Source organism: Cricetulus griseus, chromosome 2 (genome assembly GCF_003668045.3).
Source record: "Cricetulus griseus strain 17A/GY chromosome 2, alternate assembly CriGri-PICRH-1.0, whole genome shotgun sequence".
Classification (NCBI taxonomy): domain Eukaryota; kingdom Metazoa; phylum Chordata; class Mammalia; order Rodentia; family Cricetidae; genus Cricetulus; species Cricetulus griseus.
In genome coordinates, this window is record NC_048595.1 from 36,207,531 (window position 1) to 36,348,562 (window position 141,032).

The window sequence follows — 141,032 nt, forward strand, 5'->3', positions numbered from 1 at the left end:
TTGTTCTCAAGGATCTCACTGCTGTGGCTACATCCCTGTTTGGTGCTGCAATGACTGTCTTACTGAGTGAGAAACTCAGAGGCCTACACTCAGCTCTTAGATCTGCTTGGCTCACTTTACTGTAGACCCCTGTATGGCCCTGGCTTGCCCTTGTCCCTGTTTCCTGCCTCCAGATCTGTCTGCCAGTTTAGCTTGAGTCTCTATTTCTCAGTTTCCTCTGTCAGTCTCTCATCCCACTGTTGTTTGGAAATGAGGAGAGTGAGTTCTCAGGGTTCTGGGGACACTCTCAGATAGTGGGATGATCTTGTTGACTCTGTGCTCACCCTTCCCTCATTCTGGCCATTCTTCCACCATTTGGTCATAAGGATGCCAGACACAAGGAAGCCCATTGTCTGAGCTACATTGAGGGACTGTGGCAGGAAAAGACAGAGGTCCTGTGGTCCCTAGGCCTCATCAGGAGAAAGAGACTGGAAGTTCTGTAGGGGACTTAAGGAGTAATTGGAACTGGGTCTAGAGTTGGTTTCCAAGGCCCTAGCTAATTTCACCAGAGAAGAAATTCAGGGAAATTGCCATTCTGGGGCTCAGGGAAAGGGCAGGCCCAGAGAAGGGGAAAACAAAGTCTATGGTTAATACTTAAACAAATAAGCAGTGCACTCGGGAGGCAGAGGCAGGTGTATTTCTATAGGCTATATACATAGTGAGACCCAGTCTCAAAAAACAAAGAGCTGGCAGGTGGTGGCTCAAGCCTTTAATCCCAGCAGACAGAGTAGGATCTCTGTAAATTCAAGGCCAGCCTGGTCTACAGAACAAGTTCCAGGACAGCCAGGGCTATACAGAAAAACCTTGCCTCCAAAAACCCAAACCCAAACCAACAAAACAAAAACAAACTAGAGTGACTTTTTGGAGGTTAACCCTTTGAGTCCCAGGTAACTGCCCTGTCTTTCCAGGGTCCTGAAATTGGATTACTGGAGGGGAAAAGGGTGATCTTTGTTCAGGGTACCCTCCTGAGTTGGAAGAGTCTTCCCCAAAATAGTCATTATCTGCTTTTCAGAAATTCCATGCTGGGGAAGGGAAGGTAACCAAGTTGGTTTTGTCTACTCTTTGGTCTCTCCAGCTCCAAAGCCTCACTAGTTTTGCAACCACTAAATCCTACAGCAGTTCAGTCTCTGGCTTTCCTAGGACCCTCTTATCCCCTGCTGACAAAGCGATGCTATTTCTACAGCGACCTCAGCTGCTTCTCTGTGTTTCTAGACTTCTTTATTGTGCCCCATAGCTCTGGACACAGACGTCTCCTTAGTGTGTCCCATAGTTCTAGGACTCCTGCTCTCTTTTCCTCAGACTGGAATTTCGGATGCCCTGTCACAGTCCACGCTCTGAGCCATCTATAGTGTTCCTTGGACAACCAACCAACCACCTTTCCTCTTTGCAGCTGTTGTATCCCTTTTCTGAGTTACATTTCATCTGCTATAAACTTAGGAGCCGAAGAGGTTGCCTGCCTCCTTGTGGTCAGTATGCAACATTGCTGGAGTTGTTGGGTGAAATCTCCAAGTTTAAACGTGATTCAGTCTACCCTTTGAGACCAGCCTCCTCATTGCACAGAGGATTAGGCCAAGAGATGGCACAGATTTGCTGAGTTCTACCTGTTGTGAACTGTAGCAATGGCCATGTCAGAGAACCTACTGCCTCCTGCAAACCCACAGTTCCATCTTTGTTCACATTGCTCAGTCAACATAACAGTGCCCAAAGGAACTGAAAACTATTTTCCTCACTGTAAGATATGAGACCTAACTGGGTATGGTGCCACACACCTGGCCTGTAATCCCAGCACTTGACAGATGGAAACAGATTAGGTGTTCAAAGTCATGTTCAGCTACATAGCTGGCCTGGAACACGTGGGCCATCCTGCCTCAGCTTCCTGAGTGCTGGATTACAAGTGTGAGCCACCACACTTGGCTTTGGACTCCCTGTCTTAATACCTTTAGACTCCATTTCATCATCTGAGGAGTCCATAGGTCCTTCCTACATGCCTCTAGGTTGCTTGGATGAGGCTTGGATGTCCTGTGAGCATGGGCTTTTATGATTATAGATAGAGCTGTTTGGGAGCTCAGAGAAGTGGGGAGAGTTAAGAGATGCAGAGAGACAAGAATGAGATGAGAGCAGGGGAAAGCACACTGCTCTCCAAGCAAGTTGGGGCCTTCCTCAGAACTCACAATGCAAAGATGGCAGCTGGGGAAACAGGACCTGGGAGGGGTCAGATGGGTCTGGCCAGCCTGAATCCATCTGTCCAGGGGACATGAGACCATGGGAGAAGTCAGGTGTTAGGGTATTTGGAGGGAGCAGGGAGTGGTGGTGGTGTAGGTTGAATGGAAGTTGAGTGGCAGTTTCAGTTAGAAATATTTGAGGTTACAGTGAACACAAGGTCATTGTGGGTATGGTGCCAGGTACATGATGAGTATTCAATTACACACATTCAAAGAATAATGAATACCGTATAAGCCCACAAGGAAATGTAATGTATGAAAAGAAAATTAACCTGGTTTATACATTAAGCATTTAAAAACATTGTTTCTGAACCCTATAAACAGCCCATTGTTATCAACCTATTGTTGGATAGAAATTTGCTAATTTCAGATAGGTAACAGATAAATTACGTTACAGATGAAAGTCAAGGTGATTGTAAGGCCTTCCTAGAAATTCATGGCTTCCCACTTCACCCCCTCAGTCACTCTTTTCTTATTCTTCTAGGAAATCAGGCAGAGTATTGGTTTGCTGTTGATGATGTAATGGATTACCACAAACTCTAGTTAGGCTGGGCATGCTGGCACATGCTGGGGATCCTAGCTCTCAGGGGGCTGGGGTGGGCAGGTTGCAAGTTTGAGGCCAGTTTTAGAAAAGGAATCAGACTTGGCTGAAAACCCTTAGACTTTTTAAGGTCTGTAGTCTTGTGACCAAGGTGCAGGGTGTCTGAAGGCTGGGTCCCTGACAGTTTCTCCTTTTCAGTACCACTGTGTGCTCCTGTTCCAGGCAGAGATAATTACACTCCCAGGAGACTAACCCAAGGATCTCCCTGGGAAGCACACACACACGTCTCCTTTTTAATTTTTTTTTTTAATTCCTTAGTGGTTAATTATTGTTGATACCAGACTCTTTCTTTCTTTCTTTCTTTCTTTCTTTCTTTCTTTCTTTCTTTCTTTTCCTGATCCCTAGTCTTAATCTTCTCTTGGACATAGGCATATACTCAAATGTGTCAATATATGTTTGGAAAAGTATCTTTATATATGTGTATGTATGTGCTTACGCATGTGTGTATGTATATGATTCTTGGCTTTTACATGTTTTAATATGTATATATGGTAATACTTTGACAGTAAACTTATTATGACTTACTCTCATAATATAGTGACTTAACACACTATAAGACTGACTTCACTAATTCCACAGAACACAGGTATTCTTAGTTGGACAGCTCTCCTCCCTGCCCAGGTTGGGCTCCACATTCCTTCCAGTTTCAGATGGTGATATCCTGGTTCTGCACCATAAATTTCCCTACCAACTTTTTACCAAGTTGTTTTACCATCCACTGATAATCCTTTTATTTCACTGGGATCATAAAACTATGATTTCCCTACATTATTAGTACATCTTTACTTATAAACTCAAATTCTGTGCAGAAAAAAACTTCATACATCAGGACTATTTAGTTACCCTGAAATAAAGTGCATACCAGAATGATAAGACAAATGCTTATGTGTCTTCCATTCCCTATCCCACCCCCTTTTTTTCTTGAGACAGAGTCACACATAGCCCAGACTGGCCTTGAACTCACTATATAGCTAAGGCTGACTCTAAACTCCTGATCTTGCTTCCATCTTCCAAGTACTGGGATTATAGGCCTATACCACTCACTATACTTGGCATCACAAAAATAAACAAAACCCAAACATGGTCTCACTTTGTAGTCCAGGTTAGCCTGGAACTCAAGGATCCTCCTGCCTCAGACTCCTGAGACTAGGATTCCATGTGTATATAGCCATGCCTACTTTTCCATGTCATTTTTCTTTTCTCACTCTGTAGACCAGGCTGGCCTCTTGACTCACAGAAATCTGACTGCCTCTGCCTCCCCGGTGCTGGAATTAAAGGCGTGTGCCATCACTGCCCAGCCTGAGTAATGAATATATATATATATATATATATATATATATATATATATATATATATATAATCTCCACCAATCAACTTCCTGTATCGTTTTTGAAGACCTTAGTTTATAATTCAGGGGTAGGGGTGCATGTGATGTAGTGCATGTGTAGGCCAGAGAACAGAATGTAAGAGTTGGTTTTTTTCCTTCCACCATGTAGGGCCTGGGGATGGAACTCAGATAGTCAGGATTAACAGCAAGTGCCTTTACCCATTGATGAAGACCTGGGTTTAATCCTTATAATCCACATAAAAAAAGCTAAGTGTGGTGGTTAGCTCTAAGGGAGGGTGAAACAGGCTAGTCTTACTATCGTACTCAGTGAGTTCCACGCCAATGAGAGACCCTATCTCAAGAGGCAGTGCATGATGAATACCCAGTGTTGCAGACTATTTACCTTAATTATGTAAAGGTGTGTTACATTTGTTTATGCTGCATTTGTATAAATATGTGAAGATGTGTTGCTGTTTTACCTTGCCTGCCTAAAGCACCTGATTCGTCTAATAAAAAGCTGAACAACCAATAACTAGGCAGTAGAGGGATAGATGGGGCTAGCAGGCAGAGAGAATAAATAGGAGGAAGAATCTAGGCTTCAGAGAGAAGACAATGAGAGGAGAGAATGAGGGAGAAAGAGAGGAAGGAAGAGAGGGAGATGCCTGGGGCCAGCCAAGAAGGCAGCTGCCAGCCAGACAGACATGGATTAGGACACACAGAATGAAAGAAATGTAAAAGGCCCTGAGGCAAAACATAGAGGAAGAGAAACAGGTTAATTTAAGTTTAAAAAAAAAAAAAAGCTAGCCAGAAATAAGCATAAGCTAAGGTCCTGTATTCTAACTAATAAGAAGTCTCTGTGTCATGATTTGGGAGCTGGTTCATGGCCCAAAAGAAAGCCTGCTACAACCTCGTGTTGTCCTCTTGCCTTCCAGACATCTGTACACACATCTGCCTACACATAAGCACGTATAAATGCCCCCGAGCACACACACAAGAACATTCAAGGCTCAACATTGAAAAAGAACAATCCAGGATGACAAGGTAACAGGCTGGAAAAGGGACTTGCTGCTAAGCCTGTTTGATCCCCAGGACCCACACAGTGGAAAGAGGTTTTGAATGTGGTGGGGATGGAAGGAAAGGGAGGGCGGGATTCAAAGAGACACCAAACAGATTACTGGAGCCTAAGGGTTTTATTTTAATCTGGTCATGATGATTTAGGTGATCTTCCTCCTCATATCATGGGGATTAACATTACTGTTGTCCCTCTGATTATGGTGTTGTTAATCCCAATGATTCAAGGAGAAAGACCACCAATCCAGAGGGACAATAGCACGGTGGAAGAGTGTTCAGGCCTCAGTCTGAGACGTGGTGGCATTTCTACACAGAATCAGAGCAACGTGGCAGAGGAGGGAGCCTCTTTTATTTATTTATTTTTTTTAAGGATTTATTATGTATACAGTGTTCTGCCTGCATGTATATCTGCAAGCCAGAGGAGGACACAGATCTTATTATAGACGGTTGTGAGCCACCATGTGGTTGCTGGGAATTGAACTCAGGACCTCTGGAAGAACAGCCAGTGCTTTTAAGCTCTAAGCCATCTCTCCAGCAAGAGAGCCTTTTTTTTTTTAAATTTATTTTTATGTATATGAGTGCTTGTCTGTAGGTTTATCCGTGTACCATGTGAGTGCCTGATGTCCCTACAACTGGTTTTGAGCTACTCTGTGTGCTGGGATCTGAACCTGGTTCCTCTTCAGGAGCAACAAGTGCTCTTAACCACTGACCCATCTCTCCAGGGCCTGGAGACCCTCCTCTTACAACTTTTGAGAGTTGGGGAGGCTTGAGCAGAAGCCTACAGCCAGGCTCTCAGACTCCCAGGCTAGAGACAGGAAGCAAGATAGAGGGTGGGGAACAGGATATGACACCCCTTTGAAGTGAGTTTATAGCAACTCTGCTAGTTTGGGCCTTACACTGTCTTAATAGGGAGCCTGTCAGTATCTTAGTATCTGTGAGGAGAGACTAGATTCTAACACTTTTTTTTTTTTTTTTTTTTTTTTTTTTGGTTTTTTGAGACAGGGTTTCTCTGTGGCTTTTGGAGGCTGTCCTGGAACTAGCTCTTGTAGACCAGGCTGGTCTCAAACTCACAGAGATCTATCTGCCTGCCTCTGCCTCCCGAGTGCTGGGATTAAAGGCATGCGCCACCAACGCCCGGCTTCTGATACTTTTTTTTAAAGATACATATTTTTTTAGGATTATTTGTGTCTTTTGACTGTTTGGCCTGGGTGTGTGTATGTGAACCACGTGCATTCCTGCTGTGTCATCACATGGGTGCTGGGCACCGAAGTGCTCTTGACACTCAAGCCATCTCTCCAGCCTCCTGATTTTTATTTTATATTATGTGCATACCTGTGTGTCTGTCTGTCTGTCTGTCTGTCTCTCTCTCTGTGTGTGTGTGTGTGTGTGTGTGTGTGTGCATGCAAATGTGGGTGCTGGAGAAGGCTAGAGGCGTCAGATACCCTGGAGGTTCTGGTAGAGTTAGAGCAGTTGTAAGCCATCAACACGTTTTCTGGGAGCTGAACTCCTCTGGAAGAGCTGTACATCCTCTTAACTGCTGAGCCATCCCTCCAGCCGGACTATTACACTCTAATAAAAGAGAGCTACTGAAAGTTGATGGCTGCTAAGAGAGGAAGGGTCAGTTTTCTTTGGGTTGAAAGCCATCTTTAATTTCAGTGAGGGACTAGGAGTAACATAGGTTCCGTGACAGGTAGATAGGGAGAGGAGCTATGACTACATAATAAAGATGGTGAATTTTGAACATGGCTGGTTGTTTCTTTTTCCTCTTGACCTAAGACAAAAACCTGGCAGCTTAAAGGCCTGGCAGGCCTTTTCTCTGATTATAGGGACTCAGGCTTGTGGTTCAGTCCAACCAATTCAAGTCCAAACCAGGATGTGTTAACCTCAAAGTTGTAGACCCAACCTAACAGCCTTCCTGTCTTTATTAAAACTGACCCGTCTGAAATTAGGGGAGACCCCTCCAAAGACCCTTAAGACCCCTAACCCTCAAGGAGAGACAAGGCTCCATTGTACAGAGTCCTCCCCTCTGCTTGCAAGGGGTCCTTTTCTGTGTGCCTTTTGTTTGTTCATATTCTCCCACACCTAATACAAGTCTTTTCTCCCCCTCTGTGCAACAGTCCTGCCTGTCCTGGAACTCACTCTGTAGACCAGGCTGGCCTCAAACTCAGAGAGATCCTCCTGCCTAAGAGAGATCCTCCTGCCTCTGCCTCCCAGTGTTTGGATCAAAGGCCTGTGCCACTACTGCCCAGTTGGTTTTTGTTTTTTGAACCAAAGTTTCTCTGTGTAGCCCTGGCTGTCCTGTAACTCACTCTGTAGACCAGGCTGGTCTCAAACTGAGAGATCTGCCTGCTTCTGCTTCTCTGTAAGGATGAAAAAAAAAAAAAGGAAAAAAAAAAGTGACGTGGGTACCTTTCAGCAGGCCCTGCCAAGATATGGCACAAAGCAAATACACCATACTCAACAGAGTTAGTGCATGAGGTTTATGGAGGGAGCCGGGAAGGGGAAAGTGAAAAGGCAAAAGGCCATGTCAGAATGGGGGCATGAGAGAGGCAGGCAGACAGGCAGGCAGGCAGAGAGACAAGAGGAAGAAGAGGCAAGAGAGGGCAAGAGGGGTAAGACAGGAGCAAGAGGCAAGAGGGGAAAGAAGAGACAGAGAGGAAAAGGAGGCAAGAGAGACAAGAGACCAAGCTGTGCTCTGGTGGGCACTTTTAAGGGGTGCACATGTGGTATACTGATGGCAGAGAGGCACCTGGTGACAGGTGATGATGTAACTGCTTTGGCGGCAGAGGCAGGCTGCTGCTGTGGCACAAACTAACACTCGCTAGTGCTGGGATTAAAGGCATGTGCCACCAGGCTCCACTATTTTGCACACTTTAAGAATAACCCCGTACTATAATAGTACTTAGATAAAGGGAAATGGTTTTGAGAGAATGGGTGATTATGTCTGATTTGAAATCACAACTCCGCCCCAGGAAAAGGTGGCTCACTTCAAGAGATTTCAGACCAATTGGCAGCCCAGCACCAACGCCTCCGTTCCTCTTTCGATTGGCCACTGGCCTGGCCTACCTCTTGATCCGATTTCTGCTCCAGGTCTAGCACAGGAAAGATGCTCATGGCTCTAAGCGTCCGAACCAAATTCCCAGAAATGTGTCACCTTTCCTAATCTAGTTCAGGTAGGGACTCCTCCGCACGCTAGTTCGGCGCAAACCATCCATTTGCTTCACCTGCTTGAGTCAAATTCAGCAGCCAGGAAGGCGGACAATCCTGCAAGCAGGAATCCTGCCACCTGTTAGTCGTACCCACAGAGCTAAGCCACGCCTCCTAGAGGTCGGTTGAACTTCTAAGCGGAAATCCAAGACCCTTAGCTGCCCGCCCCTTCCCTCAGGCGGGAACGTCGAGCGCCAAGATCACGGAGCACAGCCAATAGGGGAATGTGGCGGCAGAGTGGCGGGAGGTTCGATTGACACTGCCTGGAAGCTGTTAACGCGCGCTTCGGGAAGAGGAAGGTTAAGGGCAAGAGACCGGAGACGCTCTTTGCCTCTCTTCAGCGTCTTCTAAGATTCTCCTCCTCCTAACCTGGACCTTCTACTGGCCCTTCCCGGGTTACTGTTGAACTTCCCTCAAGTCTTTCCTGAGTCCCTACGTGACCTCCCTCAGATTGAGGTTTGGCATCAGCCCAGCTCTGGTAAATTCCCATCCCTCTCCTAAGGATTCAGGCACCTCGCCTTCGTACTTCATAAGCCTCTACTTTTTTTTTTTTTTTTTGTGGCTAGGGATAACCCTCAGGGAAGCAGCCCAGCTAGGGACGTTATTCCGACTCCAATTTCATTTGCCTCCTCTCCCACCCTAGATTTATACCTGGCTCCGCCTGGATTTGCACTTTGGATTTCTTGAGTCTTGAGTAACTGGCGACCGACATTCCCGGTTTGGACCCAAGTTCCAGCCCCTGATTGCGTCTCTTCCACCCACGACGACTCTTTAGATTGTTTTTACAATGATATAGCAGCTCCCCTCTATAGCATGCCCTGCTCTTGCATTCTCTGTTGCTGAGTGCTTTTAATTTAGCAGATGGGTACTTGAAATTTGATGCGCCTGGGCCCAGGATGGTAAGTATGACCTTAAGTATACTTAAAGGGCCTTTGCTGCAGGGTCTCTGCAGGCACTCACCTTCTGTTCCCCCTTACAGAGGAGGAGCTTAGCTCCCAGCCAGTTGGCCAGGAGGAAACCAGAAGGCAGATCATCTGATGATGAAGACTGGCAGCCTGGGACAGTAGTGAGTGTTCAAAGGAATAGGGGAAATGGGGATATAGGGCTGTTTGGACAGGAAAAGAGTCTGGAGTTGGTTTCTGTGGTCCATAGTCATCTTCAAAAATTACCTTTCATAATTTAGTAGCCCCCTCTTCCCCCTCTCTCTTTTGAGACAGGGTCTCACTGTGGTCTGTGGTCTGCCTCCCCAGACCTCCTGAGGTCACAGGCATGCACCAGCACATCTGGCACTTACGAAAAGTTACAATGTACCAGGCATTGAGTAAGGTTAATGAAATTGTTGTCCTTCAGGTAGGTTCACTAAAAACTAACACAGCCTCTTTTTTTTTTCCCATGGAAGGAGTATATTAATAACAAGGAATAGGTTATGTTGGGTCCCAATACTGTAGAAAGTGGGTGTGGTGGTGCACATCTGTATTCTGTGCGCCTCCCTAGACTATATAGTGTATTCAGGCGAGCCTGGGATACGTGAAAACCTTCATTAAAAACAAACAAACAAAAAAGGAATTTTCCACATGAGAGCTTGTAAGGAAAGGGTCTTCCACATGAGAGCTTGTAAGGAAAGGGTCCCTTAAGGAAGGACTAGAAGGCACTTTTTTTTTTATTTTATTTATTTGTTTAATTTTGATTTTTCGAGACAGGGTTTCTCTGTGGCTTTGGAGGCTGTCCTTGAACTAGCTCTTGTAGACCAGGCTGGTCTCGAACTCACAGAGATCCACCTGCCTCTGCCTCCTGAGTGCTGGGATTAAAGGCGAGTGCCACCATTGCCCGGCTGGCACTTTTTTTCAAGACAGGATTTCCCTGGTAGCCCTGGCTGCCCTCTAGATTTAGAGATCTACCTACCTCTGCCTCCCAAGTTCAGGGATTAAAGGGATGTGCCACCATGCCTGGCTTTTTTTTTTTTTTTTTTTGTCCTTTTGAGACAGGAGTTCTCTATTATGTAGCTTTCTGGCTGACCTTGAACTCATTATGTGTAGACCAGGATGGCCTTGGATTTAGAGATGCACCTGTCGCTTCCTACTGAGTTGTGGGATTAATGGTGTGGGCCATCATACCTGTCCTAGAAGGCACTTCTTGTTAAAACAGAAGAGGGTCTGGTAACTGTTTCAGATGTGCCTTATAGAATCGTCATTGATTCAGATAGCTTGATGAGCTGGTACAAGTGTGCTCTTGCCTGATGGCTTGGGGTTAACTTCTTTATTTGAAGTTGTTCTGGGGAGAGTGTATATGCTATGTTACTTAAGAGGAGTCAGATATCTCCTTCCTCTGTGTGGGTTTGGGGTTTGAACTTAGGTCATCAGGCTTGGTGGCAAGTGTCCATACTGCTCAGCTGTTTTGAGACAATCCCTCTGCTCTCCCTTTTGAGACAGGGTCTCTCATTAACTCAGCCTGGCCTCAGGCTCATTAGCATTGCTGCTTTGCTACCTGTGAGAGAGGAACAACAGCATCCTCTCACCATTTACAAAAATCTCAGCACTGAACTTGGGGCAGCATTCTTTGCAGTCGAGTAATGAACGGAGCTGTATTTGGATGTTACTCCTAAAAGCACTGGTTTTTGTTTGTTTATTTTGAGACAGGGTCAAACTTCCTAGTCCAGCCTGGCCTCAGACTCACAAGAGATCCACAAGCCTCTTCCTCCTGTGTTTTGGGATTAAAGGCCTGTGCCACCAAGTTTCAGTTTTCAGACTTGGTAGATGAGACTAGTAAACATAATAATTTAGGGTTGCTGTGATAGTCATATATGATAATATATATTAAAAGTTTAGTGTGGGGGCTGGAGAGATGGCTTAGTGGTTAAGAGCACCAACTGCTCTTTCAGAGGACCTGAGTTCAATTCCCAGCACCCACATGGCAGCTCAGACTGTCTGTAACTCCAGTACCAGGGGTTTCAACAACCTTACATAGACACACACACATGCAAAACACCAATGCATGTAAAAATAAAAATAATGTAAAAAAGGAATTTAATTAAAAGAAAAAAGTTTAGTGTGGTGCCTGACAATCAGTGCTTTTGTTTTTGTTGAGTCAGGATCTCATGTAGCCCACAATAGCCTCAGAGTTGCTATGTAGCCAAGAATGAACTTGAATTCCCGATCCTCCTGCCTCCATTGTCCAAATGCTGGGATTACAGGTGTGTGCCACTGTATCTTGTTGGCGCTTTTTTTTGCCATGCCCCCTAGTACTGGCTTTTATATTTGCTAGACAAAAACTCAACAACTGAGCAGTGTTACTAGCTTGCCTCAACCTGTCAGGTATGTGGGATTACACCTGCTCAGCACCACTCTTGGCTCTAATAAGTACTCAAGGGCTGATTGCCAGTAGGGTGGTCTCTGGGGTTGTCGAGGTGTTACAATGTAGCTTTCCCATTTCTCTCCTAGACTCCTAAGAAACAAAAATCCAGTAATGAGACCCAGTGCTTCCTGTCTCCTTTTCGGAAACCTTTGACTCAGTTAATCAACCGACCGCCTTGTCTGGATAGCAGTCAACATGTGAGTTATAAGTACAACTGGCCTGATTTGTGTGTGTATGTGCCCAATTCTTTTGCCTTCACAGTAGAGTGAACAGCTTGTCCCTAGCTTCTGTGTGATCTGCTGGGAGGTCTGCTTGAGTATTCTTTTGTTTATAATTGGGTACCAGATCTAAAGTGGCTCAGATTCCTAAATAAATGAGTCAAGGAGGAAGGTTGTAGTATTGATCAGATACTGTATATACCTTTTTGTTGTGCTTCCTTTCTTTTCTTTTTCTTTCTTTTTTCTTTTTTCTTTTTTTTTTGAGATAGTTGTTTCATGTTGGTCCAGGGTGGTCTTTTTTTTTTTTTTTTTTTTTTTTAGCTCAAATTAGGGAACAAGCTTGTTTCACATGTAAGTCCCTTCTCCCTCTCCCTCCCCTCACCCCCATCTCTCCTACCCTACTCCCAACCTACCCCCCACCCCATCCACCCACCACTCCTTTTACCAGGTTATCCTGGTAAAAGGAGTAAGAGAGATTTTAGTTGAACAGATTGAGGACATTATAGCCTTGGATTGAAGCAGCTCCTGAAAAGTGTTTGCCAAGTTGGTCAGGTGGAGATGTGGGAAGTTGACAGGTAGAGAGTGATGATAGGTGAGGTGGACAGCTGTGTAGAGTCCTGGCGTGGAAGGCCTCTTTTGTAAGTCACGTTGTAAGAGTCTGGGCTTTATTCTAAGGCTGCTGAGGACTTTTGAATTTTTTTTTTGTTTCTTTTGTTTTTTAATTTACACACACACACACACACACACACACACACACACACACACATACGGTGTGTGAATATTTCCACATATATGTGTGCCTACCAAAGGCAGAAGAGAGCATTAGATCCCTGGAGCCATGTACTGGGAATTGAAACTCTGCTTTGCTGGAACAGCAGCAAGTGCCCTTAACCCCTAAGCTATCTCTACCTCTTTGAAGTCTTTTAAGTGGAGGTGGAGGTAGGAGGTATACAGTGATACAGAAACTACATTTGAATGAGATGGAAGAGCCAGTAAGAAAGTGGAGTAGTGTCAGGCATGGTGGCGCACGCCTTTAATCCTAGCACTTGGGAGGCAGAGGGATCTCTGTGAGTTCTAGGCCAGTCTGGGATTAAAGGTGTTCGCCACCCACTGCCCAGCTGATAATGTTTACTTTCAAGGTGTGCCATAGTTTCTGGAGTATCATGAAGTTCCCTCACCTTCTGTTAGAGGGTGTGCTTTATCAAGGGTCTTTTGTAATCCTTTAGCTCCTGGGTGTTTTCCTACTGGTGGTAGATGCCCCACTGGTATTTTGTTTTGTAGCAGTCCCTCTAACATAATATCCTTTAGCAGTGGCGGCCTTTAATTCCATTGATTGACCAAGGCAGACTCTCATTGTGTAGCACAGGCTGACTTTTAATTCCTTTTAAAATAAGAAAGAAAAAAATTATATAGGCATGTGTACAGCCCATATTGTATTTGTCTGACTACCAGTGAAGGCATGAATATATTTTTCTTGGCTTTTCTGTTTCAGGCATATCCTGGTCTTCTTTAATGAACTTGTCTCTATTTCTAACACACCTAACATACACACACACAGGTATATAATTTTCTTTTTTTTTTTAATGGAAAAAGAGATTCAAAAGGTAAAAATTGTCTAGATATCACAAAAGCCTTAATGTGGCCTTAGAGAGAAAGACTTTAGCTTTGGGCATGATGAATTTGAAGAGCCTGTACGCATTTACTTTTTTTTTTTTTTAAGATTTTATTTATCATGTATACAACATTCTGCTTCCATGTATATCATTTGCACACCAGAAGAGGGCACCAGATATCATAACGGATGGTTGTGAGCCACCATGTGGTTTCTGGGAATTGAACTCAGGACCTCTGGAAGAGCAGTCAATGCTCTTAACCTCTGAGCCATCTCTTCAGCCCCACACATTTACTTTTATAGGCTGTTGCAAATGTGTGTGTGTGTGTGTAGCTTAGGAATATGGGCTGATTGGGGGGCTTGAGAGATGGCTCAATGGTAAGAGCACTGGCTGCTTTTCCAGAGGTCTCTGGTTCAGTTCCCAGTACCCACATGGAAGCTCAAGACTGTCTGTAGCTCCAGTTCTAGGGGTTCTGATCTTTTTGGTTTTTTTGTTTTTTGAGACAGGGTTTCTCTGTGGCTTTGGAGGCAGTCCTGGAACCTCTTGTAGACCAGGCTGGTCTCCCGAACTCACAGAGATCCACCTGCCTCTGCCTCCCGGGTGCTGGGATTAAAGGCTTGTGCCACCAATGCCCGGATCCTACACTCTCACACAGACATACATGCAAGCAAAACACCAATGCATATAAAATATAAATAAGTAAATTTTAAAAAAGGAATAGATTAGGTGGTCTTTGGCAAAGAGGTATTTGATATCTCAAAGTGTGTTGGATTATCAGGTAGTATCTGCAGTTGGAAGGGATTTGGGCTTAAGTGCTGAGCCCTGAGGAACACTGACTTTTTAGGGCATTCAGGCGATTTTGGCAGAGGTGGAAACACCCACTGGGCTGAGCATGAGATTCCAGAGAAGTGCAGTAGTGGGAGCATGGTCAGGACAGCATATCTGAGAGGAAAGAATGGTTAGCTTTGTTAAGATAAGAATGGAAACTTGTTCATGGGAATTAGAAGCATGCAGGCCATGGCCTCGTGCAGAGTCACTTATGAGGAGTGGAGGTCAGATTGGAGTGGGAGATAAGAAGGGGAGACATTAAATTTTTTCCAGAAATTTGCCTGTGGAAGGGAGAGGTAAAAGATGAAAGGCATTTTTGTTGTTTAGGTAGCAGAGTGCTAATCAGGCTGGTAAAAAAGAACTAGCAGGGATGGAACAGTTGAGGTGGAGAGTTGGGTATAACTGGAGTCCCTTGAGTCTGCTGAAATAGGAAACTGGTGGTTGTGGAGATTGTACTGTCCTTCTCCCATCAGAGGAAAGGACACTGTAGAGCACTATCCTCCAAGCAAAATCATTAGATAAGTGGACATTCTCTGTAAGAAGGAGGGGGCTGGGGAGGGTCCCTGGACCCTCATCTGGGATTCCAGCTGTTTGTATGCAACTCTTGTCTAATTGTCTGAAGTCTGGGGAGACCCTAGAGTATCTAGGCTGGGAAAGAGTGAATGAAGAAGGTCTCCTTCTGTGCCTCCTGGGAAGCCATCATCCATCCTGGGTGAGGACTTTCCAGGGTTGTTGCTTTGGTGTCATTTACACTCCTGCCAGCAGACTGTCCTCTGCCCTGTAAGTAACCCAGATAAACTCATTGCTTTCCTAGGGTGAATTTGGTTGGTTGTTAGGGGGAGGAGGTAGACACTGTTTCCTAGGGAAGGAATTCCCAAAATGTATGGTAGAAACTATCAGTAACTAGTGGAACAAGCGAATGAGGGCATACTTGTGCCACAGTTTGGTATTGCTAGACCAGATACTTAGGGGTCTAGTCATGCCAAATCCTGCTACCGAGTTCCTGGCTAATGTTTTTGGCTAGGAGTCTTAATAAATATGAACACCCTAGACAGTAACACAGCCTGCTAAATCCTACAGATCCTATGGCTTCTGAGTTCTAGTGGAAATGTTTTTAAAATTTGAAATATGAGTTTTTGATTACTTAGAGCCTAAATCTAGCCTCTTATCCTGATTTATGTACGTAAGTTTTTTTTTTTTTTTTTTAAGAGTCTCAAGTTCCCTGGCTGGCCTGGAACTATGTAGATGAGGCAGACTTGAATTCAGAGAACTGCCTGTCTCTCTCAAGTATGGGATTACAGGCATGTGTTACCATATTTAACATCAATAATCTTTTTTGTGGGGGGGAGTTCCAGACTGTTCCTCTGTGACTTTGGAGGCTGTCCTGGAACTAGCTCTCATAGACCAGGCTGGTCTTGAATTCACAGAGATCAGTCTGCCTCTGCCTCTCCAGTGCTGGGACTAGAGGTGTGGGTCATCACGACCCAGATCCAGCTTTAGTGTCAATAATCTTGAAAGTAATTTTTTAGTTTTAGAACTGATATCAAAATTTTAAATTATATATAATATATATATATATATATATATATATATATATATATATATAAAGTATGAGTTCTCTGTTTGCATGTCCCTGCATGCCAGAAGAGGGCATTGAATCCCATTTTAAATGGTTGTGAGCCACCATGTGGTTGCTGGGAATTGAACTCAGGACCTCTGGAGGAGCAGCCAGTGTTCTTCTTAACTACTAAGCCATCTCTCCAGCCCTAGAATTGATTTCAAATTCTAATAAAGTTCATTTCCTGCTTTTTCTATGATTTGATTTAGAGATTACTTTTTTTTTTTTTCTTTTTTTGGAGACAGCACTGTCTGTCCTGAAACTCTGTAGATCAGACTGGTCTTGAACTCAGAAATCTGCATTCCCCTGAAGTCTCCTAGTCTGGAGCCCCTCCTACACTTCCTGCCTGTCTACTGGTCAGTTAGCATTTATTCATCAACCAATAAGAGAAACATATATTCATATATTCACAACATACAGAAGGACATCCCTCATCAAATGTGCTGTGGCACGTCCGGAAGTCAGAGGACAGCTTTTGGGAATTTGTTCTCACTGTGGATCCTGGGAGCCAACTTAGTTTGTTGTGCGTGACAGCAAGCACTCCCTTCCTTCCTTCCTTCCTTCCTTCCTTCCTTCCTTCCTTCCTTCCTTCCTTCCTTCCTTCCTTCCTTCCTTGTGTGTGAGAGAAATACAGACAGATACAGAGAGATAATGTGAGTGTGAATGTATGCCATGTGTATGGGAGTCCTGTAAGAGGCTGGATGAGGGTGTTGGATCCCATGGAGCTGCAGTTACAGCTAGTTGTAAACCTTCCCAAACTGGACTTGAATCCTGAAAAAACAGGAAATACTCTTAACTGTTGTGCTGTTTCTCCAGGCACCTTCTCCCCTTTTTGAAACAGGGTCTCATGTAGCCCAGGCTGGTCTCAAAACCTACTGTGTAACTAAGAATAATCTTGAGCTCCTGATCCTCCTGCCTCTACCTCTCAAATTTTGGGTAATAGGTTTGAAATATCACACCAGGCTTCATTTTCTTCTTGGGACAAGGTTTTACCTGGGCTGGCTTCAGTCTCAGCATTCTGCTTGATCGGTCTCTAAATACTAGGACTATAGGTTTGTATCTCTGCGCTTGCCTGGAATAACAGTGGCTTGCAGACATCATAGGGCTCTTAGAGAGGGCTAAATCATAATAGGAGGAAACTAGATGTGATACATGCCTATAATTTCAATTCTCAGGAAGTTGAGGCAGCAGAATTGAAAGTTTGGGACCAGGTTGGTTGGAGTACATAGACTGTCTTAGCCTTGCCTTCCATTTCTGACATAATGAAAGAGACAGCTCTTTTAGCCATAATTGTCATTTTTCTGTTTATATTTTACTGATGGTTATTGCTTATATTACTTTTACTCTTTAATTTTCAAGGATGCTGATATGAATTTATGAAAATTAAATAGCTGGCAGCACTGATACAACAACACATTTATATGTGGCTGAGGGGTTAGCTTGGTGATAGTGACAAAACACCCATACACATAAAATGAATGAAGTGGAACACGTTAGACAATTTATTGGTCTATAACATCTTCAACAATCCTGAATTCCTGTTTTTCTTTTTAGGAAGCGTTTATTCGAAGCATTTTGTCAAAGCCTTTCAAGGTCCCCATTCCAAATTATCAAGGTAAAATGGAGACTTTATTGATTTTCTTTCTTTCTTTCTTTCTTTCTTTCTTTCTTTCTTTCTTTCTTTCTTTCTTTTTCTTTCTTTCTTTCTTGCTTGCTTTCTTGCTTTCTCTCTTCTCTCTTTTTTAAGTTTGTGATTTGATTGAGACAGGGTCTCACTGTATAATCCTGGGTGGCCTGCTTTGTAGAGTAGGCTAACTGGCTTTGAACTTACCTGCCTCTGCCTCTATGTGTCTGTGGTACTATGCCTGGTAATTTCTGTGTTAGTATATGCTGTGTAGTGTGTGTGTGTGTGTGTTCATCTGGCTACCCAGGGAGGTAAGAGGCATTGGATCCCTGCATGTGTGGCTTGCCTGACATGAGTGCTGGGAATCACACCCAGATTCTTTAGAACAGCGATGCCTGTCCTTAATTGCTTAGACACCTCCAGCATCTGTTGTGATGTGGGCTTTTGTTATATAATCCAGACTGGCTTCAGAGTCACAGCAGTTCTGTCTCAGGATCCCAACTGATGGGATTACAAGTGTGCACCACCATGCCTGACACATCTTTTCCATTTCTTTAAATCATTTGTGTCAATGTGCCTGAATAAATTAAAAACTTATATGCTAACCTGGGAGTCAGAGATACCAGTCCATGGGTAGATGTATTTTGATCCTTCTGAGGCCTGTATGAAGGCTCTACTGCATTTGTGAGGGGCTGCCAAGACTAATTGTCCTTCATCTTCTTGGTGGGCCATGTCAAGGCTCAAAAGCTTTTGGTGGGCCCTGTGGCTAATGAATGATTCTGGCCTTCATTCAGTTCAAGCATGTCCAGTGTTAGTTCCTTTATACGCTTGACTGTGACTGTGGAAGTCTTAATTTCCTTTGTCTTGTTTAGGACATTGCATTGTGCCTCAACTGGGACTGGGGAGGAAAGCAGCCAACTTTCAAGTTCTCACATATGAAAGGCTTCTGTTGAGTTTTATACCTTTGGTACAATTGATTTGAGATGAACTGGATGTAGTTGAATGGGAGAAATATAATAGGAAAAACGCTTGAGGGCTGAAGAGATAATGGTCAAATAGATGCACAAATGGTTTGAAGGAGTTCTGGGAAAGAAGGCCATGGGTATTCCCAAAGGTTACATGAAGGATGGGTATCTAAGTTGGGCAAGCTGGAGTGCCTGATTATAGACGGTGAGCTCACAGGTTGACTGCTGATTTCCAGGTCCTCTGGGCTGTCGAGCATTGGGCTTGAAAAAGGCTGGTATTCGTCGTGCCCTCCATGACCCTCTGGAAGAAGGTGCCTTGGTTCTGTATGAGCCTCCCCCACTAAGCGTCCATGACCAACTGAAGCTGGACAAGTATGCACATTGGCTATTTTGAGTAGTTCTACCCCACCATAAGGATTGGATGGGGCTTGGTGTGATCCTCTCTCCCTCTTGGAATTGTCATAGGTTGTCAGAGCTGTCATGACAACTGCACTATATCCAGAGCAAGTGGCTGGGAGAGGGTGTGGCTATGCTCAGGTTGTGGGGGTTCCTCACTACCTTTACCATGCTCATTTGGAGGGGCAGGTGGTGAGGTGGGGACAGGAGTGTCACCCTTTCTGAATTTTCTGACTCCTAAAGCAGGACCTCACTGTGGTTTATTTATTCCCCGGGGAGAAGGTGTAATCAACCTTCTGGGTCCGCAGGATACCTCTTCCTGATGGTTGACCTTGCCTATGTTTTCTCAGGGAGAAACTCCCTGTCCACGTGGTTGTTGATCCTATTCTCAGTAAGGTGTTGCGGCCTCATCAGAGAGAGGTAAATAAGGGTCAGAGGAAGGGTCTGTGGCTAGGGGCTAAGTAGGTGTTAAAGTGGACTAAATGGTATTATTCATCAGGGAGTGAAGTTCCTATGGGAGTGTGTCACCAGTCGTCGAATCCCTGGAAGCCATGGCTGTATCATGGCTGATGAGATGGGCCTGGGAAAGACACTACAGTGCATCACATTGATGTGGACACTTTTACGCCAGAGCCCAGAGTGCAAGCCAGAAATTGAGAAAGCAGTGGTAGTGTCACCTTCCAGCTTGGTGAAGAACTGGTACAATGAGGTTGGAAAGTGGCTTGGAGGCAGGATCCAACCTCTGGCCATCGACGGAGGCTCTAAGGACGAGATAGACCGAAAACTGGGTATGGAGCGTTACAAACATGGCTATACTCTTCCACCCAGGTTTTTTTACTCGTGTGTTCACTTGTGGCCAGTGTTGATGGCAGTGTGGGGCCAAGTGGGAAAATTGTCATTGAAAAACAGCACAATTCTTTGTTGGCTATGTTAAATAACTATGAGACTATTTTTCTTTAAGATCTTCTGATTTGTTCTCTGACACCTTTCTGTTGTAGAAGGATTCATGAACCAGCGTGGAGCGAGAGTGCCTTCTCCTATTCTCATCATTTCCTATGAGACTTTTCGCCTTCATGTCGGAGTCCTTAAAAAAGGAAATGTTGGACTGGTCATATGTGATGAGGTACTTAACTTTTTGTAGTCTGGGTGGTAGAAGATCATGTTGTCAGAGTCTACACTAAGCATTGTTATCCCAGGACTAGACTAGTCATTGGGGAATTCGAAGAACAGAGAATGCCACACTAGAGAAGACAAGTGACTGGGAGAGTCTATGACACTGGTTTGCCAAAAGAGGGATGGAACAGAGCATAAAATTGAGGAGAGTTTGCCAGGTGGTGGTGGTGGCAGTGACACATGCCTTTAATCCCAACACCTGGGAGGCAGAGGCAGAGGCAGGTGGATCTCAGTGAGTTCGAGGCCAGCCTGGTCTACGAGAGCTAGTTCAGAATAGGCTCCAAAGCTACACAGAGAAACCCTGTTTTGAAAAGCCAGAAAGAAAAAAAATAAGGAGAGCTGAGCATGGTGGCACATAGTTTATTAATTCCAGCACTCAGGAGGTGGAGACAGATGGATTTTTGAGTCAGTCAAGACTACATAGTGAGACCCTACCTCAAACAAACAAAACTCTGAGAAGAGTTTAGGTACCATGGGCCAATTGGTATTTCCCTCCTCTAAATAGTAATCTTAGATCAAAGAAGGACTTTGAAGATTGGGATGAATTTAGATGTGTAGTGAGACATGGAACAGTGTTTAAGGGAACTGGTTTTAGAATTATGGAGACCTTTATTCAGATCCTGGCTCTGCCACTTAGTAATAGTGTGACCTTATACTTAAGTTACTTAACCATGTCATCTTCTGTTTCTGCAACTGGAAAATAGAGTGATCATATCTGCCTCATAGGATTATTATGGAGACTCATTAAATTAATTGGGGAAGCTCTTATCCCAGTGTCTGGTGTCTCCTAGGCCTTGGTAAAGATAGTTTTTATTCTAGGTTAGAAATGTTTGAATGATTAGACAGGGTTTTTTCTGTGTAGCTTTGGAGCCTGTCCTGGCACTTGTGCTGTACAGCAGGCTGGCCTAAACTCAGAGATCTGCCTGCCTTTGCCTTTGGAGTGCTGGGATTAAAGGTGTGTGCCATCAACGCTTGGCTAACCTGGGTGAGTGTTAGGAGCCTGGTCTAAGTCAAATGGGTTGTATTAGAGAAAGCAAGGTGAAGCTCTTGTTCTCTGGGAACATTTAGATTTATTTATTTTTCCATAGATAGAGTTTCACTCTAGTCCAGGCTGGCATATATAAGCATAAGTTATAAGCATAGTCCACCATACCTAGCTCAGAAGTTTTTTTGTTTTTTGTTTGTTTTTTTTTTTCCCTGAGACTGTCTTGGAACTAGCTCTTGTAGACCAGGCTGGTCTCGAACTCACAGAGATCCACCTGCCTCTGCCTCCTGAGTGCTGGGATTAAAGGTGTGTGCCACCACCTCCAGGCGAAGTTGTTGTTTTTATTTTAAATCGAAGATAATGATAGGACCTGTCTGGAGCCTCAGTGACTGGTCCAGTAGGAACTCCAGTAGGCTAGCCCATCCAGAGAGACCCACAGTGCTCATTTATTAGATTTCATCCAAATGCCTATTATGTACCAGGCCTATGGGATTCTATGAGGCCTTGTTTTCAGCAAGCTTCAGTTTAAAGGAACCTTACTATTGGTGCCCATTAAAAGTTAAAATTTTATGTTTAATTCTTCCATAGATGAACCTTAATTTATCTTACATTCAAATAACACTGAGCAGTATTTTGTACATGACTGTATTCTGTGCACTGAAAGTATTGTAGAAAGCAAATATGTGGATCTGCTTTAAGAAGTTCATGTCTAACTGAGATAAAGCCTAGTGGCTTTAGAGTTGGCAGTCCTGGGTTTCAGTTACAGCTCTGCTAACTTGTATAGTGTGATTTTTTGGGGGGTGGGGATGGGGGTGACTGTTTACTTCTCTGAACTAAAATTTCTACATTTCTAAAATGAATATAATGTCCATTTGTTATATGGATTTTGAGGGACTCAGGGAAAATATAATTTGTTTAATGCCACCATCAAGGCAGACTGAACAGAATAATTCTAATTTGTTCATTCTTTCACTGGTGGGTGACTGTTTTTTTTTTTTTTGGTGGCTTTCCTAGCATGGAAATGAGAGGAAGTTGTGTTTAGAAAGGCCATTTGCGGGCTGGAGAGATGGCTCAGCGGTTAAGAGCACTGACTCTTCTTCCAGAGGTCCTGAGTTCAATTCCCAGCAACCACATGGTGGCTCACAACCACCCTGAATGAGATCTGGTGCCCTCTGCTGGCATGCAGGCAGAAGACTGTATATATAAAAATAAATAAATAAATCAAAAAAAAAAGAAAGAAAGGCCATTTGCAAACAAGGTGGTAGTGATGGCACATGCCTTTAATCCCAGTACTTGTGAGGCAGAGGCAGGCAGATCTCTGTGAGTTTGAGGCCAGCCTGGTTTACAAAGCGTGTTCCAGGACGGTCAGAGCAGTTAATACAGAGAAATCCTGACACACACACACACACACACACACACACACACACAAAAAAAAAAAAAAAAAAAAAAGACGACGACAACAACAACAAAAGAAAGACCACAACAACAAAAGAAAGACCACTTGCCTGGTCTTAGCTGCTTGGTTCTTGGAAAAAAGAGTCCTTTTCTATTTTCTTGAACATAAATGTGAAGAGATGTTAGAGATGGCTGCAGGGAGGACAGGTTAGGGAAAGCTGTGAAGGGAAGCTCTTTGGATATATTAGCTGTATGGACTCTGCCTGAAGGTGGAACACAGCTTCATGGCTCAAACAAGATATCGAAGCACCTGGCTCTGAAAGCTGTAGGTTGTTTGGACTGGCAGGGAAGGGGAAGACTCCCTGAAAACATGGGTCTGTATCATGGCCATGTGGACTGTGAAAGATTGGTGAGCAATTAGGTTCTGGAAGTTTGAAAATGGAAGAATGGGAGGGAACAGAGGAATCCTTGCTTTTGGGGTGTAGCATTGGTCTACTTCGTGAGCCTAATACTTTCTTCAAGCCAGTATGCAAAGCAGCTTACGCTGTCTTCCCTAGTTCCTGCAAGCTTAGGACCTGTATTGCTTGTGACTCTTTTCTCTCTGCAGACTTTGTCATTTAATTTTATCATTTAAGAATATTAAGTCATCCTGCCAGGTGTTGGTGGCGAATGACTTTAATCCCAGCACTCAGGAGGCAGAGGCAGATGGATCTCTGTGAGTTCGAGGCCAGCCTGGTCTACAGAGCGAGTTCCAGGACAGCCTTCAAAGCCACAGAGAAACCCTGTCTTGAAACCTCTCACCCCAAAATAAATAATAAGTAAATAAATAAATAAAAAGAATATTAAATCATCCTAAGTGAGAATTAATTATCTTGCAGGGACACAGGCTTAAAAACTCTGAGAATCAGACTTACCAGGCCCTGGACAGCTTGAATACCAGTCGTCGGGTGCTCATCTCTGGGACCCCCATCCAAAATGACTTGCTTGAATATTTCAGCTTGGTGCACTTCGTTAATTCAGGCATTTTGGGTAAGGAGCCTTGCCTGCTTTGTCCTTAGAATATAACTCCAGCTGAGGAGAGCTAGGAGACATTGCCAATTAGGTGTGGATCCATAGACACTCTTGCTGGAAGGCTTCTTTTGTCATTGCCAAGCCATAACCAAGCTGATGATTGTAATCTCAGTCCCTGGGGGATGGAGGCAGGAGGATCGGGAGCTCAAAACCATTTCCGGCTACATGGGGAATTTGAAGTCAGTTTGGGCTACACTAGACCTTTCCTCAAGAGAAAAAGGAGTGGGAAGGCAAAACTGTAGGGTGGCTTTGACTGTGGAGCAACCCTGGAAGGTCCACTTGAGTCATTTGTGTTCTGCAGAGGCAGTGTTAGCCATGTAGGCGATGGTACGCCTATCAGCCAGAGCTGGAAATGTCCCTGTGCATTAAAGTTCTGTGTGATACATGTTAACGTGGGTGTGTGCGAGTGGGTGCCTGTGTAGAGGAGCCTTTGCTGTCTTCCTTAGTTTTAAATTTTTACATAATTAGTTTTATATTTTTGGTTTTGAGCCTAGCCTTTAACAGCTGAGCCATCTGTCCAGCCCTTTCATATTATTTTTAAAGGATTTTAAATTTTATTTTTCAAGTTTTTTTTTTTAATTTTTATTTATTTATTATGTATACAACATTATGCTTCCATGTATATCTGCATACCAGAAGAGGGCACCAGATCTCATTCAGGGTGGTTGTGAGCCACCATGTGGTTGATGGGAATTGAACTCAGGACCTCTGGAAGAGCAGTCAGTGCTCTTAACCTCTGAGCCATCTCTCCAGCCCCAAGTTTTTTTTATTTGTATGACTGTTTTGTCTGCATATATGTATGTATACCACTATGTGTGCCTGGTGCCCTTGGCATCAGATCTCTTGGAATCTGAGGTGATCATATAGCTGTCTGTCACCATGTGGGTTCTGGGAACTGACCCAGGGTCCTTTGCAAGAGGAGTAAGTGCTTTTAACTGCTGAAGTATCTCTCTATCCCTTTATACTTATAATAATAATAATGGTACTTATTATTATTATTGGGACAGGGTTTCTTGTGTTGCCCAGGCTGACCTCAAATTCACAGAAATCTGCCTGCTTCTGCCTCAAGAGTGTTAGGATTAAAGGCATGCTCCACCACTGCTGGGCTCTATACTTAGTGATTTTAATTTTGTGTGTGTGTGTGTGTGTGTGTGTGTGTGTACATTAGTGCAATTGCCCATGGATTTTAGAAGAGAGTTAGATTCCCTGGAGCTGGAGTTATAGTCAGTTGTGAGCTGCCCTACATAGGTGCTAGGAATGGAATCTGAGTCCTACAAGAATGGTCAGTATATGCTCTTAAACCCTGAGCCATCTCTGCAGCCCCACATTTTTCTTTAAGTACAGGATGGGATAAGTATGTGCATGCTATAACAGTTTTCAATCACGATAGTCCTAGGCACTGAACTCAGATTGCCAGGCTCTGTAGCAAGTGCTTTACTTGCTGAGCTATCTATCCCTTTTGTCTGTCACCTTAGTTTTTTGAGACAAGGTCTCTCACTGAACCTCTTATTGGCCAGTGACCTTCAGGGATCTGCTGGTCCTCTAGCTTGCTTCCCTGTTGCTCTGGTGCTCAGAAAAAAACCTCTTAGACAGACTATACTGACTGGCTAGCAAAATTATTGCAATAGAGCATTTCTGGAACCATTAGTAGTTCAGCTACTATCAAACCAAGCCATCCCTCCCATTGTAATTACTGTCTTCTTTTATCCCAGGCATCATAAATTAGTGGTGTGTTTTGTAATCATGTTTGTGTGTTCATGTATGCTTTCCAGAAGTGGATTTCAGGTATGTTTCTCAATTGCTTTCCATCCCCCTGCCCCCACCCCCCTTTTTTTGGGAGGAGGCAGAGACAGGGTTTCTCTCTGTAACAGCCTGACTGTCCTGGAACAAACTCTGTAGACTAGGCTGGCCTCAAACTCAGAGATCTGTCTGCCTTTGCCCCAACCTCCTAAGTGCTTGGATTAAAGGCATGCACCATGTCAGAAAAACTATTTTTGTTTTTTGTGGGCATTTATTTATTTATTTATTTATTTATTTATTTTTGTTTGTTGTTTTGTTTTGTTTCGTTTTGTTTTTTAAAAACAAACTATATTTAGTCAGGCAGTGGTGAGTCACACCTTTAATCCCAGCACTTGGGAGGCAGAGGCAGGCTGCTCTCTATGAGTTCAAGGCCTGCCTGGCCTACAGAGCAAGTTCCAGGACAGCCAGGACTGTTTTACACACTGTTTTCAAGAAACCCTGTCTTGAAAAACAAAACAAAACAAAAAGCCAACCAAACAAACACAAAACCCTGTTTTTACTTTCTTTATATGTGCTTTGCCTTCATGTATGTCTATGTATCACATGTGTGCCCTGATGTTTAAGGAACCAGAAGAGCTCCCTTGGGGTTAGAGTTACAGATGGTTGTGATCCACCCTGTAAGTGCTGAGAATTGACCCTGGGGTTCTCTGGAAAAGTGGTCACTGTGGTTTGTTTGTTGGTTTGTTTTTCACATTTTTTATTGTGACAACAAGGAAGGGGGGCCTCTTCTATCAGCAGGAGTAGTCAGAGGTTCTTCGGACATTCTAATCTTCAGTGGCCAGTGGCCTTAACTACTGAGCTATCTCTTTGTCCTCCCCAGCATCTTTTATTTTACGTTTATTTATTTTTTTGAGATAAGGTCTCATTATGTAGCCCTGGTTGGCCTGGAGTCTCCTATGTTGAGTAGAATGGCTTCTAACTAAACAGAACTACCCACCTCTGCTGGGGTTAAAGGTGTGCACCATCATGCCCAACCTATTTTGTTTTTTAAGTTTATTATATGTGTGTTTGATAGAGAATGTGAATGGATCTATGCTACTGTGTCACACATCTGGAGGTCAAAGGACGATTTTGGGGGTTGAATCTTGCCTTCTACCTTGTTAAGACAGGGTCTTTCAAGCTGGGCGTTGGTGGCGCACGCCTTTAATCCCAGCACTCGGGAGGCAGAGGCAGGCAGATCTCTGTGAGTTCAAGGCCAGCTTGGTCTCCAGAGTGAGTGCCAGGATAGGCTCCGAAGCTACACAGACAGACCCTGTCTTCTTGAAAAACCAAAACAACAACAACAACAACAAAAACCAGGGTCTTTCTTGTTTCTGCTGCTGTGTTCTCAAGCATCGAGGAGATGCTCTGCCTCCCAGCTCCTCATAGCAGTGCTGGAATTACAGCCGTGTGCCATTGTCTCTAGCTTTTTTTTTTTTTTTTTCTGAGACAGGGTTTCTCTGTGGCTTTGGAGGCTGTCCTGGAACTAGCTCTTGTAGACCAGGCTGGTCTCGAACTCACAGAGATCCACCTGCCTCTGCCTCCCGAGTGCTGGGATTAAAGGCGTGCGCCACCAACACCCGGCTTGCCTCTAGTTTTTTTTATGGGTTCTGGGGATGGAATTTGGGTTGTCAGTCTTGTGCTGCTAGTGCTTTTGCCCACTGAGCCACATCCACAGCTATCTTACAGTTGGAATTTAGTCCATTTACAATTACTGTAATGTTTTTTGTTTTGTTTTGTTTTTTAAAAATTAGGACAAAACCATCTAACTATATTTAGCCACTCAAATCTTCACTGCTTTGCTGTGATTCATTAAATGAAAATTGCTTGTATTTTGTTCAGTTTTGTTCTCAGCACGGAGGGTGATTGGTGACAAGGTGGTTTGTTGTTTTTTGCTGCAAGAAAAATCATTCCACCCTTACATGCTTTAATAATCCATTCTCTCCTTGAGTTTAGGAACTGCCCAGGAGTTCAAGAAGCATTTTGAGCTGCCAATTTTGAGGAGTCGAGATGCAGCTGCCAGCGAGGCAGACAGGCAGCTAGGGGAGGAACGTCTTCGAGAGCTCATCAGTATAGTGAATAGGTAATAGCCTCAATTCTGGTCTCCAAATGATTTGTGATCTTCCAAGCTCTTTGGGAGCTGCCCAGATCTGTGGGCTCAATCTGTCTGCAGCCTTTAAGGGCTGGTGTTTAAGGAAAGGAGTGGGATCTGTGCCATGAATAATCACTGAATAAATAACAAAGTCTCACAGAGTAAGTTTCACTTCTGGGAAGTCCTGTGGCCTGGTCTTGTTCCTATCAACCTGCTGAAGAAGCTCTTCTGTGATGCAGTTAGCCTTCCTGAACAAGACATATCCTTGTTAGTACTTCAGAACCTTCTTGACAGTTGTGTTTAGCCTGAATGTATAGACTCTAGTTCTGTGGAGACCTGAAGAATCTTTGTATGGCTCCCAGCCCAAGACGGTCTGTTTCTTTTAGTGGGTTTCACATGAACCAGGGGCAAGCACATTCTGGATTCCTGTCATTAGTATGTGGCCTTGACAAATTACAGTATGAATTTCCTGCTCCTCCCAACTACAAGGCTACCTCTTCCCACCAATTTTAGATGGCAGAGTTATTGTGTTCCATGAAGCTACTGTTTTTTTGTTTGTTCTTTCTTTTCTTTGCTTTTTATGAGATAGTATCTCATGTATCCCAGGCTACCTCCCCGATGCTGGGATTCAGGCTTGTGCTAGCATGCCTGACTTAGCAGGTACTCAGAAGATGCCTCTATTCTTCCTGGTCTGCCCAGGAGCTAAGGGCTTAATGAGTCTGGGGTCATGTGACAGTTGGTACTTGGACAAATGCAGATAGAAGCCTCCCAATAAAGACTTACAGTTTAGGGACTGGGGAGTTGGTTTAGTGGGTAGGAACACATGTTGTTCTTGCAGAGAATTCCCAACACCTACATGGCGGTGTCCATAATTCCAGTTCCAGGGGATCTGGTGCCCTCTTCTGACCTTTGAGGGTACTAGTGTGAACATGGTACATAGACATACATGCAAGGAGAACACTAATAAACATGAAGTTAAAAAAAAAGCCCTGAAGTTTGTGACCCACTTTTCCTGACAGAGCTGCAGGGTGAATGCAAGATCATAGCTTTCTTTTAAAGACCAGCCAACAAGCTGAAAGTAAAGCATTTTCAAGGTCTTTGTTCCCATGATTAAGAGCCTAAAACAAGTAAACAAATACATAAATCTCATTTATGGAATGCTGAGTCTGTGATATATGTCATAGAAATGATAGGTTTGACATACTATAAAATAGAGAGAGTCTTGGTCCTTTAGGTTGGAGCTTTTATTCTAGTATATGGCACATTAGTTTCACTAGCTTCTTGCTTTTTCTCATTTTCCCTAGGTGCCTGATACGGAGAACATCAGATATCCTCTCTAAATATCTGCCAGTGAAGATTGAGCAGGTGGTTTGTTGTAGGTACTGAAATTAACTGAAAGGCGTGCAGTAAGTGGGTAAAAACTTAGCTTCTGAAGCATGGCTGAATCTCAAGATGTTCTTAGGTAGCAGTGTGTGTAGTCCAGCTTTTTCTGGTGAACCACTTGCCTTTTTATTTTTCAGGCTGACACCCCTTCAAACTGAGTTATATAAGAGATTTCTGAGACAGGCTAAGCCTGAAGAAGAATTGCGTGAAGGCAAGATGAGCGTGTCTTCCCTGTCTTCTATCACCTCTCTAAAGAAGCTATGTAACCGTGAGTGTGCCCATGCCCAGTGTCTCGACTGTATGAGTGAGCAAGGGAGAGGAAGTTCTTGTGGATAGGCTGGTGACCTTTGCTAGAGACCTCATAGAGACCATATGTGGTCTAACTCTCCATAAGACATGACCCCTGCCTTGTAGACTCTTCTCTGTGAACTATACCTTTACTTTGGAAACTACGTTGTCTTCTGCCCAGTCTATCCTTGGTGCTTGAGATGTGCTGTATTGTGTATGTGAATGCTTGTATGTATACATCCTCTTGTATATTAGGCAGGAGGAAAAGTAGTAAACAATACCTCTCATGTTGATTTGTTGTTTTTTTTTTTTGTTGGGAGAATACATAGTAGTGAGTGATACTGTCCATTCAGGCTTCCAGATGGTATTGGCTATACCCCGTGGGAACTTGGGAGGGTGGACCTAATGAGAGTCTAGTGAGGTCTCACCTTAGGTGCCAGATATCCAAAGGCTGAGCACAGAAGTGGAAGCTTTAGAAAAGCTAAGTCTCTAGCATTTTGGTATGGTTTTTTTTTTTTTTTTTTTTGCAGATCCAGCCCTAATCTATGACAAGTGTGTGTCAGGGGAAGATGGCTTTGAGGATACTTTGGATATCTTCCCACCTGGTTATACTTCTAAAGCTGTAGAACCACAGCTTTCAGGTGAGCCCTCCCTGTCAGGAGATGGTCTCCTTGGAGGAACTATAGAAGGGCAGGAAATTGTCTCTGTGCTGAGCTGTCTTGTCTGAAAGCAGGGTATCAAATGTAATGATCCTGGGTCATTGAGAAGACCAATTGTGATGACTGATAGTAGTCACTCTTCCTAGGTAAAATGCTGGTCCTTGATTACATTCTGGCCATGACTCGAAGCCGCAGCAGTGATAAAGTTGTGCTGGTGTCTAATTATACTCAAACGTTGGATCTCTTTGAAAAGCTGTGCCGAGCTCGAAGGTAGGGAAAGGGATAGTAAAAGGGATGTGTCTCCCTCACTGGTACTCCAGGAGGACTAGGTTTTTCTGATTATTGGATGTTTATTCAAGATGTGGCTGTATGAATGACTTTGCTGAGAAGTGGCTGTGATGGCTTTGGCTCCATCTCTAAAAAAGCTTATATCCTGGTCCTTAAACTACTCACACAGATCTTAATTCCTGCCTTTATTTCTCTGTACTTCTCATTGGTAGGCCTCAGACTATGCATGCATAAGCAGCCTCAAGATGGTTAATCTAGCCTTATTGGTAGCCATACCTTCAAGGAATTCATCCTTCTTGGGTCTTGACTTTTGGATATCACTTCAGGTACTTGTATGTTCGCCTGGATGGTACAATGTCCATTAAGAAGCGAGCCAAGGTTGTGGAGCGCTTCAATAGTCCATCGGTAAGTACACCAATACATAGGGATTAAGTGTTGGCAGAGAAGCTATAAGGAGCTGTGTTTCATTGTTTTACTTTTATTTTTGTGTTCTGCTGTCTTAGAATCCGACTTTATGGGTTGGGGAACTCAACTGAATGGTAGGCATACCAACTTGTCCTCAGCAAGTATAGAAGAGTGGGAGATATGGTGGCTGAGCTGAGAAGGATCCTAGCTTAAGTTCCAAGTGTGTACAGCCTACCCTTTCCTTTCTTGTTTTCTTTCTTTCCCAGAGTCCCGATTTTGTCTTCATGCTGAGCAGCAAAGCTGGGGGCTGTGGACTTAATCTCATTGGTGCTAACCGGCTGGTCATGTTTGATCCTGACTGGAACCCAGCCAATGATGAACAAGCTATGGCCCGAGTCTGGCGTGATGGTCAAAAGAAGACCTGCTATATTTACCGACTGCTATCTGTAAGGATGAGGATAGTGGATCAGTAGGGGTGGGTCATGAAGCAAGACCATCTTAACTATTTCTTAGTGTCTCTTTTTAGCCCTTCTGCCTGTCTGGCCCACAGTGTGTACTTAACCAAGTCCTTTATTCTGTTCTTCCTCATCCCCCCTTTTGCTCTCCACCTATTTGCTCCAGAAGCTTCTTGCTGTGCCCTTCGGATGCTTACTCAATTCATAGGGCACTATTTTCTTTCATACTGTGTCATTTGCTTTAAAATCTTCTCATGCTTCATGTCCCAAAGGGTAAGAAGTGGTAAATAATGGTAATTATGCACTACAGGTCATGCAGACTGTTACCTATATCTCTAGCTTACTGACATAAGCTGTCTTCATTTTTTTCCCCAATCTAGTAGCTATCCAGTGAGTACCATGCAGCTTTTATGCTTGACTTCATCGCTAAAAGGTCTCAGTTCTTCCTCACCTAATTATTCTTAAGGCTACTGTATGTTAATAGAGATCATCTTACTCTTTCATCCTTTCTTTTTAGTTTTTTTTTTTTTAAGGTTTATTTATTATGTGTACAGTGTTCTGCCTGTATGCCTGCAGTGCAGGCCAGAAGAAGGCACCAAATGTCATCACAGATGGTTATGAGCCACTATGTGGTTGCTAGGACTTGAACTCAGGACCTCTGGAAGAGCAACCACTGCTCTTACCCCACTGACCCATCTCTCCAGCATTTGTGTGGAGGGGTTGTGACAGGGTTTCTACTGTGTAGCCCTGGCTGTTCTGGAACTTGCTCTGTAGACCAGGCTGGCCTGGAACTCAAGAGAGCCACTTGCTTCTGCCTCTCAAATGCTGGGATTAAAGACACACACCACCACTGTCCGCCTCTTTCTTATACTCACATACATTGCTGTTTCTAGAATCAAAACCTTCCCAAGAAATCTTCCTGCCTCAGCCTCCTGAGCAACTGAACCTCTGTGTTTTTCTAACCCCATTATGCCCAGCTTTCACTTCATTCTTGGCTTGTAATCCATCTTTTTTTTGTTAGTTAGCTCAAAAGAATCTACTTTCAATATTTTCTGAATTCCTGGGACCCTGGGTATCAGGTACAGATTTCAGTCATTGTACAAATTTGTTTATAAGTCTATCTTTCGTAGTGTTTGGTGACTTAAAGGATAGGAATATTTCATTCCTCCTTGCATCCTATTACTAAGATAAATAAGAGTTGGACCTGGTGTGCAGGGAGGTTTGCTACAGATAACCTGTTTTTACCCTAAATGGATTTAGCCCTGTCCCTAACATCCTCCACTGGTGTAGAAAATAGCCTGGATGAGCAAAGCAGCATAATTCTTGACTCTATAGAAGAACTAGGAATATGAATCTCAGCCAAGGCAGATATTAGCCTTTTTCAAGAGGGCTTTAACCCCTGGGTTTTTCTACTCCCTCAGTATCTACAGGGATAGACCAAGCCTTATGTCTTATCCCACTTCTAGGCTGGAACCATAGAAGAGAAGATCTTTCAGCGGCAGAGCCATAAGAAGGCACTGAGCAGCTGTGTGGTTGATGAGGAGCAAGATGTAGAGAGACATTTCTCTCTTGGCGAGCTCAAAGAGCTGTTTACCCTGGATGAAGCTAGCCTCAGCGACACACATGACAGGTAGGTGGAGTGCCCCTGTCATTATCTCTGAGTTACCCGAACAGCACAGAAATAAGACCTATAGTGACCATAACTCTGTCCTCTGATCCCAGGCTGCATTGCCGCCGTTGTGTAAACAGACGCCAGGTCTGGCCACCCCCTGACGGTTCTGACTGTACTTCAGATCTGGCTCAGTGGAACCATAGCACAGATAAACGGGGACTCCAGGATGAGGTACTCCAGGCTGCCTGGGATGCTTCACCTACAGCCATCACCTTCGTCTTCCATCATCGTTCTCATGAGGAGCAGCGGGGTCTCCACTGATAGCCAGATAGCCAGCTGGTCTGGATGTAGTGGTTAAAGGAAGGATATAGGGAAAGGGGGTTCTCTGCTTCATGAGGCTCTGCTCAGTTTTGTTCTCTGGGAGAAAATCATCAAGAAGGGCTGCATGATGTTTGCCCAAAATTTATTTTATAAGAAAAACTTTTTTGGTTTAAAAAAAAAAAAAAGAAAGAAAGAAAGGAATAAAGGCATGAAAGGGACTGAGGCCTGGGAACAGATTGGTAAGCCCAGGAGGGAAGAGGCCTGGTGGTGGACGTTCCTATGTTTCTCTAAAGCCTGGGAGCCTGCTTGAGGAAGGAGGCAGGTAGCCCCAGGGCAGGGGTAGGAGGCTTTCCATAGTGAAGATAATGACCTATAACCTCCTGGCCTGGGGTTCCCAGGGTACTGAGTAAGTGGCCCAAAGCCTCTAAACTCAGCTGTGGGAATGCCTTTGCTGGGCCTCATCAGGGCCTCCAGGACCTCAGTGCAAGGGAAGATGGGGAAAAAGAAACCAAAAAAATAAACAACAAAAAAAAAACCCAGACAAAGTGGCAGAAGGAGAATGACAGAATCAGTGGTTGGGGATTCTGGGCAGCCCATGCCTCAGCCCCTGCAAGCTGATGGTACTGAGGATGGGACTGTGAGGTATGGGCCCCATCACATGGTGCTGACATAATCTGCAAAGGCCTGGGATGAGTCCCATGAGTCGCTAACCACATGGCAGGTAGCCCGGAGCCGCCGGATTGCTTCCCTTGCTGTGACTGCATCCTGGTCCAGCCAGTTCTGGAAGAGGCGTAGGTGACCAAAGGCTCCACGGCCCCAGCGCTCCAGTCGCTTGGCAAACTCCAAAAGCCCATCTGGCTTGATGCAGTTGGAGCTGGTAGGGATGAGACAGATTAGCTATCTGGGAAGCAATTAGGCTTTGTCTATATCCCTTTCTCCCATCCCCTCTCTTCCCAATCCCTAGCATACCTGATATCCAGCTGACAGAGAGAAGAGGATGAATCCTCTGAGAAAACATCTGCCAGGGCCAACAGGCCAGCGTTCCCTGGAGAGAGGGACAGGGAATACTCATTACCTCGACCCAAGAACAGGGAAACAAGGGAATCCTATCTCAGCTCCATCTTGAGCAAACCATAGTTCTAGCAGTTCTGGAGACCTAGTACTCAATACCTGTATTTACAATCATAGCCTTCTTAGTGGAGTAGTCAATACCGTTACCCCAAAAATTTATAGGTCAAAGAGCTGGTTCCTTCCTCCCTCCAGGGTCTGTTCCCTACCCAGGCGGTTCCCTGGTAGTCGAAGGCCCTTCAGTGTAGAGTTGCCCTTCATAGCAGCAACCATCTCAGGAAGAAATTGGGCTGGGCGCTTCTCAAACAGACGACAGAAGGAAAAGGTAATCTCTGTCAAGAGAAAGTGGGATATTTGGGTAAGAAGTAAGGTTGGTGCTATCCCTCCTGCCCCAGGTGGTAAGGTGAGCAAACATTTTACATAGTCCTGAAAAGAATAATCTGCAAAGTCCCAAGCAATGTTGGAACTCAATTCAAGTAAGATACTGAGCCTAAATATGTGTGTGTGTGTGTGTGTGTGTGTTTAGTTAGAAGCGAATACCTGAAGTGGCCACAATATCGCATTTCTCCCCACTATTTTCTTGTTGTTTTGTGTTCCGAGAGAATTTTTCTGTGTAACAGCTCTGGCTGTCCTGGAACTCACTTTGTAGATCATTCTGGCTTTGAACCCACAGAGATCCTGTCCCTGCCTCCCGAGTGCTGGGACTAAAGGTGTGTGCAAACCACTGACTCACCCTTTTCCTACTATCTCACTTTTATTTTTTATTTTTTTAATTTGAACCCACCAAGGGTGCTACCACCATTTCTGCCAGCCCTTTACAAACAAAACAAAGTGAGGTACTAAAAATTGGGTAAATGCCCATGTTTGAAGAGGAACTGAATTTGGGACGTTAGAAGGAAGGTCATACAGGTCCCATATCCTTATAATCAAGGAAGATATTAAGACTAGGGAAAGAATCGTGGTTTGCACATTGAGAAAGTGGCAGAGTTACAGTGAGGACACAGGAATGCTCAGGCTCTAGATTAGGACCTTACCTTGAAGGGTCAAATTCTGTAGCAAAAAGAGCACCTCACTCTGACAATCTGCAAGATTCATATCGTGGAAGCTCAGCCTTTTCAGAGATAGGTTATATTCTGGATGGGAGGAAGAAGCCATGGGCAATGGGCTTAGTTTTCCCAGGGAACAGTGGTAGGTTCCCTCCCTACCCTCCTGTACCATTCTTACCTTTGAGTGTTTGCAACACAAGCCCAAAGTCCTGGGGAGAGGCAAAGGTGGCACTGTCCAGTGACAGCTGCTGCAGAGAACCCGAGGCCTTCAAAACAGAGCAGAGCAGTGGGGCTGGCTGAGCTCCTCGTGGAAATCCCATTTCCAGTTGCTCTAGGCAGTTTTCTGCATTTGACAGGAAGAGGAAATTGCAATTAGCTGTCTGTATACATATGTAGACGGGTGGTGATGGAGAGGCAGGAGGATCTCTGAGTTCAAGGCCAGGTCCATAGAGCAAGTTTCAGGACAACCAGGGCTACACAGAGAAACTCAAACAAAACATGTATATGTGTACCACTACTTGGGGGTCAGGAAAACCTTACCATGTGGGTTTCAGGTCTGATGGCAGCAAGTGCTTTTCCAGGTTGAGTCATCCCACTGGCCCACTATTTCTACCTATAGTAGACTCATTAGGGAAATGGTTTGTTATCTATGTATCTTGCTTCTACTGTGTGTCAGGCTTTATGATAAGGTCTAGAAATGGACCATTAAATATAAAATCCCATCTTTGCACTCAAGCAAATAAAAGAATGCAGGGGGTAGATAGCTCAGAGGAGAAGTGTTTGCTGTGTAAGTGTGAAAACCTTGAGTTTGGATCCACAGAACCTATATAAATGGCAGGTCTGGCAGGGCTGTGGTGGCGCTCACCTTTAATCCCAACACTGGGGCAGAAGCAGATGGATCTCTGTGAGGTTGAGGCCAGCCTGATCTACAGAGACAGTTCCAAGACAGCCTCCAAAGCTACACAAAGAAACCCTGCCTTGAAACAAATGAATGAATGAATGCCAGACAAATAAATGGCAGAAATGGCAGGTCTGTGGTAGCCCACACCTGAACTTCCAGCACTGGAGAGGTGGAGACTGGCTGCCTTGCAACTCCTTTGTAGACCAGGCTGGCCTTGAAGTCACAGAGATCCACCTGCCTCTCCCTCCCTAGTGCTGGGATTAAAGGTGTGAGCCATCACCACCTGGCTTTTTAAAATTTTATTCATTTTTTTGGTTGTTCCTTGATTTCTCCAGTGATACATGCATGTACACATACACACAACAACAAAATGTCAACCTGTGGCCTCTACCTACATATGTGTACACATATACAAACAGAGAGCAAATGCATAGTGTGGGGTTTTTTTGTTTTTTTTTTTTGGTTTTTCGAGACGGTGTCTCTGTGGCTTTGGAGGCTGTCCTGGAACTAGCTCTTGTAGATTAGACTAGGCTTGAACTCACAGAGATCTGCCTGCCTCTGCCTCCTTAGTGCTTGTACTAAAGGCATGCGCCACCACTGCCTGGCGCAAATGCATAGTGTTATAAGAGGAGACATAATAGGAAATAGAAACATAAAGCACAAACAAAAACAACAAACACCAGGCAATGGCACTTGCCTTTAATCCCAGCACTTGGGAAGCAGAGGTAGGTGGATCTCTATGAGTTCAAGGCCAGCCTTGTCTACAGATCAAGTCCTAGGACAGCCAGAGATACACAGAGTGACCCTATCTTGAAAAACAAAAAGAAACATCAAGTAGGGCCACTGAATCTAGTTTAAAAATAATCAGCTTAGATCCCCTTTCTGGAGATAGCTGTCGTGGTCATGCTCACAGCAGTTCTGGGATCTCTCTAACCTGAGGTTATTTTAAAGACTAGCAGTTTATAGCTGGGCAGTGGTGGTACACACCTTTATCCCAGCACTCGGAGAAACCCTGTCTTAGGGGGTGGGGGAGGCAAGGGAAAGCAGGACAATAACAACAGGGTTAAGTGGAACAGGCTACAGTTGGAAGTTCCCTTCCTCTCCCCAACCAAACACATATCAACTGTGTATGTGCATATACACTACTTTACCTGGTATTTCCTCATCCCCAATTATGTGGCTAGGGGGCCCAGCATTCTCTGGTACGGCAGGGTTATCCCTCTGGCTTGGGTGGTCAACACGAATAGACAGGACCCGCAGCAGGGGGAGGGCTCGAACAATGGCACGAGTCAACTCCAGGATGGGCAGTGGTGAAAACAGGTCACTGAGATGCAGGGCACGGAGGCGGCATCCAGCCTGGCCTGAGAGGGCCCGCAGGCTGTCCAGCAGGCGGAAGATATTAGAACCCAGGCCTATGGCAGAAGAGATTAAATAACAATGTGAGAAATGTAAGCAGAAGTAACATTCAGTGAATGTCTCTTTTTTCCTTTTATTTTTTTGGTTTTTTTGAGACAGTGTTTCTCTGTGGCTTTGGAGGCTGTAGACCAGGCTGGTCTAAAGGCATGCACCACCACTGCCCAGCAAATGCTGTTGCTACTGATTACTACCAAGTCTTGAGCTTTGGATCAGATTATCAGATTTTGAGATAAGGCTTTAGACCTTAAACTCCAGGGCTGGGGTCATGGGTATTTACCATGTCTGGCTGTGGATCATGTATTTTTGACATTTGTATCAATTGCTTGTCCATTTTCTCCTTTTCCTTGGGTAACTAGCAAATTGTGATCTTTGGTAGGGACTTTGTACTCTAGAGTCATCAGGAGAATCCCAGAATAAGATAGGTGTGGTATGCTAGGAGCTGGGCACTGATTTTTTCAAAAGATGTATGGCCTTGAAGAGGGAATTTTGGATAACTGGGTCCTATCTCAGATACCAACTCATGAGTGGGAAGGGTCTCAGGACACAGCTCTAGAGTCATGTAGTGGGACCAGCATTGTGAGAAGTCTTGAAAGCTAAGCTGTGAAGATGGATGCACTTGTAAAATAAGTAATGATGGTCCAACCAAGTATATTGTAGGTGGGAATGGCAAAAAAAGTAGAATGGATGCATATTGGATCAGTGGTACAGCATGTGCCTAATGTGCATGAATCCTTGGGTTTGATGTACTAGAAACAAAACAAACAAACCATTTCCCACAGGATAAATAGTCTAAAAAACCACGGCAGTTTACTTAATAATTACTTAATATAATTACTTAATAACTCCTGAGAAACAAGTTCTCTTCCTTGTATTTATAAACTGCTGTTAATTTATTCACCCAACTAATCCTCCCCACCCCACCCCCAGACAGGGTTTCTTTGTGTAGTCCTGGCTGTCCTGGAACTGGCTCTGTAAGCCAGGCTGGCCCGGAACTCAGAGATCTACCTGCCTCTGCCTCCCAAGTGCTGGGATTAAAGGTGTGCGTCACCATGGCCCGGCTCATCCAACTAAATTTTTACCAGCATTTTTTCCTCCCCTACACACAAGAAGCACATAGTGTTCTTGCTCATAAAGCTGCTAAAAATATAACAGGAATCAAGGAAGCAAGAGTACAATAGATATGTATAGGATGCATACTGAACCTTCTCGCTTCCCAATTCAGATTTTGTTTTTCAAGACAGGGTTTCTGTGTAGCCCTGGCTGTCCTCTAACTCAGAGATCTGCATGCCTCTGCCTTATGGGTAGGTGGGTGTGTGTGTGTGTGTGTATGATGTATGAGTCTGAAGGCAGCCTAGGCCGTGTGTGTGTGTGTGTGTGTGTGTGTGTGTGTGTGTGGTGTGTGTGTGTGTGATGTGAGTCTGAAGGCAGCCTAGGCCGTGTGTGTGTGTGTGTGTGTGTGTGTGTGTGTGTGTGTCTGTGTGTGTCTGTGTGTGTGTGTGTGTGTGTGTGTGAGTGATGTGAGTCTGAAGGCAGCCTAGGCCGTGTGTGTGTGATGTTTTTCCAAACTAAATATGCTGACAATGCTGCCTTTAAACTCCAGATCTTCCTGCCTCTATTTTGTGAGTCCATGCTTAACCTGTAAAAGGCTTTGAATGAACAAAAGGGTCAAACTACATGTTCTAAAGAATACTTGTGGCCGGGCGTTGGTGGTGCACGCCTTTAATCTCAGCACTCGGGAGGCAGAGGCAGGAGGATCTCTGTGAGTTCGAGACCAGCCTGGTCTACAGAGCAAGTTCCAGGATAGGCTCCAAAGCAATACAGAGAAACCCTGTCTCAAACAAACAAAAAAAGAAACTTGTGTAGTGCAAACAATGGATTGATGGACTGATGAAATTAAGCCACGCAAGGAGTAATAATATCCTGAATTAGCTGGGCGTTGGTGGCGCACCCCTTTAATCCCAGCACTCGGGAGGCAGAGGCAGGCGGATCTCTGTGAGTTCGAGGCCAGCCTGGTCTTCAGAGCGAGTGCCAGGATAGGCTCCAAAGCTACACAGAGAAACCCTGTCTCGAAAAACCAACCCCCCCCCAAAAAAAAATCCTGAATTAAGGATACAGGTATAAATAAATGGATTTGGAAGGTGTAAAAGTAGGGCCTAGTGACTAAATTTATTCAGAGACAGAATCTCCATTTCTTTGGGCAACTGAGGCAGTTGTGCAGTTGTGATATCTTTGAGAGGAGGATCAGTATAATAGTGTATATAGGTTGGAAATGAGTTGAAAGGATGACACCTAGTAGTAAGCTAAATCAATGTCTTAGGCCAAGGAAAGGGGTGCGGAGGTATTAGCATTAGTGGCCATTGAAGCTACAGGAATAGATGCAATTGTCTAGAAAAGGTGATAAAATGGGAGAGTTCTGAGAAACTGATGATTAGTAGGGGAAACTGAGGTAATGGAAGTATTTCAGAAAAAAAAAGTTTTTTGTTTTTTTTTTTTTAAAACAGGATTTGTCTATATAACCCTGGTTATACTGGAATTCACTACATAGGCCAAATTGGCCTCAACTCCACAGATCCATCTAGCTCAACCTCCCAGGTGTTGGGATTAATATGTTCACTGCCATACCTGGCTTAGGAAGAAACAGTAGATGTGATATGAGGACTAGAAAAGGGCATGTGAAATGTAGTAGCAAGGAGGACCTCCATGGCCTTTACTCTCCTCTGTGCACTGGTGAGTGTTTGAGTGTGGCTTGAGAGGAGATAGTAGAGATGACCACGCCTTGAGGAGAGAAGGAAATGGAACGCTGGTGGAAACCTGACTTAATGTTTGGGTGCTAGGAGAAGCAGTAGAAAGAAGGGAAGTTGTATTAGTGAAGTCAAGTTATCTGGCTTGAATACTGGCTCTACAGCTTGCTAAGGGTTACTCTGGGCAAGTCAATTGTTATAGGCTGATGTTAGAAATTAGATTAGGTAGTATTTTGAGAATATTTAATGTCAGATATAGCCCAAGTATATGAATACTAAAGCATCTGAGAAACAAGCCTCCATAAAAAAGGAAGAAGTAAGGATTTACTGTATGGGGAATTAGTTAGCTTCTGATAAGGCTGCACCTTTCATTGAGGTGAAGAAAAGGATGAACTCAGAAGTAGGCTAGTTGAAGGAATTCGTGTATGACACATTTTCTTTGTGAGGTCATTTACTAAGTAAGGGAGAGTTTGGGAATTACAGATTAGAATGGGAGTTCATGTTGCAGATACAATGAAGGGTATTAGGAGGCTGATGGTACATCTGTGTTTTCTGTAGCAGTTTTTAGCAATTTAGGTAGTTTCAGACAGGTTGTACATTTTGCTGACAGTGTATGAGCAAGTGGATAAGGACAGAAGACTGTCTTTTAGGTTGTTGTTCTGTCTTCCGCCCCCTTAAAACCTGGGTAGGCCCTTTGATATAACTGGTGTGATACAAATCCAGAGCCCTGCCTGGGTCTAGATTGCCCTCTGTATCTAGCTAACGTATCAGCTCCTTTAGAAGCCTTGTTCTAATAGTAAATCCATATTATGAAACCTTATTTTTCTCTCTTAACATTAACAGTATGTCAGTGTGTTTTGTGTTTACCTCTTGCCTCTGTGAGACACAAAGGAACACATCCTCCACCTCCCTCATCATACTCCCCACCCTAGATTAGGCACAACACTGCTGAGAGTTTCAAACCCAGACCTGTTCCTTCAGGTGCTCACCATTGTAGGAAAGTGTAAGGCTCTCCAGTGATACCCAGGAGCTCAGCAGGTGGCACAGTGTCACAGCTGCTTCTGTGGAGAGTGGAACAGTGAACAGCTCCAAGGTGGAAATGCTTCGGAATCGCTGGGATGCCTCCAGTGCTGGGAGCCCCAAACAGCTGGGATCCGATCCATCCAGAGCTCCACAAGCTACTTCCCCAATCTCCATCTCTTCACCATCCTCTTTCTCACCAGCCACAATAAAAACAAAGTCATACAGGTCTTCAGACTCTGCACCAGACCCCTGACGGGTGCGGGCACCTTTCTTCCCTGCTGCTCGTTTGAAACGCTTTAAGGGCTTAGGCTGTGAGGCTGAGCTAGCTGGAGCCCGTTTGGATGATGTGGAAGAGGAGGAAGAGGAGGCAGAGGAGGTGGCAGCTGGAGCAGAGGATGGCTGCTTGGTGCCAGAAGCCTCATAAGAGGTGGCTGGAGGGTACAGCTCCCTCTTAGAGTCTGTCCCACCTATTGCCAGGCTTTCTTGTGTGCTGCGGCGTGTTACACGAGTGGTAGGTACAGCCCTGGGCATCTGCTTGACTTCACTCTTCCTCCGGGTGGCCATTAGTGCTGCAGCACATCGCTCTGCTGCATCCCGCCGAGGCCGGCGTGAGCCTAGCAATAAGGACCCTTCATCTCTGGATGGGGCCCGACCTCGGGAGGCTTCACCACAAAGGCGGCAAGGCAAGCTACCAGGGCCTGGCTGCCAAAAGCCAGCGCTCATGGTGAGGATAAGGATGAAAAGGGCTGACTCAGGCACAGGCCAGGAGTACAGCGACACTTGGCTAACAGCGCCATGGTGAATGAGCTGATGCAACAGCTGTCGCAGTGACTGCTGAGCAGCCACGTCAGAGAACAGCAGGTGGCGGAACTTGAGGGTGTGCAGAGAACTTGCCAGGGTCTCGAGAACCCTGCGGTTTGGCTCAGCCACTAGCTCAGTTGCTCCCTGCAGCATATTGCAGATGGTGAGCTGTCGAACATGACGGGAGCTGTGCAGGAGAGGTGAGAAACGCTGATCACAAAGACGCTTATCAGAAGACACATCAATGGTTCCACGTAGAACATGGGAAAAAAAGGCCTCCATAAACTTGGCTCGCCAACAAGTCACACTCTAAAAGCAAAGAAAACACCAGACATTTGTCAAGTGCCCTCTTGGTTTCCTTCTAGTAGCAAACATTTCTGAGTACGGCATCAATCTAGGTAAATGACACAAATTCATACTGGTAGCCCCATTATACAGATAAGCAAGTGATACAAACAGATGAAGGAACATATTTTTGTTCTTTCTATAGGGCAAATGTCTGACAGATGATAATTTTTGTGTGTGCATATATATATATATATATATGGGACAGAGAGGCCAGAGGTTGTACTTCAGCACTGCTGCTCTTACTGGGTTGAGGCTTGCCAAGTAGGTTAGGCTGCCAGAGCATCAAGCTCAAAGGATCTGTTTCCTCCCCAGCACTGGGATTAAAAGTATACACTCTCCAATGGAGCTGGTGTGGTGAATGCCTTTAAACCCAGCACATGTGAGGGAGAAGCAGGTCTGGTCTATATACATTATAGCCAAGGCTATGTGAAGAAACACTGCTCATAAAAAGTTATGGCTGGGCAGTGGCGGCGCGATCCCAGCACTTGGGAGGCAGCTGGATCTGAGTTCAAGGGCAGCCTCCAAAGCTACAGAGAAACCCCATCTCGAAAAAACAAAACAAAAAAGTTATGTGTATGTGGAGGTCTGTAGGGATGGCTCGAATGGAGCATTTAGCTGCTCTCGGCAGAGGACCCAGGTTCAGTTCTCAGCACCCACATGATGGCTGACAACCAACTATAACTCCTGTTTCAGGGGATCCAATGTCCTTGGCTCATGTAGTAGACATACATGCAAGTAAAACACTTTTTAAAGGGCACCACTATACCTAGCTTTTGTGTGTTCATGCACATAGAGGCCAAATAACTTGATATTTGAGGCAAAGTGCTCTTAATGCTTATTGTATATATCAGGTTAAGGGTCCTGTGAACTAGCACTTCTTTCATCTTCCAGTGGGGGATGTACTGAGATTACAAACATCTAAGTTTAGCTTTTATATGGGTTCTGGGGATTCAAACAGGTTATCATCAGGCTTGCTCAGTGAGTACATTACTTACTGAGCCAGCCCCCACTTAAGGAGGTTTTGGGGACCAAATTTATGCTTGCACGGCACTTTACTGATTGAGCTATCCCCCAGGCCTAATAGGTTTGTTAGTTTTTTAATTGTATGCATATGAAGGGATGGTTTCTGAAACATGCTTTAGGACATTTCTATCTAGTGTGTATACACCTGTGGGTATGACTGTCTGGAGAGGCCCAAAGAGTGTACTGGATTCCCTGGAGTTGGAGCTGCACATGGCTGTGAGCCTTTTTTAGGAAGTAATGTTGGGCCAGTGGACCCAGTTGAAACCACAATCTTGTGAATGCTGGGGATCAAACCTAGGGACCTGATATGGCAATCCCTTCCCCAGCTGAAATAAAAACATAACCTGGAGGGAGTAGTACAGAAGTTAACACTGGTTACTGTACAAGTAAGTGGTAATCAAGATTTGGGCACAAGAAATCTGTTTCCGAGGAACTATCTGTGTGTGTGCACATATGTGTTCGTCTCTCTCTCTCTCTCTCTCTCTCTCTCTCTCTCTCTCTCTCTCTCTCTCTCTCTCTCTCTCTTTCTCTCTCTCTCTCTCCTCTCTCTCTGTGTGTGTGTGTGTGTGTGTGTGTGTGTGTGTGTGTGTGTGTGCGCGTGTGTGCGTGCTGTGGCTGCCAAAGGCTGATATTAGATGTCTTTAATGCCTTCCTTCACTTTGTTAAGGTAGGGTCTCACTTTGAATCCAGAGCTGATTTAACTAGTTTAGCAAGCTTAATTTGGAAACCCTGCTTCTGGGTTGCAATTATAGGCAGGTGCCATGCCCACTCAGCATTTACATGGGCACTAGGGAATCCAATTCCATTTCAGAACATAAAGGACTTCTACCTGCTAAGCTATCTCCTTTTTCTATAGTATCTCACAACTAAGACATAATACTTTAAATTCTCAAAATTTGGTTCTAGAGCTTCATCTCAACTTTTTTTTTTAGCACACAAGCTTTGTTCAGGCCTGTATCATCTCATGCCTAACCACTTAACTTTTTGATGGCTCCTTTTCCAAATTACTTTGTAGGATAATACAATCAGTATTTTCCCATTACCTAGGATTTGAAGTTCTCCAAGCTGACAGAAAAGCTCTTCTACAAGAGCTCTGCTAACCTGAAGCTTTCTTCACAAGAATATTTTGCTCTGGCTAAATCCATCTCCCTCACCCAAGCCTTTCTTAACATGTCCTTTGAGCACATCTATCAGGAATGTTCTCCACTGGTAACTCAATTTCCCAAAGTATCTACTAACTCCCCTGAGACTGCTGCTTTGTAGGGGTGCACCAACTATCAAGCCTTAAGATACTGGCATACCCATGATGTTTAGTTTCTGCCTGTGCACTTGTCAACAAGATCAGAATTTCTAGGTATAGGAATCACTTCTAAGGTTTGTTTTCTCCAAAGCAGGTTATTTGATGTAACTGGGACTTCATCAGACTATTTTGATATACTAAAAATTGAGGGGAACAGATTTTCAATATTTGGTGTACATCAGAATTTCTTATAGAGTTGTTTTCTTCCACCACCATCCCCAAATGCATGTCAGCTTCCCAGATGTCTACATGTGACATCTGAAAGAAGGTCCAGACATCTTTAATTTTAAAAGCTGTTCCCCTTAACATGGTATGTACTCACTCATAAGTGGATATTAGACATACAGCAAAGGATAACCAGGCTATAATCCACAACCCCAGAGAAACTAGGTAAAAAGGAGGACCCCAAGAAGGACACATATGAAGGGCCCCAGGAAAGGGAAATAGGATCTCCTGGGTAAGCTCAGGGATAGGGTGGGAAGAGGCTGGGAGATGGGAACATGAAGGTTTGAGATGGCTGAGTTGGGAGAGGGATGGAGAGGGGGAGCAATGAAAGAGATCTTGATGGAGAGAGCCATTATGGAGTTAGGAAGAAATCAGATACTAAGGAAACTCCCAGGAACTCACAAGGATGATCCCAGCTAAGACTCCTAGCAGTAGTAGAGAGGGTGCCTGAACTGGCCTTCCCCTATAATCAGATTAGTGACTACCCTAATTGTCATCACAGAGCCTACATTTAGTAACGGATGGAAGCAGATGCAGTGATACATAGCAAAGCACTGGGCTAAGCTTCTGGAGCTTAGTTGAAGAGAACGAGGAGGATTGTGTGTGTGTGTGTCAAGACCATGATGGGGAAACCCAAGAGAGACAGCTGATCCAAGCTCATGGACTATGGGCTGAATGTTGGGGAACCTGCATGGGACTGAACTAGACCCTCTGAATGTGGGTGACAGTTATGTGTCTGTTGGGGGGGGGTGGCCCTGGCAGTGGGACCAGGACTTATCCGGCTACATGAATGGGCTTTTTTTGTAGCACATTCCCTATGGTGGAATACCTTGCTCAGCTTTGATACGGGGGAGGGGCTTGGTCCTGCCTCAACTTGGTATACCAAACTTTGTTGAGTCCCCTCAGAGGAGTGGATGGGGGTGGGTAAGGTGGGGGGGAGGAGCCTGCAGAAGGAGGGGAACTGGGGCTAGTATATAAAATGAAAACAAATTAAATAAAATGATGTTTTAACATAAAAAAAAAACTGTTCCCCCAAATGATTCTAATGTTCACCAGAGGTAGGGAGGGGCTATGTTACTCTTGAAAGACATCAAGCCTCAGAGTTTACTTGTTTTCTTTTTAATTAGAAGTTTTAGACTTGGGAAGGGGAGGATCATGTGCTATGTGTGTATGTAAGTCAGAGGACAACTTTAGTGGAGTCACTTTCAACTTTAGGTAGGTTCTGGAGCTCTTAAGTCTGGTTGCCAGGGGTGTCAGGCAAGTAACTTTACCCTGAAGAATCTTGCAAGCCCTGGAAAGTTTGTGTTTTGTAGATAGGGTCTCATGACCTTGTACCTTCTGCCTTCCAGTCTGGAACTATAGGTATGTGCCACCACAGCCAGCTCAAGGCCCTACAATCCTTCCGTAAGGTCGCCTGGCTTTCTCATTTGTACACCTTACCTCTTCTCTAAGGTACAGAGGATTTGTCCCCTGTTTTATGGTGAAGATGTTACATGAATCAAACAAGATGAAGTAAAGATACTTTAAAAGATAAAGTGTTACTGGCATACCAGCTGATTATTAGTCAGGATGGACACTATAACAAAACGCTTCTCTTAGAAAGCGTTTGTTCCTTAACAAACCCATCTCAATCTGCCCTACCAGAGCAACAATCAAATCAGGACATAGGCCCCTAGTATCCTCAGGTGAAAGTCTGGCCTTTTTGTCCTAGTTTCTGCCTGTAATGGTAATATTTAGGAATGATTTCATGCTTGAGTTAACTTATATGTCTTGTTCATCTGCAGAAGGACACTGGGGAAGCAGGTAAACTTAGGTGGTAACCAAACCTCTCTTCATCTACTTTGGAATGGTAAGCACTGGACCCAATGCCTTGTGCATATTAGACAACACTGTTTGTTTGTTTTCAAGACAGGCCTCAAACTCACAGAGATCTACTTGTCTCTGCCTCCCAAGGGCTGGGTTTAAAGTCTGCACCACCACCACCACTCAGCTTAGACAACATATTTCTAACTTATATGTGTATGGGTATTTTGCTTGTGTGTATATCTGTAACCTTGCACTTGCCGGTTTTGGTTTTTTGAGACAGGGTTTCTCTGTGTAGCTATGGAGGCTGTCCTGGCACTCGCTCTGGAGACCAGGCTGGCCTCGAACTCACAGAGATCCTCCTGCCTCTGCCTCCCGAGTGCTGGGATTAAAGGCGTACGCCACCAATGCCCGGCGCACTAGCCTATTTTTAAGAGTCAGGAAGAGGCACCATATGGGCGCTAGGAACTGAACTTGTGTCCTCTGAAAAATCAGCTAGTGCCCTTGGACAACACTTTTAACACTGACAATTCCTCCACCCTCTGCTTAGTTCTGAGTGGTAGCAAAGGATGTTCTTGAGTCCTTCAGGGTCTCACTAGCACTTTCCCTACACATTTGTTGGCCCACATGCAGCCTTTTGTTTTTAGGACAAGATTAGCTCAAGCCTCAATTCTGCCTCAGCATCCTGGGATTATAGGCATGTATCAAGATAGATTAACATGCACAGTCCTGGAAATTGTTTGTGAAGCTGGCATATGGCTTTAATCCCAGACTAGGGAGGCAGAGACAGGCAAATCTCTTGGGTTTCAGGCTAACCAGAGCTATATAATGAGACCTTGTTTCAAAAGAATAATTTACAAGCAACTTCAATAAGCCCTCAACTTTACAGGTAAATTATACAAGATTGAGACCTAATCTATTGTGGCAGTTTCTGCATGAGAGGAATAAGAAACATGTAGGTGAGACAACTAAAGGCTGGACTTTTCCAGACCTGCTAATGAAAATGTAATACCTCAAGTGGGATGACTCTATTAGCAGCATAAGACAACTAGTAGAAACAGTACTTCACAGTTAAACTGCTTCAAGCTAGGTTATCATTTATTAATTATAACTTTTGGAAAGGTCTCATTGTACTTATTTCATCATCTATAAGAGCTATACCAGCTGGGAGGTGGTAGCACATGCCTTTAGTCCCAGCACTCGGGAGGCACAGGCAGGGGGATCTCTATGAGTTTGAGACCATCCTGGTTTACAAGAGCTAGTTCCAGGACAGCCTTCAAAGCCACAGAGAAATCCTGTCTAGGGGGTTGGGGAGGATGGGAATAGAGCTATACCAAGAGTCATCATAAAGGTTAAATATATAAAGTTATAATGGTTATCTCAATAATTTCTCATGAATTCTTACACAAGTTTCTTATGTAAGTCTCATGCAGAAACTGCCACAATAGATTAGGTCTCAGTCTTGTATAGAATTTTCCAAAGATGGAACCCTAGACCTTGAATATGCTAGAAAAGCAAATTGCTTCTAGTGTTTTTGATATTAAACTTAGAGTCCTGGAATAAATCTTCATAATGATGTCAGAATTCCAGATGGCAGAATTATAAACAAAACACCACCAGAAGCCAGACCTAGTAGCCCTTTAATATCCGTACTCAGGGGACAAAGGCCTGTGGAACTCTCGAGTTTGTGGCCAGTCTGACCTACACAGTGAGACCCTGTTGCACAGTCAAACAGTGCTTCATGATTTTATGTCTACAAAGGATCCATGCTAATCTGTATTACTCCAATCTTAGTATACTTGTTGCTGAAGTAAGCGTAAGAAGTACAATTTCTAGTCAAAGAATTTCAAAGGCTCTTGACTTACATAACCAACGAGTTACAACAGGGCCAGGTGTGTTGGCACAAGCATTTAATCCCCGCACACAGGAGGCAAAAATGGGTGGATCTTTGTGAGTTCAAGGCCACCCTGGTCTACAGAGTGAGTTCCAGGACAGGCTCCAAAGCTACAGAGAAACCCTGTCTCGGAAAACCAAATAAATAAATACATAAACAAATAAATAAATAGATGGCCCGGGGATGGTAGCAGCACATGTTTTAATCCCAAAACTCAAGAGGCAGAGGCAGACTCCAAAGCTACAGAGACCCTGTCTTGAAAAAAAAAACAAACAAACCAACCAACCAATCAACAAACAACCAGGTGGTGGCATGGGCGCATGCCTTTAATCCCAAAACTCAAGAGGCAGATGGATCTCTGTGAGTTGAGGCCAGCCTGGTCTACAAAGTGAGTTCTACAACAGTTAGGACTGTTATATAGAGAAACCCTGTTTCTAAATAAAGAAAGAAGCCAGGCGTTAGTGGTGCACATCTTTAATCCCAGCACTCAGGAGGCAGAGGCAGGCGGATCTCTGTGAGTTCAAGGCCAGCCTGGTCTCCAGAGCCAGTGCTAGGAGAGGCTCCAAAGCCACACAGAGAAACCCTGTCTCAAAAAACCAAAACCAAACCAAACAAAAAAAAACAAAAACACCCCCCCCAAATAGATAAATGGATTAATTAATAAATAGATGCTCCGATTTTTTTTATTTTTAAACTAACAAAACATTAAAGCACAAGTTTCAGGCATCTCTGGCTGATCCTAAGAATGACATTTGTAACAAAAAGGGATTACTAACATGAGGTAAAATCTTACTTTCTCACATATTATGTTTTTTTTACTTCACTGGAAGCTTGGTTGTTTTGTTGTTGTTTTGGTTTTTCGAGACAGGGTTTCTCTGTGTAGCTTTGGAACTGATCCTGACACTCGCTCTGGATACCAGGCTGGCCTCGAACTCACAGAGATCCGCCTGCCTCTGCCTCCTGAGTGCTGGAATTAAAGGCGTGTGTCACCAATGCCTGGCTTTTTTATTTTTGCTTTTTTGAGACAAGTTTTCTTTGCGTAGCCTTGTCCATCCTAGAACTCACTCTGTAGACCAGGTTGGCTTTAAACTCACAGAAAACGACCTGCCTGTAACTCCCAAGTGCTGGAATTAAAGGGATGCTCTACCACTACCTGGCTCACTGAAGTTTTTTGAAGTTAGGATCTCAGTCTCACAGGAAAGGTTGGCCTTGAAACAAGAAAGTAGCTAAGGATAATCTTGATCTCCTGACTGTCCTGCTTTCAGTTCTACCGCTGGAATTACAGTTCTATGCACCACCACGCATGGCTTTATATAGTGCTGTAGACTGAACCCAGGACTCTAAATATGCCAGACAAGTACTCTAGCAACTAAACTGTATTTCCTTTCCCTACTGATACTTTCTATATTTCTGTAATGTGTCCATTTTATTTTATTTTATGCTCATTTTATTTTATTAGGATGTTCATGATCTTTTTATTCTCTGTATCTTAAATTTTTTTATTTTCGTGTTTTTGCCCATCCATGGAGGCCCAAAGAAGGCACATCATCTGGAACTTAAGTTATAGGTAAGCAACCAGACATGACAGCTTAACTGCTGGACCATCTTTCCAGGTCTTTATCTCTTTGTTTTGCAAACAGTGCTTCAAATGTTGCCTTCCAGTTGATTATTTAAAATTAATTTATGGAGGCTGCAAAGATAATAACTAAAAACAAAAATGTTGGGGCTGGAGAGATGGTTCAGTGGATAAGAGCACTGACTGCTCGATCAGAGGACCTATGCTCAATTCCCAGCATTCATGGCATCTCACAACTGTCTGCAACTCTACTTCTAGGAGATGGAGATCCAAAGTCCTCTTCTAGCTTCTACAGGTACTGGTACATGCATACATGCACATACACAGATAAAAATAAATCTTAAAAAACAACAACAACAGCTTTAAAACATGTTTATGGTGTTGCCATTTTATGTGATTAAGCAAATCTCTCTCTCCCTGTCTGCATTATAGTCTTAAACTTGCTAGGCAAATATTCACTGACCTATATGCCCAGGCTCCTATTTCCTTTTTTGGTTTTACCTATTTAATTAATGGCATTCTATTCTGAGACTACACATCAAGCTACTTACTTGTTATTGGTGTTTTGTCCTTTTGCTTTTTAAAAATTTCATCTTTAATTTATACAGATATTATCTAAACATAATGTAATGGAAACATACCCTAATTTTTCCAGAAGGCTAAGCAGCTGATCCTTCATTTCCCAACTACTTTGTTTTCAAAATATCTACATCATCATACAGATCTCTATATACAGCAGCACTATATGGTTTTTAAGTACTCCTGTTTCATGAGCAGTGTCCTCTGGAACTTGCATAGTGCTTAGAACCAAGCAGAATCAATAAACGGCTTTTTTGTTGGTGGTGGGGTTTTTTGTTTGTTTCGTTGTTTTTCTGGCAGTGCTGGAGATTAAAATTGGTATCTTATTCAGGCTAGGCAAATATTCTTACCACTGAGCTATACATCCAAATTCTCATCAGATATTTTTAAATTATAGGTAAGGTGAAGGCTATTTTTGTGCTAAAGCACAACTCAGAAAAAAAATCTGGAATAGGTATATACTGAATCAGAACTTCTGTCTAAGTAATTTAGATCACCCAGCCTAAGCCTCCCTATCTTCTGAAATGACTAGGGGCAATAAAACAAATGAAACAATAAGTCTCTAGAAGCTTGAGATGTTAGATAAAGAAAGTTTGTATACTTGCTGGTCAGCCATACTGCAAATGAAATACTGAGAGAAAGTATGTCTATTTCTGTTTAAGAGCTCCAGTGATTTCTATCTGAGTCAGTGAATAGAATTTTAGGACAAAAGGAGTCTTACTAGACACTGCCCAACCCCTCTCACAAGATTCTGAGTTCCCTGTATGCCCTTAACATCCTTATATCAAGTTGTTATACAGACTATTTAAATACTTAGTAACAGAATGTTTATTACTTCTGAGATTAGCTTGCTTTATTACTAATAAAATTTCACTTTTAGATTAACAAAAATGCATTCTCTTTTAGATTCAAGTCTATTAATCTGTAGCTCATGTTTCTTAAATTGTCTCTTTTTCAGAAATAACATCTCATATTTCAAAGATGACTCAATGAAGCTTTGACTTTTTTCTCCATATCCCAGGAAAAGATAGCCTGACTACTGCAGAACCAGGCAGGACTATCTTCTCCCTTGTCCTATACAGGGTACACAATAAATAGCTTCAACCATTGCTGACTAGCCCTTAGTCCTTTTCATTTTTTATTTTTATTTTGCCTACATGTATATCTATGCACCATGTGCATGCCTGGTGCTCAATGAGGTCAGAAGAGGGTGCTGGATCTCCTTGAACTGAAGTTACAGACAGCTGTGAGGTGCCAGGTAGGTGATGAGAACTGAACCTGGGTTTTCTGTAAAAATGGTCAATGCTCTTGACTGTTGGGCCATCTCTCCATTTGCCCCCATTTAATACTTTTTATACAGCTTCTCCTAAGCCAGAACTTTTGTACTTAGCAAAGATGAGTTGGCTCCTTCTGTTACTATTCTTTTGTTTTTTCTTTACTAGTTTTTGTTTGTTTGTTTGTTTGCTTTGTTTTGTTTTTCAAGACAGGATTTCTCTGTGGCTTTGGAGGCTGTCCTGGAACTAGCTCTTGTAGACCAGGCTGGTCTCAAACTCATAGAGATACGCCTGCCTCTGCCTCCCGAGTGCTGGGATTAAAGGTGTGTGCCATCACTGCCTGGCTTCTTTGCTAGTTTTGACCACTGCACCAACTCAGTCAAAAACTCAAGGAATCTTGGGTTTGCATTCCACTGTGATCACACTCTGTAATCATAGTAAACACGTCATTGCTAAATGCCAAATGACCCAAAACCTTGTGACAAATCACCTGTGCTCAACTCCCAAATCCAATCTCTGTATTGCAATAGTTCCCAGTTTGTGTCTGTATGCTATACTTGCTTTACTATTCAAGATTAGTCTAGAGTAGTTCTTCCTGGTACCTTAACTTACCTCCAAACTGGAAGGCCTTGTTTTCATCAGCTCATCCCAGAGTCGGCGCCAGATGGCCTGAGTGGAGAGACCTGTAGGAAGAAACATATTAGCTGGCTGCCTGCTGCCCACTCTGAATGAATACATCAGCCTTTCATATTGTCCTCTGGCTTCAGAGGACAATACAGCTAGCTGAATAGTTAAGAACACTAACTCTAAAGACAGATCATCCAGATTTGAATATTAATAAACTACTCTAAAGCTATGTGATCATGGGCAAGCTACTTAATTTTCCCCCTCATCTGTAAAATATAATTAATGTTTATTTCAAAGGGCTGTTGAAAAAGGATTAAGTGAATAGATGAATTTCTCTGGGTAAAGTACCTAAGACTGCTTTGGCCCATCAGGGTTACATAATATTAGATGTTAACTGATATAATGAGGAACAGCAGTTTGGTAAAATTGAAAAACTAATGTTCAAAAGTTCTAGTTATAGCTTGTTTGTGTCTTAGAGTAACAGGGATGTGTTATATGTTACATATGTTATATGTAACAGTAGACATGTGTTATAGGACACTGTAGGAAATAATAAGAAAATAGATGTGAAGGTACTTTTAAAAAAGATCTATTCTTTGTTTTCATGTGGTATGTGTTTTGCCTGCATGTACATTGTATACCATGTGTCTGATGCCCACAGAGGCCAGAAGAGGATGTTGGATCCCTGGAACTGGAGTTATAGATAGTGTTGAGATCCAAACCCAGGTTCTTTCCAAGAGTAGCAAGTGTCCTTAAACCACTCAGCCTTCTCTCCGACCATAGGAAGGCGCTTTTTTGATTTTTGTTCTTTGAGACAGGATCTCACTATGTAGTCTTAGCTGGCCTAGAACTCACTTTGTAGATCAAGCTGACCTGAAACTCATAGAGATCTACCTACCTCTGCCTCCTGAGTGCTGGGATTAAAGGTGTGCGTCACCACACCTGGCTAAGGTACTTTTTTTGAGAAGCATGAGTTCTAGTCAGGTATCAAGTACAAAAGTTACCTGAAGAACACCATGGTGAGAAAGAGTAAGAAAGACACTTACCTTTTTTGAGGGCAGTTTCCTCAATCCTCTCCAAGTAATATATATTGAGCAGAGGTAAGATGCTTTGAAGTATTGGGCCTGGGAGAGCTACAAAAACCAAAAGACAAAGTTTACTATCTTAAGGCAGCTGGAATTCAGGGGAAAGGATGAGTTAAACAAACTGTCCTGCTCTCTGAGGTCAGTATACTTCTGCAAGAAGCACTAGGCCCTGAGTATACTCTGAGCTAATACCTTCCTATGAAAACTAAAGTTAATTTTTGTTCTCTAAACTCATTATACCTTATAAACAAAAACCAGTTTTTCCCTGTATTCAGGAAGTGGAGGTGGGAGGATCAGGAATTCAAGGCTAGGCCTGACTATGAAAGTTTCCCTATTATAGTCTTTTGGATTGCCTTTACTTATTCTCCCCCCTTGGCCTCATTACAAAAGCAGTGTTAATCTTAAAAGAAAGATTAAATAATTTGTCTAATACACAACTAACTGTATGAGTCAGAATTTGTCCAACTCTAGATATAAAGTCCTTTAGTTTATTATACCCCCTCTTAGAACTAGAGAAGTTGGAAAGAACTGATAATTGTTTTGTTTGAGTCAAAATCTTATTCCAGCATTTGGGAGGCTGAAGCAGGAAGGTTATTGCAAGTTCAAGCTAGCCCGAGCTCTATATGACTACCAAGCCAGCCAGGGACCACACAGAAAAACCCTGACTCAATAAAACAAAATAGGGGTATGTGTATTGAGGGAGTTGTGTGAAGACAGAATAGATAGAAATGGCTACCTCATGACATTAAAGATCATGCTTGCAATTTGTTTAACACAATAGCTGTCCATTATAAGATCAGTGAATACTGGCTATTATTATGTTTATTCTGACAACAGCATCTGTGTTCTACTAAGCTTAAGATTTTGTAGTCTATTAAACCTTCCATTCCTTGATCTACTTAAAAAAAAAATCTGTCTTTAAATGATGTGTATATGTGGAGGCTGGAGAGGTGGCTCAGAGGTTCTTCCAGAGGTCCTGAGTTCAATTCCCAGCAACCACATGGTGGCTCACAACCATCTGTAATGAGATATGGTGCCCTCTTCTGGCCTGCAGGCATATGTTATATACATAATAAATAAATAAATCTTTAAAAAAAATGATGTGTATATGTTTGCATTTATATGAAGGTATGTGCAGGTCAGTGCAGGCACCTGCAAAGGCCAAAAGGTTGGATCTATGGGAGTTCTGATCTGACACAGGTGCTAGGAACATGAACTCTTGTATAAAAGGGGTACTCTATTACCACTGCCACCACTCCCCTGCCCCCACCACCATTTTGAGACAGGGTTTCTTTGTGTAACAGTCCTGGCTGTCTTGGAACTCACTTTGTAGACCAGGCTGGCCTTGAACTCACACAGATCTACCTGCCTCTGCCTCTTGAGTGCTGGTATGAAAGATGTGCACTCCCCCCCCCCCTTAAAGACTGGGTCTCATTCCTGGCTGGCTTGTAACTTGAGGCAATCCTTCTGTCTCTACCTCCTGAGTGCTGGAATTACAGGTGTGAGCCAGCACACATAGCTCTTCCTCAGTGTAATTTTTCTTGAGGAATAACTGACTCTTAAGATCCAACAATCTAGTGTACTTTTTTGTATCTATTAGGTATTCAATGATATTCACTGTACCTGTTGCTTGAGAGTACTATTTCCCTGTGCTATTACATTAATGTAGGTCTGTCATCTGAACTGCTTTCTTTGACCTGCCTCTATATTCTCTCTGAATCTTGCTCTTCCTGATGACATTACTCTGCTCAAACCTTTCAAAGGCTCTCTATGCCATTCAAGATAAAGTTCAAACCTCAATCCTGATATTTAAGTCAGCACACCTTACTCTACTGAACTCTCCTCACTGTACTCTTGAGAGATGTGCCACAGCAGGTATGTGAGGTCAGAGGACAATCTGCAGGAGCCCTTAACTTGTCAGGCTTGAAAGCAAGTGTCTTACTTGAATTATCTATCCCACTGGCCCATTCTGTTTGCTGTTAATTTTTTGTTTTTCACTACACTCTTGTGTTACCTCTAATTCCTTCCCCCTCTCAGCAATGCTAGTCCACCACCTTCAAGAAGCTTTTCCTGGCTGTTTGCTAGCCCACCCTGCAACTTCCCTCCAAAACTGCACAGCCTGACATGCCTCTTCCTTGGCCCCTCTAAAAGTTCTCACTGGAGTCAAGCTCTTGCTGGGAGGCTATTTACTTGATCTGGCCCACTAGAGGCTCTCCTGTGTCCTCTCAACCTGGCTGGGGCTCAATCAAGAATAATGAAGTGGTGATGAGCACACAGGAAAGACATTCCTTCAGAGCTTCCCCTTTCCTTTCCATTCTGCTTCCCTCTGTTTGGTTATCCCCTCTCACACACAGGAATCGCATCTCTTCTACCTATACACTCTACTGCTCCTTTCTCAATTATTTTTTTGTTTTGTTTTTTCGAGACAGGGTTTCTTGGTGTGGCTTTGGCTATGCTAAACTCGACTCTGTAGACCAGGATGGCCTAAAATTCATAGAGATCCACCTGCCTCTGCCTCCCACGTGCTGGGATTAAAGGTATGTGCCGCCACCTAGCTCTATTCTTGGGAATTCTTCTTTGCTTTCTTCTAGCTTATACTTTTTTTTTTCCCTTTTTCTTTAAATGCTTCCTCTCTGCAAGCTTTGGCCTCCACACCACTAATCTCCTCTTGTAGCCAAGATCAGTATCTCAGAATCTCCAGGCTGATGGAGATTCCACGTTTCCAGGACTTCTCTGGGCCTCTGCTCAGTCCCACCGAGGCCTTTCTCCCATTCATCATGGGGTCAGCCTGACCTTTTCTGCTCAGCTTGGCACAGGGCCTCCACAATCTCCTATAGTCAACACACAGCGCCTGAAAACTTCTTACCCACTCACTTCTCCCCCACCCCCACCCACAGGAAGGCACTTGGGCCTGCTCTGCAGTAGTAGCCTACTCCAAGCTCAAAAGGACTTACCTGACCACTTTGTAAGGCCTTAGAAAGTATCTGGAGCCTCAACGCTTCAAACCAGCCTCCTCATGGTTTATTAAAACCTCAACCTCAATTCTCAACTGACCAGGGCCTACCTTCTGGCAAAGATGTCACCACCACCTCAGGGGCCTCCTGGTGTAACATCCCCTGTACATTCCAAGGCCAGGGGTTACCTCTCTCCTCCCCTACCTTCCATTTGGCCTGACTTGCGATTTCATCCAACTTCAGCCAGACCCTACTCCACCACCATTCTGTCAGGCCCATGGCCTCCCTCTCTTGAAGCCAGGCCTGCCTCAGAGGGCCCTAACTTTGTCTTTAACTCTCTATTATCACTTTTCACACCATGGACCCTTTCCCCTCCTAAGTTGCCAGGCCGCTGGCCCGCGATATACTCCTACAGCAGGGCCTTCTTGAGACCATCTGGTCCAGGCACTCCAGGCCGCTGGCCTTAGCTGCTCAGTTTGGACCGCCTCGACAGGTCCCAGCCCTTTGGTACCGCCGCTCGCAGGCCTGAAGCCTCGGTTACCTCCCCTTCGGACCAAGGCCTCTTGCCCATGATGCGTCCTATTCCATTTGGGCTTGTCTGTCCGGGATACCCTGGCCCTTGCCCTGCCTGAGGCCTCCTCGGCCCTTCCCGCCGACCGGTCGTTCGAGCCTGTCCCTGCTTGCCGAACCTCTCCCGGCTCCCTCCACTCACTTTTCCACCCTTCTTCACCGCCCCGGCCCATCCGAGGGGCCTCCGGCGCTACCTGCTCTGCAGGCGGATCAGCCGCTCAGTTTAACAGTGTGGTCTGGGGCGTCGGTGCGCTCCCTCCAGCTCTTGGGCCGTCAAACAGGCCACGGCGCCCCCAGCCTTTCGGCCTCTCCCCCAACCCCATTCCATTCCCTCGCTCTCCACTCGGCTGTCTCACCCCGCCCATCCGCTGGGCTCCGGGAGTCTGGCTGCCCGTGGTGTACCCCGCGGACAGCGGAGGCCCAGGGCCGTCAGTTTAGGTGGCTCCGGGCCTGGCCTCCTTGCCTCAGGCCTGGCCTGCCAATATCGGCCCCTGCCCCGGGGCAGCCGGGCCATCCCTGCCCGTCGGTTCGACATCCGAGCCTCCTCGGTCCAGTCCGGCTCAGCCCAGTGTCAGTTCCGAGCCTTCGGCTCCGGCCTGCCAGTCCAGCCCCTGTCGCTAGGGCCCTGCCAGCTTTTGCCCCACACCGGGCCTTCTGGCCTCGCCCCCCGCGCCCCCCGCGGCAAGCCGTGGTTCGGGTCCGCTTGCTCACTGGGTCTCCGTCTTCACTCTGTCCGGCCCCGCCAGTCAGGGAATTCATGCTCCGACTCGATAATCTGACTTGTAGTGCCCCGGGCTGGGCCTTGCCCCGGGCCTCTCGGCCTCGCCCCCCGCGCCCCCTAGCCGCTGGGCCGCCCCCGCTCGCTGCTGGAGGTAGCCCCTCACTCCGCGACTTACCCCACACCCCGCTCTCCAGAACCCCCATATGGGCGCTCACTGCCCGCCCGCACAGCTCGAACAGGGCGGGGGGAGCGCTGGGGCCCGAGGCCGAGCTCTTCGCTGGCGCCGCCTCCCGGGACGTGGCCTCCATGGTCGTTGCCGCCGCTACCTCACAGAACCAGCAACTCCGGGCGCGCCAGGCCTCGGGCGCCGCCATCTTGGGGAGGTGCGCGAGCCCGAGAATGGAACGCGCAGACCGCCATCTTGAAGAGGTCAGCTCTCAGGACCGCTCCATAAGTGATATGGGTAGGGGCAGTCACTACGCGGTAGCAGAGCGCCATATAAATCAGCAGATATCTCGAGTATCTTAGGAAATACTACCTGGAAAATCACTCTAGATGACACACTTGGGCCTGGGGCGGCCAAAAGGATGTTTCTTAGCAAATCCTTCGCAGACATATATGCCAGCTCCCCCTACCACCTGCAGCTAACGAGTAGTACAGGCCAATCTGGGCGTGTGTTCCAGACTACGATGAGTATGCCGCACTTCCGGCCAGGTCGCCGGATATCCGTCAAGTGACCCTTACAAGTCCTCCTTGATCCTCAAGTGGAGTCGTTAAGGTTGTTTCTCCTGGTGTGGAGGGCCGAACAGCTTCCTGACATGGGACTAGAGGACGAACAGAAGATGCTTACCGGATCCGGAGACCCCAAAGAGGTAAGGCTAGGACGTCGGCTCTTGCTCCCCTCTACGCGCTGAGCCCCGGGATCTACCGCATCAAAGCACTTTCCCGGGCCCTCCTGGTCCGGGTCCTCCTAGGGTTTGCGGGGTTGACGCGGGCAGGCGGGCGGTTTCCGCTGCTCGTCTTCAGAATTCGTTAATGGATAGTCTTTCTCAGGGCCCGGTTTCCCAACCCACGAATGTGAAGGTTTAACTGGAGTTACAAAGCTGTACCTGAGAAAGAAAGAAAGAAAGAAAGAAAGAGAAAGAAAGAGCTGTGTTTTCAGTCAGTCGGATGTTTTTAGGTTCTGATTTCTAAGTGTGTGAGACAAATAGACCGGCGTTAGCCTTTAACCTAGCTTAGGTCATTGGTGGAAGTTTCGGGGACCCAAGCCTTATACCACTTTCTGTGAAAAAGTGGCTCAGGAATCGGGGTGTAGCTTCGCGGTAAAACGTTTGCCTACTATCAAGAAGGCCTGTCTGTGTTCGCTCCCCATCACCACAAACAAAAAGTGGTTTTGGGAACAGTGTAAAAATGTGCAGTGTAATTCTGTGGTGAAAGAGGGAGCTCTTGCCCCGGTTGAGTACCAGTGTGATAAATATTGACTGCTTGTGTTCTGAGTGCTTTGTATGTACTAAGACATTTAACTTGAAGTTTCCCCATGAGTTAAATATTTGTTACGTTATTTTTTTTGTCATTTTTATAGATGAGGCAGCAAGCAAGGAAGTTCATTATCTTGTCTAAGGGAAAGAAAGACAGACAGGCAGACAATCAATGCAGCTGGGAATAGAGTCCAAGTGTCACAACACAGCCAGACCTCTAACCACAGTACTTTACAAAAGCGATGCACTTTGCTTCTGTTTCCTATATATTTGCCCTCTGTCTACTTCAGGACAAGCCATTGGGGCTTTATGGATTTGGAATTATTTGGAAAATTGTTTATCTTTTAATTTTTTTCTAGTCTTAACAGTTTCCAGAAAGTGTTGGAGCCAGGCTCAGAAAGTTCGACAGGTTACTAAAAACCACAACGGCATGGTGGTCCATGCTTTGAATCTTAGCACTCAGGACAGCCAGAACTATAGGGAGACCCTGTGTCAAAAACAAAGAACCAAAAACAATAAATCAAAGCAATCAAAAAAAAATATAAAATGAAGAAAGTTGAATTAATTTTACTAAAGACCCATAATCATTGGAGATTAAATCCTTTTATTCAGTGTGACTTTGGTTTATCTCATTGGTGGAAACAGTCCATAATTATTTTTGACATAATTACTAATGTAGCATTGCTAACTGGGAAATGACACAATAGTCTAGAACACTTTAATTTCAAGCCCCCCCCCCCAATTTTTATTTTTTCTGTAATCGTGTGTTTGTATTTTGCTTGTGTGTGTATCTGTGTACCACTTTTGTGCTTGGTGCCTTCTAAGGGCACTGAATCCCCTGGAACTGGAGTTACAAATGTTTGTGACCTACCATGTAGGTGCTAGGAGGAACCTGGGTTCTTTGGAAGAGGGAGAGGTGCTCTTAACCGCTGAGCCATCTTTTGTGTGCTTGTATGGGTGTCGGTGTATGTATGCATCTGTCTGTAGGTCTTTCCACATGGGTTGCTAGGATCATACTCAGGTTGTTGACACCAAACAATTTTACCTGATGGTTTTAGAACTTTTTATTCTTATGCTGGGCCTTGAATTCAGCACTTCAAGTATTCTGAGAAAGTGCTTTACCACTGAGCTTTGATATCAGTTTTGTTTTTATTTTTTTCGGGGGGTACTTTTTCAATGTTAATTTAAAACTTTTTAAAAACATTTTTTAGATTTATTTATTTATTTATTATGTATACAGTGTCTGTCTGTATGCCCCCACACCAGAAGAGGGTGCCAGATCTCATTACAGATGGTTGTGAGCCACCATGTAGTTGTTGGGAATTGAACTCAGGTCCTCTGGAAGAACAGCCAGTGCTGTTAACCTCTGAACCATCTCTCCAGCCATATGTTTGCCTGGTTTTAAGGGAGGTCAGAAGAGGGTGTTGGATCCCCTGGCACTGGAATTAGAGATGGTTGTAAGGAATCAAACCTAGTTCTTTTGCAAGAGCAGCAAATTCTCTTAGCCATTTGCCATCTCTCCAGCTTGTTAATAAATCATTTAGGGAGCTTGATGAAAACTAGAACTTATATCCTAAGTAACAGCTTCACACTTAGGAGAAACCTTGCCAACTGAGAGAGTAGAGAGCTGAGGTTACAGTTGACTCTCCCTCCCTTCTAGGGAAACGTGATTGTTGAGCTCCTCTTTTTATTCCCTTTGTGCCTCTACTTTCTCTTCTCCCACATGTGGATAGTTATATTGTGTGTGTGTGTGTGTGTGTGTGTGTGTGTGTGTGTGTGTGTGTGTAAATAATTGCCATGCACCAGATTTAGGATCTATGCTGATGCTCCTATAGGTAATTTTTACAATTAGGCAAAGAAAGGATACTAATTTGAAGGTACACGGTGGGATAATAAATAGATAATGTAGGGCCTAGTGTGTTTAAGGTCTTAGATGAAGTTGTATAGACTTTTATAATTATATTGACCTTCAAGCCAAAGGGCAGTGATTATAACTTTAGTTAAGTTGGCTAAAGAAAAGAATTTAGGTTTGGCCATTTTCATTTTCCATATTCAAGTTAAGTGGCTAGAAAAAAAGCCAGAGAGATGATGCAGTGGATAAAACCCTGTGCTGGTCTTGCAGAGGATCTGAGTTCAGTTCCTAGTACTTTCATCAGGTGGCTCGCAATTGCCTGTAACTTTGGTTCCAAGAGATGTGATGTCTCTGGCCTCTACAGGCACCTGTATTCATGTGTACATACTACCAGCCCCTGACACACATACCCATAGTTTAAAAAAAAAAAAAAAATAGTGACAGCTGGGCAGTGGTGGCACATGCCTTTTTAGTTCCAGCACTTGGGAGTCAGAGGCAGGTGGATCTCTGAGTTCAAGACCAGCCTGGTCTACAAGAGCTAGTTCCAGGATAGCCTCCAAAGCCACAGAGAAACCCTGTCTCAAAAAACAAAACAAAACAAAACAACAAAAAAAAAAAGTGGCAATCTTAAACAAACAAAATAACCAAAAAAGTTGGTTTTCCTCTAAACTTAGTTCAGGATATAAAGACAAAGTTTAGCTATTTCTATCAGTATTTACCAGATACTTTATTTATTGTTTTGAGATAGGGTCTTATGTAGTCCAGATTGGACTCAAATATGAGCTCCTGATCCTCTGCCTTTTAAGTGCTGGGATTACAGGAGAGTACTCCTCACCTGTTTAAGCAAAGGCAAAGTATTTTTGTTTTGTAGGTTGGTGCATTGCATGGGTACTTCTGCTCATGTGTGTATGATACCTTGTTTCCCCTTTCAGTGTGGGAATTGGACCAAGGGCTTTGTGCAATGTTAGGAAAGCACTCTCATTGAGCTACACCTTAAGACTACCAAAATACTTCTAAGTTCTTTTGGTCTCATTGGATTATTTGATGGCTTGAGTCTATTATCAGGAAGTGTTTAATAATTACTATTGTTTCTAACTTGGGATTACTTTCTTAAGAGCTGACTAATTATATCCTAATGTACTTCATTAGTCTATGTATACTTCATAAACTGTAGACTGTCCTGAATGCTTAGATCTTACTGATGAAAGTGAAGTGGTGTCTGTCTTAAAAATATGGTGAGGTGGTGTACATGGAGACAGCTAGCTATCTTTGAAAGAATTTATGGACTGGGCATAGTGGTTTATACTTGTGATCCTATCACTTTTGAGGCTGAGGCAGGACAATGAAGAGTTCAAGGCCAGCTAGGGCTACAAGCAGGACACATTCTTAAAATATAAAAGGCCAATGAGATAGTAAAAGTGCCTGTCTCTCACCTGACAACCTGTGTTCAACCTCTTGGACCTACATGGTGAAAGGAGAAAACTGATTTTCACAAGTTGTCCACTGACTTCTTTGTGTTTGCTGTAGCATAAATAAAACGTAAAATTTAAATTTAATGAAAAGAGCAGGAAGGAGAAGAAAGATGGCAGGGTGATTTATTGCTTATAGTTCTTGAAAGAAAGGCTCAGGACAATGCAGAGAAGTGGGGCAAAAGGAAACAGAGGAGCTGGGCATGGTGCTACCACATTCCTGTGATCCAGGCATTCAGGCTGATGCAGGAGGATTTCTGCAAGTTCAAGGCCAGGCTGGCTAAATAGTGAGACCCTGTCTCAAAAAACAAAAACAAGTTAGGGCTGGAAAAATGGTTCAGTGCTTAAGAGCACTTGCTGCCCAAGCGTGAGGACTAGAGAATGGATCCTAGCATGAAGGTAAAAGCTAGGCATTACAAAGTGAGGGGGCCCCTCACTAAGGCATTCTGGCTGCTCCCCGGAATACCCAGTGCTCCCTAGTGGCCTCCAAGCACAATGATGAATACACCTGCACACACATATGCATATGCTCCCACACACACAATTATTTTTATAGAAGTTGGGAAGAGAACTGAGTATGGTGATTCACATCTGTAATTTCAGTGTTTGGGAAGGTGAGGTAGGACTGACACACATATGAAGCCAGTCTGAGCTAGAGTGAGACCTTACCAAATCAAACAAGGAGTCACAGGGAAATCAAGGCTCAGAGCCTGGTTTCTATGGGAAGGAATGATGGCAAAGTTTGATCACATTAAGGATTGGATAGTTTGAATAATTTCAGTGAACTCTGAACTATGGTGCTGATCCCTTGTTGATCTTTCTCTCTAGAGTAAGGGCAATACAAAGTTTGTATGTGAGACTTGCCTAAGGAAGTGACTGGCTATATGGGTTTTGGATTGACTGGTACATGAAAGGTGTGTCCCAAGCAAACTGTATTTTATCTGTAAAAATTAGCTAGTTCTAGGGAGAGGCAGAATTTAGCATTTAAATTAGCAAGGATGCTAGGGTGACAAACATCATCATAAAATATGATTAATAGTCTTTTCTCCGTAATTTTTGTATCAGTATGATTGGGGAAATGTATGTTATAAAATTGCTGCTGACACTAATTCTCTTTACCTTTTGTAGGAAGAAGAGGAGGAAGAATTAGTGGTAAGTGCTGCTTCCGGTTTTGAACTACTTTTCTAGAAATAGGAAATTTGAGCTTCATGAAACTCTAGGGCATTTTAAGGAATCTCTGACAACTTGGAAAATGAATGAATAAACCTTTAATATCTCCTATGCAGTGGAGGGTTTGGGAGTGTAAGCTTAGAAAGCTATGTATGTCTCTTCTAGGTTTGGGGGTTTTTTGGTCATACCAGGAATCAGACAGCACCTCGAAGAACTCTGGAAAGAGATTTTTTAGATAGTTCTCCATGTTTGCATTTTCTGTCTGCAAGTAGGGGGCTAGGCCTGATTCTTAGACCAGGGAAATTGAATCCTAAATGCTGTATTAATAAGTGATGCCTCTAGTAGATCTACTTCCTGTTTGGCCAGGTGTCCTTGTTTCTCAGAACTGAGCCAAATATCTGCCTTCCAAGGTGCCAGTATGCACTAACCTTGGAAGGCAGAAATTTGAAAATTCTCTAGTACTTAGCATCAAAGAATTAAGTAGGCATTCCCATTCTGCCATTTCTGGCTAGCATATGGTTCTGCCTGCTGGCCTGTATGTTCAGAGGTAGCACCTTGGTTTGGTGATTATACTGACCAAAGCATATGTATGTGGTGGATGTTTCCTGAAGCTTCCTTTTTTCCCCCATTTCTTTGTCAGGACCCCCTAACAACAGTGAGAGAGCAATGTGAGCAGTTGGAGAAGTGTGTAAAGGCCCGGGAGCGGCTAGAGCTTTGTGATAGTCGTGTGTCTTCCCGATCACAGACAGAAGAGGATTGTACAGAGGAGCTCTTTGACTTCTTGCATGCACGTGACCACTGTGTAAGTCAGTCTGAAGACAGGAAGGGCAAAGCTAAACAGTGGTCTTCATGCTCTAAGGTTTTGAGGTTTTTTTTGGGGGGGGGTCTTTGGGGGGGTGGAAGGAGTTGTTTCTCTGTAGCTTTGGAGCCTGTCCTGGAATTGACTCTATAGACCAGGTTGGCCTTGAACTCACAGAGATCTTCCTGCCTCTGCCTCCCGGGTGCCAGGATTAAAGGTATATATATATCAGGTTTTGTGACAAGCATTTTATATACATAGCTGTCCTTAATCCTTATCACATATGCTGGAGGTAGGTATCTCTGTCTCTATTGCACATATTGGAACAGACTGACATGGAAAAACAACATCCTAACATGCACTGTTAAATAACAGGGAAATTGGTTTTTATATTCTTTTTTCTTTTGGTACTGGAGATAAATCACAAGGCCTTATGCGTGCTAGGCAAATGCTCTGTGCTCTGAGCTATACCCCAGTCCTGGATTTCATCTTTAAGGGAAAAAAAATATTTAATTTTTTTTTGTTTTTTTGAGACAGGGTTTGTCTGTGGCTTGGAGGCTGTCCTGGCTGTCCAGCTTGTAGACCAAGCTGGTCTTGAACTTACTGAGATCCACCTGCCTCTGCCTCCTGAGTGCTGTGACTAAAGGCATGCGCCACCACCGCCTGGCTTAATGTTATTTAATTAATTTTGTGTGGGTGTTTTTCGTTCGTGTCTTTGTTCCATGTATGTGCCTGGTGCCCAAGGAAGTTAGAAGAGGGCATCAGATCTTCTGTAATTGAATTTGTGGATAGTTCTGACTTACCATGTGAGTGATGGGAGTGTTAGAAACTGAACCCAGGGCTGGAGAGATGGCTCAGAGGTTAAGAGCACTAGCTGCTCTTTAAGAGGTCCTGACTGAGTTCAATTCCCAGCAACCACGTGGTTGCTCATAACCATCTATAATGAGATCTGATGCCCTCTTCTGGCCTGCAGGCAAACATGCAGGCAGAACACTATATACATAATAAATAAATTTTTTAAAAAAAGAAAGAAACTGGACCCAGGTCCTCTGCACCTCTGAAAAAAAGCAGCTAGTGTTCTAACCACTGAGCCATCATCTCTCCAGCCCCAGATACTATACTTTTAATAGTCTGTTTTATATGCTCCTTCAGTATGTATAGTTGTTTCTTTTTTAAGTAAGTTGTGCTTCACTCTTTCATATAACAGTATTTTATACATATAGCACACACGCAGAACTGGATAAGATTAATTCCATTAAAACTGATTAGGTAAGTCATGTGTGTTGGCTTATACCTATAATCCTAGTATTTAACCATTTGGAGTGCTGAGGCATGATAATTGTCATGAGTTTGAGGCCAGCCTGGGCTATATATTTTTAGTCCAGTCTAGTCTATAGAATGAGATACTGCCTCAAAGGGAAGGGAGGGGGCAACTGATTGGCTAGCTACCTTACTGAGACTATATTCTGTGTGTACGTGGTAGAGCACTGCTTGTCTAGTGAGGCCTGGGTTTGATCACCAGGGTGGTAGCTGGGGAGTGTTACATGAGAAAGAAATGTGGGAAAAAGTAGAAATTTCACACTCTACCGGTAAAGATATAAGTGGTATAGCCAATGTGTAAAATAGCTTGGCAGTTCCTTAGAAGGGCAAGCATAGAGCCAGCCATGGAAGCGCACATCTGTAGTTCTAGCTACTCAGGAGTCTAAGGCAGAAAGGTACTGAAGCCCAGGTGCTTGAAACCAGTCTGGTCTAAACAGAGAAATCTTTTTTTTTTTTTTTTTTTTTTTTTTTGGGTAAAGAGTTAAGCATGGTCTAGCATATGGCCACAGATAACACTGAGCAGTTCCATTCCAACATGTATATACGAGAGAAATATAAAAAGTTGTATGTAGTAGGGTGGTGGTATATTCCTGCCAAGAGAATTCCAAAAACAGATTTGTGTGGTGATTATTTGGTGGAAGCTTACAGGCAATTGCATACAGTTTCAAAAAGAAGTATGGGGCTTAAGAGATGGCTCAGCAGTTAAGAGCACTGGCTGCTTTTCTGAAGGACCTGGGTTCAATTCCCAGCAACCACATTTGCAGGTCACAGCTATCTGTAACTCTAGTTCCAGTGTATGTAATACCCTCACAGTGACATATATTCAGGCAAAACCCCAATACACATAAAATAAAAGTAGTAGATGAAAAAATTCAGAGTTGCAGACAAGAGTTAGGTAACTGAAGGGAGTTAGTAGGCCCCAAGTATGGATAAGGATACTTAAGAATGAGAGTGTCAAGAAAGAAGCAGTACTGTTCCAGGTATGAAGACCCGTGAGTGTGACATTAAATCTAAGTGATGTTTTTGTTTTTGTTTTCTTCTCTAGGTGGCCCACAAACTCTTTAATAGGTTGAAGTAACTGCACAGATCATCCACCTCAGCCTTGTCACAGGGCATCAGGAGAAGTTCCTTGTAGTTTTGAACCATTTGTTTCTAATGTGTATTCTGGAGAACTTCAATGATTATGGCAAGTAGCTTCTCTTCCATGTAATTAGCAATTCCATCTGAATAAACTGATCTGCAGATCTGCTGTTTGTCCTTCCTCTGCCACCCCTTTATTTTAGTTTTAATTTTTTCTGCCCTCCCCCACCCCAATAAAATCGAACCAACAGTCTTGTGCATGCTAGGCAAGTGCCTTACTACTGGGCTACATTTCATCCTTTCACTTCATTTTATAAGTCTTGCTAAATTGCATTTGTTGGCCCTCAAAGTTTCAGTTCTCCTGCCTCAGACTCTTGAATATCAGAGTATAGGCAGGTGACACAAACTTGGTTCCTTTGAGGTGTGCCCCCCCCCCTTTTTTTTTTTGTGGTGCTAGGAATTGAACCCAGTGTCTCAGCCTCCTAGGCAAGAACTCTACTCATATGCTGTTTCCTCAGTCCCTGTATCAGAATGTTATTTAATTTGATATTTTGTGCAGGGTGTGGTTATACATGCCTATAATCACAGCAATAGGATGGCTAGAGCAGAGTTCAAAACCAACCTAGGATACATGAAAGGACCCAACTCCACACCCCCAGAAAAATGTTCTTTTTCAAACATGTATAAGGATAGAATGTAACTAATTCCTGTGACCTAGCAAGTAAATAATCTCTAGTGATTTATTATGCATGTGTGATTATCACCCATAAAGGTAGAAGGAATTGTTTAATTCTAGTTTCTTTTTTGGTTTTTCGAGACAGGGTTTCACTGTGGCTTTGGAGGTTGTTCTGGTACTAGCTCTTGTAGGCTAGGCTGGTCTCGAACTCACAAAGATCCACCTGCCTCTGCGATTAAAGGTGTGCGCCACCAACGCCCGGCTTTTTTTTTTTTTTTTTTAAGATTTATTTATTTATTATGTATACAACATTCTGCTTCCATGTATATCTGCACACCAGAAGAGGGCACCAGATCTCATAACGGATGGTTGTGAGCCACTATGTGGTTGCTGGGAATTGAACTCAGGACCTCTGGAAGGAGCAGTCAGTGCTCTTAACCTCTGAGCCATCTCTCCAGCTTTAATTCCTAGTTTCTCACCTCAAAAGTGTTATGATACAGCGTGAGAGGGACCTTGGCTGCTTGTAGCCAAGGGGTACCACAGTGGGTAAGAGACAGATACGCCATGCAGAAAGCTCTCACATAAAGAGTCTTTGGGGTGGGGAGAGGGGGGTGAGAGAAGGGAAGTGCATAGGGGCCTTGTGGGAAGGGGGAGAGAGAAAGAGGCAGTGCGAGAGAGAGAGAGAGAGAGAGGGGGGGGGGGGGAGGAGGAAGGGGAGAGAGAATGAAGCTGGTTCGGCCATAGTTTTAGCAATGTAGCTAAAGACATTATCAGGAACCCCGAACAGAGTACTGCCTGAATACTGGCAAGCACGTGCATATTAGGATGATGCAGGCTGCAAACTGAACAGTTCCTACACTTAACAGGACTGGGGATATTTGAGTTGTAACCAAGTCTTGTGAGCTCTTGTTGAACTTTATGCTGTGATTTAAAGTTCCCAGGAAACAAAACAAAAAAACCATGTCCACATTAAAAATTCTACAAGGCTCAGACACTGATTAGGACTGATTGCAAAGAGTTGTACTGTTGCTCATCCAGAGACATTATCTTGGGCCATCTTTATGTCCTAAGTGGTCATTCACTGCCCACTTATGTACCTGATCTACCACTCATGTGACCATGTGTAAAACCTTTAGGGAGGTCTTTACAGACCACTTATCTTCCACCAATCCAAAAGCTGAGAATGTTATCACATAGCATCTGAAACCCATAGAGAGTTCTCTGCTCTATTCTAACCTGTCTACCTGGTGGTTCTCACCAATTCTTTTAAAAGACTCAAATTGTCAAGACTAATCCAAGAAGCCAGACTTAGTGGCTCATGCCTGTAATCCCAGCCCTTGGAAGGTAAAGGTAGGGAGATCAGAAGTTCAGGTCATGCTGAGTTATATAATACATTTAAGGCCAGTCTGAACTGCTCGAAATTCTGCTTTATAGGGGCTGGAGAGATGGTTCAGTGGTTAAGAGCACTGCTTGTTCTTCCAAAGGTCCTGAGTTCAATTCCCAGCAACCACATGGTGGCTCACAACCATCTGTAATGAGATCTGGTGCCCTCCTCTGGCCTGCAGGCATATAAATAAATTAAAAAAAAAAAAAAAGAAAGAAAGAAAAAGAAATTCTGCTTTATAAAAAGTAGGGCCTGGTGCTGGAGAGATGGCTCAGAGGTTAAGAGCTCTGACTGCTCTTCCAGAGGTCCTGAGTTCAATTCCCAGCAACCACATGGTGGCTCACAACCATCCATTATGAGATCTGGTGCCCTCTTCTGGTGTGCAGATATACATGGAAGCAGAATGTTGTATACATAGTAAATAAAGTCTTTAAAAAAAAAAAAAGTAGGGCCTGTGAGATGGTTCAGTGGGCAGAGACTCTTTCACCCAGGTTTGATGACATGAGTTCAATTCTCAGATCCCACAGGCATGGTAGAAACCACTCTGGAGAGTTTCCTGGATCTGACCACTAACTATACATGTATTGTAGCATGTATGCAACTGTATTCATCTAAGAAAATAACTGAACACTTGTTTCTATTTTTTCAAGACAGGGTTTTTCTATGTAGCTTTGTAGACCAGCTGGCCTCCAACTCACAGAGATCCATCCACCTGCCTCTGCCTCCCGAGTGCTGGGATTAAAGGCGTGGGCCACCACGGCTCATCGAGTGCCTGGTCTTAGCTTGGCTTGTTTCTAGCCAGCTTTCCTTATCTTTAATTAGCCTGTCTACCCTTTTTTCCCCCCTCTGGGCTTTTATCTTCTGTGGAGTTTTACTTTCCTTCTTACTCTGTGGCTGGCCCCTAATATATCCTCCTCTCTTTTTCTTTCTGCTTTTTCCTCTTTGTCTGCCAGCCTCACCTATCCTTTCTCCTGCCTCCACTATTGGCCACTCAGCTCTAGTCTAATAGACTATCAGGTGTTTTAGATAGGCAAAGAATCACAGCTTCACAGAGTTAAACAAATGCAGCATAAACAAAAGTCACCTTGAAATAATATTCCCTAACATAAGTGCTGGGATTAGAGGCATGCCACCACGGCCTAGCATCCCATATTAATTCTCAACCTCAGTATCATTAATATTTTGTGTCAGAATATTCTTTGTTATTGGGAAGGGCTCTCGTGTTACCCATGTGCTTAGCATATCCCTCTACTTACTAGATACTGGAAATACCAAGAAGTTATAAGGATCCAAAATATCTTCAGAAGTTAATCAAATGTCCCCTGAGGAATAGACAAAAATCACCTTTGATTAAGAATCACTGCTCTATCTCAGATGGAAGATACAGAATTAATAATTAAAAACTTAAGTTGAGTGTAGTAATGCATGGTGTAATCTGACTTATTAGCAGACTGAAGCTGGAAGGATCAGGAGTTTGAGGCCAAACTGTGCTACAGAGCAAAACCCTGCCTCCAAAGCTGTTTCTCTTCATCTCCATTTTGCCTCTGAGCTTCTTAACCTTTCTTTTTGTATGTTCTACTCCATGCTTGTCTTTTTCTCCCTCAATCTCTCTTCATCCTTGAGCCTAGATTCCTTCTCCTACTTATCTCTCTGCCCTTCAGCCCCCCCCCCCAATCTCTCTACTGCCTAGTTATTGGCTGTTCAGCTTTTTATTAGACCAGTCAGGTGCCTTAGGCAGGCAGGGTGAAACAGCAACGCATCTTTTCCTAATTAAACAAATGCAGCATAAACAAATGTAACACACCTTTACGTAGTTGAAGTGATATTTCACAACATAAACAAATGCAATAAATCTTTGTCTAGTTAAAATAACACTCCTTAACTTTTGAAGAATTGGGTGACTTTTCATAGATATGTATTGTGCTATGGATTATCTTTATTTTATGTACAGATGTGCATGAGGCCAGAGGTTCATACAAGGTGTCTACCTCTGCCTCAACTGCTCTCTGCTTTTCAGACAAGTCTCACTGAACATAGAGCATGCTGATTGGCTGGATTGGCTGGCCAGCAAGTCCCAAGGACTTTCCTCCACAGCCCTGGGATTTCAAGCACACTACTTTTTATGAAGTGCCGGGATCTGAACCCAGGTCTCATGGTTGCATAGTAAGCACTTTACTAACTGAGCCATTTCCCCAGTCCCAATTGAGACTGGATCTTAATAAAATAAAACATAAAACAGCAGCTGGGTTGTGGTGGCGCATATCTTTAATCCCAGCACTTGGGCAAATGCAGGCAAATCTCTGAGTTTGAGGCCACCTTGGTCCACAGAATAAGTTCCAAGATGGCCAAGGTCACACAGAGAAATCCTGTCATGAAAAGCTAGATAAATGAATGAGTGATACAATGACCAAGTTTTATCAGCTTCTTTTTTATTTGTTCTGTTTTGTTTTATCAGCTTCTAATCCATCACGCTTTAATAGACAAGTTTTGAGAGGGTTTTCAATAATTCAGAGTATGAAGGAGATTGAATATATAGCTCAGCAATAGAATACAAGGCCTTAGATTGTATCCAAAGCACTGTAAAAACAAAAGGATCCTGAAAGTATAAGAGTGGTTTGATACAGCCGGGTGTTGGTGGCGCACGCCTTTAATTCCAGCACTCGGGAGGCAGAGGCAGGTGGATCTCTGTGACTTCAAGGCCAGCCTGTCCTCCAGAGCAAGTGCCAGGATAAGAGTGGTTGATACAGTTCAACCCTCCCATTTAATTTTTAAAATTTAAAAAATATATAGGGGGTTGCAGGGTCGGGGTAGGGGGTATGGTGATGACGACGACGACACATGCCAAGGTATTCCTGTGGAGGTCAGAGGACAGCTTGGGAGTTGGTTCTTTCCTACAATGTGGGGCCTGGGGATTACACTCAGATTGCTGGGTGTTCTTCCACACTGAGCTATTTTACAAGGCCCAAATCCTCACTCTGAGCACTCAGGAGCTGAAGCAGGAAGACAGAGGCAGGCTTGTCTACATACTGGGTTTTAAACCAGCCGGGGTTGCATAGTTAAACCCTGTTGTAAAGTAAGTACACAATAATAACTCTCAGCATTCTATTGCGGTAAGACATATCTGGAAAAATTGTCTACAGTTTATAAATAAGCAGATGAAGATCTTGCTATGAATATGTTCATTGTATTGCCAGGGTACACCTCTGGTTTATTTTATATTGACTAGGCCATCTTACACCTTTTTGTTCTTTCAAAGATGCCTGTGTATGAGTGTTTTCCCTGTTTGTACATATATATATGGCATTTGAGTGCCTGGTACCCAAAGATTTCAGAAGGCATCACATCTCCTAGAACTGGAATTACAGATGAGCCTGGGAATTAAACCCAGGTCTTCAGCAAGAGCAACAAGTGCTCTTAACTACTGAATCAAGTCTCCAGCCCATATCTTATGTCTTTGTAGGAACTGAAGTGAACTTGTACGAAGCTAATGACATTTAATTAGACTTATCCATGGTAATACTAATCAATTCTGCCCAGTAAAGATGGAATTGATTTCCATATGAAAAGGTCATTCCAAACATTATGTTTTTTGTTGTTGTTGACTTTGTCAGTATGAGGTATCAAACCTAGGACCTCAATGCATGCATGCTGAGTATTAAAGTGTAATGAGCCATACATTATACTTTAATACTCAGGATGTTAAGATTTCTGCAACTGGGGCTGGAGAGGTAGCTCAGAGGTTAAGAGCACTGGCTGGACTTCTCGAGGACCCAGGTTCAATTTCCAACACCCACATGGCAGCTCACAACTGTCTGTAACTCCAGTTTCAGGGGATGTGACTCTCATACAGATACACATACAGGCAAAACACCAATGCCCATAAAATAAAAATAAATCCTTAAAAAAGATTTCTGCATCTAGTAGGAAAATAATTTCAGATTTTCAGATGGTGTTTCACTATATAGCTCTGCCTGGCCTTGAACTTTGTGCAGATCAGGCTGGTCTCTAACTCAAATCTACCTGTGTCAGACTCCAGAGTGCTGGAATTAAAGACAGAAGTCATCATGCCTTATTTGGGTAGCTAAAATTTTGAAACTCAAATTCTCATTTAAACAAGTCCTTATTTTCAGTACCCTCATTTATTTATTTTTTGTTTGGTTGGTTTTTTTTTGAGACAGGGTTTCTGTGTAGCTTTGGAGCCTGTCCTGGCACTCACTCTGGAGACAAGGCTGGCCTCGAACTCACAGAGATCCACCTGCCTCTGCCTCCCGAGTGCTGGGATTAAAGGCATGCGCCACCAACGCCCGGCTAGTACCCTCATTATTTAAGGTAATGACAGATACATATGTGGCTTAGGTTGGTGAATACAATTTTTGGCATGTGTGTATTTTTGTATCAATTACATTTGGGGCACACATTTTAATCCTAGCACTTCAGAGACATAGGAAGGCAGGTATGATTTCCAAGCCAACCTGGTCCCCATAGAGTTGTAGGCTAGCCAAGACTACATAGTGAGATCTTGTCTCAAAAAAAAAAAAAAAAAAAAAAAAAAAAAAAAAACAAAAACAAAAAAACAACCAACAAAACCCCCAAAGGAAGCTGGGCATAGTGGCACATGTCTTTAATCCCAGCACTTGGGAGGCAGAGGCGGCCAGATCTCTGCCAACCTGGTCTACAAAGTGAGTTCTGGGACAACCAAAGCTACACAGAGAAACCCTGTGTCAAAAAACAACAAATTGTATGTTTGTGTATGCTCATTGAATTGGTGAACGGGAGCTCACTAATTCCATATGGGTAGCTGGCCCACAAGTTCCAGAGGTCTGTTTGACATATTTTAACATTTAAAAAATTATAATGTGGGCTGGAGAGATGGCTCAGAGGTTAAGAGCACTGACTGCCCTTCCAGAGGTTCTGAGTTCAATTCCCAGCAACCACATGGTGGCTCACAACCATCTGTAATGAGATCTGGTACCCTCTTCCGGCCTGCAGGCATACATGCAGTCAGAATATTGTACTCATAATAGATAAATAAATCTTTAAAAAATTATAACGTAGCTGACTATAAGGTAATATATACCAGATGACAATACATAATAAGAATAAAAGTAAGGTTACAGGATAGTTAAAATTTAAGATATGGTACATATTAATTTGTCTTTGATTTTTCTGAGACAGTCTCTTGTGGCCCAGACTGGCCTGCAATTCTTACCTCTACTTACAAACTGCTAGGATTACAGGTGTTTCCAACCATCCATACCCAGCAATATTTAAAAAGAGAGAAAACAAAACAATACTCGTCCTCCCTCCCCCCTCCTCCTCTCTCTTTTCTCCAGACAGAGTCTCACTAGATAGCTCTGGCTATCATGGAGCTCACTGTGTAGACCAGGCTGGCTTCGAACTCAGAGATCTGCCTGCTTCTGCCTCCCAAGTGCTGGGATTAAAAGACATCCGACTCTATCCCCAGACAGATGATCATTTCTAAAAATACTGATCACTCCTTCCTGTACCTTGGATCCTGAATGGTGGAGTCAGGTGTGGTTGGGCCTAAAGCTTACATGAGAGTCTCAGAAAGAACACAAAATTAGGTACCGAGTGTTGAAAAGGACCATATGAACCAGATCTTGAAACTGAACCTTCTACGCCTTCCCTACAATTCCGCTTCTGCCTACAAATCTGGTCTAATTTTGCTCTACCTCGGGATCTTTATGCAACTTGAGCCCAGAAGCCTCCACTCACGCCCTCCCCGGCCCGTGAACCTCTTTAGATTTTCTAGCACAGCCACCGCTGCGCTCGCTGCTCCCAGCTGTGTCTGGCGGGCGGTGTTTGCACTTGGCGTGCGGAGGCAGGCGGAACCTGGGAGAGCCGCAAGCCTGACTCCCGCCCCTTTTGCCGCGGCTGGTCTAAGCGGCTCTCAGTCCTCCCCGGAACTCTAGAGTGCGCAGCTGCGGTTCCGGTCGGAGTTTCTTGGCACTGCCCACTGACATGGCTGCGCCCGTATTAAGGGGCGTTCGGAAGCTGCTGAAGCTCGTGGACTTCACGCCTGTCCCGCGGAGACATCGATATAAGAAGAAATGGGTAAGGTCTGGCGGGGAACATTAGAAACTTATCCAGCGCTTGTGTTTTCCGTCGCTCACAGTTGCATTCGGCACATCCATTAACCTTAACCTTCTCGAAGCTGTTGTCACCTTTCTGTCTACCCTTTTATTAACCACATCTCTTACTGTTGCATAAGCAGCCTCCTGACTCCGCCCCTCTGTGTTAAGTCATCATCTACTCTTCCATTCTTTTGGTGACGTCACATCGCCTCATGTTCCTTTTTCTTGCTTACCTTTGCCATACCCTCTCCATCCCTTCTTTTTCCTTTTCTTCCCCTCCCCCCCTTTTCCCTTCCCCTCCAGTCCCATGACCAGTCCTTTCCTCCTTGAACTTTCAGCCCCCACAACCTCACCCCTAGCAAAAGGTCATAACAACTGCCCCTTCCCTCCTGGGTCTCCATCGACCTGCAGTAAAGGATTCAGCCCTGTCCTCACTCTTAACGTGCCTTTGGGGTCCAGGAAAGAGTTCAACGACCACCTAGCCTGTACTACTGGCCTTTCTCCAAAAGCAGGCAAAAGGTTCACCAACCCCCCTTACTGTAGAGAACCTCTCTCTTGCCTCACCATTACATCTCCTTGCTTACCCCGACGGATTCCCTCCCCACCCCCTCAGCCCCCTCTATCTTCCTCCTCACCCCCACAGGGGATATGTTCTTTTGAACCCTTTTCTCCACTCCTAGGAAGGCTATACAACCAAGAGTCAAGTGGTTCATCCCCTCTGAACCCTTGTTTTGAACGATTCAGCATTCAGGGGTCACCCCCTCCTCAACGGAACCTTTATTGCAACTGTACCAGTTCCCCAAGATGTCAGCATCGGTGTCCTCCAAGCCCGTGCTTTTGTTACTGTAGTTCGGTGACTTGCCCATCTCTTATTAATCAGCCCCCCAGAACCAGCCCAGTAACCTCCCCTCAACTCACTCGTATATCCTTAGAGACTGGCCCTGTAATTGCAACTCCCGGTGTGCCTGGTTCCCAACAAAATTACACCATAATCTCACCAGTTCTTACCCATAGGCCTCTGAGAACTGGCCTTACGATTTCACCTCCTCTTGCTCACCGACCAGTGGTCGCTACATCCATTTCTCACAGAGTTTTGGAAACTGGGCCCATTATCTCTTACTGTTCCTCAGAGAGAAGTTACAATGAGCCCCCTCTTTCCTCAGCATCTGCCCCATTGGTTGGCAGCCTTTACCATGACCACCCTAAGCCTGTAGATTCTTGTGAACCTAAACCACAGCTTGACAGATCTCTTGGGAAAAACAGTTGTGGCCCTCCACTTTCTACTCAGGCAGGCATGCCTTGCTCTCCTATCTCACCCCAAGAGGCCTCTTTTCATTATTCCCACCTTTGCTCTGAGTCCCAGGTGTCTGCCACTAGGAGTCCTTACTGTGTTATCAGCCTGCCACCTGAGAGTGCTTGTTCTCCTTGCTCATCCCAGCCTCAGTCTCCCCACAAGTCTTGCTTAGAATCCTTTCTATCTTGGGAGACTGGGGGGAACTCTTACCTCTTGCTAACCCAAGGTGGTGGAATTTCTGAGCCACCTCTTCCTCAGTGTCCTTATCCTGCCCTGTATTACTCAACTCCCCTGGGCAACCAGGTTATAGCTCCGCCTCAGTGTTCCAGAAGTTTTAATGAACCCCCTCTCCCTACCCCAGTTCCCCCTCAAGTCAAGTCCCCCAAATCCGCAGATTCACAACGCACTCCCTACAGGTGTCGTTCCCTGGTCAGCACACTCCACCACACTTCTCCTGATCATCCGAAGTCCCCTAAGACCAACACTTCTCCTCAGCCTCCCTCCCGGTCCTTTGGCCTCTGTAGTCCTTTTTTGGAGCCGTCCATCACAACTACTTCAAATTCCGTACCAAAAGAACTTCCCCCAGAGACTATGGTGGACCCAGGAATCCTTAAAACCGTTGCCCCTACTTCCTGTCCCCAGAGCCTGCCTTGTAATCCTCTCTTGCCCAGTAGATATCCTAAGAGCGGTCCCCAGGGACCAACCCCAATAACCCCCTGTAATACACATATGTATTCTGTGGTTCCTCCCACCTCCCATTCATCCCCACTCTCTAGTCCCCTAAATCGTTCTATACGTCTCCCTCAGTGTCATAGCCAGCCTGTGGTTCCCTGTGGCACTTATACTGCTCCCAGGGGTCCACCACCACCCAATTGCAAGCCTATGGTGCCTCCTTGTTCTACCCACATCTATTCTTTTATCCCTCTGAGGACACCCTTTGACCCTCGGTGTTTACCTGTTGTTCCTCGAGTTCGACTTTGCCCCAATACTATTCCCTGTGGCCTTCATGCCTATGCTGTGTCCTCTCCAGGCCCACTCAAAGAGCCCCCTCAGATTCCCTACAGCTGTTCTTTGCCATCATCTAAGGTCTCCACCTGTAGTACTGCTGACAGTTGCAGTTCAACCATTATTATTACTAAATGTCATAGTAGTGAGAACCAGAGTATCCTCCAAGAAAAAAGTCAGAGCCAGAACAAGAGTTCCCTTTGTAATCGAAGCAGCAGTCCCCAAGACAAGGGTTTCCATCGGAGCAGAAGTTGGAGTCGGAGCAGTAGTCCTCACCAGATTGATACTCGGGACCAAAATGAGAATATCTGCTTGAGCATCAGTGAGGGACAGAATGAGAAATTTTACCATAGCAGAAGACGGAAGCAGAGCAATAGTCCTCGAGGTGATAAAAGAAAGAGCCAGAGCAAGAGTCCTCACTTCAGGAAAAGTCCTGGTCAGAGCAAGAGTCCCTCCAATAAGAAGAAATGATGACCAGAGCAAAACCCCAGGTTAGAGCAGAAGTTGCAGGAACATGACTGTCAGCAATAGCATCTCAGTTGTTGCAACCCCAGACCAACTTGTGGGTTCCTCATCTGAAGTTTTCAGTTCCTTTTTAATCTGACTCACGTCCTTCACTGCTAGCCCCATAACAGTTACCCTAGAAGTTTCTGCTTTAATTCTTCTTAAGATTTTTGAACTGTCTTTATTCTGCCTTCCTGGGGTCTGGGAAATCTTCCAAAACAACTCAGCTCTGTGATTCTGTGCATCATTTTGCCTATTCACTGGCCATCTTAGGTAAGTGACTCTCATTGCTCCAGGTGTGAAAGGGGTATTGTTGTTGTTTTTGTAGCCTGTTGAACACTACTGTCATAGATGGGCATGGTGGCACATGCCCATGCCCTTAATCCCAGCACTGGGGAGGCAGAGGAAGTGGATTTCTGTGAGTTCGAGGCCAGCCTGATCTACAGAGTGAGTGCCAGAGAAACCCTATCTCAAAAAAGCCAAACAAAAAAAAAAAAAGAAGGAAAGAAAGAAAAAAGTTTTAAGTCTCAACCCTTCCCAGGGCTTGAGGAAATAGTTTCTTAAAGAGTTTTTCCTTGAGTTTCTTAGTCCCCTTCCTATTTTTCAGTGCTAGTTATCAAATCTAGGGGATTGCATGTGCTAAGCAAGCACTGTCACACCCCAGCTTAAGTCCTCACCCACTGCCCACCCCTTTTTCCTTTTTTGAGACTTATGTGTTTCTCTCTCTCTGTCTCTCTCACTGTGTATGTGTGTGTATGTTTGAGATAGTCTCTTGTGTCCCTATTTGTCTTGAACTCTGTGTAGCCAAGAATGATGCTCCCTTGTATCTCCTGAGTGGTGGGATTACTTACAGCAGACTTTTAAAAATGATATTTATGTATTTATTGGTATGAATATGGGTATGTACATGTATGCACCTATGTGCCATGTTCTACCTGGGGCGGGTCAGACAACAACTTGGGGGAATCATTTCTTTCCTTCTACCATGTGGTTCCCAAAGATCTAACTCAGGTAGTCACACCTAGTGGTTCCCAAAGATCTAACTCAGGTAGTCACACCTAATGGTTCCCAAAGATCTAACTCAGGTAGTCGCACTAGTGGCAAAAACCTTTCCCCATTCAGCCACCTTTGCTAAGAGACTACTGATGTGTAACCCAATCTGGCCTCAAATTTGCTTTTGTAGTCCCAAGGCTCACTTTGAATTCTGGATCCTCTTGCCTCAGCCTGCTAGGACTACAAGTGTGCACCACTGTGCCTAGCATAGTCTCTCTTGAAGAAACCTACACAGTTACTATAAGAGGTATTGTGTCCCTTCCCAATCCTGTGATATAAAGGCTAACTCTTCACTCTCCCAATTCCCAATTTCTCCTTTGGTAGGCAGAGGTAGGATGCAAAGTTAGGAGAGATCACTGAGTGGATTTGAATTTGCCTCGACTAGTTTTATATCAACTTGACACAAGCTAGAGTTATGTGAAAGGAAGGAATTTCAATTGAGAATGCCTCCATTAGATCTGGCTGTAGGGCTTTTTCTTTAAATTTTATTTTTAAAAATTTATTTTGGTGGCTGGAGAGATGGCTCAGAGGTTAAGAGCACTGGCTGCTCTTCCAGAAGTCCTGAGTTCAATCCCCAGCAACCACATGGTAGCTCACAACCATCTATAATAAGATCTGGTACCCTCTTCTGGCCTGTAGGCATACATGTAGACAGAACACTGTATACATGACAAATAAAATAAATCTTTAAGAAAAAGAAAAAAAAAGCATTTTATTTAAAAAAAATTATTTTGGGGACTGGAGAGATGGCTCCGTCGTTAAGAGCACTGGCTGCTCTTCTAGAGGTCTTGAGTTCAATTCCCAGCAACCACATGATGGCTCACAACCATCTATAATGAGATCTGGTGCCCTCTTCTGTCTTGCAGGAATATATGCCAGAACACTGCATACATAATAAATGAATCTTTAAAAAATTATTTTTTATTTTATATACCAACCCCAGTTCCCTCTCCCTCCCTTTCTCCCACCCCCCACTCATACCTCATAGAGAGGGTAAGGGTAAGGCATTTTCTTAATGATTGATGGTGAAAGGCCCAGCCCATTGTGAGTGGTAGTCCTGGGTTCTATAAGAAAGCAGCTGAGCAAGCCATGAGAAAGTAAGTCAATAAACAGCACCCCTCTATGGCGTCTGCATTAGTTCCTGTGGTTCCCGCCCTGTTTGAATTCTTGCCTTGGCTTCCCTCAGTGATGGACTGTCACCTGGAAGTATAAGCGGAAATAAACCCTTCCCTCCTCAAGTCGCCTTGATCATGGTGTTTCATCACAGCAACAGAAACCCTAGGTAAAACAGTAAAGTCAAGTGAAAAGAGATAGAGTCAAAACTGGAAAGATTGAAGCCGGGCGTTGGTGGCACATGCCTTTAATCCCAGCACTCGGGAGGCAGAAGCAGGCGGATCTCTGTGAGTTCAAGACCAGCCTGGTCTACAAGAGCTAGTTCCAGGACAGCCTCCAAAGCCACAGAGAAACCCTGTCTCGAAAAACAAAACCAAAAAAAAACAAAAAAAAAAAACAAAAAAAACAAACAAAAAAACAAAAAAACTGGAAAGATAGATACGCTTGCCTTTTTGTTTTGTTTTGTTTTGTTTTGTTTTTGTTTTAGGCTACCACAGAACCAGAATTTCCTGCCAGTCGGCTTGCTCTGCAAAATTTTGACATGTCCTACGGTATACAATTTGGGGATCTTTGGCCATCAATTCGTGTTAGTCTTCTCTCAGAGCAGAAGTATGGTGCATTGGTCAATAATTTTGCTGCTTGGGATAATGTGAGTGCTAAGCTGGAACAGCTGAGTGCCAAGGACTTTGTGAATGAAGCCATCTCTCGCCAGAAACTGGAGCCTGAGAGTGACCTTTCTCCAACTCCATCCCCGGACTGCAGTCCAAACCTCCGATGCTTCACTTTTTCCAGAGGGGATGTCAGGCGCTTCCCTCCTGCTAGGTAGGATCTGGAACCATGAGGGTCATCCTCAGTCCCTGCTAGCAGTGGACATGAAAAGTTGCTCAGCTACTGCCCACTGTAATAAAAATCGGAATTGTTAGTTTCTCTGCTGTGCTTCAACAGACTAGGTGTCTAAGTGCTGTCTACACACCATCTCTTTTGGTTCTGTTAATACCCTTATGGAAATATCTGCCCTCTTTTATAATTGAGGTACAAAGAGAGTAAGTGGTGTAGCTGGTATTCAGACCCAGGTGGTCTGAGCCCCAGAACCGGCACTGGGAACCTGTTCTGACATACTGTCTTCTGTGGAAAACATCTGCCTTTCACAAGAGCAACCCACTGTATCCTTCCCAGTGAAAATGCACCCTCCTCACTGTGTGTCCCGCCAGGCCCCTGTGAAAGTAAGACCAGAGGATGTGGACTTGGTAGGAAATAGGGGTTGCCTAGGAATGCATGTAACAGATTTGAAGAAAGACAGAACTTCCAGTGTCTTGAGGAGGTGCTTATGTGTGTGAAATGCAGTGAGAAAAGACTGCACAGTCAAGAATAGGAAGCCGGGCATGCCGTACAAGCCGGTAATGCCAGCACTTGTTATCGTAAAGCATGAGGATGGTGGGGTAGAGGCTAGATGTGCTACACAGTAAGACTCAGTTTCCAAACAAAACAAAACTGTAGGGCAGGAGGTTCAGGAGTTTGAAGTTGTTACTATCCAAAATAACAAAAAAACTAAAAAAATCCTGTCTGTAATAGCAGATACATTTTCTTTTGCTGAGTTTTGGAATCCAGAGCCTGTCATACTAGGCAAGCACTCTACTATTGGGCTACTATAGGTACTCTTATTTCAGATGGAAAAACCTAGGTACAGAGAAATAACTTACTAAAAGTTACACAACTAATGAGAAGTGGTCTAGGTTTGAGACCCAGAAAGTCTGGCTGACTAGTGTAGATTTAACTGTCCTGTAGGATCGTGACAAGAAGTGAAATTTGGCATACTAAAACATCTAACACAGAGCCTATAGTACAGCATTCATCAATAACCTCTCACAGCCAGGTGCAGTGGTACGCACCTGTGAGCACAGCACTTGGGAGATAGAGGCAAGAAGATCAGGAGTTTAAGATCATACTTAGCTGCATACGGAGTTCAAGGCCAGCCTGGGAACTCCATATGAGAGCCAGTCTCAAAAATAAATAAATATTTAAAAAAAAAAAAAAAGAAGAAAGACTTATCTCAGTATGTACTGGGATAGATTGGATGAAGATTGGCAATCAGTCCTGAGGCATTGGCTGTCCACAGAGCCATGGAGTAAAAACCATGTGATCTAAGGTGTTTGAGGCACTTGGTACCCATTACAGAGCTTCTTAGAGAAGAGAGAGAGTAGTGTGGCAGATTTTGGAGATGGTTTGTCCTTTCATCATAGTCTCTTACCAACCCCTTTTCCCCTTGGGCTTCCTATGACCCCCTCATTCCTTACCCCATTGGGCTTCCTATGAAATCAGATGGGTCTTACTCTCTCAGCAGTCCAGGGAGGTTCTGTCAATTTATGGATAGCCAGATAATATCTGTGACAGTTTGTGTCCCCCCCCCCTTTTTTTTTTAAATAGAAGCATTGTAGTTTTTAGCAGATTCCCCAAACTGAACCAGCTTAAGGAGGGAGAGTAGGAAGAGACTTGCTGAGGGTAGCTTTTATGGGCTGTATGTTTGCAATTCTGTGCCTTTCTCACATTTTTCAGTCCTCTTGTTAATTTTCTTTGTGAGACATGAGGTACAGAAAACCCAAGTGTGATTTGATTTTGAAACGGTCCTATGGAAGCCTGAGCCTCTTTGTGAAGACTTGGGGGTGCTGTAACTTGGGGCCTGGGGATTATCATGGCTGACTGGCAATGGTACTGTGCCATGCCTCACTGCACCCTTCTAGGGTCATTGTCTTGTTAGGTTTCTGTGTCTTTGAGTCTGTTCCAAGGCTGCCCTGCTGACCTCCATCTTAGGAAGGGAAGTGGCTGCTCACCACCAACTAAGTGTCCTCATGGTGACAGGTCTGTGTGTCAGAAAGTCCTGTGACAGGCTGCACTTGGTTCCCCCCCCCTTCTACCCACACCATCACTGCTTACCTGGCTTTCTAAAACCCCAAACTAGCTAACCAGGTGATTACTTCCTGTAGGTTATAGTCCAAGATCCTTAATATAGGATTTAAGACTTTTTGTTTGTCTTGCTTTTCAACCCCCATCTTGGGCTTTTTTTTTCCTTCTTCCTGCCACTAAGTATTAAACCTAAGGCTTTATACTAGATAGGCATTCTACCACTGAGAATGTAGGCATGTCCCCATTATGCTTTTAAATATTTTATTTATCTTCTTTTTTATGTGTAAGTGTATGTCCTATTGTGTGCAGGCTCCTGCAGAGCAGAAGTGCATGTCGGATCCCCTAGAATTGGAAAAGGTTGTGAGTTGCCATGTGGGTGCTAGGAGTTGAACTTGGGTTCTCTGGAAGAACAGCCAGTGCTGAGCTGTTTCTCCAGTCCTTCCCACTAAGTCTTAAAGAAGCTCTTGAGTTTTTATGTTTTTGTATCTTACTCATTCTTTTTTGCCTAGAATGTTCTTCCCTTTTTACCCAGTGAAGGCCTCTGAGTCCTCATCAGGCCCAACTCAGGTAGTTCCAGTACATATAATTAATAACAGTCCTCCTTTCTGAACCAGTGAAGAACTTTGTATCTTCATGTGTAACCCAATAAAATTGAGTTTCTACTATGTACCAAGCACTGTATTGTTTCAAGTCTTGGGAATAGTACATGGAACAAAGCAGGCAAAATCGTTGCCCTCCCAGAGCTACATTCTAATATCGGAAAATAAAAGAAACACACATACTAATATACAATTGTACATTTAAAGTGAAGAACAAGTGCTTTAAAGAAAAATAGTGACAGCCGGGCATTAGTGGCGCACGCCTTTAGTTCCAGCACTCGGGAGGCAGAGGCAGGTGGATCTCTGAGTTCGAGACCAGCCTGGTCTACAAGAGCTAGTCCCAGGACAGCCTCCAAAGCCACAGAGAAACCCTGTCTGGAACCCCCCCCCCAATAAAAAAGAAAAGAAAAATAGTGCAGCTGGAGATAGAAAGTGATGGGAATGATGCTGTTATTTTAGGTAGACTAGTCAGGGAATGCCAGTGGCTCAGAGATCACTTTGAGGCAATGCCTGATCGAAGTAACGAAGCACATCAGGGATAATTAAAAGAAGAGTAGTATGGGCAGAAGGCATAGTAACTGAAAGGCCTGAGATAGGAGCATGTGTGGCTCAATGAAAAAAAGCAAGGTGGCTGGTGAGGCCAGTTTGCAGTCAATTGATCTGTTTTCAGAAGGATCACTCAGGGATGGGGATGTAGCTTAGTTGGTAGAATGCTTACCAAGCATGCATAGAACCCCGAGTTTCGTCTACATTGCATAAGCCAGGCGTGGTAGCACAAACCTGTAATTCCACAGTTCATCGGTTCTGAAGTTCAGTGTCATTCTCAGCTTCATAGCAAGCTTGAGGCCAGCCTGGGATACACGAGACCTTGATCTTTTTTCTTAAAAAAAAAAAAAAAAATCACTGTGAATATTATATAGATCAATGAATGAGTAGTGGATACTGTATAGGTGAATGAATGTCTGAGAAATAATTTTGCTGGTTGGAGCTCACTGACCCTAAAAGGCATGGACTTGCTCACCTTGGCTCCCAGTAAGTATGATGGCCTTCTCTCTTCCAGACTTGGCAGCCTAGGTCTCATGGATTACTACCTGATGGATGCTGCCTCCTTGCTACCTGTCCTGGCTCTTGGTCTGCAGCCTGGAGACACCGTGCTTGACCTGTGTGCAGCTCCTGGGGGAAAAACACTGGCATTACTTCAAACTGGCTGTTGCCGTAAGTCAGTGGGATGATATCTTAGGCAGGGAGGGATCCCCCACTTCACCCCAGTCAGGGTACACTGAATATGATAAGCTTTCTGGTCCCAGGGTTAGAAGGATAATATTTGCTAAGATTATTGTCTGTTGGCTGGCCGGGCGGTGGTGGTGCATGCCTTTAATCCCAGCACTTGGGAGGCAGGTGAAGCCAGTGAGTTCCAAAACAGACTGTAGGAAAATGGCTGATCAAGGCTTCTGTGGGCAGATTAAATCAATGCTCTGATAAATTTATCACATGACCCTCTCTCCCTTTTGCTTTTGCTGATTTGTCTCTAAGATAAAGTCTCATTTCTTTGTACTCCTTCCAACACACCCTACTGCCTTTGCTCTTGTTATGCTCTCTAGAATTCCTCCACCCCACCCCAGCTGTGTCGTCTAAATCCTTTTCGAGTCCAAGCCTCAGGTCAACTGTACTACCTCCAGGAAGTCTTCTCTCCTAGCTGCTGCTGGCTTGTCCATACGGTTCCTTTTCCTGTGCACCCGTGCCATAACGTCACCCAATAGATATGTATCTTCTCCCTACTCAAGATTGTGAATTCCTTTAGTCCTGGCACTAAGGAGGCAGAGGCAGGTGGATCTATGTGAGTTTGAGGCCAGCCTGGTCTACAGAGCGAGTTCCAGGACATCCAAAGCTGTTACACAGAGAAACCCTGTCTCCAAAAAACAAAGTTATGGATTCCTTAGGAACAGGCTGAATGAAGCCTTATGTGTTTCAGAATCACAGGTGACCCTGGCATTTATAAGTGCTCCCTTTAGCAAACCACCTGCCAACATCCTGCCTTAAAGTAGAAGTTACCTTTTCCCTTAGGCCTGAGACAGCCACAAGATGTGTTCACATCTGACCCAGAGCTTAGCCAGGCTTCTCCTGCCATGGGCCTTTCTGTTAGGTGTGAACTCTTTGTTGTTGTTACTCCGAAGCTGGCTTGCACAGTTTGAGTTAGCCTCTAGCCTCTTGGTAGGCCCATGAGTGATTTACTTTCATCCTTCTGGAAATTCAAATAGAAAGGTTGAAAAAGAAAAGATGTTGGCACAGGTTTAACAAGTGAATCCAGTGCAAGAGCGCCATGCCAGGTGTTGTGCTGATTTGAATGCTGTGAGACTCTGTCAGAAGGAAGAGAGAAACAGGCAAAGGAGAAATGCTTCCAAGGTATACTAAATCAGCAGCACCTTTTCTTCATCCCAGGTGTAAGGTTTCAGGCATCACCTGGCAGAATGCACTCAGGCAGTACCTTGGTCAGCCCAGGAGCACCCTGGTCATTCCAGGAGCAAAGGACCCCTTTAAAAGAAAGACCCCCCGCCCACTTAAGCTGTCTTTCTGGCTCCTCTCTTTCCAGCTCTTTCTGCTCTCTCTTTCCCATTGTCTTTCCCGCTGTTTCCCTGGGGCAGACAGAACTTTTCCTGTCTCCCTCTTCTCTTCTGTCCTCTCTCTATGTCTCTTTACCTCTTTTCTCTTTCCTTTACCCATTCCCTCCCCTTTCTAATAAAGCCTCTCACTTAAGCTCTGTCTGCCTGGCATGTTTGTCCCCACCTGGGTCAACCTCGCCTGCCATGGAATCCGCCAAGGCCCCTCTCAAGCTTTATCATAACACCAGGTACTCGCCCAAGTCACTGACTTCTTGACCCTAGAACATAGATAGGGTCACAGTATCAGAGCAAGCATGGAACTCAGATTTACTTTGTCAGCCCTCTTGTTTATGCAGGGCAAACTGAGTTCTGGAGGGATCGTGAAATGTAAATCTTAGAAACGTTGGACACAGCAGCAGAACTGGAAGCCATCTTTCTTTTCTCACTTTTGTTGCCTCCTGAGAATTCCTTCAGAACAGAGTATCTGATTATTATTATTATTATTATTATTATTTTTTATGTTAAGTGCCCTCAAAAATTGGGACGTTTCTCATGGGGACACAAAACCTCCTAGTAGAAACCTGCAGCTCTTCATTACAGTTCCCACTTGTTTCTCCTTGTTCTGAGGCTGATTGTCAATTGCCGTTTCATCAAGCCTTTTATTTTTTGTTATTTTTATAAAGATTTTATTTATTTATTTATTATGTATACAACATTCTGCTTCCATGTATATCTGCACACCAGAAGAGGGCACCAGATCTCATAAGGGATGGTTGTAAGCCACCATGTGGTTGCTGGGAATTGAACTCAGGACCTCTGGAAGAGCAGTCGGTGCTCTTAACCTCTGAGCCATCTCTCCAGCCCGCCTTTTGGTTTTTTATTTAAACACAGGATCCTATTTTTTGCCCTGACTTCAAGCTCTCAATCCTCTTCCCCACAGCCTTCCAGGTGCTAGCATTACAGGCATGTGCCACGGGGCCTGCCTTAATATCAATCTTACAGGAACATTTTTCATAAAATAGAACTAACAGCAACCTGATATTTGTTTTTTTTTTTTTTTTTTTTTTTTTTTTTGTGTGTGTGTGTGTGTGTATGTGTTTTCTGCATCATGAGTGCTGGGATTAAAGGCATGCACCACCAACGCCTGGCAGTCATCAAGGACTTAAAGTGGGGTTTTTTGTTTGTTTGTTTGTTTTTTAGGATTAATTTATTATGTATACAGTGTTCTGCCTGCATATATGCCTGCAGGTCAGAAGAGGGCAACAGATCTCTTTACAGAGGGTTGTGAGCCACCATGTGGTTGCTTGGAATTGAACAAAAAGAGCCAGTGCTCTTAACCGCTGAGCCATCTCTCCAGCCCCCAGCTGTTTTTATTTTTGCACCTTTAGCATAGGCATCTTGTTTGTTTGTTGTCTTTGAGGCAGGGTTTCTCTTTGTAGCCCTGGCTGTCCTAGAACTCACATTATAGACCAGGCTAGCCTCAAACTCAGATCTGTCTGTCTCTGCCTCCCAAGTGCTGGGATTAAAGGTATGTGCCAATACTGCCTAGCTTATAGGCATCATTCTTAGGATCAGAATTATGCTACAAGGTAGCTGCTAGAACATCAGCCAGCCCATTTCAATTTGAGGCAGAAGGAAATGGTTGTGTTAGTCTTTTAGATACATCTTCCCAGAGGTCCCAAGTGATATTTATGTCTATAATTCACTAACCAAACCTAGTGATTTAGTCACACTTAGTTGTAAAAGAAAGCTACAAGATGTACTATGCTGGTGCACATTGCTCTCTGTTGATAAAGTTGGGGTTCTGTTATTAAGGAATAAGATGATAATAGTAAATCCTAGGTGACCTAAAGTGTCTACTGAAACCCAAGAGAGACATACTGTCGTGGTTTTTTGTTTGTTTGTTTGTTTGTTTTTCACCTTGACACAGCTAGAGTTATCTGAGATGAGGAACCTCAGTTGAGATAAGGTCTCCATCAGATTGCTTGGAGGCTGAGGAGGTGGCTTAGCAATTAGGAATTAATTGTTGATATGGGAGGGCCCAGCCCACGTGGGTACTACCCCTGTACAGGTGGTCCTGGGGTATAGAAGAAAGCAAACTGAGGAGGCAGATAAGCAGTTCCTACATGGTCCCTGCTTCAGTTTCTGCCCCCAGGTTAATGACTTGACTTCCTACCCTGACTTTTCTCCATGATGGACTATAAACTGTAAGCTGAAATAAACCCTTTCCTCTCCAAGTTGCTTTTGGTGGTGGTGTTTTTATCACAGCAATGGATACCTAAGACACAAATGTTTCGAAGAGATTGGGTAGCTAGGCACAGTGACATACACATGTAGTCCCAGCTACTCAGGAAGCTGAAATAGATTTTCTTGAGAAGTTTGAGGACAGTTTGGCAACATAGCAATAACCTGTGTCAAAAGCAAACAATAAATTGGCATGGCTAGTGTATGCCTGTAAACCTAGCATGGAGGCAGGATGACCACAAGTTCACTGCCAGTTTAGGCTTCAGAATAAGAGGTGGTTAGTGGGAGAGACCATATTTCTTTAGAAATACTTTTTGATGTTTTTTCAAGACAGGGTTTCTGTGTGTAGCGTTGGAACCTGCCCTGGCACTTGCTCTGTAAACTGGGCTGGCCTTGAACTCGCTGAGATCTGCCTGCCTCTGTCTCCCAACTCCTGGGATTAAAGGCGTGCGCCACTGATGCCCGACAGAAATACTCTTTCTTGATCTGCTTTGTTTGTTTACTTTTATTTTGGTAGCTATTTGTCCTCACAACCTCCACTCCAGAGGGACTGATTTGGTACCACATATATAATACCCCTGTCTCTGGGGTCTGGGTTGATTGACTATGCCTGAGAATTGGCTTCGTCTTCCAGCGACACCTTTTGTTTGTGTGATATGCCATTGAGTTGTAGCTTCTGAAGATTCTTTTATTTCCCCACAGGCAATCTAGCTGCCAACGATCTCTCCACTTCCCGAATAGGCAGACTGCAAAAGGTCCTTCACAGTTATGTGCCTCAAGATATCAGGGAAGGGAACCAAGTTCGAGTTACCTCATGGGATGGCAGGAAGTGGGGAGAACTGGAGGGGGACACCTATGACCGAGTAAGTGATTTCTGACCTCCGTGTTCTGGCCTCAGGTCCTAGGGGTAGGATCCAGCCCTCTGTGTTTTGAATGTGTGGGGATGTTTTTTGACCTAGACAGTTCTCCATGAATGATTTGGAGAAAGAGCTATTTGCAGAGCTCTCAGTTCAGCTTAGATGACTTGCTACTGTTTTCATTAGAGATAGTTGGCAGCAAAAAGAATTTGAACTTAACTGAGTGTGAAAAAAGTTATTAGGCACATTTTATTTCTGAAGTCACTAGGGTGCTTGGAAGCCTTCATGAAGATGAGTATGAATGAGAACATTTTATTTATTTCTGAATATTAATATAGCACATAGTATAAAATTTAGTAGGTATAAAAGGGTATCAGGTAGAAATAACCTTTCTTTTTAGACCTGTACACAGCCATTTACTTCCTCTTCCTGCAGATATCATTTTTCTATAGCTTTTATATAATTTGTATATAAAAATATAAACTTAGGAGTTTCTTAAAAATAGAAATGACAGTACGATGTTTTCATACTGACATCTATGACTTTTTAATGAATTAAAATATCCTCAGGTCCAGTCCTTCTCAGTTCTATCCTTCTGAAGTAAATTTGCTGGTTAATGGTTTCTACTAGTTAAGATTTTGACAGAGTTTGAGAAATTCTCTAGAGGTTCCTCCAGTGCCTCCATCGGCAATGAGCTTATTTTCTATATATCCTGTCGGTATTGCTACTGTCCAAATGCTGTTATCAAACTTACAGTGTCTTTCACATTCTCCTGCTGTGTATGTTATTCATCCTCCCCATTTTATTTTTTGGTTTTTGAGACAGGGTTTCTCTGTGTAGCTTTGGCTGTCCTGTAACTTGCTCTGTAGACCAAGCTGGCCTACAGAGATCCACCTGCCTCTGCCTGCCAGGTGCTGAGATTAAAGGTGTGTGCCACTTACCCCCAGCTTCCAAACTCTTTTAATATTTTAAAGTTGTTTCCCTTTTTAAAAACATTCTTCTAGATTTATTTTTGTGTGTATGAATGTTTAGCCTTTTTTAAAGCCTATTTTTTTAAAGATTTTATTTATTTATTTATTATGTATACAACATTCTGCTTCCATGTGTATTTGCACACCAGAAGAGGGCAGCAGATCTCATTACAGATGGTTGTGAGCCACCATGTGGTTGCTGGGAGTTGAACTCAGGACCTCTGGAAGAGCAGTTGGTGCTCTTAACCTCTGAACCATCTCTCCAGCCCTTTAAAGCCTTTTTTTTTTTTTTTTTTTCCGAGACAGGGTTTCTCTGTGGCTTTGGAGGCTGTCCTGGAACTAGCTCTTGTAGACCAGGCTGGTCTCGAACTCACAGAGATCCGCCTGCCTCTGCCTCCCCAGTGCTGGGATTAAAGGCGTGTGCCACCAATGCCCGGCTAAAGCCTATTTTTAAAAATAATTTATTTTTATATGCATTGGTATGAATGTGTTAGATCCCTGGAACCAGAGTTACAGTTTTAAACTGCCATGTGGGTGCTAGGATTTGAACCCAGGTCCTCTGGAAGAGCAGTCAGTGTTCTTAACCACTGAGCCACCTCTCCAGCTCCAAGTGTTTAACCTTCATGTATGTGTACATGTATGTGTACATGTGTGTCTGTTACCCTCAGAGGTCAGATGAGGGAGTCAGATTCCCTGGCATTGGAGTTACAGACAGTTGTGAACCATCATGTGGGTGCTGGGAATTGAACCTGGGTTCTCTACAAAAGCAACAAGTGCTCTTGACCACTGAGCCCCTACTTATCTTCTTTTAATTAGCATACTCTAAAATCACTTATTTAAAATGTGATTTATGGTCCCTGTATATTGTACACATGAATAAAATGGACAAAGAATATAGCCAGGCAGTGATGGTACACACCTTTAATCCCAGCACTCAGGAGGTAAAGGCAGGTGGATCTCTGAGTTTGAGGCCAGCCTGGTCTACAGAGTGAGTTCCAGTACAGCCAAGGCTACAAAGACAAAACTTGTCTTGAAAAACAGCAACAACAACACAAATGGCATATGGGTAAAAGCTAGCATTCTGGAATCAGGCTGTTGGTTTGAAGTATTGGGTTCATGACTTTCGAGCTGGAAATTTTTTTCTTTTGTAAAAAGATTTTATTTATTTATTATGTATAGAACATTCTGCTTCCATGTATATCTGCACACCAGAAGAGAGCACCAGATCTCATGGTTGTGAGCCACCATGTGGTTGCTGGGAATTAAACTCAGGACCTCTGGAAGAGCAGCTGGTGCTCTTAACCTCTGAGCCATCTCTCCAGCCCTTGAGCTGGAAATTTTTGTGAGTTACTTAAACTTTCATTTGTGCTTTAACTTCTTCAGTGTGGTTCATTGTACTGCCTGTCCCATGGGTGACTGACTAAGAATGCCTTTGCACAGTGTCCGACTACAGTATGTGTTCAACATTACTGTCATTGCCCCATTTCTCATCATTTTAGGTTGGCTGATTCTATCTATATAGCAATATAGAATGAATTCCCTCCCATTTTACTTGTCAGTGCTTCGGGCATTTGAAACAGCTTTGGTGCTTGATGATATCTCCATTAATATATTTGTTGAAGAAATAGTAGTGTTCAGTTTGCTGCATGCTAAGGAAGTGTTAAACACTTTAGATTCAAAGAAGACTTGGTAGGTAACACCACTCTTCCTCATTTTGCATTCACACAACAATTGGAGTCTAGCACCTTGTATGTTCATAGCAGGGCAGTCACCCTTACCTGGCATTCCACATGTTCTTGCTTTCTTTCTTCCTCCCTCCCTCTTTTCCTCCCTCCCTCCCTTTTTCCCTCCCTCTTTCCCTCCTTCCTTCCCTCCCTCCCCCCTCCCTCCTTCTCTCTCTCCTTTCCAAAGTCAAAGTTTTTTTTCAAATAATTAAATGTTTATCTGAACATAAATCATAAACACACTGGAGGCCAAGATTCAAGTAGCAAACCATCCTGGCATATGGCTGCTGATCACACGTTGGATGAAGCCTAATGTGGAGATGCCTGTGCCATGTCTGATATTGACTAGCTTTGCCTTTTCCAAATGTTTGGTGTAACAGTACAACTTCTATCCCCTTATCCTTTTGACTGGATAAGACCAACAGCTTTCACAGTTGACATTAATAAGCAATATCCAGGATATATTGGTACCAAAGTAAAGATATATTTGTCACTGATTTTCTAGTCTCGATGAAATCACATGTGCATAAGGACTCAGGACCCCAACATCCATGAGTGTCCTGTAGTGATTCTCCAGAGTCCAGCCAACTTTTGGAGATAGTAAGAATTTCTACAACTTTCTCTCTTCCCTGTTCCCCCTACCCTACTTTCTTTTTAGACAGTTTCAGGAAGCCTAGGCTGACGTCAGACTAGCTGCTAATGTAGGAAAGGATGACCTTGAACTTCCCATCCTCCTGCCTCTACCTCCTATTGCTGGGATTACAAGTGGGTGCTACCATGCCCTGTTCATTTTTCTTACTCTGTATGTACTGTATTAGTTTTTTTCAAGATAGGGTTTTTCATAGGTATACCTGTAGCCATAGGTATCCTGGAACTCATTCTGTAGATCATGCTGGCCTAGAACTCAGAGATCCATTTGCCTCTGCCTCCCGAGTGCTGGGATTAAAGGCCATGCACCACCAATGCCTGGTTAAAAACTGGTTTATTTCTAATTTACTTCATGTCTACTTTGTTAAAAGAAAAAAACCTTTCCAAAGATGATTTTACCCTTTTCAGGGATTTTAAAACATTTTGTTTTTTGAGACAGGGTTTCTCTATGTAGCTTTAGAGCCTGTCCTGGAACTCACTCTGTAGACCCGGCTAGCCTTGAACTCACAGAGATCTGCCTGCCTCCACCTCCCAAGTGCTGGGATTAAAGGCTGTGCCACCATTGCCCAGCTTAAAACTTTTTTTTTTTAAATTTGTCTCAAGTGCCTAGTATAGAAACGACTAGTAAATTAGTGATTGATTTTCTGTTTCTCACTTTAAAATATTGAAGTAGTGGAAACCAGGTGTGGTGGTGCATACCTGTAATCCTTTGGGAAGCTGAAGCAGGAGAATTGTGAGTTTAAGGTCAGCCTTTGCTATATAGGAAGTTCCAGAAACCAAACTACTGTCCATATCAGATTTCCCTTTTTACAGTATTTTTAAGTGTGTGTGTGTGTGTGTGTGTGTGAGAGAGAGACAGACAGAGACAGAGACAGAGACAGAGAGACAGAGAAAGTGAGTACTGGGGATTGAGCCTAGGGTCTTGTACATCTGACATTGTTTTAAGATAATTTTGAATTCTGATTCTGTTTTATTATGTAATATCTGTAAATTAAATACCGTATCATGTATAAATTGGATGTTTTCAATGAATAGCCACGGACAGAGCCTTGAAGCACTAAGATTTTTTTCCTAGGTTGATATCAGTTATTTCATTGCAATTATTTATAGCCAGCTTTTGTTTTGAAACAGGGTCTCATGAAACCTAGGCTGGCCTCAGACTCACTGTGTAAGCTGAGGCTGGCTATGACCCTGATTCTCCTGCCTTTGTCTCTGAAGCACTGGAATGATATGTGTGTACTAGCGTGTATAGATTTTCATTTTGTTTTGCTTTTGGAGACAGTGTCTTACTCTGAACCCCTGGCTGGCCTGGAAAACTGTAGAGACCAGGTTACCTTCAAACTTGTAGCAATCCTCTTACCTCTGCTTCTCAAAGACTGGAATTACAGGCATGTACCACCATGCCTGGCTTGGTTTGGCTTTTTGATTAACCATGAGTGTTTCTAAATATACTATATTTCTACTTCTTATTTCACAGTTGTCTATCAGGTTAAAATGAGAATCTTTGTCAGGTACTCTGCAATGATGGAATGGATAGACTAGCATTTCCATTGACCTTGGTTGGCTTGGGGCCTAAACTGCTCAGACATAAGTCAGAATAGCCTAGAAGGACCTTTAATGCTTTGTCTTTCAATTCTCTGGGTAGGTGTTGGTGGATGTGCCGTGTACCACAGACCGCCACTCCCTTCATGAGGAAGAGAACAACATCTTCCAGCGGTCAAGGAAGAAGGAGCGACAGATGTTGCCTATGCTGCAGGTGCAGCTTCTCGCGTGAGTGATACAGTTATAAAGATTCTCAGACGTTAGAATCTCAGCTGGGGAACTGGAAGCATGCCAAGACCATCACATGGAAGAAACTTTTGGCTGGAGGTTTCCCTGGAGGTGATAGCCTTCCTGAGATTGTCCTTTCTAGAATAACAACTGCGGGCTAGAGAGATGAGTCAGCCATTAAAGGCCAGACTCACAACCAAAAATATAGAATAATAACTGCACCCTCACCATTTTACCGTCAGTGCCAGTGACTTGCACATTTTTGAGAAGCAGATTCTGTCAGGTATGGTGGTATATATCTGTATCTCTGGCTATTTGGGAAGCTGAGGCAGAAGGATAGCTTGACCTAAGAGTCTGGGTCATCCTAGGTGCTAACCTGGGCAACATAGTGTCATCCTATCTCAGAAAAAGAAAGAATCTGGAGAGATGGCACAGCAGTTTAGAGTACTGTCTGCTCTTGTAAAGTAATCAGGTTTGGTTCCCAGCACCCACATGGTGGCTCAAAACCATCTGTAACTCTACTAGCAGGGGATTCAATGCCTATTCTGACCTCCATCGGCTCCTGCACACATATAGTACATATCCATACATTCAGGGCACCCACATACACATAAAATAAGTAATAAGTTTTGTTTTTTTTTTTAAAGAAAAGAACTATTACATTTATTTTAAAGAAGAGAGAAGTGTCAAGCGGTGGTGGTACATGCCTTTAATACCAACACTCAGGAGGCAGAGGCAGGCAGATATCTGTGAGTTTGAGGCCAATCTAGTCTACAGAGTGAATTCCAGGACATCCAGGGCATTACACAGCAAAAACCTCTCTCACAAAACCAAAAGATAGAGAGCGAGAGAAACCAGGCATGGCACACACTTTTAAATCCCAGCACACCCAGGAGGCAGAGGCAAGGGATCTCTATGGGTTTGGGGTTAGCCTGGTCTACAGAGTGAGTTCCAAGTCAGCCAAAGCTACACAGTGAGACCTTGAAAAAAAAATACATACATACATATATAAAGATAAAGGAGAAAAAGAAAGGAAGGGGAATAAAAGGAAGGGGGGGGTCAAGGGTCTGTATGACTGAGGAGAGAATTCAACTGATAGCCAGCTTCAGGGTTTAGTTCACAACCAGAACCAGGCTTCAAAAGATCTTTTTTTTTTTTTTTTTTTTTTTTTCTTATTTACTTGGTTTTGTTTGACACAGAGTTTCTCTATATAACAGTCCTGGCTGTCCACCACTGCAGGGCTAGGATCATTTTTTTTTTTAGGCCAATGCATGTGTGTCTTCATGTAGGTGCTGTCCACGTAAGTATAGGTGCCCATGCAGGTCAAAGATCTTGGATCCCCCTGCCCTAGGTTTGGAGTTACAGAAAATTGTGGCGTGGATGTTGGGACCTCCACAAGAGTTCTATGTGTTTTGGTTTGTTGAGACAGGATTTCTCTATTGCTTTGGAGCCTGTCCTGGAGCTCACTCTGTAGACCAGGCTGGCCTCCAACTCACAGAGCTCCACCTGCCTCTGCCTCCCAAGTGTTGGGATTAAAGGCGTGCGCCACCAACGCCTGGTGCAGTATGTGCTCTTAACTGCTGAACCATCTCTCCAGCCCCATCAAAGGATTCTTCCATGGAGGCTTCCTAGAGCTGGGTATGGTGGTACTTCTCCATTGGGTAGTAGACTACCCTCCACCTATGTACCTAGTCCTGTGTTGCTGGAACACTTCAAGAAGTATACTAGTTATTGCTTTGTTTTCTTGGTTTCAGGGCTGGACTCCTTGCCACCAAACCTGGAGGTCACGTTGTCTACTCTACTTGCTCTCTGTCACACTTACAGAATGAGTATGTGGTGCAAGGTGCCATTGAGCTTCTGGCCAATCAATATAGCATCAAGGTTCAAGTGGAAGACCTATCTCACTTCCGAAAGCTTTTCATGGACACATTCTGTTTCTTCCCATCCTGCCAGGTTGGGGAGTTGGTAATACCAAACCTCATGGCTAATTTTGGGCCTATGTACTTCTGCAAAATGCATAGGTTGCCATAGTGTCACCGTGTCCCTGAAGTAGGAAGACAATGACTCTGTCGGAGCTATTGAGACAGACCAGTGGCAGAGATGCACTCCAGGGCCTGTCTCCACCCTGTGTGTTTTCTAAAGATAGTTGTAAATAGCAGGGAATAGGACTGCTGCCCAGTTGTGGATTATCAGCAGGTTTCTAACATCAGACCCTCACTTCTATCCTTTAGTCTAAACTAAGGCCCCTGCTGAATTAGGGATCCGGACAGAATCAGTGAATTAAGCCCATGGTTTAAGATGTAAACTTGGGAAGAAACATCTAACCAATAAAGTTGTTGAAGTGCTATAGAGCTGGGCCTTTAGTTGGGGACTTCATGTCAGTCTAATTCCATTATGGTTCTCTGGGTCAGCTGAAGCTGCCGAACACGCTCTCCCAAGTGCCCAACCCAGGCATACAGCCCTCTTCCACTGGTGAGTCCCATTTAATCAGCCCACAGGCCCACCAGCCTCCCCAGTGTCTCCATATGGCACATGATCTAATTTAAGGAATAAGTAACTAAAACTGTTGAGCTGGTGGCTGGTAATCCTCTTACACTGAGAAAGGTTTCCTAAGCTGAATGCTTCTGGGCTTCCTTGAGATGTGACTGCAAAAGCTGCTTCTGGTACATACTGTTTTTGTGTGTTCTTTTAAATCTTTACGTAATAGCAAGTATTCCATGAGTTCCTGTATGACAGCTATGGCATGGATAGGGATATGGTTGGGACTATGGGAATATCTGGGTTTCCTCATCTTCAAAGTAGCAACTTCCTACTTCCTTTTACTTTCCAAGTACCTAGTAATCTCCTGATATTTTATTTCAAATATCTTTTTATTTCTAGTATGTGCCAGCTTCGGCCCATCTCCAAATCCTTCAGAGTTCTTCTAGCATAGCAGGGTTTACTTCACACACAGTGTTTTGGGGTGACATTATATAACATGTTGACCTGCATACTAGTTATTCTGTAACATTTGTCAAAAGAAGGCAGCCTTTAGGGTCAGGGGATAGTAAACATTGCTTATAGTCATGCATGTGCATACACACACACACACACACACACACACACACACACACACACACACACACAGACATACACATACGTATCTTATTAATAACTTGGATATTTCTTGACTCTTCCCACTTTCTTTTTTTAAAGATTTATTTATTCTGTATACAGTAGTCTGCCTGAATATGTGCCTTCATGTCAGAAGAGGGCATCAGATCTCATTATAAATAGTTATGAGCCACCGTGTGGTTGCTGGGAAAGGAACTCAGGACCTTTGCAAGAGCAGTCAGTGCTCCTAACCACTAAGCTATCTCTCCAGAGCGCCCCCCCTCCTCCCCACCACCACATTTTTTTTTTTGAGACAGGGATTTTCTGTGTAGCCCTGGCTGTCCTGGAACTTGCTCTGTCTTGAAACTTGCTCTCTAGACCAGGCTGTCCTGGAACTCAGAGATCCACCTGCCTCTGCCTCTGCATGATTAAAGGCGTATGCTACCACCAACCAGCTTGGGCTTTTTGTTTTGTTTTGTTTGGTTGGTTTTGGTTTTTGAAACTTTTTTTTTTTTTTTTTTTTCGGTTTTTCAAGATGGGGTTTCTCTGTATTGTTTTGGAGCCTGTCCTGGAACTCGCTCTGTAGACCAGGCTAGCCTCGAACTCACAGAGATCTGCCTACCTCCACCTCCCGAGTACTGGGATTAAAGGTGGGCACCACCAACAACCAGCTGAAACTCTTAATATTTTAATGTTATTTCCTTTTTTAAAGAATTCTTTTAGATTTATTAGCTGTCTTCCCACTTTCTTTATCCCTCCTTCACTGCCATTCATTTTGCTTTCCATGCTTTTCCTGTTAATCCTTATTTGGGTGTTAGAAGTGTCTATTGAGAAGGACATGAGCAAAGGTTAAACCACCTCCTTTCTTGAGATTTGTATTATAGCTGAGGCTCCTGAAGACTTCCTAGACTTTAAATCAAGTGAAGCTGGTAAGGTGGCACTCCAAAGAACTTGGCGGATGCCCTGAATAGGACCCTTACCAGCCTTTATTCATGGCATATAATCCCTGCCTGCTCTATACTTACATTGCTGAAGCTGAGAGGCCTCTGCCTGGGTTTCTGCCCACAGGCTCTTGGATATCTACCTGGTGCTAATTGAAGGCTAAGCACCAGGAGGAGAGGGTCTCTCGACCCTTGAGGACAGACAGATTAGGTAAGAAAAACAGAACTACTTCCTTAGGTAGGGTTTGCTAAAAGAACAGAACCAACAATATGTATGTGTAGATGCACATCTATATGCACATATGTGTGTGTGTGTGTGTGTGTGTGTGTGTGTGTGTGTTATAAAAGGGATTTATTGTGTTGGGTAGAGACTGGGTAGAGTTCACCAATAGCTGTCTGCCCACTGAGGAGGCAGAGAACTAGGTTCCCAAGGGTGCCTGAGCAGTCTCGTTCCAACACTGAAGTTTGGAAGCTTCCTGGAAATTTGCTGCTGTTGTCAGTGTTGAGTGACTGAAGAATCAGTCTGAAGTCAATGGGCAGCAGTAGCAGTAGGTGGTATCGTTTGGAGCAGAAAGACTTGCTGGCTGGAGGGTTGCCTTCTCCATACTCACCTTCATCATCTAAGCAGTTTGACCTTTTAAAGGTCCCACTCATAGTCAGGGTGGATCTTTTCCTCCCTGGTCACTGTCCCCTGGGCCAGTCCTCTCTGGAAACATTTTTGTAGACATACAAATATATTTCCCCAGTCCAAGGCATCTCTTAATCTAGTCATATTGACATCTCAGACCAACTATCACAACTACTTTGGAAAACAGTTTGTCTCCTATAATTGAATGTACACAGCCCTCTAACTCAGTTACTACAGTGCTAAGGATCAATTCAAGAGAAACTCAGCAGGAATGCTGGTGTACCTGAGAATGGTATTCATAGCAGTCCTGCTCACAAGCATAAGCCTGGACACAGTTCACGTGTCTCTGAACAAGAAAGGGGATGAATAAACTGGATATTCACACAATGGAACGTATGGTGTAAAATCTACTTATATTACCTTGCAATCCATCAGTGTCATATTTAATATATTTAATAATATAGCTACAATCACCAAGAGATATTTGAAAATAATTCTATCCTTAAAAGTTACCATCTGGCTGGGCAGTGGTGGTACACACCTTTAGTCTCAGCACTCAGGAGGCAGAGGCAGGTGGATCTCTTGAGTTCAAGGCCAGTATGTTCTACAGAGTGAGTTCCAGGATAGCCAGGGCTACACAGAGAAACCCTGTCTTGGGAAGGAAAAAGAAAAAGAAAAAAGGAAAGAGAAAAAAGCTACCTTCTGGTCTTGGCTCTCAATCACTTCTTTTGTTTCTAGTCTCAGAAAACACCTGGTGTGCCTTCTAGCACTGTGGTTGGAAGATAGAGTTGACTTATAACTAGATGTTCTACAAACAGTTCTTTATTTTGGGGGACCACTCAGTTTTTGGTATGTCACATTTGAACAAGATAAGAGCATTAGGATTATTTAAAGTCTAAAGATCCCCTAGTGACCCCAGGATCTTTACTGTGGGTTTGCAACTGGTCTAACTGGTTAGGTGCTTTTGGCTTAATTACATGATCAGGATATCCTAAAACCCTCCTGGGAACTTCTGATTTGAACTTTTCCCAAAGCCAGTCTTCAACCACAGCAAAAATCCTTGATGATGTGGTGCATGCCTGTAATCCTAGAACTTGGCGGATAGAGGCAGGACTATCAGGAGTTCAGGGCCATCCTTAACTCAGTAAATTCCAATCCTGCCTGGGCTGCATGAGACCCTGTCTCAAAGAACCAAACCAAACTAACAGGTCTAGAGCCCAGCCGTGGTGGCACACGCCTTTAATCCCAGCACTTGGGAGGCAGAGTCAGGCGGATCTCTGTGAGTTTGAGGCCAGCCTGGTCTACAGAGTGAGTTCCAGGACAGCCTCCAAAGCCACAGAGAAACCCTGTCTCACTACCCCCCCCCCCAAAAAAAAAAGGAAAAACAAACTACATTAAGCAGTTCATGATGGTATATGCCTTTAATACCAGCACTCAGGAGATAGAGGCAGGCAGAAGTTCAAGGCCAGCCTGGTCTACATAGTAAGACCCTGTTTTACCACCACCACCACCAAAGGAAAAAAAGCTATCAAATTCCCTGGAATCAGAATTATAGGCAGTTGTGAGCTGCTGCCACTCATAAGTGTGAGAATAGGACCCAGGTCCTGTGGCAAAGCAGTTAGTACTATTAACCACTGAACTACTGTTCCAGCCCAGGCTGCCTTTGGATTAGCTACGTAGGATCCTTTACCTCTCTGGTGCTGAGGTTACAGGTATGCATGCAATGCCTGATTCTCCATGTCTGGATCTTCATGTTTCCCCTCACACTTTCAGTTCCTATATCAAGGTCTTTGATCCATTATGAATTGATATGTGTATAGAAGGAGAGAAGGGTCTAGTTTCATTCTATAGATGCGTATCCGTTTTCCCAGACCCATTTTTTGAGGATGCCGTCTTTTATGCGATGTGTATTTTCTAACAGGTCTTTCTTTGGACTGCCAGCTCCCAAACAAATTAACCCATTTATAATAATCTACATTTTGCCATGTGGCTCATTACCTCTGCTCAGTCCAACTTCCTCCAAGTCTGATTGGTGAATCTCCTGAGTCTCTGATTCTTTCCCAGAGTTCCTATCTCTTCCCAAAAGCCCCACCTATCCTCTCCTGCCTAGCTATTAGCCATTCAGCTCTTTATTAAACCAATTAGAAGGTGCCTTAGGAAGGTGAGGTTAAACAGGAACATATCTTCGCACAGTGTCCAAAAGATTATCCCAATGTATTTTTGACAATCTTTATCAAAAATTAGGAAGTTGTGTCAGGCTTAGTGGCTCATGCCTTTAATCCCAGCATTCAGTGGGCCGAGACAGGTGGATCTTTGTGAGTTTGCATACAGCCTGGCCTACACAGTGAGCCTCTGTCTTAAAATCAAAGTAAGTAAATCAGTGACTGGGTCCTAATTTCTATTTCCTAATTTCTGGGTCCTAATTCTATGGATGGAATCAGTGCTTCTACCTGGCTTTGACGGGAAATGAAGCACCACTGCTTGGCAGCTGTCTTGAGATGGCTGAAGGTGATGCTAACACATGTGGAGAAAGGCAAAAACAGGCAGATGGTTGAGATCAGGGTACATTGCCAGTACCCTGATCAAATGCTATGGCCACCCTGATGCTGGGCTTCTTCACTTCAGGAAATTTAGGCTGCCTCTTTGTTTGTTTTTTGAGACATGGTTTCTCTGTGTAGCTTGGCTGTCCTGGAACACACTCTGTACACCAGGCTGGGATTAAAGGCACTACCACTGACCGGCATATGTTGTTTTGTTTTTGTTTTTTTGTTTTTGTTTTTGTTTTTGTTTTTTTTTGGTTTGGAGACAGGTTCTCACTATGTAGCCTTGACTGGCCTGGAACTTGATATGTAGACCAGGCTGGCCTGGAACTCATAGAGATATGCTTACCTTTGCCTCCCAAATGCTGGGATTAATGGCCTGACTTTAGAAACCTAAGTGGTGCCAGATGGTAGTGGCACACATCTACAGAGTGAGTTCCAGGACAGCCTCCAAAGCTACAGAGAAACCCTGTCTTAAAAACAAAACAAAAGAAGCATAAGTGATTTAATTTTTATTACATTAATAAATGTTTGTGTATATGAATGCCACAGGGTGAGTGTACAGGTCAGAGGACAGTTTACCAGAATGGGGCTCCTGCACTATATGGGGTCCAGAGATTGGATTCACAGGTCTGCAGGTTTGGTGACAAATACCTTTAACCACAGTGAGTGAACCCCTCACTGACTCTTGCTATGTACATTTTAAAGTCTCTTTCCATGATGGGGAAGCTCATTAAAAGCTGAGAATCAAGCCCTTGATGGCTCAGTTAAGAGGATTCACTGTGCTTGCACAGGACCCAGGTGGTTTTCCAGCACACCATGGCAACTCATAAACATCTGTAACTCTAGTTCTAGGCCGTGGGCACTGTACTTAAGTGTAACATGTAAGACAAGCACACACACACACACACACACACACACACACACACACACACACACACACACACAGGAATTAGTGACCCACCTGGTTTGAGACAAGGTGTCACTGATGGGCTTTGTGTCTTATTGGAAGACTGACTGACTGACCCCTGGAGTCTTGAGAGCTGAGAGCCCAAGCTCCTTTCATTTGCATCAGTCTGCTCTGTCCTCTCTGCTTCTGCCCTTTTTCTTTCTCTAAGGTAGGCAAGTTTTTCAGATGAATTTCATTTGACGTCATTCCACAGCTTTGAAGGCCCGAGTGTCTGGGTCTGCAGCTAGGCAGGGGTTTCTGTGGGTAAAGCTGGGAGGGGAAGCTCAGCCTGACTGTGCCCGTTGTCTTTTTGAAGAAGGATGCATGCCTGCCTTGGGCACTCTTCAAGTGCTCACTAGAAGAGAATGGGTTTTCAAGTGTACCAACTTGGAGCTAGAAAGATAGTGTTATGAGGTCTGGCAATATGAGTTCAATCCCTAGGACTCATGTGATAGGAGAGAACTAACTCCCCAGATTGTCCTGAGACCTGCACTGTGCCCACATATGTACACACTGGGAGCTGGATGGTGGTGGCATATTCCTTTAATTCCAGAATTCAGGAAGTAGAGGCAAGTGGATCTTTGTGAGTTTGAGGCCAGTCAGGTCTGCAAATTGAGTGCCAGGACAGCCAGGGATATATAGAGAAACCATCTCCAAAACCTGAAAAAAAAAAAAAGGAAAAGAAAAATTAATTTACTGGGGCTAGAAAGATGGCTCAGCATTTAAGAGGACCCAGGTTTGATTTCCAGCATCCCATGGTGGCTCACAATCAACTGTTACTCCAGTTCCAAGAGTTTCAACGCCCTTTTTCTGAGGGCACCAGGTACATACATAATACATACACAAACACCCAGGCGAAACTTTCATATACATAAAGTAAATTTAAATTTTTCGTTTTAATTTATCAGTTCCATGGTGCAAGCAAGCACCCGTAGTTTATCATAGATACATTAAAGGCCAGAAGCCACCAATTTAATATACACCCTGTTATGATTTGGATAGGAAATGTCCCCCACCAAAAGGCTCATATGGTGATGGTTTGGTTACTAGCTGGTGGCATTATTGAGAGTTCCAGCTTCATCAATCTATGATTCTATTGATGAGTACATAGCTAATTATGCTATCATATGGGCCTACTTGGAGGCCTGGCTTATGCAACCATAGACTAAAGTCTCCAAAACTGTCAACCAAAAACCCTATCTTTAGCTACTGGGATATGAACCAAGGAGTCATTAATCTATCACAATCTATAATATAATTGCACAGTTCATTCACACAATCCATCAAACAATGCCCAGCTATATATGTGGTGCTAAGGATAATATGATGATGTAAAGACTAGATCCTAGAAGAGTCCAGATAGATAAATACTCAGTCGAATCCCAGCAGGTAGGCAATAGAGCTTTGGGAAGAGAGAGGAGTGGCCCCAAGGGAGACCAGGAAATTATGAAGCTAAGATTGGAAGTTAATCAATTGGAAGTATTATAAAGGAGTACATGCATACACACACCAACTACAGTCATTTGAACACTATGGTTCTAACTGTGCATTTACAGTTCTCATTTAATTTGGATTTCTATTTTAACTGATATTGATAGTTATTGTTATAACTTCAAATAAATAACCTGTTTAAATATTTTGTCTGTTTTGTTATTGTTATTGCTTTTTTTGAGACAGGTCTCTTCTATGTAGCCCTGTTTTGGAACTCACAGTACAGATCAAGCTGGCCTCAAACTCACAGAGGTCCCCTTGCCTCTGAGTGCTGAGATTAAAGGTGTGCGCCACCATGCCTATTTTTAATTTTTATTATTCATTGACTTGCTTATTTATGAGACAGGGTCTTATGTAGCCCATGTTAGCTTTGACCTTATTATGTAGCTAAGGAGGACCTTGCACTTCTAATCTCCTGCCTCAGCCTCCTGGGTACTTCCAAGTACAAACAAGGCCAGCCATATTCAGCTTTGTGTTATGTTTATTGATTTGCATTATAACATATTTTATAAAAATACACATTTGGCAGATAAACATGTTTGCTGCTAAGGCTGATGGCATAAGTTCAATTCTGGCACCCACAAGGTGGAAGGAGAGAACTGACTCCAAGTCACCCTCTAACCTTTAGCCCCAGCGCTTGGGAGGCAGAAGCAAGTGGATCTCTAAGAATTGAGGCCAGCCTGCTCTAACAAATGAGTTGCTTATGGGTGAAGAAGGGATGAGACTGGGAATAATGATAAAGGAGTGAATAGATTCGAGAACGGGCTTGGATGGGCCAGTCCCTGCTGTACTGGGAACTGAGTGAGTGTTATGTATGCTCTCAGTTCCTCGCCTGAAGCGAGTAAGGGATGAAAAAAAAACCGTTGCGCAAGCAACGTACAAGGTGCTGTGCATTCCCTCCTGGCCTGGGTCATCTCCGAGGAGGCCTTTCTTCTAATTCAGGGCCTGATTGTTCAGGTGAAGAAATGTAACCTAGAAGAATACAGGTAGGCAGGGACTCCCACAGCTTTCACAACATTGGTGTCCCCGCAAGCCCCACCCCACCCTCCCTCCTTTTCTGTCTCATTCAGTCATCTCTGTACTGATACATCAGACTAGGGCACTGCAGAGTTTTTCTCTTGTTGGGCTGGGGAAACTGGGACTATTAACTTTATTAGAGGGCAGGGAAGACCCAGCAGTTACATCATTCCTGGCTGTGCTCCTCACAGCCCCACAGCTGTCCTCTTGCTTAGGGCTTCTCCACTGCGCCCTAGGAATCATCTTGGTTCCTCCTGGTGTCTTATACTGAGTTTCTTTTCCTGTTTGTCCTTTTAGTTTGATATTGCCTTCTATCTTCTAGTAATTAAATGTTTTGGGTTTACCAATAACTTTCTGCCTTAAAATTTTGTTTTAGCTGGGGAGTGGTGGCACACGCCTTTATACCCAGCACTTGGGAGGCAGAGGCAGGTGGATCTTTGAGTTTGAGGCCAACCTGGTCTACAGGGTGAGTTCCAGGACAACCAGGGCTACCCAGAGAAATCCTGTCTCAGAAAAACAAAAATAAAACAACAGAAAGCTTTCACTATTTTAATGGTGACACTAAGTGAACATGTTGCTATCTGGATCCAGGGGCCTTTAAACTAGGCTTTTGTATACTTTATTCTATTTGCTTTTCAGAAAAGGTCTCACCCAGTGGTCAAGGCTGACTTCCCCAGTGTCCCCAGTGCTGCGAGTATAGATTGCAGTCTGAAGCTATCACGCCTGGGTGAACTGGGTCCTGAAGGAAGAGTGGATTTGTCAGGCAGTATGTATTGCAGAGTGGGGTTTTTGGTTGGAGGGAAAAAATCAGAAGTGTCAGGAAATAGAGGCCAAGGGGACAGCCTGCTCAAAAGCAGAGAATAACAGTAGAACCTAAAGTATTGGCAGAAGTCAGGCTGAGAATTGTGTGAGCTTCTCCTCCCATCTCAGTGTTTGCTCAGCCTGTCAGAACCATCAGATACAGAGACATACATCGGGCCAGCTCTTAGAACCAGATATGGGTTTCTTCTGGAGCACATGACTGGTCTCTGTTAGATGCCTGTTGTGATAGACATTCCCAGTACTTATTGCAGCTGGGGCAGAATCCAGACAGCCCGAAGGCGTGGCAGCTGAGGATCCAGATCAGTGGTGTAATAACAGCACAGTCACTGGGCATGCTCCTTCAAACTCATCCCAGGCCTATGAGGCCAAGGCAAGGAGAGAAGGAAGAAGCTTCCTGGGATACTAAATCACACTGCAGTTCGGTGGCAGCCAGTCCTGGAACTGTGAGAGAGCAGGGCCGGAGAGTCTTGGGTAGGAGAGATTTATGGTAATCAGATGAAGTCAGTGCATCTCTAGACAGCATTTTGAATGTCCCTTAAGGACGACTTACCTCCCTCCCTCCCTCCCTCCCTCCTTCCCTCCTTTTCTTTCTTTTTAAAATTTTACCTTGAAAGTAAAATGAAAGGATATGCTTCTTTAAATTTAAACTCAATTTATACCTTCATACATTGATTTATTCATCCTAGGTCAAACTTTAAATTGAAGTTTTCTTCTCCCAGTAGTTGGAACTTGTGAGGGTTTTTAGCTGCTTGAGAAAGCTAGCGAAGATACGAGAATCCAAGCAGTAGATGTGCCCATGGTGCCATACTTGGGAAACCAAGATTGACTCTGAAATCCCCGTTGCCAATTTCAAAAGAAAAGGTTTTACTGAAGTTCATCTTTCCCAGCGTCTGTTTTTCTTAAAAACTTATCAAAGAGGGCTGGTGATGTGGATCACTGGGTAATGGTGTTTGCCACCAAACCTGATGATCTGGGTTTGTTGCTTGGAAAAGAGAGAACTGACACCACAAAGTTGTCCTCCAACCTCCACATGCATATGGTGGGCACCCCTGACACACACACAGTAAATAAATGTATGTAAAAACAAAACAACCCCCAAAACATCCAAGAAATTGAGTTTATACTCTGTGTGTGTGTGTGTGTGTGTGTGTGTGTGTTATATACACACACATATGTATTTGTGTTTTGTTTTGTTTTGTTTTGAGACAGGGTTTCTCTGTCTAGCCCTGGCTGTCTTGGAACTCGCTCTGTAGACCAGGCTAGTCTCAAACTCACAGAGATCCACATCCCTCTGCCTCCCAAGTACTGGTATTAAAGGTGTGCATCACCACTGCCCCTTGAGTTTTTATGTTTTTAACAAAAGAATTTAAATTTCTCTTACTGGTGTATTGTCACTTTTCTTTTGCTATGATAAAATACTATGACCAAGATATTTTATAAAACAAAGAGTTTCATTGGGCTTACGGAGGGTTAGAGTCTATGGTGGCAGAGCAAAGCAGTGGCTAACAGCAGCTAGAAAAGCAGCTGAAAGTGCAAATCTTGCTCCACAAGGCAGAGTGAGCTAATTAGGAATGGTGAGAATCTTTTGAAACCTCAAAGCCTGCTCCCAGTGACACTCCTCCTCCAGCAAGGCCACACCTCCTTAACCCTTCCTAAATAGTTTTACCAACTGCAGACCAAGTATTCAAATATATGAATATTTGAATTCATGAATATTGAATTCATGGCCCTATGGGGGCCATTCTCACTCAAACCACACATATGTATTGTATTCTTTCTGTCTCTCTGTCCCTCCCTGTCTCCCAGTTCCTCTTCCCTGTTTTGGCTGAGTGCTAGGATTATAGGCACCATGCCAGTCTCAATCTGTAAAGAATATTTCCCCATGAGGCTGGAGAGATGGCTCAGTGGTTAAGAACATTGGCTGATCTTCCAACGCATATAAAAATAAACATAAAAATACTATTTCCCCATGTGAGTTCTTCATATAACACTGATTTACATACAACCTACTACTAATATGTTCTCTGTGAAATACAATGTAAATGTGTACTAATATTCCATTAGGGCTTCTCAAGAAAGAAGGCATTTGCTTTTTTACATATCTGGGTTTCAAAAGCTGGTTTGCCACCCACAAGATATCTCCCACTCCATCTTGGTTAGAAGAGTTGATGGAAAGGCATGTGAGCTGGCTTAACACGATGATGTGTCTAGGACACAGTGAGAACCATGACGCTTAAGATACAAGTGTTTCTCTAATCCATTGCTGTGTCCCGTTTTCACACACTATTTAATTATACATGTCAGGTAGGGTTCTAAGGACTTGAAACATCAACTTATTTAGTTCTAATGGCAAAATGGTTCTCTTTTACAGTTGAGGAAACCAAGTATCAAATGGTTAAAAGACTGACCTCACAATTTCAATTAAGTTACAGGAAAGAATAAACATAACTTGTGTTTGCTTGTTTGAGACAGGGTCTTTCTATGTAGTTCTGGCTGTCCTGGAGCTCTTGGTGTAGACTAAGCCAATCTACTCTGCCTCCTGAGTGTTGAGATTACTCTGACCTCAGATGTAATGTTTTTGTAAGGGGGGCATGGAGGCTCACCCTAATTCAACAACTTGGGAGGCTGAGGCTGAGGCTGAGGCTGAGGCTGAGGCTGAGGCGACTTCTAGTTCAGAGTGAAACCCTTTCTTAAAATTGACAATAAATGCGAGGAGGTAGTGGTGCACACCTTTAAACCCAGCACTTGGAGGCAGAGGAGGGTGGATCTCTATGAATTCGAGGCCAGCCTGGTCTACAAAGACAGGCTCCAAAGTTACACAGAGAAACCCTGTCTCAAAACACACACAGAAAGAAAGAAAAGGAAGGAAGGAAGGAAGGAAGAAATGAAGGAAGAGAAAGAAAAAAAGATGACAATAAAAAACCAAAACCATTTCCTGCACATGCAAAGTAGCACAGCATAAAATCAGGGTGAGGAAAGCAGAGTAAGGTTAGGCATGCCGCTAGCTCCCCACACTCATGGCTCATGGCTAGGAGATTTTAATAACAGTTGTAAAGTCTTGTCTGCGTCTGTGGGAGACAGACAGGAGGATTGAATTTTGAAGAACCAGGTTTGGGGAAGTTTTAAGTTGTAAGTCACTGGTTAGCTGTGCTCCTCAATTACTCATCTGAGCAATGGGGTTTAGTAGTGTGTATCCCCACTCTCCCCCTTCCTTCCTTGACAGAGTCTCATGTGTAGCTCAGCCTGGCCTTAAACCTATGCAGCCCAAGCTGTTCTTGAACTTGTGACCCTCTACTCTCAGCCTCGTGAGGATCTTCGGGAGTATAGGTGTGGATCGCTGTGTCCAGTTAAGCTAGTGTTTTGTAACACACTTGTTATTGTCTGTGCCTGTGGCTTAGCTGGTGGTTCTGCTAGCTCATTTGGGTTTGGTAAGACTCACCCATGTGTCTGTGGTTCTGCTCGGCTGGTTTGCCCGTGGAAGAGCCTGAGCAGGTATAACTGGGCTCTGCTGAACCTTCTCACTCACTGATAGACTAGATTGGGCTTGTTCTTATGACAGTGCCAGGGTACACTTACCACTTGGGAGGCATAGTCAGGGGGATCACTAGTTTAAGACCAGAACGGGCTACATAATATAGCCTATCAGTGTGTAGTTCAGGGTGATTTTGCTCTCCTGGGCCTCTTGCCTCCACCTCCCAGGTGCTGGGATTACAGCCACCAATTCCAGCTTTATTGAAGTCATTTACACAGCCACCAGAGCACAGAAGTCAAACTCCAAACCCAGAAGGCTGGTAAGAGGCCTCAGACAACTGAATTTAAGCACCCGACAGTGCCTTGTGGATTATAAGCAACCTACAGATGAAGGCATTTCTGCATGTGTGCCTACTTTATATGTGGGCCTGGAAGTTCCAGTGTTCGTGTTTGTGTTACTCTATCAAAATGCCCGAGGCTGGGTTGTTTACAAAGGAAAAAAAAATGTTATTCTTACAGTTTTGGAAGTCTAGATCAAGGCATCATTAGATTTGGCATTCAGGAGGGATTTGTTTTGTTCTGTAGGAGGCATCTTGTTGCTGCCTCAAATGGCAGAGGAGACAAATGCTGTTTCCGCCTAGAAGAAGAGTGCAAGGATAAAGGTGACAGCTTTCTTTCTTAGTGTGCCAGGGAGGCCCTCTATTAGAATTATGTCACAGTCCTAGCACCTCTTTGTTTACTAGTTCATTCTTTTTGTCCTAGTACTTTTTTTTTGTTTTTTTGAGACAGGGTTTCTCTGTGTAGCTTTGGAGCCTATCCTAACACTCGCTCTGGAGATCAGGCTGGCCTCGAACTCACAGAGATCCGCCTGCTTTTGCCTCCCGAGTGCTGGGATTAAAGGCGTACACCACCAACGCCCGGCTCCCTAGCACTTCTTGTATAAAATTATTAGTACAGATGGGGCTGGACAGATGGATCAGCAGTTAAGAGTGCACACTGAGTTTGGTTCCCAGCACCCATACTGGGTAGCTCAACAACCTCCTGGAACTTCAGCTGCAAGGGATCTTGCGACCTGTTTTGACCTCTACAGGTACCACACACACATGGCATTTACCTACACAGACACAAATAAATAAAAAACATAAAAACAAATCTTTTAACTATAAATATTTGTAAGAACAGATTCCTCTTGACCTAGTACTTCCCTGAAAAGCCCCACCTTCTAATATCTTGATAATTAGGTTTCAACATACCACTTTTGGAGTAGCACAGATGAAAGCGACAGCCATAGGATGACCCAATAGACATGCCAAGGAGAATGCCTCAACTCTAGATAAAGAACTATAGGCAGCCGGGCAGTGGTGGCACATGCCTGTAGTCCCAGCACTTGGGGAGGCAGAGGCAGGAAGAGACCAACCTGGTCTGTAAGAACTAGTTTCAGGACAGCCTCCAAAGCCACAGAGAAACCCCGTCTCAAAAAACAAAACAAAAGCAAAAACAAATTTAAAAAAAAGAAAGAATTATAGGCAACTAAGGAATGTTGTCAATGGGAGAAATAGTCTTCCCCAGGGGAACAGCACACCAAATGGTTAGCCCTGAAAACATACATAAAACATAACATTATGTAGACTAAGTAGGTTGTATTTGTGCATTTAGAAATACATATATACACACATATATGTATTAACAATAATTAAAGAAAAAAGAGGCCATGAATTTGAAAGAGAGCAAGGGGGATATATGGGAGGGTTTGGAGGGAAGAAAGGAAAGTGGGAAATGATTTACTTCTCTGATTGATATATATATCACCTCTTCCTGGAAGGAATTGAGGGAGTGCAGGGACATGCTGTTCTGACTCCCACAGTAGTGTGCTATTGCCTGACCTCACAGCTACCTCCTGATAACAAGGTAGAGCCCTGGAACTTCTCCCTGCTGAGCTCCACATCCACCTCCATCCCAGGCTTCATGCTCCAGCTTGCATGGAGCAATCCTCCTCCGCACTGCCTTCTCCCAAACACTCCTTGCATCACAACCCTGCTTAAAGGAAAGAGATAGCGTTTATCAGATCCTTATCACTGCTAAAATGCTGCTGCAATCTCCTTCCTCGGAACTTGTTTAATGTCATTAAATTCTGGTTTTGTATTAATCCGTACTTCACAGTTAAGGAAAAAGAGGCACAAGAGGTTAATGTGATTTGAGTCTTGGTGAGCAGCGGAATTAGGGTTTGAATCCAGGCAGTCTGGTTCCTGAGCTTGAGCCTCTCAGACCAGAAAATTCCTCTCTGTAGGTCTCTCTTTTTCTAATAGCAACAGTACTAATGATGGCTAACATGCACGAGTGGCTGCATGGTAGACTATTCTGGGCCCAGAATTCAGGACTCTTCAGATTTATATAGCTTGATCTCTTAATTGGGTGAGGTTAGTTTGGTTTGGTTTGGGGGTTTTGAAGACAGGGTCCTGCTGTATATCTCAGACTGAACTTGAGCTTGGAACCCTCTTCCTTGCTAAATTCCGGGGTTACAAGGTGCACTACCATGTCCTGCTTTTCAAGGCTGTTTATCAGGTCTGTTATTTGCTTTGGTTTCCCTGTCTCACAGCAACAAATGTCATTTAGTAGCAGGGGTCAGTGGAAGACTGAATCACAGAATCTGAGAAAGTGAACTGGGTGTATCAGGAGGGGACCCTCTCTCACAGGCCACCCACCAGATCCTCTACCAGGGACTCAATCAGTCCAAAGCTTGCTGTTTAGGCCTCCAAATCTACTCTTACCCCACCCCCATCCTTTTGTAAAGCAAATCCAATTTAATATGTCCCCAGGGAGTTTACTGCTTAGAAAGGGCACCATTATAGCAAACACAAAGGAATGCTTTGTAAATGGAGTCCCCAAGGCAGCAGGACAACAAACTTGGCCACAAGGCCTCAGGAGTGACCAATCTCCCAATCTATATTCTTGTTGGAATTGCAGGCATGCAACACCATACTCGGCTAAATTACTCTGAAAATAAGAAGTAAAGAGTAATAATTTAGTTTCTCCTTAAAAAGAAACAGGGGCTGGAGAATAGCTCAGTGGTTAAGAGCACTGCTGCTCTTCCAGAGGACCCAGGTTCAATTCCCAGCACCCACATGGCAGCCCACAGCTGTCTGAAACTCAAGTTCCAGGACACTCACACCCATACACCCAGACAAGAAAGCAAATTTTATATATATATATATATATATATATATATATATATATATATATATATATAGAGAGAGAGAGAGAGAGAGAGAGAGAGAGAGAGAGAGAGAAGAAACAAAGGCCAGGTGTGAGTGCTTACAACTTTAATCCCAGTACTCAGGAGTGAGGCAGACAGGTTTATCTCTATGAGTTTGAGGCCAGCTTGGTCTACATAAGTGAGTTTAAAAAAGAAAAGAGCAAGGCTTAGCCTGTGACAGGAGATAGGGACTTTAATGAGAGAACCCCACAGGCTCCTAACCACCCCTATCAGATTCAGGGGTAAAGCTACTCAGTGACTCAGAGTTTCCATTCAGTTCTGAGGTAACCCTACTCCACAGTGCCTGAGGCTGCAGTGGCAGTACTGCTTAATGGTTAAAGTGCCGCTTGAAGAAGACTGGAGTCTGAATCTTACTCAGTCACCAGTGTGACTCAAAAAAGTTATTTAACCTCTTTTGTCCTCAAGTTACCTTACTAGTAAAGTGAAAATAGAAATGCCTTTCTCACAGGATTTCTAGGGGGACAAATGAGATGAATCACATAATACTGAGAGCAATCTAGACACTATTGGGGTGTGCGTGGCCCTAATTTATGGGCCCAGTGATGGGCACTATGTCCCCAGAGAGGGCCCTGGTTCAGACGAAGTTACTGTTGTTTCCTGGGTGTGAAATCCCAAATGGCCTTGGTCTGGGAGAGGATAACCTATGGGGATCGTCTGTGTGAAGTAGATGAGGTAAAAGACTCAAGGTCTGACTGAGGGTTAGAAAATGAGAGGCCATCTGGTGGGCGCCTTAGAACTTCTCGCGCCCAGAGGGCTAGCCCTGAGCCCGGGTGAGATGGACGTCCAGCTATGCACAACCTCGATGACGCTAGACTTCCAGGAAAGATGCTGCTGAGATGTTAGGGTGGTTAGTAAGGTCTGCTCAGGCGGGCCTGTTCTGGGGACTCTGGCTTGATCGCGTTTTCCGGGAGGGAGTTGAGCCGCGGGATGCGCAGGGCGGAGACGGGGCCAGGAGCCTGGTCCAGGAAACTCCACAGCCCTGGTGCTTCCGAGGGCGCCCACGTGGAGCTCAGCTGCTCCGCCTGCCTTAAAACGCCAGGATGCCGGGAACGAGCCCAGCAGGCGGCCAGGCTTGACCTTGACCGTTGGCGCTGCCAGCTTTGCTCTTGCTGCCCGGCAACGGCGCGCTCCCCGCGGGCCCGCTGCTGCGCCCGCCCCTCCCTCAGGCGGAATCGCGGGTGATCCAGGCCGGGTTTTGCAGCGGAGCTGCTGGGTTACGCGTGCTAATTCCTCTCCGGTAGCAGCCAGCTGAAGGAGATCATGGTGCTGCACCAAGTGTGGACCGCGCTGTCCGGAGTCTCCGGGATTGCCCTAGCCTGCTGTTTGTTGGCGGCGGCGGCGGTCTTGCGATGGGCCGGACGCCGGACGGCCCGGAGAGCGGCGGCCAGGGCGCGGCAGAGGCAGCGAGCCGGCCTGGAGACCATGGATAAGGCGGTACAGCGCTTCCGGCTGCAGGTGACGGCGGGCGCCCCGGCTGGGGTGGGCGGGCGTGGTGAGCACCAGAGTGGGCAAGGCAGCACTTTCAGCCGCCTGGACGCCAGAAGGCCGACAGGCGAGCAGCGCAGATGTGAGCCTGGGAACAGAACCCCTCCTTGGGCTAACGCTCTCCGTACTCTTTCCGCGCCAGGTGCAGCGCGAGGAAAAACGGTAAAGAAAGGGACAGGACAGGTCATGGAATCTGGGCGCTGTTTTGGTGTAAAGAGGAGCTTTACCGCGCACCACAAAAATCTCGATTACCGACTATTAACATGCAATAAACGCTAGTGAAATTCAGTAGGGTAAACTAGGGCTTAGGACTTTGGAATCATGGAGCGACGACCCAAGACTCGATGGCCCATGTCACCCAGATAGCTTAAAGTTCATGTTTGTTAATTTGTGCATGGGGATCTTCAGAGGGGTGAAAATAGACTCCTACCTGCACAGGGAGTTAGTAGCGAAGCCCCTCTAGAATGTAAGTCCTTCGTGGTTTCTGACGCCCAGTCTTTCATAGTCAACACCCCACAAACCCTTCTATGGGCATCCTTCTAGTGACTTCTCCTGCCTTGGACATGTCAATGTGTTCGTTTGAGGTGTGAGAAAAGAGTTTAGGGGAAAGGTTAGAAAAGGTTTCTGCAAGAGGGTGCCTATTTCTCCTGCTGTATGAAACAATGGCCCTAGTTAGAAGCCCAAATGTTGAACTCTAGATATGCCTATGTGCTGAAGGATGGGAGAGTTGCTATGGGTATTTGTGGGATCTGATAGGTTGGAGAGATCTCAGGTGATGGGGACAGCAGGAGTCAGGAAGGTGTTTCTGGATCAGTACCAGTGCAAATTGCATTTTGCAGGTATTTAGTTGCAGCGAGTTTTTGTTTGTTTGTTTGTTTGTTTGTTTTGTTGTTGTTGTTTTTTGAGGCAGGGTTTCTCTGTGTAGATTTGTAGACCAGGCTGGCCTTAACTCACAGATATCACCTGCTTCTGCCTCCTGAGTGCTGGGATTAAAGGCGAATTCCACCATTGCATGGCTGTGGCAAGTGATTTTTGAGCAAGAACTGCAGCGAAGTGCTTTGTGGAACTCTAGCTCACAGCAGTGTGGGGACTGGTTTTTGGATACCCAGATGTGGTCCTCAATGTGGGCAAAACTTTGTCTGACTTTAATAGTTTGAATTTACTCCCCACCATCACCAAGCCCGGGGTATATCTTAAGTATTTACTGAAATAAAAGTGTATCTGGTTCCAGCCTCCACTCCTCAAGCTGTCTGAAAAGCCTTCCATCAGTCAGTGTTTAGAGTTGTGCCACTTTGTTCTCTGGTGGTCTCCTCTCGCTATCCTGGCCATGATTCTGGGCTTGGCCTGGGGAGCCATGGCTGCTGCTCCGTCCGCTTCTGTGCAGCCAGCTTCCAGCACAGCTTGTGGAGCAGACACAGAATTCTGCCCACCTTCTGCCTACAGGAAGGACTGCTCTTAGCCACAAGGAATCCATTTGACTGGGAGAGCTGGGGGCTGGGAAGAGGCTGGGTCTTCCTGCATCTCACCTCCCTCATTTCTTGTAAAGTAATTGTCCTTTCAGTCTCTTAAAGAACCGAAGAATGTTTTAGGGGAGGTTTTGGCTCTAATATACAAAATGCTATTTGCATATCTTTTTGGAGCCAAGACCTAGCCTCAAACACCCAAACTTAGCTTTTTCAAGGAAGGGAAACTGGCTTTGGAGTTTCAGGGGCTCGGGCCTCTGCTTGCTTTGCTTGCTTTCTTCTTTGTGTTTTAGGCAGGGTCTCATGCTTCCCAGACTGGCTTTGAACTCCTGGTTTTCTCTTGCCTGAGCCTCCCAAGTGCTGGCAAGCACAGGGTGAGCCACTCCACTCATATTCCCAGGTGATTTTTAGCAAACAGAAAAGACACTCATATCCATATCATCGTTCAGTGCCCCCCCTCCATCTTTCTGTCTTGCTGTTCTGGCTGAGTTAGAGACCAGCTCAAGAGACCCTCCTGTTTCAGTCATTAGAGTATCTGGGACTTCAGGTGTGGGCCACCATACTTACATAAGGGTTCTTGATGACGATAGCTTTGTAGACTTCATGGGGTGGCTAGGAGGTGGAGTTTGATGTAAAATTAGCTCAGGCCCTTTCCTTCCTCACCCCACAGAACCCTCCTACTGGGCACTGGCTTCCTTGGAGAAATGAGAGGTAGCACCCGAGGCTGCCTCCAGAGTCTTTTCTAGTGCTTTCTCAGCCCATCCTTGAATAGCAAGGGATGCCTGGGAAGGTAGGATGAAGTGTGCTGGGAGGGCCAAAGCAGTTCAGTTCCTCTGGTAGATACTGCACAAAGTTAACTTTGTGCCAAGGTAGACACAAGCTAGAGAGCAAGGAGGACACGAGGACCTCTGAGTCACTATGTTTCACACAATGGTTCACTTTTCCAGGCTGGAACAATTCTAGGGAGAGGTGTGTTTCTGGTAACTGTTGATCAATGGAAACTTACCAGCAACAGTCTTTCTCCTGCTTCCCCCAGCTGCCCCCTGAGTGAGTTTTTAAAAGCTACATGTATGTTGGTGCACCGTGTGCATGCCTGGTGCCTACAGAGGCCAGAGAGGGCATCACATCCCCTGAAGATGTTCTTACATATGGTTGTGAGACTCCCTTGTGGGGCACTGGGAACTGAACTCAGGTCCTCTGGAAGAGCAGACAGTAACATTGACTGCTAAGCCATTTCTCCAGCCCTTCTGTCCCATTGTTTCTACACTGTAGACAAGAACCAGCAGCAATAGATTATTGAGACTGGAAGAGATGTCACAGAACATGTGACATCTGCCCAAGGACCTTGCATATGTGTTTTGTCTCATGCATTCTCTTGGTAAAAGCTCACTGATCCAACAGTTGACTCTCTCTTCAACTGGATCCACTGTGCCTTTGTCTCCCAGCCTTTTCCAAGCCTCCCTTGCACTCTTCTTTGAAATGATTCCATTAATAAGCTGAAAGCATGGTTACACCAATGAGCATATCTTCCCCTTTGTGAGCAAATGGAGGAGACAGCTTGAAATAGTACAAGAGAGATTAAAAATATGAGAAAAAAGGAGACAACCCAGAAGTCTGAAATTAGGACAATAGATGATTTAGTAGAGAAACAGTTGGAAGAGGGACAGTGCTTAAAAGAGGTACAGTAGCTCCCTCTTGAAAAATGTCTCCACACTTGGTGGCCATACAGTTACCTTGAGATCATCAATTCCTTTGTTTCCCATGCAAAACCAAGCTTGCTAATATACACAGATTCCCAGACTGGCTTCTCTGGGGTGCAGACTTTGGTGATTTGGGGGAGGGAGGATGTCTCAACTGCCTGATGCTATCTGAAGACTTAAAAATAGCTGTTAGTAACTGTGTCATCAACTGTCAACAGGAAAGACATTGGAAAGAACTGAAATGTGTGTGAGAATGGGGGTTGTCTTAGTCAGGCTTTCTATTGCTGTAAAGAGACACTATGGTGACAGCAACTCTTTTTGTTTTTCGAGACAGGGTTTCTCTGTGTAGCCTTGGCTGTCCTGGAACTCACTCTGTAGACCAGGCTGTCCTCGAACTCAGAGAGATCCACCTGCCTCTGCTTCCCCAAGTGCTGGGATTAAAGGTGTGCGCCACCACCTTCTGGCTTCTTCACGTTATTTTTTGAGACAGTCTCTCTCCTTGGACCTAGAGATCACCAATTCAGCAAGACTGGCTGGTGAGGTCCAGGGATCTCCTGTCTCCACCTCCCTATTATTTTTTAATTATGTGTGTGTAGGGAATATATGTATATGAGTGCAGTACCCACAGAGGATCTGGAGTTACAGGCTGTTGATGCTGGGAATCAAACTCAGGACCTCTCTGCAAGAGCAGTATTTGTTCTTAACATCTGAGCCATCTCTCCAGCCCCCTAGATACATGCATGCATACATACATACATACATACATACATACATACATACATACATATTAGAGCTGTCTGGTGTATTGGAAAGAGATCGTGGATACATGTTTTTTTTTTTTTTTCTTCTGTGTAGCTTGTTGTATTAAAAGAATAAAAACCCCAAGTAAGTGCTGTATCATTTAACAAATTTGGGGATGTTCTGGCATTAAGAATGTAAAGTTCACAGGTTGGGGGGTGGGGCTGTGTTCTGGGTGTATGGGAGGTATGAGGGAGTGATGGTCCAAAGGTCATCTAATAGGATCATGGCTGGAAGTATCATGCTGTGTAGACATTTTAAGGGGAAAGGCCAGGTTGTACTTTGCCCTTGTATAGACCTACCAGGAAGGACCGGTCACAGGGGCAAGGGTAGTAGTTTGGAGAAGAAAGGATGCCACTGGATGGGGGTCCCTGATAGAGGGGAGGAATAGAGACAATTTCCAGAGCTATATAAAGGACTTGGTGACTGATGGGATGCAATGGGGAGGAAGAGAAAGGCACCCGCCAGACGAGTTGACTGGTTACCAGAGCACGGATGTGTGCTTGCCTGGCTGAGGGTCCTGAGGGGGATCCATATTGAAAGTGCAGTAGATGGTTGTTGCAGAAGGAAGAACAGGACTCTCCCAGTAAACAGCTCAGTTGTGAGTTCCCTTACGTGGAGCTTGGTGGAGGACCAGGAGGAATGGGATGGGCGAAACAGGGAGTGGAAGCCAGGAGGGCAAGCCTTCTCTGGCCTCAGAGAGTGAAGACAAGTACCGGAGGAACCTGCAGGAGGCTGTGTCTCTCCCCTCGACACCCTTCCGATCATGGCTAAAATGTCACCTCATCAGGCAGACCTGCCCATCCATCTACAACATCCTTATTTCCACCAAGACCATTTATTTATCTGCCCTCTACCTTACCACAAGCTGTCTACCAGTGTCTTGTTTGCTTGCTTAGGTGTTGATTATCTGAATGCAGGGACCTTGCCTTCTCGTTTACTTCTGTAAATGGAGTCCTTTGCACATGTTTGTTGACTGAATGAATGGACAGCAGAGAGATGGTAGCCCGGGGACCCTAGGTGTGTAGTATTTCTGCAAGAGAAACTGAAGAGAGTGGCATATGGTTTCTACCCCTGAAGACCTCAGCGAGGCACGGTGGAAGATACAGTTAAGTATTTGGTGGAACTGGTGACCTTAGCAGGAACAGAGGATGTGCTGAACAGTGGGGTAGTGATTCAGTGTTCACTAATTGGTCTAATACTCTTGAGGAGGACCCAGGAGGGTGTTTGCAGGTAGAGCTGACCCCCAGGGACCTGGAGCCTTGGTGGTAGGTGGGTGTGCCTTAGAGCCCTCCCTCCTCAGAGAGCAATTCTTTCCCACCCTGCCCAGGTGCCACTCTCCACCATACCACACCCTGTTTTATTCTTCCAATCCCTCACTATCTACAATTCATATCTGATTATGTCTTAGCTTGTTTTCTGTTGCTGTGATAAGCACTACGACCGAAAGCAAGTTGGAGGGTTTATTCCAACTTACAGGTTATAGTCCGTCATTGAGGGGAGCCAGGGCAGGAATTCCAGATAAGAACTGAAGTGGAGACCATGGGGGAACACTGTTTGCTTTTCATGGCTTTCTCAGCTGGCTTTCTGAGGACCACTGTCCAAGGGTGGCACTACCTACAATCATTAATTAAGAAAATGTTTCATAAACATGCCTCTTCTTTTTAAATTTATTTATGATGTATATAGTGCTCTACCTGCATGTGTGCCTGCATGCCAGAAGAGGGCACCAGATCTCATTATAGATGCCACTGGGTTGCTGGGAAATGAACTCAGGACCTCTGGAAGAGTAGCCAGTGCTCTTAAGCTCTGAGCCATCTCTCCAGTCCCGAGGATCCCTCTTCTTAGATGACTTTAGCTTGTGTCAACTTGACAAAAAACTAACCTATAAATTACCTATAAGTTCTCAGCTCCAACCCTGTCTCACAGGCATCACTTTTTGTTTGCTGCTGTGGGGTCAAACTCATAGCAGGTACTTCATACCTGCCTGGAAATGAATGTGTCAGTCATCCCCCTTTGGATGTTGTCTTCAACCACAAACTTAGCATCTTAATGGGGCTTTTGTGGTTGCAACTTCCCTGCCAGAGCTTATGTGTAGTGGGTGGTTGTGCTGGGTGGGTAGGATATCACTATTTACCTTTATTTCTTATTTTTTTCCCAAGAGATTATTTTTTATTAGTTCAAATTAGAAACAAGGCTGCTTCACATGTCAATCCCCTCTTCCTCCTCCCAACCCCCACCTCCCCCACCTCATCTCCCCTCTGCTCCCCAGGGAGGGTAAGGCCCTCCATGGGGGTTCTCCAAAGTCTGTCTTATCATCCTGGGCAGGGCCTGCTTCCCCCCACCCCCATGTGTGCAGGCTGAGAGAGCATCCCTCCATGTGGGATTGGCTCCCAAAGTCCCTTCTTTTTTTTTTTTTCTAAAGATTTTATTTATTTATTATGTATACAACATTCTGCTTCCATGTATATTTGCACACCAGAAGAGGGCACCAGATCTCATAATGGATGGTTGTGAGCCACCATGTGGTTGCTGGGAATTGAACTCAGGATCTCCGGAAGAGCATTCAGTGCTCTTAATCTCTGAGCCATCTCTCCAGCCCCCCCCCCCCAAAGTCTCTTCTTATGCCAGGAGTAAATACTGATTCACTACCAGGGGCTCCATAGAGTGCTGAGGCCTCCTCCTTGACATCCACGTTCAGGGGTCTGGATCAGTCCCATGCTGGCCTCCCAGACATCAGTCTGGGGTCCATGCTCTCCCCCTCGTTTAGGTCAGCTGTCTCCATGGGCTTCACCAGCCTGGTCCCAACCTCTTTGGTCTCCACTCCTCCCTCTCTGCACCTGGGTTCCAGAGTTCAGTTCAGTGTTTAGCTGTGGGTGCCTGCCTCTCCATCAGCCACTGGATGAGGGCTCTCAGCAGAGGTCAGAGCGAAGGGGGGAACCGAGAGTGAGATATTTCCAGACTCAGGTAGATCCTCCCTATCTGGGTGGGTCCACTCTATGCCAGGCTCCGGCCCAGAGAGATGGAAGGAAGGCTATTTCTTATTTTTAAGATTTATTTCAATTAGTATTTTGGTTGTATGTGTACGTGTGCACCGCATGCATGCCAGGAACCTACAGGGGTCAAAAGAGCATCAGATCTCCTAGAGTGGATTTACAGATGGTTGTGAGCCACCATGTAAACCAATCCCAGGTACTCTGCAAGGGCAAGTACTCTTCACCACTGAGCCATCTCTTCAGTTTCTAAATCTGTGCAATGGGAATGGTAGTAAGAGTTAATCAAGAGCCAGGTGTTGGTGGCGCACGCCTGTAACCCCAGCACTCAGGGGGCAGAGGCAGGTGGACTTCTGCATTCTAGGCCAACCTGGTCTACAAAACAGGTTCTAGGACAGCCAGGGCTACACAGAGAAACCATGTTTTGAAAATCAAAAACCAAACTAAACTAAACTAAAGCCTGTAATCCCATGTCCTTGCCAGCTGGGTTAGGGGAGGAAGATCTTGAAAGTTCAAGGCTAACTTGGTCAACAATAACTGAGACCTTTCAAAAAAAAACAAAAAACAAAAAACCAAATACAACCAAGTGTGATGGTCCACATCTTTAATCCTAGCACTTGGGAGAGGCAGGCAGATCTCTGTGAGTTTGAGGCTATCTTGGTCTATATAGTGAGAAGCTGTATCAAAGCAAAATAAACCCAAAGGATGGGGGTGGGGTGGGGTGGGGTGGGGGGCAGCACACACTGTAAAATGCTGTCTTCTGGATATGTATGATTTGGCTGTTTATTATCATAACATTATTTGAACACACACAACAACAAACACAACAACAATACAATAACAACAAATCAAGCAAAAACACCATGAAGAAAATAGGAACAGGGCTAATTAGGAATAAGGTCTACAGGTGTGAGGGGGAATAAGAGAAGGTACTGGAGGGTGGGGCTATGCCCACAATGCATTATATAATAGTAAGAAACTGTCCGGAATAGAAGAAAAGAAAATGAAAAATAAAGTCAGGCAGTGGTGGCGCACACCTTTAATCCCAGCACTCAGGAGGCAGAGACATCTGATCTCTCTGTGAGTTCCAGGCCAGCCTGGTCTGCAAAGCAAGTTCCAGGCCAGGCTCCAAAGCTACAGAGAAACTGTGTCTCAAAAAAAAAAAAAAAAAAAAAAAAAAGAAAAGAAAATGGAAAATAACCATATGGCGTGGGGGTGGGGACCCAAACAAAATGGAGTCAGCACTGTGCATGGCAGGCAATTGACAGGTGTCTTGCATACCAGTCTTAATGCTGCAGGAATCTGTCCAGACAACACCCTGCCCAGCAGACATTTGCACTGGCCTGGGACGCCAAGAGCCCACCTAGGTTGGGTATGGTTTCTGGTGTCAGAGCTACAGGTGGTACCTTCTCTCGGGATATTAGCCAGTGACTGTGAGCATCAGCTTGTGTACTGTGAGGACTGGGTGTCAAAGGCCGCATGTGCAAGACTGATGTTATGTTACTGATGTTATGTTACTGAGTATGTTACCCACAGAACCCTGACCTGGATTCGGAAGCACTGCTGGCCCTGCCCCTGCCTCAACTAGTGCAGAAGTTAGACAGTGGGGAGCTGTCCCCAGAGGCTGTGCTCTTCACCTACCTGGGAAAGGTAAGCTCCTACCGTCTCTGCACAGGCTGTGGGGAAAACCTGGCCTGGAGGTGTGTTGTGGGGGGGGCGGGGCGGGCACTGAGCATGTTGTCTTAGCTAGAAACCTGGCTCTCAGCCCAGATTTCCCTCTCTCCTGTCTCCACCTCATTGGTCACCAAGTCTATTCTGTTCCGGGTCAGTCTTTCTCCACTCTTTCCCCTTTTCTCCACCCACATTTAGCCACCTTGCTTTTCACTACCCTCTTCCCTCTGTGAGTTGCAGCCGCTGGCTGCCTCGGGCAGGTCCAGCCACACAGGCCTTGGGAGGCTGGAGACAGTGAACTCAGGGTCTGCCTTGCTTTGTGCTGGTGCCCTTTCCATGGATTCTGTTTCCCTCTGTTTGCTCCTCCCAGGCCTTCGGGGTGCCGACCAGCAGGGCCTCTCCTGTCCCTGCCCTGCTGGGTAACCCTTCTCCCTGTCCACTCCCAGGCAGGGCTTAACTCTTTCTCGCCCCAGACTCTCCATGGGTCCTGTGGACAGGGATTGTTCTTTACGTTTTAAATTATGTGTATTAGTGTGTGTGAGGGGGTATGTGCATCTGGGCGGATGCTTTTGGAGGCCAAAAGAGGGCCTCGGATCCCATGGAACTTGAGTTCCATGGCGAGCCTCCTGACATGGGTGCTGGAACCCAAACCAGGTCCTCTGGAAGAACAGCAAGTACTCTTACCACAAAGCCATCTCCCAAATGTGCCAAATACATTCTCTCTCACTTAAGATGTGCTCAGGGAACATAGGAAAAAAAGAGTAAGACAAACTATGCATTCTGATGAATTCTGAATATGATTGTGTCTGTGTGCGTGACCCCGAGTAGGTGAGTGTCAGTGTCACGGTGAGGTGTGTAATGACAGTGTTAGAAGGGCCCACATCTAAGTGGGTGGGAGAAAGTAGGCCAGCGTCACTGACAGAGACACAGGGACTCAGCCAAGGCTGTCACTCTTCCTTACCAAGGCCTTGAAAGACCCCCTGCACTTCCAGTGCACAGCTGAGCATTTTAGTTGCACATAGGCCCCTCCCTTCCTGCCTTGGGTGGCCTGGTGACTGACGACTGCAGTTTTGAGTGTGGGCCTGCAACTTACTCTTTTCTCTAGTTGTCTCCCAGGAGCAGGAAAGATCACTAGGCTCAGCCTAGGTGTCCCCTTCTGTACCACTGGAGACCCTAGGCCTGTGGCTTGAAGTTCTAGGTGTCTACTGTGGGTCTAGCATTACTTTGGGTCCAATCCTTATTTCTTTACTGAGGTCAGTCATCTGTGTGATTCAAGAGTCCCAAGGGGAAACGGAGGCTCTGATTGGTCTAGTGTGAGCCTGGCACAGGGAAGAAAAGGGAGTGCGAGGGTCTAATCTAGCCCAGCTGACTCCCAGCATGACAGACGTGGAGGTCTGCTCCCATCTGTCTGCCTCCTGTCTGTCTCCCTGGGCAGAAGATAGGGCTTGGAAGTAGGGGAGCGGTGGCCAGTGGTCGTCCAGCTCATCTTCTGTTGCCTGCCTCTGAGGACAGCATCCTGCTCCCTTGCCTGGCCTGGCCCTAAGTCTCATTCTCTAAGAGAGCCTGGGTGAAGCTGGGCCACACAGCCCCAGCAGGGTGGGTGCTGGGCTGGAGGTCATCCTCTGTGCCATGTTTCTGGTCACCCTTTCCCTTCCCCTTATATGAAGCATAGGAGGGGGTGGGGGACATTTTACAAAGAGAGGAGCTGGCTTCCCTCTGCCTTATGTCCATTTCCCTTTTCCTAGGCCTGGGAAGTGAACAAAGGGACCAACTGTGTGACCTCCTATCTGACTGACTGTGAGACTCATCTGGCCCAGGCCCCACGGCAGGGCCTGCTCTATGGCATCCCTGTGAGCCTCAAGGAATGTTTCAGCTACAAGGTATACCCTGCCTGGTGTCAGCCCTCCATATGGCCTCTGTCTGTCTCTGTATCCAGCCAACTCTGGGGGACTAAAAGAATATCTCAGCTCCAGAGCCCTGGAGACTTGGCCAGGCCAATGTGCTGGCAGTAGGAGTGTCCCTGAGCTGCCAAAGGGTCCTATCTCATCAATGGTGTCTTTTTGTTTTTTGTTTGTTTGTTTTGAGACAGGGTTTCTTTGTGTAACAGCCCTGGCTGTCTCGGAACTCATTCTGTAGACCAGGCTGGCCCTGAACTCACAGAGATCCACCTGCCTCTGCCTCCTGAGTGCTGGGATTAAAGGCGTGCGCCACAACTGCCTGGCCAATGGTATCTTCTTTATACCCATCTCTCCCCTCAGGGCCAAGACTCCACGCTGGGCTTGAGTTTGAATGAGGGGGTGCCATCGGAGTGTGACAGTGTGGTGGTGCAAGTGCTGAAGCTGCAGGGAGCTGTGCCCTTTGTGCACACCAATGTCCCCCAGTCCATGTTAAGGTTGGTCCTTAGGAGGTGGCTGAGGTTAGACAGAGGATAGGTGTTGACGTGGCCTAGACTAACTTTTTCCTGCTTCCTCCAGTTTTGACTGCAGTAACCCCCTCTTTGGCCAGACTCTGAATCCATGGAAGCCCTCCAAGAGCCCAGGTGGTTCCTCAGGGGGCGAAGGGGCTCTCATTGGATCTGGGGGCTCCCCTCTGGGCTTAGGCACTGATATTGGAGGCAGCATCCGGTTTCCCTCTGCCTTCTGTGGCATCTGTGGCCTCAAGCCTACCGGGGGCCGCCTCAGGTATGGTGGGTTCAGGGACCTTTTGGACTCTCTGGCATAATGATCTTGGCTCAGCTTTTCCGCTCTCAGGGATCCAGGAGGGATTCACTAGCCAGCATTTGTGAGGGTGCAGGAGGGGTCGTAAATATCACCAGCTATGCATTGTTTCACTTCCAGGGCTGGGGGATTAGAGCTGGGGCATGGGCTTGGGGTGAATATAGAGTGGCCACTGCTTGTCTCCAACATCTTGTGTTTCTGACCAGCAAGAGTGGCGTGAAGGGCTGTGTCTACGGACAGACTGCAGGTGAGTGAGGTCTGGGGTCTGTGATACTCTTGGTGCCCTGGAGGGTGGTGTATGTGTGTGTGTGTGGGGGGGGGGTCATCTTAATCTGCCTTTGCCCCTGTTTTGCCTATGGGGAATATCTAATTGTCAGGCCACTGTAGGTCTGAATTCCTATTGCCCTTTCTTGCTTTCACTCTGGAGCCATAAACCAGTCCTTATTCAGACTCAGAGCTCATTGGGGACCAAGTGACATCGCTTCCTTCCCTTCCCTACAGTGCAACTTTCTGTTGGCCCCATGGCCCGGGATGTGGAGAGCCTGGCGTTATGCCTGAGAGCCCTACTGTGTGAGGACCTGTTCCGCTTGGACCCTACTATCCCCCCCTTGCCCTTCAGAGAGGAGGTGAGCGGGGTGGGGTGGGGTGGGGGGAGGAATGGGAGCGGGCAAGGGGAGTGAACTCTAGAACCCAGGCGGTGTGAGCAGGATTGGCTGGAAGCTCTTCTGGAAAACCACTCCATTGTGGCAGGGTAGGCCTGGGGCTGCCGCTACTCCACATATGGCCACCAGGTGGCACCCCGCCTGCGTTTGGAACCTCTCGGGCTTTAACCTGTGTTGCTAAGGACCATTAGTTAGGATCAGTAACTCCTCAGAAAGAAACTGTAGATCTGGGTTGAATTTGCTCTTAGGAAATAGCAGCATTTCTTACAGTATTCCTGCCCATCTCCTCAGCAAATAGGCTGCATGGCAAGTAGCCTGAATGAGCTGAGAGCAGGGTGAAGTGTCAGTTTTCCAACTATGACCAAGATAGGCCATTGATCCGACAGGACTGAACAGCTTTACTACCCGAGGCTGGGGAGCCCGCCTCTTTGTGCCTGAGCGGGAAGGGCAGGATGGAGCCTACCTAGGTGGATCTTTCAACCTGCAGTTGGGCTAGGTTTGGGTCAGGACTATGATGTAATAGATGGGGAGGGGTACAGAAAAAGGAGGAGCTTTAGGTGAGAGGTTCAGAGTGTTCATGGTGAGCTGGTAGAGAAGCACAGAGGTTCTCTGTATTTCTGTACAGAGCTTTTGGGAGTAGTCACAGTGGATAGATGCAGACAGAAGAGCAGTGTGTCATGTTTTGTCAACTATGGGATGCAAGCTCCACTTCCCAGCAGGCCTGCATTTCTTTCTCCCATGAAGGCCTCTTCTCTTTCCCCATGAAGCTGCCTTGAAGGGGATGAGGGTCCCAGGCAGAAGCAGTTAGGACGGGTGGGAAGGACTGTGTGGAGTAGGCTTTTCCTCTTTAACAGACAGGTTCAGGCAGCTGCAGCCTGAGCCCCTTCTGAGAGGGCGGGGGCGGGGGGGGGCAGGTAACAGAACTTCAGCCCAGAAGACAGGATGTGTGGTTGGGCTTGAGGCTTTGGGTAGCCCTAGTTCCCTCTTATGACTACTGGGAATGCTCACTCCCGCTCTGAGTCACCATGAAGGCATTTTGTAAAAGGGTTAGAGGTGAAGGGGTTTGGCCTTAGTGATGCTCGGTTGCTGATGGTTCAGGGGAAAACGTGTTAGAAGGATTCAGCTTGTAACCTTGTGGCTCTGGTGGACTGAGAGAGTCTCTGTCTCTGAGCATTCTGCATGGGCCAATCTCTTCTGCCTCAACCTTATTTCTAATGTTTACTTCTAGGTCTATACAAGCTCTAGACCCCTGCGGGTGGGATACTATGAAACTGACAATTATACCATGCCTACCCCAGCTATGAGGAGGGCTGTGCTAGAGACCAAGCGGAGTCTTGAGGCTGCTGGGCATACGGTATGGCCTCTCCTATCCTCTAGGGGAGTCTTCCTGATACCCATGGTCCTCACAGGTCCCTTTATTCCCTGTTATTTGGTCATTTGGCATGAGAATTTTAGCTCTGTGAGACCAGTATAAAGATGACTAAGGTGGGAGTACTGGGGCAAGGAGTGGATGGAGGACTTAGCCTGCCCTGGGAGGTTGTTTGAGTGCATGCTTCATAGGCATGAACAATTATATACAGCTCTCTAGAGACTCCCAGGGACTCGAGACTTGAGACTTCATTTGTTATTCTGAGACAGCTTCATGTGTGGCTCCAGACTTCTCATGAGGTCATGGGTCAGTAAGGCTGACTTTGTGGCTTTGTGATCTTGTGGCACACATCACCGTCAGGGCCACTGAGGCAGCGAATGAGTTATGGGAACTGAAGGCTGTGGTATCTGTGGGCCTTATACCCTTCAATCCCTGCAGCTGGTCCCCTTCTTGCCAAACAACATACCCTACGCTCTGGAGGTCCTGACCACAGGTGGGCTGTTCAGTGACGGTGGCCACACTTTCCTCCAGAACTTGTGAGTGCTGTTGGGCGTCAGGATGTAGGGTGGAATCAGAAAACGTGCAGAGGGGCTGGGCTCAGTGGTTAAGAGGAGTGGTTGCTCTTTCAGATGATCCAGGTCAATCCCCAGCAGTCACGTGGCAGCTCACTGCTGTCTGCAACTCCAGTTGCAGGGGATCTGATGCCCTTTCCTTGCCTCCTCAGGCACCAGGCACACACACAGTGCACAGATATATCTGCAGGCCAACACTTATACACATAAGATAATAAAATAAATTAAAAACATGTGTAGCCCAGGGAGAGCAGCTGGGCCCCGTGACTGTCCTCAGGATAGGCCCTCACTACACACATGGGAGATCTGGGCTTCCTGGGCGGGAAGCTTGCTGTCCTTCTAGCTATGCATGTTGAGCCTGGAGATAATTTACTTAGACTATGGAAAGGTGATAGCACAACAGAAGGCTGGATGGTGACTCCACAGCCTGCTCTGAGCCAAATGTCCTGTGGGATGGAGGTGGGCAGGGTTCCCTCGCTGTATGTTAAGGAAAGGAGTTGACTGGAGGACACACCAGCCTTTCCTGAGCCAACTCTTTCTTTTCAGCCCTCAGTTTTCCCTTTTCTGAGGTGGGCGTGTGGAGCAGACTCACTTAAGGAGGCTTGCCAAAGAGCAGTTCCTCCCAGCTGTTTGCAGAGGCCCGAGAAGGTGCCTCCTGGAAATGTAGCTGGGCTGGCCAAGTCAATAAACCCGCTCCTTGGTCTCACTGTAGCTCAGCTTGGTCCCTGCAGCCTCACACTGCCTTCGGGTCTCTACTAGGGGTGGGGCAGAGTCCAGGTACCCCAGCGAGCAGCAGAAACAAAGTGTGTATTGGGAAGAGGCCAAGCAAGGGACTAGATACCAGTGCCACAGGGGTTGGGTGAGGAAGGAGGTGGACAGGACAACCGAGTCAACAGGACTTGCAGATTTGTAGTTATCGGGGAGGAAAAGGGGGAGGGGAGAGAGGAGGGGGACACCTTAACTAGGCCTTTTGTCTTCCAGCAAAGGTGACTTTGTGGATCCCTGCTTGGGGGAACTGATCTTGATTCTGAAGCTGCCCAGGTGGTTTAAAAGTCTGCTGAGCTTCCTGCTGAAGCCTCTGGTGAGAGCTCCAGGCATGCAAGGACGCGGCCTCTGGCCCCCCTTCCTATGGTATTTTATGGTCTCTGGCTCTGCCTTCTTCCTCTGGCCTCTTCATCTCTTCTTCCCTGACTGTTCTTTTCCCCATTCCCTCAGTCTTTAGCAAACCTGTTCGTCAAAATGGGTGTGACCTGGACCTAGGAGGTGGGAGGGTATGGAAGAGGTGGCATAGAGAACCAATCATTGACCCTGTGTCTGTTCTGGTGCAGTATCCTCGGCTGGCAGCCTTTCTCAGAAGCATGCAGCCTCGGTGAGAACTTTTTCTATACTCCATGCCTGCCCCTGTGTTTCCCCAAGTGGTCTGTTCTGAAGCCAGGTAGTTTTGACAGGAAATCTCTGGGGGAAATAGCTCCTAAGGTTGAGGTGGTCCAAACAGCCGGGGTTGACTTAGGGCCATGGTGGGGGGGGGGCTGTGAAGCTATCCTAGGAGGGTCCTGAGTGCAGAGCAGAGCAGGCCGGATAGAAGGAAGCAAAAGGGAAAAGACCAGAAAGGAGTTAGCCTGAGATGGGGTGGTCTGCAGATTGTGGGTACCAGGGGAATAGGTAAAAGGCTTTTATGAATCTGAACTGAACTGGCCTGGATCTGGTCCCGCCAGTGGCTGGGTCTTCAAAAGCAGGACATGAGCCACCCTGTTTCCAGCGTGACATCCATGGACTTACTCCTCTCACCTCTAGGTATTGAGGTCCTTTGACAGCCCTACCCTGTCTTGTCATGAGGAATCAGGTCTGGTCTAGGGCTGGCTTGGCTATGAAGCCTTTAAACCATCCAGTTGGAGTCCCTTGAAAGCCTGGATTTTTCTATCTGGACATCAGGGTCTTGATTTCCCCTCTCAGAGATTCCCTGGGGTTGAGTGAGACCTAGAAATGGTGATAATAGGGTGTATAATGTCGATGCTGTGGCTGTGGTGACTGGTGACCTCCCTCTGTCTGCCCAGGTCGGCTAGAAAGCTGTGGGAACTGCAGCATGAGATTGAGGTAAGGTCTGAACCCTGGGGAGCAGAGGAGGGTGCAGTTGCTCAGGGCATCTGCCGGCAGCCTTCTCTGGCAGCTGTTCCCACTGGGGCCCTGGAGTGGCCTGCCACTCCTTCCTCTCTAGGGATGGTGACTTGGGCCCTTCTGTGATGTTCATTTGTCCAGTGCCTGTCCTGGAGTCTGGGTCAGCATAGGACCCCTGTCCCAAGCCCCTCTTTGTTCCTCTAGGGATATCCATGTTAGTAAGTGGTCCATGGTGGAAACAATACCAATAAGAGGCAGCTATTCTGGTCTTGTGGTGGCTCAGCTCAGATCCATGTGTCAAACTAGAGCCTCCTCAGTGTCCATCGGCCATCCTGAGTGCCTCTCGTGTGTGTGTGTGTGTGTGTGTGTGTGTGTGTGTGTGTGTGTGTGTGTCTGTCTGTCTGTCTGTCTGTCTGTCTGTCTGTCTGTCCATGTCCCTTCAGGTCTACCGCAACTCAGTGATTGACCAGTGGAAAGCAATGAACTTGGATGTGCTCCTGACTCCCATGCTGGGCCCTGCTTTGGATTTGAACGCACCAGGCAGAGCCACAGGTGAGTCCTACCACCCCTCCCCTAATTCTTTCGCTCCCCGTCCCCTTCTGAGTTCAGACCTTTGCACTGTGGTATTATGGGAAAGAAGAGGGAGAGTTGTGGGGGAACGTCCTGCCCATGGAGGAGCATCTTGCCCCTCACTGGGCCTTACTATCTTGTTGACTAAAGGTGTGTGGAGTTCTGGGAGGGGATGAGTTGTCATTTCTGAACAGTATTCATGCAGGAGGTCTCCTTGCAGAGCCGGTGGTTTGGGGAGGTGGTGTTTGAATCTAGGTGGTTTTTAGATAAGCCTAGAAAATAGGAGCAGTGTTCCAGGTTGGGGAAACTACATGGGAAGAGGCACAGAGCAAGCGTCAGTGAGTCTTGTGGTTCCTGTGGTTTTGCCACAGACCTCAGGCCTACAAGAGGGATTTCGCCTAGCAGTAGAAGCAGAGTGCCATTTTATGTGTGGGATGAGGGCCACTTAGGCCCAGAGAGGACAGTAGGCACTGCAGGTGGCAGGGCTTGCTTGCAACCACTGTGTTGTGTTCTAGGGGCTATCAGCTACACTGTGCTCTACAACTGCTTAGACTTCCCTGCGGGGGTGGTGCCTGTCACCACCGTGACCGCTGAGGACGATGCCCAGATGGAACACTACAGAGGCTACTTTGGAGATATCTGGGACATTATACTGAAGAAGGTAACACCTGCTCATCCCCTAGCTCACTGCTGCCCAGACCCAGGCACTGTAGAGGACGTGCAGGCTTTGCCTGCCTGCCTTCCTTAGAATAAGCGCCGTTCCTGCTGCTTGTTTCTGGACCTGGGGTGTGGTCCCATTTCTCCCATCCTGATGTCTGTATTCCCTGTAGGCCATGAAGAAGAGTGTAGGCCTGCCTGTGGCTGTGCAGTGTGTGGCTCTGCCCTGGCAGGAAGAGATGTGTCTGCGGTTCATGCGAGAGGTGGAGCGGCTGATGACTCCCGAAAAGCGGTCATCCTGAGGGTGGTTTACCTGCCCGGCCATGGAGGGACCTAAGGCCTTTGAGCTCTACAGCCCCATCTATTCAGGACACTGTATCACCTGTGAGGAAATGCCAAGCACAGGGAAGAGGTGTCCATCTGCCCTCCCTGTACCTCGGCAGAAGCACAGGACCCCCCCACCCCCACACACACACACAAAATCAAGTCTGGACCTTGTTCCCTTCTCTGGCCCTATTTCCATCCCGATCCCCTACTTCATGTGGCAGCCAGCAGGAATGGCCTGGACCAGGCTCACCAACAGTGAAGGAACAATGTGTTATGTATTTTCTGGGTATGTCTGTTAGGGTGGTGGGAGCCAGAGCCTGCTGAGAGGGCTGGCCTGGACCTCTAGAGCCAACAGTAATCATATCACTCACCTGCTCCAAAACCTCCCTGGTGCCATCACCCACAAGATGGCACATGTTCAGGGGTATGTCCAGAGACTTATTATTAATTATGAATGCTCGCTCTTAGCTTCAGCTTGTCCCACTAGCTCTTTTTTTTTGGTTGTTTGTTTGTTGTTTTTTGTTTTTCGAGGCAGGGTTTCTCTGTGTAGCTTTGGAGCCTATCCTGGCACTCGCTCTGGAGACCAGGCTGGCCTCGAACTCACAGGGATCCTCCTGCCTCTGCCTCCCGAGTGCTGGGATTAAAGGTGTGCGCCACCAACGCCCGGCCCCACTAGCTCTTTTAATTTAACTCGTTTCTATTCATCTATGTTTTGCCTCTGGGCTTTTACCTTTCTTTCATTCTGTTTATCCTACTTTCCTGCTTCCTCTGTGACTTTGACTGGCTGCCCCCGTCCCCACCCCAGTGTCTCCTTGGTGTCTCTTTTCTTTCTTCCCCATCCCTAAATTCCTCCTCCTCTTACTTTCCCTGCCCAGAAGTCCTGCCTATACTTCCTCCCTCACTATTGGCCATTCAGCTTTTTGTTAGACCAATCAGGTGCCTTAGATAGGCAAGGTTTTTAAAAAAGCAACACATCTTTACATAGTTAAACAAATATTCCACAACATTTTGGACATCTTTTAGGGTCATCTGTGACAACCTTTTTCGTCTGCAAACCATCTACATGTGTATCCACAAATCTCCACACAGTATCAAAGAAGGGGTGTGTTGCTCTGGATACCTGCCAGGGAACCCCTTTAGACATAGCCATGTAATCAAGTCATGAGCCTCCCAGCCAAATCTGTCTCCAGTCTGTTTTGTTTGCTTGCCAGTCTTGGCCAGGCTTCCTAACTTCCCACACATAGCTTGGAGTGGTGACCTAGGATACCTTAAGTGAGTGAGACCACTTTTGGTCAGGGCTTTGTTTTTTTTGTTTAATAATTTTTAAATTTCATTTGCATTGGTATTTTGCCTGCATGTATGTCTGTGTGAGGGTGTCAGATCTTGGTGTTACAGACAGGTGTGAGCTGCCATGTGGGTGCTGGGAATTGAACCAGGTCCTCTGGAAGAACAGCCAGCATTCTTAACCGATGAGCCATTTCTCCAGTCCCTTGGTCAGGGCTTTGTAAGGGGTTGGTTTATCCTTGGATGCCCAGTACCCACCATGATGCCTGGTGCTTAGTGGATGATCAGTGAAGGCTTGTTGGAGGAATAGCACACTTGTTACAAGGGACTCCATTTTGGCACCTCTTAATTACTTCTTCTCTCGTCCATAATAGGGAATTTCCAAGATGGTCTCTGACCTTCTACTTTTATTTAATGCACTTTCTTAGCTTTGATTCACAAGCACTAGGACAAATATTTCCTTGTCTGTGTTTAACCTAGAGCGGTCTCCAGGGCTAGAGAATTGCATGTATCCACTTCCTCCAACCCTCATCCCCTCCACTCCTCTTTCCATTCATCCCATAAACACACTGAATTCCTTCCACAGTGTGCTCAGGGGAATCAAACAGAAACAGCCCTTCCTTGAATGGTCTTCCGTTCTACCAGCAACTAACTGTTAATTACACAACGTGTCCGAAATGCTATAAAGCAGAAGTCCTGGGTATGATGACATCAAGCGAGTGCTAGCTACCTGGCCTATAATGTGTCTGTGAGCAGGTGTGTCAGGGAGGACTTCCTGTGTGAAGTGACGTCTAAGCTGAAAAGAACATTGCCTAAGGGCCAAGGAACGAGTGTTTCAAGAATGTCAGAGTCAACTTAAATGCTACTGATATAACAGGGGATGAGGATAGGTGAAGATAGGGATGGAGAACTCCACCTGCCATCATTGAATAATTGTTGAGTGCCTACTGTGTGCCAGACACTTTGCAAAAGACTGATGAAGTCCTGGCATTTAAGGAACTCATTTTCTAGGGAGAGAGCATGCAAATAAGTACATAAATAAAACAATTTCTGCTGATGATAAGTGTGAATAAATAATAATATAAAAAAGTTGGCATGGTAATGGAGGCTTACAGCCCGAGGAAAGATGAAGTAATGAGGTCCAGGTGCCCTGGGTATGGTGTGGCTGTCACATGGCCCTGCAGAGGGACCTGGGGGCACCAGTAGATGCATTTAAAGTGAAGCAGGGTTAGGATGAAAAAGAGGCAGAAGGATGGATCAGGGCAAGCTCTGGAGCTGCCTTGAAGATGGGTTGGCATCTGTTTCTGAGTAACTTGAGGCCTCAGAACCAGCGGTGTCATCCACAGACTTGACTCCTGCTTCTGGACTTCTGGTGTTGAGGATTGTCACCACTCCCTTGGTCAGAGTGACCAGGAGCCACACTGACTAGCCTATTGGTAGCTATGCCTCTCCCCAAAACAGTCTGTACTGAAGCATCAAGAACAGTAGGGTTCCTAAGGCAAGTCCCCTCTGTCCTGCTTCGAGCTCTCCGAGCTTCCTAGCTTTTCCTGTCTTCCCATCCCCATCCACAGACCCTTTTTCTACTGGGAGACCCAGTAAATAGGGAGGCTGGGTCCCCAGGATCCTAGCTGACTGCCTCAATCCTTATTTTCTTGTGTCATCTCCCCTGGAGGATTGTGGGATAGACTTGAGGAGTCTGTCCATCTCCTAGGTGACCTTGTCTTCTGTCTCCACTGAGACAAAAATCTAGTGAGTAGTGAGCACATCTGTGTGCATCCAACCCACTCCATCCTGACAATGTTTGCTGAGCACCTGATAGAAACCTCAACACATTCAGACAGCTGTTGCAGCTGGCTCGTTGGGATGAACAGATGAAGTACTTGGGCCCTGGGTGCATCACAGACCCTCCTAGGGTGGTCAAGGGAAAGGAGCATGGAGACACAGCCTTGGATCTGCTGTGTGGCTTGGAGCACGTGACAGCCCCCTCTCTGGAGTTTGGGTTCCCCAGTTTGGAGTCCCTGATTTTGGTAGCACACTCCCTCCCTCTGGAAGCATAGAGGTAGGAGATAGTGTCAGAGGTCCTGTGTGCTGAAGATCCGGAGTGTCCTCTGCTGTCTCCTGCTTGGTGATTGATGGCCCCAGTGGGCAGCTTCTGTGCCTGAGCTGCTGCAGTCTCTGAGACCGTGTATTAATATTAATTGGGACTAATTAGTTGGATAAATCAATCCACCCCCAGAGAGCAGCAATCTCTCCCCGACTGATGAGGAAGTCTGGGCTAATGGGGTTGCTTTGGCAAATCTGCATGATGGAGAGGATCCCTGAGCTGCTGAGGCCCCATCTGTAGGCAGTGGTGGCTGAGGAACCTTTACTTCGGATGCTACCCGTGCCTCCTATTGGAGTTTACTGTGCTGTGGTTGAGTGTGCGTGTGGCTGCGTGCTGCCTGTGTGTACCTAGCCACGTGTGAGTGTACTGTATAGCACTTTCCTCTGATTGAAGGGAGGAAAGGGCTCATGAAACTTGGGAGGTGAGCAGACTTCACATCTGGACAAGCTATGACTTGGAAGACTCATGAGGGCCCTTCTGCAGAGTTACAGAAGCAGTAAACTGCCGGGGCGGAAGACTGAGCAGTCGTGCTGCCCAGAGCCCTCTCACACCTAGAAAGCTTTTGTGAGTCGTTGCACGTGATGGGGTGGGCTTCCCAGTGATGCAGCTGCTTTTGAGTCATCCCTACCCCTGTGAGTGACCCTTCACCTACACTCCTGTAGTAACCCCAATAAAAGCTCATTGGTTCACAAAGTTGGACTTCAGTGAAATTGTTACTTTAGTTTGCTGTGGGTTCTCTTTTTGGGTGAGCAGATGTGTGTGGGTTGTGTCTAGCCAGGAAAAGTCTCTTACACAATGGTATGTTCTGTGTTATTGCCTGGAGTGAGTACATGTATGGCTGAGGTTGGTCTGAAAGTTTGCCAAACATGTAAAATTTCTGCTAATTGGGAACAGCTGATTCCATGTGGGGTTTGACACCTGGTTGGTGTGCATATAGGCACTGGGGTATGCAGCTACCAGCTGGGCACCCACCGGGGATGTGTGTCTGGTTGGCCAGAGGAGAGGAGGGGTTTGTAAGGGGCCATCTATCTCTAGGCTCATGACTACAAGTTTCTCGGCTCTCAGCACCTCATTCTTGCCACAGCGAAGCCATACAGGCCTACCCTGGACGGCTTCCCAGTCTGGTCGCACTCAAACAGGGATGCCCTGAAGACCCCAGGTATGTATGCAGCTTTATGTCCCAGGAGAGGAGGAAGGTCAAAACCTCAAACAAACTCAATTCAGCTCATTGCAAAATTTCACAGGACTCTGGTCCATCTCTGCAGGAGACTTTTCTGGGTCTTTGTTCTGAACCCCATACTTATTATAAAGACAGAGGGTAAAACACCTGCCATGCAAGTATAAGAACCTGAGTTTGACTCCCCATGTAAAGCAGAGCACAGTAGCACACTCTGTAATCCCAGTGCTCCTATGGCAAAATGGGAGAGACAGGAGAATCCCAGAATCACCTAGGCCAGCTAGCCTGCCATGTGCAGTGGAAAACCTGCTCTCTCCACTAGGCAAGGAATCCTTTTGTCTTCTGAAGTCCCTAGCTGGGACCGCAGGGACACACCACCGTGTCTGACTTGAGTCTTTCTCCTTGACATCGGTGATCTTTCCCTGGGGATGAATCCTCTCTGCTTTTGAGGAATCAATAGCTATTATACACAGGTTTCTAGCTCTTTCTGTACAATTAGCACTTGTACAGTCAGGTATCCCTGTTGCCAGCTAAGTCTGAACAGTTTTGGTATCATGTTATAATAAATGGCGTTGTATAATAAAGTGACAATGTAGTCTCCATGACTCTGTTTCTCTGCACTGAAACCCTGACTGAGACACTTAATATTTTAAAGAATTCCTTTGTGCTTTTATTTGCTAATCTCTCTATATTGAGGTGAGCTATTCATGACAGCATTTTAAAATTTATTTTATGCATATGAGTGTTTTGCTTGTATGTATGTCTGTGCACCATATGTGTGCCTGGTACCTGCAGAGGTCAGAAGAAGACATCAGCTCTCCTGGAACTGGACATGCTGGTGCTGGGAATCAAGCTGGGTCTTCTGCAAGAGCAACAAGTGCTCTTAACCCCCTGTGCCCCTTATTACAGTTTTTACATAAATTTACAGATGTTAACAGTGTACACAATTCCTGCAGAGTGGTAATTCTCATTTTAAACAGGAAGCCAATGTCCATGACCTGTGGATTTTAGTGGTGAGGGATTTTGCTATGGTTGTTTTGTTTTGTTTTGAAAGAGTTTCATATAGCCCAGGCTGTACTACTATGTAGGCACAGACAACCCTGAACTCCAAATCCTCCTCCACATCCCAAGTGCTAAGATCATAGGCATATGCTCCCACACCCAGTTCTAGGCTGAGCTTCATAAGTTTGTTCAGGAGACTTGTTGACAAATGATTGACCATGGATGTCCAGGCTTTTTCTGTAGGAACAGGGACTAGTGGGGCCTGAGGGGCAAAGGTGCTGGTGTTGGGGATGAACCTCTGAACTGGTGCTGGTGTTGGGGACAGTTTCTGTCAGGGCTTGCTAGGGCTTCTTAACCTGGGGAGCAGGGAGGAGATGGGTACAGACTAGCCCTTGAGAGTCCCTTAAGGATTCAAAGATTGTGCCTAGAGGGTTTTTAGAACATCCCTGCTGGGTTTGGCTCTTTACCTGATGAAGTATGAGGAGCCGTATTTTAGCCATTGGCACAGCCATGGAGGTATATTCTGGCAGAATGGTAGCCTGGCCCACAGGATGGCTCACAGAGATCCTTATTTGGGTCTGATGAGATTCTTGGGACACACAGGTTGGGGATCTCTAAGCAGAGGACTGGCAAGTAGAGATATTGGCAGATGAACAGAGCCTTTTAGAGGAAGAAGTCCTAGAGATAGATGTCCAGGATGGAGAAGAGCCCATTGCAGTGACTAGCATCCAGCAAGGGTTTCACCAGAAATATGTTTCCCCAAGGGCTGTGGAGGGTAACAGTTAAGGTACAAATAGTCTGGGCTTCTACACCTTCACAACCCTCCTTGGACAGGAGAATCAACCCCTTTGTTACCCACCAGTTGTCAGGAATCCTTTCATTCTGTCCATTTAGAATCTGTGAGTAGGCAAAGAGAAACTCCTTCGGTAAGTGCCCAAGACAGATCCAGAGGCTTAGAGCTCCAGACCCAAAAATGAGGGACCTACGGCTCAAGCCTTTAGAAGCCAGAGAGTAGTATGGCAATGTACACGAGTAATCCCAGCACCCTGGAGGGGCTGAAGCAGGAGAATTGCCCAAGAAGGAGAGGGTGGAGTCCTAGAGGAGGGCCTAGGATAGGTAGAATGGTGGTGAGGCCTAGGAAGAGTCAAATGACTCAAAAGTATTTAAACCTCCTCAGCCAGTGAGGAGGTTGACAGAACCAGAGAAGGAGATTGCAGACAAGAGTAAGGGAAGAAGAGGTAGGAAACAGGAAGGAGGTGGAACCACTGTAGGGAGTGCATGAAGTATGATGCTTTGGGTTTGAAACATTCTCTCGTAGGCTCACCAATTTGAACACTTGGTTCCCAGCTGGTGGTGCTGTTTGGGAAGGTTGTAGAATTTTCAGGAAGTAGGGTTTTGCTGTGGGAATTGGGTGAATGATGGTAACCCACATGGTATAGCCCTTCCCTGGTTCCGGCCTGAATTTTCACTCTGCTTTCAGACTGCTGGTGCAATGTAACCATCCACTCTATACTCCTGCTTCCTGCTACCATGTCTTCTTGCCATGATGGACCAGATCCTCTCAAACCACCATCCAAATAAATACTATTATCTTCTTTCAAGTATCTTTATGCTTCTTTGAGGTATATTTTATCACAGGGAAAAGAAAATTCATAAAGGAAATTGGTGTTGTGAAGTAGGGTTGTTGGTGTGACCATTTGGTTCATAAGTCTTTGGCATTGGTTTGTAGAATGTCGAAGAATCTGGGGCTATAGGCTAGGAAAGCCTGAGAATGCTATAAACAGAGGGCATAGTTCTGTGGGACATTCTCAAGAGAACTATGGACAATAATATGTGGTTTCAGAAGGCAACAAGCGGGGCTGGAGAGATGGCTCAGCGGTTAAGAGCACCGACTGCTCTTCCAGAGGTACTGAGTTCAATTTCCAGCAACCACATGGTGGCTCACAACCATCTGTTATAAGATCTGGTGCCCTCTTCTGGTGTGCAGATATACATGGAAGCAGAATGTTGTATACAAATAAACAAATAAAATCTTAAAAAAAAAGGCAACAAGCATCTTATTGAGACTTGAACTAGAAGCCATTTTACATTCTGGCAAAATACTTACCTACATTCTGCCTTTGTTCTGAAGATATGCATGATTGCTATCAAGATCTGGGCAGTGGAGGCACACACCTTTAATCCCAGCACTCAGGAGGCAGAGGCAGGTGGATCTCTGTGAGTTCAGGACCAGTCTGGTCTACAGAGCTAGTTCCAGGACAGCTAGGGCTGTTACATAGAGAAACCCTGCCTTGAAAAACAAAAACAAAGTCCAGAGACAAAACATAGTTCAAGAGAAATGGACAAGGCAAGACAGTCCTTTGAGATTCCTGCTTCACAGAAGAGTCTACCAGACATTCTGTAGGACACAGAGGAAAATGACTGACAAACTTTTCCAATACAAGGCAGGACAGTCCTTCAAATTTCCTGCTTCACTGAAAAGTCTGCCAGATATTCTAGGCCTGTAGGCCAAATATGGATGCCCCAATGTTGCAGAGGAATTTTGGGTGACTGTCAGGGCAGCCAGCTGTCTCTGTTGTAAGGTAATATTACATCCTTCTGGGGTCCTTGAATGAGTTAAAGACTAACTAGAGTTATACTTTCTCTTAGTTATGATAGAAAATAAATTTGGAATCACTAAGATAAAGTAGATCATTGAATATTTTCTCTGAATTTGCTAAACAAATGGACTGAATATTATAAATATAATTCATTTTGGGGGCGGGGGTCAAGACAGGGTTTCTCTGTGGCTTTGGAGGCTGTCCTGGAACTAGCTCTTATAAACCAGGCTGGTCTCAAACTCACAGAGATCCGCCTGCCTCTGCCTCCTGGGACTAAAGGTGGGTGCCACCACCGCCCAGCTATAAATATAATTCTTAATTGAGATCTGTGTTTAAGTTAAAACCTTCCATTTTCATTTAGACAAAAAGGGGGAAATGTTGTGGAATATTAGCTTATTGTTTATGCTGTGGAATATATGTTTAATAATGTAGAGATGTGTTGTGCTCTTTTATATTGCATTTGATTAACTCTGTAAAGCTATGTTACTTTGCCTGCCTAAAGCAACTGATTGATTTAATTCTTTTTTTTAAAGATTTTATTTATTTATTATGTATACAACATTCTGCTTCCATGTATATCTGCACACCAGAAGAGGGCACCAGGTCTCATAACGGATGGTTGTGAGCCACCATATGGTTGCTGGGAATTGAACTCAGGACCTCTGGAATAGCAGCCGGTGTTCTTAACCTCTGAGCCATCTCTCCAGCCCCTGATTGATTTAATAAGGAGCTGAATGGTCAATAGCTAGGCAGGAGAGGGATAGGTGGAACTGCCAGGCCTAGAGAATAAATAGGAAGAAAATCTAGGCTTGAGAGAAGAGTGAAGAGCCAGAAAAGGAGGAGAGGATGTCAGGAGTCAGTCACCCCGCCACACAGCCAGCCATGGAGTAAGAAGGAAAGAAAGATATATAGAATAAAGAAATTTGAAAGTCCAGAGGCAAAATATAGTTAAAGAGAAACAGGATAATTTAAG

At 45.1% G+C, this 141,032-nt stretch overlaps 5 protein-coding genes across 10 annotated transcripts; 4 read left to right on the forward strand and 1 right to left on the reverse strand.

The window, feature by feature from the left end:
• The first annotated feature begins 8,718 nt into the window (after positions 1-8,718).
• Positions 8,719-33,521, forward strand: Rad54l (RAD54 like). Of its 2 annotated transcripts, none has more exons than XM_027402530.2 (19): positions 8,719-8,945; positions 9,111-9,366; positions 9,447-9,533; positions 11,905-12,015; positions 17,650-17,710; positions 18,921-19,056; positions 19,431-19,500; positions 19,580-19,868; positions 20,079-20,203; positions 23,512-23,662; positions 27,440-27,566; positions 28,880-28,954; positions 29,096-29,226; positions 29,777-29,887; positions 30,052-30,175; positions 30,520-30,598; positions 30,865-31,044; positions 32,520-32,683; positions 32,776-33,521. In XM_027402530.2, exons 2-19 carry the CDS (start codon positions 9,364-9,366, stop codon positions 32,984-32,986), a joined length of 2,235 nt encoding a protein of 744 aa, XP_027258331.1. In that variant the 5' UTR covers positions 8,719-8,945; positions 9,111-9,363; the 3' UTR covers positions 32,987-33,521. The 2 variants fall into 2 exon arrangements, with proteins under 2 accessions (XP_027258331.1, XP_035295588.1); XM_035439697.1 differs by having other exon boundaries at positions 8,719-8,923.
• Lrrc41 (leucine rich repeat containing 41) lies at positions 33,112-58,404 on the reverse strand. Of its 4 annotated transcripts, none has more exons than XM_027402525.2 (10): positions 58,137-58,404; positions 53,678-53,764; positions 52,617-52,687; positions 41,148-42,291; positions 37,153-37,413; positions 35,279-35,443; positions 35,089-35,187; positions 34,264-34,386; positions 33,956-34,031; positions 33,112-33,860 (listed from the first exon to the last, which is right to left on the reverse strand). In XM_027402525.2, exons 1-10 carry the CDS (start codon positions 58,333-58,335, stop codon positions 33,641-33,643), a joined length of 2,445 nt encoding a protein of 814 aa, XP_027258326.1. In that variant the 5' UTR covers positions 58,336-58,404; the 3' UTR covers positions 33,112-33,640. The 4 variants fall into 4 exon arrangements, with proteins under 4 accessions (XP_027258326.1, XP_035295587.1, XP_027258330.1 ...); XM_035439696.1 differs by lacking the exon at positions 58,137-58,404 and adding an exon at positions 57,952-58,008; XM_027402529.2 differs by lacking the exon at positions 58,137-58,404 and adding an exon at positions 57,435-57,467.
• Positions 58,405-58,674: 270 nt separating this feature from the next.
• On the forward strand, positions 58,675-67,307 carry LOC100771461 (cytochrome b-c1 complex subunit 6, mitochondrial). Its single transcript, XM_027402535.2, has 4 exons — positions 58,675-58,833; positions 63,889-63,912; positions 64,571-64,732; positions 67,095-67,307. Exons 1-4 carry the CDS (start codon positions 58,780-58,782, stop codon positions 67,125-67,127), a joined length of 273 nt encoding a protein of 90 aa, XP_027258336.1. The 5' UTR covers positions 58,675-58,779; the 3' UTR covers positions 67,128-67,307.
• Positions 67,308-75,107: 7,800 nt separating this feature from the next.
• On the forward strand, positions 75,108-96,918 carry Nsun4 (NOP2/Sun RNA methyltransferase 4). The gene is made up of 6 exons (XM_027402524.2): positions 75,108-75,264; positions 80,741-81,075; positions 84,814-84,968; positions 89,300-89,460; positions 94,443-94,567; positions 96,322-96,918. The coding sequence occupies exons 1-6, from the start codon at positions 75,172-75,174 to the stop codon at positions 96,596-96,598; spliced, it is 1,146 nt and encodes a 381-aa protein (XP_027258325.1). The 5' UTR covers positions 75,108-75,171; the 3' UTR covers positions 96,599-96,918.
• Positions 96,919-113,804: 16,886 nt separating this feature from the next.
• On the forward strand, positions 113,805-132,365 carry Faah (fatty acid amide hydrolase). 2 transcript variants are annotated; one of them, XM_027402523.2, is made up of 15 exons: positions 113,811-114,248; positions 122,769-122,882; positions 124,649-124,783; positions 125,162-125,295; positions 125,378-125,584; positions 125,827-125,867; positions 126,122-126,246; positions 127,511-127,636; positions 128,090-128,187; positions 129,205-129,304; positions 129,552-129,592; positions 130,278-130,317; positions 130,782-130,890; positions 131,424-131,569; positions 131,739-132,365. In XM_027402523.2, the coding sequence occupies exons 1-15, from the start codon at positions 114,054-114,056 to the stop codon at positions 131,865-131,867; spliced, it is 1,740 nt and encodes a 579-aa protein (XP_027258324.1). In that variant the 5' UTR covers positions 113,811-114,053; the 3' UTR covers positions 131,868-132,365. The 2 variants fall into 2 exon arrangements, with proteins under 2 accessions (XP_035295590.1, XP_027258324.1); XM_035439699.1 differs by lacking the exon at positions 127,511-127,636 and having other exon boundaries at positions 113,805-114,248.
• The last annotated feature ends 8,667 nt before the right edge of the window (positions 132,366-141,032 follow it).

What these genes read in the sequence shown, in the direction of transcription:
- Rad54l (XM_027402530.2), top strand. An exon ending in GAGCAGGTGGTTTGTTGTAG is followed by an intron (nt 28,955 to 29,095) that starts GTACTGAAATTA and finishes TTTATTTTTCAG; the next exon opens with GCTGACACCCCTTCAAACTG. An exon ending in AGCGCTTCAATAGTCCATCG is followed by an intron (nt 30,599 to 30,864) that starts GTAAGTACACCA and finishes TTTCTTTCCCAG; the next exon opens with AGTCCCGATTTTGTCTTCAT.
- Lrrc41 (XM_027402525.2), bottom strand. Translation starts at nt 58,335, where the DNA reads ATGGCGGCGCCCGAGGCCTGGCGCGCCCGGAGTTGCTGGTTCTGTGAG. An exon ending in TCTGGAGAGCGGGGTGTGGG is followed by an intron (nt 53,765 to 58,136) that starts GTAAGTCGCGGA and finishes TGGTTTTTGTAG; the next exon opens with CTCTCCCAGGCCCAATACTT. An exon ending in CTCTGTCAGCTGGATATCAG is followed by an intron (nt 33,861 to 33,955) that starts GTATGCTAGGGA and finishes CATCCCTACCAG; the next exon opens with CTCCAACTGCATCAAGCCAG.
- LOC100771461 (XM_027402535.2), top strand. Translation starts at nt 58,780, where the DNA reads ATGGGACTAGAGGACGAACAGAAGATGCTTACCGGATCCGGAGACCCC. An exon ending in GATCCGGAGACCCCAAAGAG is followed by an intron (nt 58,834 to 63,888) that starts GTAAGGCTAGGA and finishes TACCTTTTGTAG; the next exon opens with GAAGAAGAGGAGGAAGAATT. An exon ending in AAGAGGAGGAAGAATTAGTG is followed by an intron (nt 63,913 to 64,570) that starts GTAAGTGCTGCT and finishes TTTCTTTGTCAG; the next exon opens with GACCCCCTAACAACAGTGAG.
- Nsun4 (XM_027402524.2), top strand. Translation starts at nt 75,172, where the DNA reads ATGGCTGCGCCCGTATTAAGGGGCGTTCGGAAGCTGCTGAAGCTCGTG. An exon ending in AGGCGCTTCCCTCCTGCTAG is followed by an intron (nt 81,076 to 84,813) that starts GTAGGATCTGGA and finishes TCTCTCTTCCAG; the next exon opens with ACTTGGCAGCCTAGGTCTCA. An exon ending in CTGCAGGTGCAGCTTCTCGC is followed by an intron (nt 94,568 to 96,321) that starts GTGAGTGATACA and finishes TCTTGGTTTCAG; the next exon opens with GGCTGGACTCCTTGCCACCA.
- Faah (XM_027402523.2), top strand. Translation starts at nt 114,054, where the DNA reads ATGGTGCTGCACCAAGTGTGGACCGCGCTGTCCGGAGTCTCCGGGATT. An exon ending in TACAGCGCTTCCGGCTGCAG is followed by an intron (nt 114,249 to 122,768) that starts GTGACGGCGGGC and finishes TGTTACCCACAG; the next exon opens with AACCCTGACCTGGATTCGGA. An exon ending in CCTACCGGGGGCCGCCTCAG is followed by an intron (nt 125,585 to 125,826) that starts GTATGGTGGGTT and finishes GTTTCTGACCAG; the next exon opens with CAAGAGTGGCGTGAAGGGCT.